At 39.9% G+C, this 144,179-nt stretch overlaps 1 protein-coding gene across 1 annotated transcript; it reads right to left on the reverse strand.

Annotated features, from left to right (window-relative positions):
• Nucleotides 1–465: 465 nt before the first annotated feature.
• On the reverse strand, nt 466–117,985 carry LOC124555048 (mitochondrial-processing peptidase subunit alpha). The gene is made up of 11 exons (XM_047128819.1): nt 117,824–117,985; nt 106,591–106,799; nt 88,211–88,290; nt 80,794–80,876; nt 71,736–71,838; nt 60,721–60,813; nt 42,763–43,047; nt 36,435–36,640; nt 13,572–13,737; nt 8,361–8,493; nt 466–1,031 (listed from the first exon to the last, which is right to left on the reverse strand). Exons 1-11 carry the CDS (start codon nt 117,874–117,876, stop codon nt 892–894), a joined length of 1,551 nt encoding a protein of 516 aa, XP_046984775.1. The 5' UTR covers nt 117,877–117,985; the 3' UTR covers nt 466–891.
• Between the last annotated feature and the right edge of the window lie 26,194 nt (nt 117,986–144,179).

Consider the following 144,179-nt stretch of genomic DNA (forward strand, 5'->3'; position numbering starts at 1 on the left):
TTATAGTATCCACACACACACACACACACACACACACACACACACACACACACTTGTGCTCAAAATATTAAAACAATACAAATAAAGTACAAACAGACAATGAAAAAATAGCTTGATATTGTATCTTTGCTTTTACTTTTTTTACAGTAAACACTGTGCTCTGCAACATAATTACACAAATACAATAAAGTGACTAATTATAAATATAAACTTGGTGCCTTATAATATCACTTGATGTTATTTATCATAATTGTACATAAATCATGATTGTGAATAAACAGCTCGAGTTTTTATTTTTGATGGAAGTCAGCCCTGTAGTTTCACCATAAGGTGTGATTTACAGGTGTGCTGGAAGAAAAAAAAAAAAAAAAACACACACACACACACACACACACACACACACACACACACGTGCTCAAAATATTAAAACAATACAAATAAAGTACAAACAGACAATGAAAAAAATAGCTTGATATTGTATCTTTGCTTTTACTTTTTTTACAGTAAACACTGTGCTCTGCAACATAATTACACAAATACAATAAAGTGACTAATTATAAATATAAACTTGGTGCCTTATAATATCACTTGATGTTATTTATCATAATTGTACATAAATCATGATTGTGAATAAATAGCTTGAGTTTTTAATTTTGATGGAAATCAGCCCTGTAGTTTCACCATAAGGTGTGATTTACAGGTGTGCTGGAAAACACTCACACACACACACACACACACACACACACACACACACACACACACAATAAGCCTTCAGGTAACTTACATTCAATATATTAAAACAATGCAATACAGTAACGCAGTTTATGAAAATTTGGCTCCATTTTAGGCGAAATTATTTATGTTTGTTGTTCACGTTCATAATAAATTACTTCAGTTCAAAGAGCTTCTAAATTTTTGACAAATTGCATCATACGAAGGCATTCCTGCAATTTCACCACGAGCTGCGACCGATGGCTGTGAAGCAAGTAGGCGCCTTGCTACACGTTGTACGTCATGTGCTGTCACTTTATCTATAACAGGAGAACAGGAAACCATGTATAGAATGCAACAAATAACTTATAACCACTGATTTTAGTAAACTGGCAAAAATATGATGATCCCATCAAAAAATTTATAACAAAAGCTATTCTGGAAATGGAAATTACCAAGGAAGACTATGTACAGCCATACATCTGTCCTGATATTCATGTTCTTACAGATATACCTGCCTTGACCTTCTAAGTTTAGTCTCACTAACTTCTGAGATTAAGTTTAGTCTCATTAACTTCTGAGATACATCTCACTAATCACAACATAGGTAAGAAAGATGGCAATGGTGATAGTACTTGTAAATGGGATACAGAGTGAGAATCAGCAGCCAAACATCTGATGTAATCTGGAAGAGGCCATATAACCAGGCCACAAGTAGTGAAATGGACAGTTCAGTGAATGGAAAAGTTAATTTGGAGCTCCAGGTGTGTCAAGGTATCCTACTGTTCCTGAATGGCCCAGACAGATTATTGAGAAGTATGTCCATTTGACTGTTATATGGGCACAGAACTTGCAACAAACTCATTCACATTCCAGTGACAAACAGCAGCTTTATTAGAACTATACATACTGCAGCCAACTGTGTGGACAATAGTGTAATTGCCTTTCCTATTTAGGACAGGGTCACCTTTCAATATCCCCTCAAATCATTATACGCATTTACAATGTTTCACAGAAATTTTCAAAATACCTGTTGTTTGTAGCAAGGGCACCATCGAGGTAACTAAATGTATGTAGGGTATTCTTCTGCTGCTGTTAAAACATTTTAATCTTTTAAGAAAGGGTCCCAGTAAGTAACTGTATATGGAACATAAAATTTATTTCCAAACTTTGAAGCAGAGTGAACAATATATTTTTGAAAGAACTTTAAGTATAACAAGAAGATGTTGGCACTTTAAGTAACACACATAAGTTGGGCTTCAATGCCAGTTGCTTTATAAGCTTGACTATTTCTTTAGACTTCTCTGAAACTGAAACAGATTTAGCACAAAAAACTGTGAGGAAATATCTATTGATAGCAGACCACTGGCCCAAAATCCTTTGGCCTGCTGGGCTTACAGTTAGCCAACGTGATGGCACGTTATACTCAACTTTCTTCTGGCATAGTTGAACATCCTCCCATCTGGCAGGCCAGCCATGAAAATAGTGAAATATTGCAATACTAAGATTTACAACATTACATTCAAAATTTTCAATGCCATGCAAGAATGAATTACGAATTTAATGCAAACTGCATGTTCCAATATCAATGAAAGAGTTGCTGCGTACTCTAGGACACTTTCATTCATTAATTTTAATACTGACTTATTCACATTTGGGCCGTCACAACTGATCATCAGGAAATTCCTTGAAGGAGGATCCGCTTTCTCTCCTTCAAAAACAAGGTTTCGATGCAAATCTTTTGCCTTAGCATGGCCCATGACATATGTCTGAAGATGATTTTCAACAACCTCTTCTTTAGTTGCTAACCAGTAGAGTATTGAAAATTGGAATTCCTTTTTGCTGGCTTCATTGTGGCCTCCTCATAGGAGAAAGTATACGCTGAATTTCTTGCATTATCTGCAGTTTGCTCCCAAAAATAGGGTCCTAGAGCCAAAGTAATAAAAGGCATCATCTTTGATGGAGGCAAAGTAAAATCAGTCTGCACAGAGTTTCCAAACTTCTCTCTGAAAACCTCTGCAGTATCACTGCAGCTATTGAGCGAAAATTTGTGTAATTCAACATATAATTTTGTTTCAGGAAAATGACAGTTGACTGACAAGAACATCAAAATAAATATGTGCACTGAATGTATATGATCATGCATGCCTCCTGAAGTACATAAGTTCTAGGAAAAACATAAGACATGGGCCAGGCATGTTGGCAGGGCTAACAACGTAAATTTTGTAACACATGGAACGTGCAAGGTTTCCTGAAAGGGCATTATCACAGCACTCACGTTCTAATTTGGAGCTTATTTGTAAGAATGAATATGAAATTAAATTAAACATATCAGACACTTCAATTAGGTACATGCCGTCTTCCACATTCTCCCAAACAGAACTAGAGCAACAGAGGTAACAAAGTCTTTGTGAGACTGTCCAGTACATCTGAAATTTTATCTCCCCCCCGACCCAAATGCAAATTTGTTGGTATTACTTCTAATCACCATTTGACAATTGTTACACAATGTAATTTTAATACATTATTATTATTATACCCAAAGAAGCTTTCATTGCAATGAGAGTAGCCCAAATTTCATCTACTTTACCTAGTTAAAATTTATGATTTGTTTTGTTAACTTACAACCACATCCACATCTACATCTACATCTACACAGATACTCTGCAAATCACACTTAAGTGCCTGGCATAAGGTTCATTGAACCATCTTCACAATAATTCTCTGTTATTCCACTCTCAAACAGCGCGCGGAAAAAAAGGAATCCTTCCATGCAAGCTCTAATTTCCCTTATTTTATTAAGATGATTGTTTCTCCCCATGTAGGTCATCATCAACAAAATATTTTCACATTCAGAGGAAAAGGCTGGTGATTGAAATTTTGTGAGAAGATTCCACTGGCACAAAAAATGCCTTTGTTCTAATGATGTCCACCCCAACTCCTGTATCATGTCAGTGATGCTCTCTCCCCTGTTTTGCGTTAATACACAATATGCTGCTCTTCACTGAATTTTCTTGACATACTCTGTTAGGCCTATCTGGTAAGGATTCGAGACCAGTCAGCAGTACTCCAGAACAGGATGCACAAGCATAGTGTAGACAGTCTCTTTAGTAGTTGAATGTTTCCGATCACAAGTGAAATAAGTAACACATTTCTCAGTGGCTAGTCACGTCCTGCCTCTGATCAATATTTCTTGGTAGGAGTTGCAAGTTATCCTCATTTGAGCTACACCCAACATGTGCAAACTATATCCGTTCATCATTTCTACCATAAAGAACAAAGAGTAAGTTCCGCAAAAGTTGCTGGTACCGCATAGCACTGTCTCCCAATATGTTTCCGTGCCCCGTGGCCATCAAAGCTCCCTGCAGTCCCCTCAACAGCGGACTTGTTTTATGTGGAGGAACTGGAAAGAAATCAAAATGGTGAGAAGGTTTAAAGCCAGTTGTAACATGAAAAATGCCTTAGTTAAGCTTCAGTGGGGTTATTAAAATTAAGAAAAAAACGGTACTTTAGGGACAACATTGAAAAAAGCACCTTTTATAGGTACGTTTGAGGAAAAAAAAGGGACTTTAGGGACCAGTGGGACCTCCACTAAATACCCTGCTTATGGGATAGCTTTCTGGGGTAACACCTCGCTAAGGTAAAAAAAATGCATTGTATAACAGAAAGTAACTATGTGCAGACTTCATGGCCTCACTGTACATTTATTCACTTATGAAATTTGTTATCAACAATTCATCCAAGTTTGAGAGTAACAAAGATGATCCATACCATGTCGATAGGTAGCGATATGCCTTCTGCGTGCCATCTTTGCCTCTAGCGGAGGACATTCCATTTTGACATAAGCAAGTGGCAGTGTGAGGAATGAGATGGAAAGCAGCAGGCAGTGGACCAGAAAGGACTCTGCAGGCACGACATGTTGTGATTTGAGCCACACGATTTCTCTGTCGGATGACTGGACTTCGGGATTCCAGTTTGGGTTGCGTGACCAATATCAAGTTTTCATTCTCTGGAGGATGCAAGGCTGCCAAAGCTATTCTTACTGTGGCTGCAGTGCCATGCTTTCTTAGAATTATGGTGAGGTACCTTACTTCTGTTGAGTGAAGTTGGGGCTAGTGTGAAGTTCACAAATGTTCCTTTCTTTTGTCTTTCCCAGTGTGTCGCTGTCTGCTTATGTGCCTTACTCGCCTTTACAACTATTGGAACTATAATAATACTGGCTCAATTTACCTGCTCGCTTAAGCCCTGGTCATGGGTACAAGTTCAAGAGGCCTGCACGTGCTTTTGTACCAGCTTCTTTTTATACCAGTGTAAATCTGTGATTTTCTGTAATTAATACATAATGTGTTTTTACCTTCTTATATATTATAGCTTTGTGGACTTTGGTTTAAGTTACCTCATTTATTGCTGTAACTGGCTTTGATGCTTGCTAGTTAACTTGTTATTTCTGGGAGAAATGGATTTGTGCCAATTTCTTGGTATTTAAGATACTGTCTGCTAATGTAACCAAAGTTGTTCGCCAACCATGTGCATCCATTGTGTGGCAGCTCCTTGTTACCATAATGCCATTGGGCATCGGTTTGAAACTCAACTGCGATTGGCAGGCGAATCATCTTATCTCCTTGTTGAGATTTGGGTGTATGTTGATTAATAAGGACGAGACTTTATATATATATTTACTGGAGAGCTTGGTTTCTGTCCCTTTATTGGTATGTGAGGGTGTCATGCTCGTGGCCATACTGTGTTCAGTTCCATGGCTGAGGTGTTAAAGGTAGTTATGATATGATTATTTGTTGCATTTAAAGATCCTTTTTCTTGCCAGGTAATACTAGCAGTAACTAGCGCCATGCACAAAATTGTCTCTATTATCCGGAAGGTGTCTACCCCTGACTTACACTACGTAACTACATGGGTGCAGCCAGTTGGATCCTGAGGTCGGAGATTGCGCTTCATCTTTTGGGGAACTGAATGTAAATTTTAAGGTCACTGTTTTAGGAAGTCTTCATTCCTTTGGTCAGCAGTGTTGTGAAACATTCTGTGACACCAAAGAATTGTAAATCAGTAAACAGGCTGTCAAAAAATAAGATAAGGTGAAGTGCTAAATTGTTGTGACACAAATTCTCCTTGTTGTAACTGTCATTTTGAAGCATAGATACTGCATTGAACTTTTGCACTGTTCTTCTGTCACATACGGTTGTAAAAAAAAACTGAGTCCTAACACTTGCATGGTATCTCATTACAGGAACTGACACATTGTGATAAGCGATTAATTCTCAAGGAGCTGCAACAAATTTATTTGCCTCTGTGAAGTAGATTGTTGAAAGAATTTGTTTCCATAACTGTGATCGTTAAGTACAAAGCTCATTGGTTGGCTCTGAACACCGATATTTTCATAACCATATACAACAGTTTGGGTTTCCTATGTTTATAACAGGACAATGTGGGTCCGTGTGATTGTGTATTAATAGTAAGTCTTACTTGAATGCAAAGTAAACACTGCAGCACATGTTCGGGTATATGCACATTTATAAAACTGGATTACTTTTGAGACTTCTCGTTGTTCTTAACATGTATTTTAATTAATTGTTGAAAGCTTACAAGTAAATTTTTATTAAGTGGTTTGATTGATCTTTTAAGCATACATTGTTCAATAAATGTTTTGGTCACGAATGATGTTCAACCCTTACTTGGGCCTGGTCTTTCCCCTCCTAGATAACCCCAAGCAGTAGCTGTGTACCAAGAAATATTCAGAAGCACAACAATAGCAGAAAAAATGTTCTGCATTACCCTTTAATGAATAGTGGTCTAAGGGAAGCAGAAATGGGCAGTCTGAAACTGTAGTCATATTTTGAAATGTTTATCTCCACATAACTGAGTGATGAATGCTAGAAAGTGATCTACCTGAGATTTGATCCCACCATCTTTCACTTTCCACCCACCCACCCACCCACACACACACACACACACACACACACACACACACACACACACACACTACCACTACACCAGCACACCAAATGCACATTACAGTCTACTTGCTGCAGTCTCAAGGCACTGGTGCTCTCCCGAGTTATGGCAGCTGTTTGCTAGGAGCCAATGGCATTGTTTTCACAACTATCTATTATCTAGGAGGGGAAAGACCAGGCCCAAGTAAGGGTTGAACATCATTCATGACCAAAACATTTATTGAACAATGTATGCTTAAAAGATCAATCAAACAACTTAATAAAAATTTACTTGTAAGCTTTCAACAATTAATTAAAATACATGTTAAGAACAATGAGAAGTCTCAAAAGTAATCCAATTTTATAAATGTGCATATACCCGAACATGTGCTGCAGTGTTTACTTTGCATTCAAGTAAGACTTACTATTAATACACAGTCACACTGACCCACATTGTCCTGTTATAAACATAGGAAAAGCAAGCCACTCCGCGAGTGCCGACAGGCCGTAAACACTCATTATCAGAATGCAACAAACAATGCACGACACAGTACAGTCATGCATTTTCAGCTAAGAGTGACGTAAACACCTATAACAAAGACAACGGCACTTATCAGATCAAAGAAAAATAAGCAATCAATTCAAACCAGACGAAGCACGTGAAAAAGGAAGGGTACCCGTATAAATACGGACGGAGTGCCTGACGCATAGCAATGGTTACCTGGTAAAGCTTAACTACTAAGCTTACAACTCGAACCAAACTACTGTAGCTGTATTGTGATTCATTCGACTTATATTGTGTCTCATATTACAATGGGCCAACTTTGTTTCAATTTGGAGGTGCGGCCTAAAACTTTTCTCTCCCCTTGAATTTGGAGTCTCAAATTTCAGGTGCGGCTTAGATTCGAGAATTTTTTTTTCCTTGATTTCGAGTCTCATTTTTCAGGTGCGGCTTAGATTCGAGTGCGGCTTATATTCGAGTAAATACGGTATCCAGGAGTTCGTTTGGAGTCATCACTCACGCACTTATTCTGCTGATCTTATGCTCTCAAAAGCATAGGAAACCCAAACTTGTATATGGTTATGAAAATATCGGTGTTCAGAGACAACCAATGAGCTTTGTACTTAACAATCAGTTTAGTTGTTTGAGTGACTGCTGTGAATATTACTATCAATTTGATTAATCATATGGCAAAAAATGTATTATCATTAATGTCTTTAAAATAATTACTGACTGAAAAAAAGCTTGATAATGTTGATCACCACAACTGCCATCAAAATTAATGATAAGTGTAAACCACCTCAGTTGCATTATTATACATTTACTGTGTTAAAAGTGGTTTCGTTCATTGAACATCATCATGTTGCCAAGATGCGCCAAAGTTATGACGCAAATGGTCTGGTTGTCACACGTAATATTAAAGACCAAATCCAAAACATTGATCATAAACATTCTGCTGACTGTCTGGTGGAAGTATGGCAAGCAGACACAGTATGCTACACACAGCAAACTGCATGGAGAGATCTCTATCAAGATCCTTTCTTGTTATTAAAAATAAAGTCCAGGCTTGATCATCATTCAGTCAGAAATAATTCTTCACTTCATATAGCAAATAACAAATTACGCTTAAGTACAAGTTCAGGTGTTACATAAGCATAACATGATAATACTATATATAATGTTGGTGTAACTTTGTTCCTCACCCATTTCTTTGATGAAATAATCACGGTCCTTCCACGAACCTAGGGCAATGACTTGTCTTGCCACATCTTCAAATACCATTGGTCTTGATTCTAGATTCATTAAGTACAGTGACCTCAACTGGGCCTTTGCCCGCTGAAAAATCAGAAAACTGTATTTACAAAAAGCAATGAACAAAGAATATGCATTTGCACAAATTTGTATTCATTAAATTACACCTACATTTCATTTCTTTTCCTATAGGCATAAGAACAATATTTTCTATTACATAATCCTTTATTGCGCAACTTTATAGAAATACAGCTCCCTTTAAGACACAAACTTCTTTCTCCCAATTGCAGTCCCTTGATTACAAATAAGTGAAAGAATTCCATTAGGTCACCACCTTCCAATTTTCTGAACATAATATAACTACAGCATCAATAATTTGCTTCTTACGGATCCCCATACCAATGTGTAGACAGTTCTGATTGCTTACTTCTGAAAATTTTGTTCATGCAGAAGTACATTACCTTGTACACAGGTATGCAGCAATTGACAGGAACTGCTTTGAGTACACATAAAACTTTCCAGCTCTCAATTTAACACACAAAGCACTAACAATTAATGGCAAATAAAACATCTTGTGGCTAAAATTTTAATACAGTTCTACGTAGAATGTCAACAAATGGTAATTTACAAGGGAAGCAGAGTACCTGAAATGTTATAGCACTATAAAAATGTAAGAATTTCATCATTTCTATCAGTGTGGACCATTCCTGCCATATAGCTATATTCAACAAGAAGGGTATCAGTCAAGTTTAATGCCTTGTTGCGACAAAGGCTGCTGTAGCTGCTGTTTATGGGTTTAAGGAGACAAAACATTCAAGATCATCAGTCTCCTATTTGTCGCACAACTTTACTAAAAGAAGGGATGAGTTGATAAGAGAGATCCTGAGGCAGCATTTTGTCGTAATGGAAGGAAGTGTGGGAGCTAAAAATTGGAGAGGAACATCAAGACTTGAATACAATAAGCAAGTAGACTGCAGTAGCTATGCAGAGATGAAGAGTCTTGCATAGGATAGACTAGCATGGAGAGCCACATTTCTGGACTGAAGACCACAGCAACAACAACCTCCATCTTCTTCACCACCACCACCACCACCACCACCACCACCACCATGCTTATCACATAAAGTGTCTTCTACTAAGCACTATCTGTTTCATAGATGTACTGTGGCTGACCATCATCTAAATTACTTCCCGTTTCTAACACTACACTTGTACAAACTGAATCATGTCCATCACACATGATAAACATATGAAATTAGTACAGTAAGGGCACTGTATAAGAAAGAAAGACTTACAAAGAAGAAAGAAAGACTTACAATATCCTCTACTTAACCTATCTTTGGCAAACTAACTTATCTTTCCAGAATGAGATTTTCACTCTGCAGCAGAGTTTGCGCTGATGTGAAACTTCCTGGCAGACTAAAACTGTGTGCCGGATCGAGACTCGAACTCGGGACCTTTGCCTTTCGTGGGCAAGTGCTCTACCAACTGAGCTACCCAAGCACTACTCACGCCCCGTCCTCACAGCTTTAATTCCGCCAGTACCTCGTCTCCTACCTTCCAAACTTTATAGAAGCTTTCCTGCGAAACCTATCTTTGTCACAGAAAGGGGTAAAATACGCTGCTGTAAAACTCTTCGATAAATTACCAGATGAAACAAAACGTCTGACAGACAGCAGTAACACTTTTAAAAATAAATTAAAATCATATATCCTTGACAACTCCTTCTATGCCACACATGAATTTTTGAAAAGGAATAAATAAATCTATAATATATATATTTTGTGCCATTTAAGGGCATGGGGTAGGTAACAAGCTTAAAAAACTTCATTCATAATGTGTGCATTTCTCATGCACTTGACATGTTCTGCATCATAATGGCTACAGTGAGATTGATCAAAGGAACACGTAACTAACTAACTAAACTGAATACAGCTGTAAAGAATGAGCTAGGTGTTGTATGAGCATGTGAATTTTGACTGGGATACTCTATATGTAAGTTTAAGCTACTTTCTGTATACACTAAAATGTAACTGTGAGACGACAGAGCTAAACCTGAAAATGTTTTAAGTAAGGGACATTTCCCCAAGTTGAAAAGCTAAGCACTGTACAATGTTTTAGCCTTCTGTCAGAAAGTTCGCATCGTGAGACGATTTACCATTTACCACAGGGAACACATGTTGGATCTGAGTGTGCTGTGAAATTCCAGTGAGGGAAGAGATCAGTGTCACTTAACTGTGAGCACCAAGTCCCACTATAAGGAGCTTATCAAGTTGAATAAAGTGGTTACTGTGCAGGAAAGTCGTAGGAACAGCTTCCTGCACAAGACAACAGTCTGCTGTGGACAACTTAACATTGGCTTATTGTGCTCAGCTGGAGCTGAAAGTGCTTTGCGGTGCAGGTATGCCAGTGTAGCTACCCTTAGTGTGACCAATGTGTGGAAAAATTACACATGCATGAACTGGGCATTAACATAAAACACCTAAACTTGAGATTCCAGAGAGATGGAAATTGTGCCCAGATATACTGAATAACTTGTGACAACATGCAACAGCATACAAAATTAGGTACCTCATTACCATTATCCAACTATGTAAACGAAAAATCTGTGCAAAATTCTTATGCAAATTTCTATCTATAGTTCTAAGCTAAGGAAATGGTACAGATGAAATAAATTATCAGTTGTACCACACATTGCACCTTGGTAATAATGTAAATCTATAATTTCATGTTGCTTAACTGACTGGTTACAAAAAGACTATCTCAGTGATTTTGAAACATTATGTAAAGCATCATTTAAGTAAATAGGCCAATTTGCTCAAAAATTGTAAATTTAATATTACATTCGGCTACATCACTAGTGACAGTGTGGCTAGACCAGAGGAAGTAGAAAGCGACAGCTCACGACAGGCTAGATAGTTGCAGCAGTAGAGAAACTTTCAAGATGGAAGGGCTGGACGAGAGTTTTTTCCTTGGGGGACGAAGACGTACACTTCGTCCTGGGAGATAAGAGTGTGGACACTTCATCTTGACAGACAGTGGAATGAACAGTTTATGCTGGAAGATGGTTGGTGATTTCATGTGAGGACAGTATAGATAAGCTGTTCCTCTTAGTTTCTGGTGGTATGCAGATGAGCAGTCACAAACTGCAAATTCTACGAGCGAAGTAAGTGAATGGCTTAGAGGATTTTGTGAACTCTTAAAAAGTTTTCAGGTGCCATGATAAAAGGTGTAGGAAATGAACTTCGTTATTCGTTTAGTGGGATATTAGTGAAGCACTGCGTGCACTGCCTCCCCGAATGCATTGCTGTCTCAACTATTTTTAGCCAAAAAAGGTGTTCTTTTTTTATTTTTTAGCTACAACATTTTCCAGTTTAATCTATTACATTGATTCCACCTATTTAAATTCATTTTATACTGCAGATAATAAGCCCTGAAAATAAATTTGATAAGAGTTACTTTAGGAAAGGAACTGTTTTGTACCTGTTCATGATTTGCCCCTAGGTAGTTATTTTTCATGCCAAAGACTTGATTTCCAATCCGACCATGAGCTCAAGCTCTGTACCCAGTGTGTCAAATTAATTTATAATTTATTTGTTGAACAGAGGGTGTTTATGAATGGTCCCAACTGACACGTTCAGTGAGCATAGGTTTCTAATCCAGGAATTTCATAAAATGTGACTTACTAAGAGGAAAGTAATTTAGCCAATATATTACATCTACAACATTTCTTCCGCCGTTTAGCAACAGATGGCAGTAGTGGCAAGTGTTGGTGCAGGTGGTAGGTTGAAGTGTCATACAACAAGCTGAGGCATGTAAGATAATATTTTCTCTTCGTACTCTTGTGGCATTTTCTGAGATATTTTGGTTTTCTTTCACAAGGTATGTCCATAACACTACATAAACTTCTACGGCCAACTAACTACACACTTAAAGTCTGTTAAGTCCCACTGTGGCAACAGCTTACAAGCCTGTATTTGAATCATTTTTGTATCAATTCCAATGCCATTTTGACCGTGTCCTTAAATACATTTCAATACCTCACCTTCTAGTTTTGGACATTTTGCATTCAGTCCTCTATTTGCAAATTTAGTCTTCCTTATTTTTTTCAGTTCTTATTTACTAGTCCGCCAATTGCCAATGTTTTTTTTTCTGTTGGTGGAGGGCCAAAATGCCACTCAGCTGCTCTGTTTCCATATTCTTCTGGATATGCTATTACTTTCAATTTATAGCCAGCATCATATGAGTAACTTTTATTTTTTTCCATTACGAAACTAGTTACTGACAAAAATATTGTACTGCTGCCAACAACACAAATCATTTTTATTCGAGTTCACTGACACCGTAGACTGCAATAATGCATCATAAGCTAGACAGTGTTCTGGGTTTGTGGTGGCGAGGCGGGCGGGAGGGAGACGGTGCAGTGCTGCTGCCGGTTGAATCCAATGCTGCCAGACAGAGATAGGTTTGCTGCAGCATCAAATATATGATGATTTTTACAACTGGCGGGAATTTTAAATCAAACACTGGATATTTTTATATTATTTTTGAGTATACAATGTACCTGAATTTTGGAGGTAATTTTTTGAAGAAACAAGTGTATCTTATAGTCCGTAAAATACGATACTTAATTTGGAAGAGTTACAAGGAAGGACAATTAAAGCTATTGTTGACATCTACCACAACGCGTTGGGATGCATATGGCAAGAGTTTAACTATTGTATTGATGTTTATCGCATTACGGACAGAGTCCATATTAAGAACTTCTAATGTGAGTTAAAAACTTGGAGAGATGCTCTATCATTTGTCTATTTTCTGTATGTCTTATACTTTTCGTGCAGTCATATTCTGTAACCCCAGAGGTGTTTATGAATTACCCTGCACTAACTTAAACCATTCACAAAATTTTCAGCATTTTATGTAAAGCAATCAATACATTCCACATCACAGTGAGTTATCACATACACAATCCAATGAAAAAGTGATCAATTAATATAATGGGAGAAAGAGTAGGGAATAACAAAGGCAATAATGATTACGAATTGATAAAATAATTTTCAGATAAAGTAATGTGGATTATAAATTTTTTACAAGGACCATTTCACATATACATAAACAAATGCACCAAATTATAAAAATCTCAGAATGTTACTATTTTTTACCTTTAAAGGATGTCTAATATCATCAACAGCCACTGCACAAAGCTCTTTCACAATAATTGAAATCAGTCTTGATAAATAATCTGGTGGTGAACTGGCATGGATTCCAAACAAGCCGCAAGAGGTGTATGAGTGATTAAATGCAGAACACGAAAACATCCAGTGATGCCTTAAGGAAAAAAAGAAGATAATTGCAGTTAACCTTTTCACACATTTTGTTGATAGAAACACCTTAACTAAAACAGAAACATGTACCGAAACAACAAAGCTAAAAGCCAATGATAACATAAGCTGACACTATAGGAGGAAGTGATTTTCAATTTTTACATTAAAGGTACAGCAAATTTTTATATACCTTCATATTTTCTGGAAGTAACTTCCACAAAATATCAAAGTATATAAAATACTGTCACAAAATTTCTCAAAAACAAAAGAACAGCATCCATTGTGATAATTGAATTCCAAACAGGATTCTGAAGTATTGTTTCCAATCATGTACTCAATATTAGACATAATACATCATTAGACTAGGTTTTCGTTTTCTCCCTTCATGTGAAGGCTGGCAGGAAAGCTGTAAATAATCATCATCCAATTTTGAAACCCATTGTAAGCAGCTCAAAATATTGGCAACAGCCTCTCATTGTGTTTACTCCCTCATGATGACAGCCTGTTTCAGGCCTTTTTCCTCACATTTTACCCTGTTTGCATACTGAATTTCTACATGGGACTCTTTTGCTTCATTTAATTTTTAATTCAATTTTACTTGCCAACTTTTCACTGGTACTGCATTCTGATTACACGAGTTGTTAGTGGTAGTTTGTAGCAACATGTGGTTTTCACCTAATCTATTCTTTCATTATTGTAGAAGTTTTTCCCATTACATGAATCTGGTGTTGACTAGGGGAAGGGGAAGTGATTTTTGCTTGGGTGAAAACAGAAAGAGATTTCACACACTTTGGAAGAGCTACCAGTAACTCCTCAGAAGGCAGCTCCTATGCTAGCTGACCACACTGTCAGGCGAGCCTTTCAGGGATTATCCTCCTGCCTCAGCCTCAACAAACAAAGAGAGGCAGTATGGAAGACTGCTGTCTTCTATGGCAGAACAGGAAACCACTGGTGGAAGGGGTGAGAACTCTGCTTGTTAGTAACCTTTGGGTGGAATCCTCAGCAGTCCGCCTGCCATTGTTCTGCTGTGTGTGGTCTCCAGACATGCTTCTTCAAGCAAAATAAATGGCCACTCATGTGTCTGCAAATTTGCAAACTTAGCTGCGCAAAGTCCAACAAAGTTTCCAGAATTTTCGACAAACAATTACATGGGAATGGCAACACTCATTTCCTATTTCCTTATGCACCTATGTCATTAGCAGATACATTTTTAACTTTATGGACCTCTAGATCCCTGATTGGAGGAGCCTTTAGGTCCTTTCTGGGATGGGCTAGAAAAGATTGTGCACGGTGCCTTTCCCAGGTGTGAAGGAAAGCTACCAAAAAGTTAAGACAAGGTGTATACGTGAGTGAGGAAAAAAATTCCCGGGTAAAATTCCCGGATTTCCCGGTTAAAAATGCACTTTCTCCCGGATGAAAATACACTTTCTCCATGTTAAGTAACAGTATACTTTTCCTCGGAACTGTAAAATTTATCAGTCCTTTCAATGGTTGTGGTTTTATACAATGGCGTAGAATTTCCCAGCACTTTAGAAAACGAAACTCGGGGAAAAAAAACTCGTTTTAGAAAGATGTCTGATGTGCAGCAACATGTACACTGCATATTTTCGTATTACAAAAGTACAAATTCGAATTCCACCAAACACCGCATGTTACTTTCTGAAGGATTGAAATCGAGATTGCAATGCACTTTTGTAAGCAAGTCATAGTTCATGTCACGTGATCTCGCCAGCCAATGACAGCGGATATTCAGAGCATAGGACACGTGATGTAGTCAGCCAATAGCAACATCACAGGTAAGTAGCGCAAACACACAAACAGGAAAAGGTAATCGTTTAAATTAATATACATAGTGTTGCTACAAGAAAAGAAAATCTTTCACGTATAATAATGGTCTCTAAGATTAATAAGCTGCAAGAGAAGCTAAGCTTTCACTCATAATGTTGATCTTTCTTGCACGTGTTACACTTTAAGATACATCACACAAATGTGGCAGTAAAATTTTTAACAACGACATAAATGTCCGATTTTCTGGGCTCGTAAATATTCTAAATGGTCATCCTCAAGGATTTGATTTTTGAATAAGAGTCAAACGTTCTGTGATTTAAGAAATTCATCGGACATTCGCACACAGAGTCCATCTTGCATAAAAGGAAATTTACTTTGAAAGCAACGCTTTTCAAACAACCATTCAGAATATTTTTCCGCGACCTGTTAGAAATAGATTTTTTTCAGCAGTTGCCAGAGAGCACCAGATAACAGGCGTCACCGTGCTTGCGCAGCTACGATGATGCAGGAAGCCTGTACGTTCGTACATGCAAAACATTAAAAGATCTTACATTATGTCATAAAAGAAACAAGACATTAGAGGATACTCCAAGAACATGGGAATTTTGTGAACCATACGAAAATGCGTAATTCGGCTTAAAGGCAAATTTTCTTGGAGTACCAGTACTGTATTATCTCATGTTTGGTTCTTTATTATGGCATAATGCCATACATGTTAGATGATGGAAAGGTGAACTTGAAATGCAGCAAACAGTTGAAACTAGCCAATAGTTTGGAATTAAACAATTTGTTTCAAATAAATTGACTGCCTCAGCAGAAAAGATTAATGAAAGTCAAATTTCTTTAACAAACTGACTAAAATAACTTCACTGTTCTGCAAGGCGGTTAACGCTTGCTGTCAGAAAGGTGGATACTAATAACATATTTTACTACTACTACTACTACTACTACTACTACTACGTGATCAGGCCCAGTGGACCGCACGCATCTACAAGTTTCCTCCTCCACTGTATTCTGTCCATTGCTGCTATCCGCCATCCACCCACATCTATTGACACTTAGTTTAAATCTTCATGGAGTCCATCCCTCCAATGCTTCTTGGGTCTCCCTGGCGGTCTCTTTCCTGTAGGTGTGAAATTCAGGAGCTTCCGAGGCCATCTGTGATCCTCCATCCGGGCCACATGACCGTCCCACTGCATTCATTTGGCTTTGACAGTTCCTGCTATGTTGGGCTGCTGATATAGTTCCTCAAGCTCTTGGTTGTATCTGATCCTCCATTCCCCTCTATCTGCATCCAGAAACGGACCGTAGAGCTTCCGAAGCACTTTTCTCTCAGAAATAAGGAGCTTATGGAAGCCCTGTTTCCAGATACTCTATGTCTCACAGTCATATAGAACAACAGGATGGATCAGGGTTTTGTACAGTCAAATCTTGAACTGTCTGGAGAGATATCTGGACTGAAGCAGTTGTGCTAGGCTGTGGTAAGATCGGTTTCCTGCTTGTATTCTGGCGTTGATCTCTGCTTCACATGATGAGTTCTCAGTGAAAAGTGCCCCTAGGTATTTGAATTCATGCACCCACTTGTAGGACTGGTCCCCAACCTGCAGTGATTGTAGATGACCAGCAGTCTGACAATGACCACGCGTCATAACGAGGTACTCTGTCTTGACTTCGTTTATGTTTAGCCCAAATTTTCTGGCAGCCTCTTATAGGGCTTTGGTCATTTGCTCCAACTCCTCTTCCGACCTAGAGAGTAAACAGATATCGTCTGCATAGGCTGAGTATGCCAGTCTTTTTCCTCTGATTTCAATCCCTTCGTTCTCTTGGAAGGTCTCACGCACGATCTTCTTGAGGGCAAAGTTGAACAGGATAGGGGACAACCCATCTCCTTGCCTGAGTCCTGTCACAATTTCAAATTCCTCAGTTAAGTGGTTTCCCATCTTCACCTTTGTACGTGTTTCGTACAGACAGTTCTTTATCAGATTGATGAGTTTCTCTGCCATGCCAAACTCCCTTAAACAGTTGAGCAAGCTCTTGCAATGTATGCAATCATAGGCCTTCTTAAAATCAATGAATAAAATATGCAAATCTTTACCATATTCACCCAGTTTTTCAGTGAGCTGCCGGAGACTGAAGATGTGATCTACTGTTGACCGTCCTGGCCGGAAACCTCCCTGGTACTCCCCAATCACCGATTCTGCCACTGGGTGAACTCTCTGTATGAGGCAATTGGACAGGATCTTATAGCAGACGTTAAGCAGAGCGATTCCTCAATAGTTGTCACATTTCAGTTTGTCACCCTTCTTACGTATTGGACAAGTCAAAGCTGTTTTCCATTCTCCTGTTAGTTCTTCTTTGGTCCATATTGCCTGTATCAGTCGGTCTATTTTTTCTGCAAGTTTCTCTCCTCCTGCCAGGATCATTTCAGCCTGTATTCCATCTTCACCTGGACTCTTATTCTGCTTAAGGTGTCTGATTCTGGTTTTTATCTCATCCAGGGTAGGTAGGGGATAGTCTGCATTGGCTGTAATTGGGTACTGGAAATCAAATTGCAGTTCGGGTTCATCACAATTTAGCAGCTGTCGAAAGTACTCTTTCCATCTCTAAGCTATGTCCCTATCGTTCATCAGGATCTTATCATGGGAATCTTTGACAAATTTCTGCTTGGCCTGGTGGCCTTTGCAGAGGTACTTCCCCTTCAGAAACATATCCCAAGTCTTTTGTCCTCTGAAGTCTGTTTCTGCTTCAATGAAGATATCCCTTATGTATTTCCTCTTGGCTCTTCTCAGAGTTGCTTGTGTAATATTTCGGACCTCGTCAAATTGTGCTTTGCCCTGTGCCAGATTTGTCCCCTTCAGCCACTTGTTCCTGGCTTCCGTCCTCCTTTCCAGGGCATCTGCACATTCCTTTCCAAAACAGATCTTCTTGTCTACTGTGTTTCCCATGAGTGTTTCCTTTGCTGTATCCCTAACTGAGCTCTAGATTTTTCCCCACATTAGTTCAAGGTCCTGATTCGCATCCATTTCACTGAGTGATTCAAAGCAGTTACTAAGTTGCAACTGGTAACCGGTCTTCATTTCTTCATCTTTTAGTTTCTCCACGTGGTACCTTTCCACTCTTTTTAACTTAGGCCCCTTTCTTCCTTTACCAGGAAATGATCACTCCCACCTTCAGCACCCCATGCTGTCTAACGTCTAACACCCATCTCTTGGCTCTGAGATCAATGGCAACATGGTCTATTTAATTTATAGTTCTCCCATCTGGTGACACCCAGGTTCCTTTATGTATGTTTTTACACTGGAAGTTTGTGCTGGAGATGAACAACCCTAATGATGTAGCGAAGCTGATGAACCTAACCCCATTGTCATTGCTTAGGTTGTGTAGACTGTGCCTTCCTGTTGTGTCTTGCAGTATTTGTTCTTTCCCAACCTTGGCATTCATATCCCCAAGGAGGATCCTCAGGTGTCCATTTGGTATAGCGTCCATCACTGCCTCTAGCTGTGCATAGAACTCGTCTTTCACTTCACTTTCGCTCTCCTCCGTGGAAGCATGACAGTTCACAAAAGTCGCCTTAATATGTTTTACGTCTAGTGTTAGAACAGATATTTTTGGGTTGACTGAAATGAACTCTGAAACATTAGGGGCCAAAGTCTTACTGACCCAGAAACCAGTGCCTAACAGATGACCTCATTCACAGGCTCCATACAGAATAGTACAGTTTTCAACATCAATGCTGCCAGCACCCTCCCACCGGATTTCTTGCAGTGCAACTAGGTCTAGTTCGTATCTCTGAATTTCTTTGACAATACTGATTGCAGCTCCTGTCTTGTACAGACTCCTTACATTCCAAGTTCCAAGTCATATACCGTTTCTTTGCTATTGATGTCGTCCATTTTTGTGAGTAATGTTCCGAGGCTTACTTGCAGTCTTGAAAGCATGTTTAATTTTTTACGAAGAGAGGGTGCTGGCCTCCCGTCCAACCTGCGGTCTTACCCTCACAGCTTACAGGATTGCTGGCTTTTCTTAAGGGGTGGGCTCCCCTCAGGAGTTGTGTTACAAGTGGGAATAAGGAAATTGCAAGGACACCCTTGGGGCTCGAAACCTCATACCATTGGGGTCGAAAAAGAAAGAGTTGGCCAAGGGAGGCCGACAGGGAAGGAAATAGAAGGAGCCTGACACAAGTAAGTGGAAGCAACGTCAGACTCAGCTCAGGTCCCCACGGACACCACCCGTGTACTTCTAGCTGAAGTCCCCTTCCATAATTATGTGAATGTATTTTAATTCACTTGATAGCTCCCAGCCACAGAAATCTGTTTTGTTTTCATTTGACATGAGAGCAATAAACGAAGAGGAAACAGCAAAATCACTTAACGTAAACATGGGTAACCTGGAGACTACCACCTCCCCAGTACAACTCAGACTGCTCTGTGCATCAGGTCCAGATCTATGATATTTCTGAACTGGGGCAATATTAGATAGTGGCACTTCCCCTCCCTCGACCATTTGCAGTAGGATGCCAAAAATTTTAAAAAAGTTGACTTTTCAAAATTATCTTCATTTTGTAGTGCAAATCTTTCTGAAGAGCCTGATATATAAAACGTATATATTCGAGGGAACATAAGACATGTTATTTGGTCTTAGGTGTGACAAAGTGCAGTGCGACACCTCCTCACAGCATTCTTCCATCACACATCTCTGTATTTCACTCTGTGGAATTCAAACGTGTAATATTTTGTAATGGGTGCCATCAAACTATATTCAGGCCAGTGGAAATTAAAATGTCCTGTGGTGCCTCTCCTGCTCCCAGTCGGCCAGTTTGACATCCTACCCCCCTTTTAAAAAATCTCACAATTAATACTGGATGGGATTATTTGTAACAGGCAGAACAAGAACTCTTCAGAAAATTTGCAGTCTTTACTGCCTATTTGCTAATAACTTGCTGTTTTGTGTGACATAAAATTAAATATAGGATACATAAAATGAGTAAAGACAAAAGACAAGCAAGCAGTACACATTTCTTCAATCCGTAAGTCCTAGCTTTTTTTTCCCTCTCTAATCTTGCCACAGCTTTATATGGCGTACTTTCCTTTCTGGGAAAGAATCTATTACCTCATCAAAGTTCGTCAACGTCGTCTAATACTAGAAAGCTGTTAATACAAATTGTACTCAAGACTGGTGTGGTTTCTCGATCTGATTATGTGTATTTTGTCACTGTCTGCTAGATAAAACGAAATAGCTGTTTTGGCACAAATGGTCATTTTTATAACACGACGGAATATAATTCACGAAGTACCAATATCAAATGCCTATTAGGCCTACTGCAAGCAAAAAGTTTTATGTTAGGAAATAGTTTCACATTTCATTCATACTCTCCAGCTTCTGAAGCATGAGATTGAAAAGCAGTAGTACGAAATTTATATATAAATTTGGAATCGTCATATTCTTCCGTAATTTGTGACAGTCCCCATTTCTTCTCCTTCCTCGTTCTAACAATCCTGGCATCACTAATTTTGAAACTATTCCTGCCAGTGTCAAAACTTATTTCTGGTTAACTTCACTGGCACAATCACCAGTTTAGTTACCCCGCATTTATTCTCCGATTAGGCGTTATTACATGTTCGTACAAGGCGTTTTCCACGCTACTCCCAGAATAGAAACTTCAGCGGCGGCTAGCTGGGGACTGTATAACTGGCCTTAGTAGTGTAGCGGACTGACCAAAAATTTTCTGTCAAAATTTCATGTTCTTGGATACACGGAGAACACAATACGTAATCTTTGTTGCCTGTTATTCCTGCTAGTCATTTATTTCCACTCTGGTAGTCTGAACCTATGGCATTCTCTAGTAATTATAACAACACTGATCATTTGCGAAACCAATCAACCACATAAACAGCAATTGGCATTCACCTGTTCAGCTTTATTCCACTCAGCTCGTATAGACCCATCCCGTTTTGTCTGCAGGAAAGTTTATTTCTAGATGCAACAGGGATTCCTCTGGCAGAGACATCACGTACCCTACGCACGCATTCAAAAATAAACTTATGATTCATTCAGAAATCAATATAGAATTTGTTCAAAAACCAACAGGGATGCATTCAAAATCATTTGAGTAATCAATAGACCAACGTGTGCTGGATGCTTGGTGCTTTGTGAAATAAGGTCTTTTTCCTCAATAATATGAATTTGGCACAGGCCTAACGTATTTTTCATCACTTATTAATCTGGGTGAAGATAGTTGTATGATACATTGCTGAGTCCTTTGTTCCTCACATTAACCCACTTTCACATTTATAATTTTATGCATTTGATTACATGTATAACAAGAACATTGCATACAACAGAGAAAATATAAAAATAATACTGGGTGTTTGTTTCAAAAAGATTCAAATGCTTCCACAAGACTATATCTTTCACATAAACGTAGATGGAAACTTGGGGTAAATTTTAACTTTTAATTTACGGATAGGAGTACTAACTCTTTATTTTCAAAAGAACCATCTGATTTTACACGCATGCACATACAAACCTGGGGCACTTTTTACAACTCAGTTTACGGTCAAAGTTTTTAGTTATGTTTCATAAAAGTTCAATGCGCCCTTACCAGATGCATGACAAATACCCAGATGATAGCCAAACTTGTCCTGTACTCCAGATGCCCATAGACAACAGTTGTCTTGTGTGTGTGTGTGTGTGTGTGTGTGTGTGTGCACGAGCGCATGCGCACGTGTGGGTTTCTTTCTTCACCTGATGAAGGACACTGCCTGAAAGCTGAATAATATCCAACGGTCTACTTTTTACATGTGCCTGCCTGCCAATCAATGCCTCCTTTATGTGTTGAGTAACTATTTAGCCTAACCCATATTGTTATTGTCATTACATTCTTCAGTTTACATTATTTAATTTTTCCATACTTTTTGGAGCATGTCTGAAGTTATCATATTTGATGTTGTTTCTAAGGAGCATCAAAGTTCTCCCAGAGTTGTTGGAAGGGGAGGCAGATAGACGGAATCTTTTACAATGTCCAAAGAAAAAATCACACACAGTGAGATTAGGTGACCTTGGAGGCAAATTGTGCATAGGCGACCTTGGAGATAAATGGTGCAATGTGAGGGCCGTATGCTCCTCACACTGTAGGAGGTGCAGTGCCACACTCTTCGACGAAAATCACATCACACAGTTGCAATTCAGTCACACCTGCTGCAACAGGTAATGCAAAAAGCCTTTTGGCGCTGTACTACAATCCTCTAGACTTGACACATGTAAGAGCTAGCTGGTTGCATCGGGGAAGCTGGCATCAGCAACCACATGAAGTGGTAGCATACAAATGGCATTAAGGTAAACCTCTGACTTTGATCCATAAATTGAAATTGAACTCAAATTTCTGTCTTCACACAGTGTCTTGTGAAATCAGATGAATCTTTTGAAACACCCTGTATATTTCGAAACAGAAAGTTGATATAAAATAATACATATTTGACACTGCACTGTTTGTGTAGTACTCTCCAAACAGTCTGGAATTCATCACTGAGTTTCAAATGAAACATGCCACTTTGTTTCAAATACAAGATTAAAGCACTGAAAGAAATTATTTGGATAATGAAGTGAGGTTATTGAAGCTAGGGTGTTATTCTTCCTCATTGCATGGATGAGAAAGATGTTTTCATTAAGGAGGTAGCACGAACACGGGAAAGAACACACAAAAAGGCTAACAGAGACAGATGTGAAAGACACAGACTATGATTCAAGACAAGTGAAATTAAAACTCATGTCTGGGTATCTTGATTCAAATTTTTCATAGTAACCTAAAGCAGTCATCAAGCTGAAGATTGTTTTGAGCATCACTGTGTAGGTACCCTGTTGATTCCTGAATAAGCCATAACATTTTTCTTCCCCATCCTAGTCCAAATAAGTTATTACTCCACTGAGACAGCAATGACAACAACATGTTGAACACAAACTTCCTTTCTTCCAAAGTAAAAAGTGACAATGTGCGCAAACCAAACGGGTAGTAGTATACATCAGTGCGTTCTGCATATGTTGTTATCACCCTTGCTCCTATAAGCATAACAAATGCACACTCAATTATCTAGAGCTTATGATATTTGTCACTGTTCACCTCCCGCTCTCTCTGCAACCTTCACTGTCACACATACTAAACAACAATCACTCGGCCTCTGAGAACTACACATACACAAACAGATCAAGGGTGCAACCATAGTATGACATCTCCCAGAACACACTGGAAAACCATCTGCAGGTTCGTACATGGGCCTCTCGAGTGAAGCCTGTAGCCCAGATGACAGCAAGGTAGTTTACACAACAAGGAATGTCGTGAATCAACTGCTCTAAATATCACTGACAAATTCCTGGCGCAGACTGGTAAAGCACAAAAGGGGCGTTGAACTCCAAGCAAGTCCGAGAAGCATGGCAACTGCAGGTAAGCATCACCCAAGTTGATGTGTCAAAAATATTGGTGCCCCAAAGATTTCATCGGCAACTCCTCTGGCCGTGGAACTGGATACGAATCCATGACACTTGGCATGTTGACCATCTTTAAAATCGCTGCATAGACACATGGTACCGTCAGGCTACCGAATCACCACCACAGGGCTGTCCCACAAACTCGGCGAAATAGGAGAAACAATGCCCTGATTCTGCCAATGCAACAATATAGCCTTTACCTTGCCACTCATGGAGAAAGGAATGGGGCAGAGGGAACAAAATTTAGGCATCGCTGACAGCTTCAAGGAAACGTGTGCCTTGAAATTTTCTGATCAACCCAAGGTATTCTCAAACAGCTGTTAGTCCTTGCTGACTAAGATCTTTGGTTGACGAGTTGTGCACATTCAGAGCTCACGTAAAGATAAGTGTTTTTTGTATAATAACTATTAATTAAGGCAATATTCTATTGTTAATATGTTGTTAGTCCAGCTCAGAAATAAGTTTAGAAGTTCATATAGTGCGGATGCTGTTCTTCGTTTTCGTTTCGTCTTGTCACATAAACAGTGCAAAGTTATTTTATTTAGAAACTTTAGAATCAGTCTTTTGTTTATATACAGTGTGCGTACAGTAAAGTCAATTCAGTTGTGATTACATTACTTAACAGATACTGAATTTAAGTGAGCACTAAGTTTGTGTTGTAAGCAAAAACAAATAAGTTTTTGCAATTTATAAAACACCTGAAGCACTAAACGGTATGCCCAATTTTTGCTGCTCATAAATAACGAACATTCATGTAGTGTGAAGAATGTTAAGTGATGTAATTCTGTTCTCAAGTGTGTAATCTGTCTTGCAATGCGTGATAAGTGTGGATGTTGCTGTAGGATAGTCAAAGAGGGAGTGGTATGTGTAGACTGTGGGATGTAATTTCACTGGGGTGATTGTAGTGGGGAACTGAATGGGGAACTCAATGAGGCTCTCCCATGGAACTGTAGGCTCTGCAAAAAAGACCAGAGAATCGTTGGACAGGAGGCAAAGATTTGTGCCCTTCAGACTGAATTAGATAACATGTAATTGGAACTAGATAGACTGAAGGGGTCATGGGAACTGGGTAAAAGTAATAAGCAATGGGCAAAATGGGAACAGCTCATCAACTTCTTCTACAGTTGAGCTATCAATATCGAATAAATTTGGCTTGTTACCTGAATAGCTGTAGATTACAGTAGGGTGCAGCAGTCTCCTAGCCAAGAAACTCAAGAGTAGGTCAGTACCAAAAGAGAGTAGGAAGAGAAGAGTCTTCCTGCTAGCAAGGCCAGATGGTGCAGGAAAAGTTAAGAGCAGGGTACCAGGTCACAAGTATTGTGAAGCCAAGTGCTAGCCTTAGCCAGGTGACAGAGAACATAGGAAAAGTGTGCAAAGTTTTTGGCAAAATGGATCAGGAGGATCAGGTTATTACAGTAGGTGAAGCAGGAAATAGCCTGGATAAGAACAGTAATTACAGTATTAGGGGTGACCTGGATAAAATAGGAGTAGCAACTACATACAGAAATGTGAATTTTATGGAGGGCCTGCAGCACCACGACCAGCTCTGGATTAATACTGCTCTGAGCCGTGTTAACTCTGAGTTGAGCAGGTTACTGCTGACTGAAATGAATTCTCATATGTGTGCAGTGCCTGTTGCTACAATTGGGAGATGGGGTTATACTAGACATGGCCTGCACCTGAATAGGAGAGGGAAAGATAGGTTGGCTGAACTTCTTGCAGGAAATGTACAGGGGGCCACCATCAGACAATGCAAGATGCCTGTGGTTACTACTGTCAGAGAGGCACCTTCTTCAGATTAGAATCAAGTTTCAGGCATCCTGTTTTGAAAGAAGTAACTACAACAGAAGATCCCCACAAGAATGCACGGAAAAGTAAGGTTAGTTTATTCCACCAAAATATTAGAGGATTGAGTAATAAGGTAGAAGAGCTTCTTGCCTGCTTGCAAAATTTAGAGGAAAAGATGGATGTACTGTGCCTATCTGAGCACTACATAACCACCAGGTTAGATAAGTTACATATAAAAGATTACAGTCTAGCAGCTTACTCATGCAGAACTAATATGAGAAAATGATGAGTTGTTGCATATATTAATATAGAACACAAGTTCAAATGCATTGACACAAGTAGATTGTGTAGTGATCAGCACAAAGAAGTGTGTGGTTGTGAATTAATGCTGAAAAACAGTTCACTTTTAATTGTAACAGTATATAAATCTCCACTGGGAAATTTTGCATTATTTAAGAGGAACCTGGATTCCTTACTGTGCTGTCTGTCAGACATCAGCAAGCAGTTAATAGTCTGTGGTGACTTCAATGTAGATTTTCTAAAATATTCTGATAGGAAAAATGATCTGGAAACCTTATTTGGAGCCTAGAATTTGCTCTCAGTTGCTAACTTTCCAACATGGGTGTATAAAGACAGTAGGTCCCTAACCGATAATGTTTTCTTTGATGAGGCACAAAGCAAAAAAATAACTGTTTACCCAGTAACAAATACTCTCTCTGGTCATGGTGCACAGTTAGTCAGGATAAATGACATAGTGCCTTACAGTGTGGATACACCTCAGTGGAAGTCAGTCAGAATCATTAATGACTACAAGGCAAATATTTTTATGAGTAGTTTACAAGAAACAATCTGGGATGAAATTTATAAAGAACCAAATGCCCCTATAAAATTTAATCTATTCTATGATAAATTCATGTTAGTATTTGAAAATAGTTTTCTGCATAAGCAAATCAGAAGAGATATTAAACAGCCATGTAAAAAACCATGGATCACTAAGGCGATTAAAGTATGTTGTGAAAGGAAAAGGGAAATGTATCTTTCGGCAAGAACAAGTAGAGACCTTGCAGTAGCTGCGCACTACAAAAACTACTCAAAATTACCAAGAAAGGTTATTAAAAAATCAAGGAACATGCACATAATGTCAGCAATCAGTATATCTAACAACAGAGTTAAGGCAATATGGAATATAGTAAAGCAAGAGACAGGACAACCAACCACAGAAAAGGATAATACCACTACTGAATTGAATCGAAGGGTTATAAATGACATGTCACAAGTAGCAAATGTATTTAATAATCATTTCTTAAATAGAGTAGAAAGCATAGGGACCAACAGTTCAAGAGAAAGATCACAGCAATATGTTGAAGAAGTAACTCTCATAAAATTACATCATATGAATGTACCATCAATTTCTACTTCTGAAATAAAGAATAAAAGCTCTTCTGGTTTTGATGGTGTTTCCAATAGAGTACTAAAGATTTGTTACCATATAATAAGTCTGGTATTGTCTGAAATATGTAATGCATCACTAATTCAAGGCATTTTTCCAGAGAGACTAAAATATGCCGTTGTTAAACCCCTTATAAGAAAGGTGACATGAGAGACGTCAGTAAATACTGACCTATTTCACTGCTGACATCATTTTCCAAAATTTTTGAGAAGGTGATGTATTCTAGAATAGTATCTCACCTTGGCAACAATTATATCCTCAGCAATCACAGTTTGGGTTTCATAAGGGCTGCTCTACTGAGAATGCCATTTACATGTTCACACACCAGACATTACAAGCATTAAATAACAAAATACCAATAGGTATTTTCTGTAACCTATCCAAGACTACTAGATAAATTGATGTTTTATGGGATTGATGGTATAGCCAACCAATTGATCATGCCATATCTAACCAAAGAATGCAGAAAGTTGTACTTAGTAGTAATTCAAACAAGAGAATCCAGGGACATAATTCTGACTTGGGAGAAATCATGTATGAAGTTCCCCAAGGCTTAATATTAGGTCCACTAATGTTTCTCATATATGTAAATGTTCTACCACCTAATATACAACAACCAGAATTAGACCTTTTTGTAGATGATATCAGTATTGTAGTCACTCCCAGTATATACAGAAATGGAAGAAATGGTGAACAAAGTTCTCAAAAGTATCATTGACTGGTTTTCTGCAAATGGTCTCACCCTGAATTTCACAAAGACACATCATATTCAGTTCTGCACCTCTAGGGCTACTGCACCAGTGATAAGTGTAACACATGGTGATGAAATAATACATAGGGTAGAAATTTCAAAATTCTTAGGTGTCCACAATGACAAGAATGTAAATTGGAAAAAATAAATTTTGGAACTTTTAAAACAACTTAGTTCAGCCACATTTGCACTTAGAATCATAGCAAATTTTGGGGAGAGAGAGAGATCAGTAAGTTGACATATTTTGCTTATTTTCATTCAGTACTGTCATGTGGAATAATGTTCTGGGGTAACTCATCTTTACGAAAGAAGGTCTTCATTGCCCAAAAACATGCTGTAAGAATAATATGTGGTGCTCACCCGCGATCATCTTGTAGATATCTGTTCAAGGAGTTGGGCATTCTCACTACTCCTTCACAGTGCATTTATTCCCTCACGAAGTTTGTTGTAAATAATCCACTACAGTTCAAAAGGAAAAATGAGGTACATAATTACAATACGAGAATAAAAAATGACATTCATTAATAAACATTAAGGCTGTCTTTAGCACAGAAAGGGGTGCACAACACTGCAACAAAAATTTTTGACCACTTACCCAGTGATATAAAATGTCTAACAGACAGCAAGGTAAAATTTGAAAATAAATTGAAAAAGTTTCTCCTTGACAACTCCTTCTATTCCATAGAAGAATTTCTACGTTTGTAATGTGTGAAAAGTGGTGGGTAGGAATTGCAAACTCAGTCTGTATATCTTGTTTTCAGTTCAGGAAAAAAAAAATTATATGGTGATGTTTAGAGTACAAATAGATTACAAATTAATTTGCAATGTGAATGTAAAATGACTCATTCCACATCATGACGATTTATCGTGCAAAATTATCCATGGAACATGAAAGTAACTAACTACCTAACTAACTATAACAGCAGTAAGAAGTACAAATCTTGAAAAGAGACTGACTGAGACACAAAATGGACTTCCATCAACTATCTGGAAGCCAAAACCAGAAAAAAATCTAGCCTAAAAATATTTTACGCCAACAGGGAATTGGCCACTGACAATGTACGTTGACATTCCACATTCTTATAATGTGCAGAGATGGAGAAATGTCTCCTCAAAGGTATACACTGTTTACTGCAAAGCAGAACATGACACAGCGACTGTTGCAATACTGAGCAGCTCAAAAGCCTGTATGTATCTAAATTGATGAGGCTGTCAGTCACTCCTGTGTCTACGTGAAATTCAGCCGGTCACCCAGTCACTAACAACGTCAGAAAAATATGCCAGGCAACAAGTATGGAGCACCAGGGACAGCCCTAGGGTCCAATGAAACACAGGAGCTTCCAATGACTGACCATGGCTCTTCGAATGTCACAAACCATTGCAAAATGACCTACCTGGCAGTAGATCCCACATATGGCCTCCACGTGCAGGCAGTCTCGTCAAACATACACCAAAAGACAATCAGGGCAAGAATGTCAGCTCGCCTAATTAGTGGAAGAAGAGCATTCCCAAGGACCAGAACAGTGCCACGGCAGGGAAGTACTGTGCCGCAACCAATGTGAACCTGCTGATATCGACACGGGTAGTACAGGCAGTGCCACGATGCCTCTGGACTGGAATCATAAATGGTGTCAACACATGGCGACTCGGATGGAGGCAAGGCAACCTGGAGAACCCTATGGGGCACTGAGGGCTGCTTACCATGCACACCTAATTGTGTCACCTGCCAATTATCAGAAAAGACATCCCTTACTGCTGCCGTAATCTCACGTTATTCTGAAATCTGGGCAACATCAGTCAAAGAAGGGACAGACAAGGTCATGCCCTAGTCTGGACATCAGGATCAGGTGCTAACCGACCATCACATCCTGCATTAATGACTCTGCATATGAGGTGGCACATTTGGGTCACTCAAAATGACACTTGCAAGCAAGACCCTGCAAATCGGTGATCAAGGCGGCATAGGACAAGCCAGGGCAAATGTGGTGCTTGTTAAACAGCAACCATGCTGTCAGCACATATGTTTGATGTCTGAAATACTGTGAAAGCAACTGACAAAGACCATCAAAGGGTAGTTTCTCGGGCTCAGTGGAGGGCTTCAAGTTTCTCAGAACTTAATATAAACTTGAATTGCTGGACAACAACAAGGTGGCTTTATTGATAATAAGCCATTATGGCACAGCAGCAAGAACCAGTGCAAGAAATTTTCCCACCTACCCATAGACTCACTGAAACCAGTAAATGTTGGCAGGGAAGAAAATGGTACACCTAGCGCCTAGCCTGTCATCTGCAAGGCACAAGTATGAAGCAATTCCGCATTCTGAGTAAGCAGCGCCTGCATCTTCTCATGCTGCTGCTGCTGCTGCTGCTCCTTCTGTAGGTGCAACAGTTCCTGTGAGCTTTGTAGAAATGTCAAGTCCATGGTGGCCCAAGATTAACACTATGAAAAGGGAAGAAATAAAACAGAAGTGTCATACATGTAAGAACATTCTTCTCTGCCATTTTAGTATCTGCAAAGGCATGGCAATGTCAGAAAAAAAAACAGTGTCGGCACAAAGTACTGTATGAGCTGGCAGTGGCTCAAAACAAGCCAGGGAACAGAACCCTGAAAGAGTAAATGAAATCTGAGAGTAAATGAAAGCTGACTGTGCAAGTCAGTCTATGGGAAAGCAGAGTGTCTGAAACCACGTAGAATTGTGCACTGGGATGAACACAACATATGACAGGAACAGGCAGCTGATGGCTGAGCACATGGAAATGGCACATGGTACGAGGCACAAGACAAGGTCAGAGGGTGGTTTACCTCAGAGTTAGAACTGCCCCTGCCTGGCTTACTGCCAAATGCAGGCAAACACTTCCATCAGCAGGTATGACCGTACAACATGTCACATGCAATCCCCCACCCCAATGGTAGTTTTTCGCACTAGTCCGTTGCGTTATCCATGCCAGCTCATCTGCCTGTGCATCAATTCATGCTAGACTACTGCGGTAAGAAAAGTGATGATTGGTTGAAAAGAAAAGCTACCAAAGATTATATGTGGTTCAGTTATTTTGGAAAAAAAAAGAGGCACTGACATATGAAGTGAAAACACACAGGACAATAATGTGTCATCTGATCCAAAATATTGCTCACATCTCGCAATTTTTCTGGGATGCATAAGGGGAAATACTGAAACAATGTACAAACACAAATGCTCAACAGTACACAGCACTTGTTTCAGTGAAATATTGCATAATAATCTGAAAGTTGGTGATGCAATAAAACTGTTGGGCCCTTTTGTTGATAAGTGTGTTAATGTTGAATGATTCTTTTAACACATGGATAACCTCAAAATCAGAGTTTTGAGTTACTGGAGGCTCATTCATATAGTACTTACTTTGTTTCCTTGGACCAATAACTGTCTGGTTCCTTGAAGAATGATTAAGGTATAAGTGAGCTACTACACAAAAATCAACAAACACATTCCTCCAGACAAATTAGAAAAAATTTGCTACAAAGGCACATGCAGAGCAACAGACAGTGGAACAAGAGGAATGAATTGCAAAGAAGATTGAATTTATGACCAGTTTAATACATGGGAAATATGGCTACAGACAGATATCAACAAATTTCAATTGCACACTTGAACATTCTAAGGGCTGCACAAGCTGCAAATAAACTTTTTGGGGCAGAAATGTGCTTTGACATTTGTATCTGAAATATGACTTAAGCTGATAGCTTGCAACATTATTTCTCATTCAATAAGTTAGATACAAAGTGTTATGACAGTTAATGAACGAGCACTCAAGTACTGCCATTTATACTAGTTGACAAAAGCTCACACAGACTTCTCAGCTGTATTCCATTATTTCCTACCCAATAGTTCCAGTTACACATATTGCCATGAAAATCTTGAACAAAAGCACCTAAAAGACTAACAGGCCAACATTTTCTTGGTGTGCTCAATCACCCAAAATACTTCCAGTGTGATCTAGCTCTTTACTGGGATTGTTAATCATGAACAACCACCTTCTATTAAAATTTCTCAAACTTAACCCTAGCAGCCCTACTGTTGCTGGTTTCAGACCCATCAACTTCTCAATACCTTCAACATTCTGCACAAAATCAGTTTCACTCATCATATTCTCAGGTGATTAAGAGGAGCCTCTACTCACCACAATCCCATGTTTCTTATGTATTAATAAAGGAAATATATCCCTACCTACTGCCTTGTGAAATACATATTCAGCACATTCAACTGTGTTAGTCTCATATACTAAAATCTAATCCACAATCATTTCTCCTTCTAAAGGTTTTTCTTCAGATACTTGATACAGTTATAAACATTTGTAGCTTTGTTATAGATTATGTAAGGAAACCCTACTTCCCACGCAAAATCTCTTTCAGCATGTCACATTCAGATATACCTATCACATTTCCATGATATGAGGCTAGCTCAGAACTAGCCTGTCCTGAGTCTTTGACAAATTTAATATTTCTCAAATATGTTTTACTTGGCCTTTTTTCTAAACAGCATGTTACATTCTTTAATGTTACAAATTTCCCCATACTTATTCCATCAAAACTTCAGTACACATAAAATCTATTGGGCTATCTACACATGAAGAAAGTTCCCCACAGTTTATGCACAGGAATGCTCAAACCACAGGTAGATGGTTTCGATACAGATGGTGGAAGAAAATTTTTTATCACCAGTAAATGACCGGCGGGGGAAGAAGAGATGGTCATATCAAGTTCCTGATTACCAACCTATGAATAAAAGGCATCCAAATGATGCAAACACACACTGACACATACCAAGTCAGAGGAAGGCCATAGCAAATCATCTCAATTGGAACTTTTGCCGGGAAAGAAATACAGAATTCCCAGACTGCCTCTATACTGATTAAAGAGTAGGGACCTACTTTCTCTAATGTTGACATAACAAACAAATATCTTGTGCCCTTACACTTAAAGGTCATACTTGGGTGACTGCTATTTATACAGAATAACTCCCTATTCCATATGCCTTGCACCATCAACAAACATCTGATAAGCAAAATATGTAGCATACTATCCACACCACCACTTCCTCCAAACCAGTCCACTGGCATTACATATTATTTGCTGGAATAACATGCAAGATTGAGATATTCACTCTGCAGCGGAGTGTGCTCTGATGTGAAACTTCCTGGCAGATTAAAACTGTGTGCCGGACCGAGACTCAAACTCGGGACCTTTGCCTTACGCGGGCAAGTGCTCTACCAACTGAGCTACCCAAGCACAATTCAAGCCCCATTCTCACAGCTTCACTTCTGCCAGTACCTCGTCTCCTACCTTCCAAACATTACAGAAGCTCTCGCAGAAGGTTCGCAGGAGAGCTTCTGTAAAGTTTGGAAGGTAGGAGGTGAGGTACCGGCAGAAGTGAAGCTGTGAGGACGGGGCAGTGAGTCATGCTTGGGTATCTCAGTTGGTAGAGCACTTGCCCGCGAAAGGCAAAGGTCCCAAGTTTGAGTCTCAGTCCGGCACACAGTTTTAATCTGTCAGGAAGTTTCAACATGCGAGATTAATCACATATTACATTGATGAATTTTCAGTAACTTATTTTTTTCACGAAGCTTTAGACTAACTGTGAAATAAAAAAAGACATAGACAGAGAACTTGTAAATGTTTTTTAACACATGCATGGTGATTTTTGTATAATAAGTTCATTTTGACTGCATTTTGTGAAGTTAAACTTAATGTCGCATGTATGCAGCACTGGGAAGAAAAGGGTTCACCACAACCACCAAAAAACAGTTAAGTCAGAATGTATGGTCAAGATCAAACCACTTCTGTTGCTGAACAGGATCATCTATTTGCTACACACTAAGCATAACAAAGGTTCATAAAACTCCAATTTTTTTGTTACCACATTCATCTACAGTCTAGACCCCTTTAAAAACTAGATTATCAAAAGAGATACAAGAGATTCAGAGATGACCTGCAAAATTGTAAATGTAGCATGGAGAAACAGCTCCACTTGTTTCTTCATTCTATTACTTACTTCATACATATATATTAAGTATCCACATTCTTGTTCTGGCTGTAATTTTGTGAGTCATATTGTTCAGAGAATAATTTATACATGGTTGGTGATAACTATATTTTCTTTAAGGGAAGATTCAAATTTCACTTCTGGAAACAATGTGTGCTTAAAAATTCAGCCCCATAAATTATTATTTTAGGATTGACCTACTCCTCGAAAGCCCTATTTCTGTACTATGCAAAGAATATTTCATCTTTTTTTCAAAATTTGGATTTCAGGGAATATTATTACTAAAAATGTTGCATAATTATTCAAATTTTAAAAGTCAACCTTTTCAAAATTCCAGTGTTGCTGTCTTGTAGCTATAATTTTTCTATTTATAGAAAAATGTGAACTTTCATCACAAAAATATGTTACTGAAATTATCAAAGCATAAAATCTGACTTCCTTGAAAAATTTTGCTGGGCTTTGATAGAATACAGGTAGAAAATTGCATGCTTAAAAATCCTTCCCAGAAATTAGGACCTTAAACAGCCAATGTGAACGGTGCCACAGTTTGTCTGGGCTGAATATTTCTTGAGTATGGTTCCTGTTAGCAGTCAGCACTAAGTCACTGTCATATACAGTTACTTGCCTGAAATCTGCATTGAGTGCTGCATGAGTAAAGTTCCATACAGTCAGTGGACTGTATTCAAAGAAATTGCTCATCATGTGTAAATTAGACTTTTTGAAGTTTTAGTACACTGCTGACCTACTTTGTGATAATTTTGGAAGTTGTGATGGGTGGGACAGTAAATGTGCTTTAATTGGAAACAAATATCAAAGGTGACAACTTGAATATTTAAAATTGTTTAAGTAGCTTGAAGTTCCAGTGTGTCACTGCGCAAGAAATAGAAATTATGACAGAGGTAAGTAAGGTCAGTAATGACCCAAATTTATCACACATTTGTTTAGTTAGTGTGTGGGCATCATGGAAACGGTTTACAAAATTCAATAAGAGCATAAGAATGATGCCCTTTAACCACAGAGAAACAACTTGTTAGAAAGTCTTACAGCATAGATTTCATGACTAGTCACAAAATATACAATTTCCTTCATGATATTTTGCATAATGACCATTATATTAAAATTAAAGGAATCCATCTTAAACACGGGAGCACCAACAACTACTTTTCCCTTACATCATCCTTTGGTAAAATGATACTGGTACAACAGGTACCCTCCACACAGTGGATAGTAGCTTGCAGAGCAGAGATGTAGACATGGACAACTTTTACATTACTTGTCGGTGGTGAGTAATGAAACTACAAAGAAATTATGTTAACATATGTGTGGAAACTGTATAAGCCGTAAAAGGAATAGCAGCTGGCTTGCAACAAAAGAAGTGCAACCATTTTCCAAACATGATGGAATTCTTTTACCTTCAACTATGGAATGAATTCCATTCACTTTTCTTTTACTAACTGGTTTCCTATATTTCATCATGTTAAACAGCAAAGTTTGTCAGCATGAAAAGTGGGAATCTTGTTCAGCATTTAGTTCTTGCTTCTTGTGAATGAAAACTGTTGCCTGCATGCACCACATCAGACTGTCCACATACTGACTGCCTGCCATTCCCAGTTCAGAATAAATTCTAGCTCATATAATGCCAGGTACATCGAGCTGACTGTTTTGCATGACTCCTTAGAACAGTGGATTTTGGAAAAAACTTTTCCATACTGTTGAGAACAAGTTTCTCATTAAAATATTATACAGTTCCTTACAGGCCAAACACAAAGGTAGTGTTCAGAATTATGCAGTTTATCAGGTGGCTTTGCACAGAATAAAGCTTCTGAAGAGGCAAAGGAAAATAAGTGTCAGCACAGCTCACAATACAAATAGTGCAATGTACAAAACCTGGCAAAATTTGATAGTAAACCGAAGCAAATAGAATGCAGAGCATTGGTATTTAACACACTGATAAAACAGAGCTATATGGCATAGAAGAACCAGCAGCAAGGCAATGACACTAAAGAACAGGCAAATGCCTGAGAATTATAATGAGAATAACCTACTCACAGGCTTTTTATAGACCTTTATTGCCATCATCAGAGCTATGGCCCAAGAAGATGCAGCTTCTGTGCTAGATGAAGTTGACACACTATGTGGCAACTTGTCTCACATTACTGTGAAACACTGCATTGCTTGCTTCCATGTATGAACCTCGGAAATTGCACTAAATGGAGGCTTACACGTTTTGCCCACATACCTGTGATTTTACAGATTTCGCAACAGATTAAACAGATTGCTCAAAAAATGTAAGAAATTGAAAACTGATCGTTCAAGCATTAAATTGGATATAATATTTAAACAGCTGGCTATTAGCTAAAAACTGAGTTTTTATTTACAAGCAAAACTACCAGAATGTCTTACAAGAAACCACAAAGCTTTCTTACCTATTAAGAGCATTTATGTACAGCCGAGAATACATTCCCTTTCCAGGGCCACCAGCACTGAACGAGTTGCCTCCACCCATCATCAAATTTAAAACACACAGTGAAATGAAATCTGGATCTGCATACGGGAATGCATTGAGAGCAATGACCACATGTGCTAACTGTGGAAGATCCGCATTAGCATATGTCGGTATTTCACAGCAGTCCTGCGTACGAAAAAGGCATAGAAAATTTAACAATAATATACAACCAGTGTGTCTTTCATCTACAAGCTGCTAAATAATGAAATATCTTGCATACAAACATGACCAGAAGTCAGTTTTAGATTTCAGTATTCATATTACCAATCTGAAACACATTTACAAAATACAGGTATTATTTGACAATATTCTTTAAAATATATATGTGGCTGAGGAGATAGCTCTGCAAGATTCTATATATGTGGAAATGAACACATTATACTGTCGCTCACATGCGACAACCAATGACCTTGTAATGGTATTACAATAAAATGATCTAGGGATATGAGAGACACAGCTATAGGAAAGAAAGAGATAAATTACTGGCAGTACCAGGAAATTTCAGATTACCTTCAATTCCATGAAGAAATGTAATACCACTACTCCCCTGATAATGGACGAGATCCTTAGAAGTTATTATGTAGCTAGTACACAGAGCTTTTCTGATAATGATAAAGTCATCATCATGCCCTCACAACAATCACAGGAAAATAAAATACCATCAGAGATTAAGAGTGTTTATGGACACTACTGTTAGCTATTGCGCAGAGAGAATATTACGGGAATCAGCTGACAAAAATACATAAAACATAAATTATAATTTTAACAATGCCATCAGTTTTGCCTAACAGATTTAAAGTACTTGATATGTGGCGAAAGGCCATGGTATGGTGCAGTAGTATGAGAACAGCATTCAAGAGTGAAGTCATTAATGCCTTTACTAGGTTATTTTGATGTGAGCATAGTTAAAATATTTAAAGTAGCATTCCAAGAAGTTACTAACATAACCTGATCCACTCCAATCAGCTTCAGCTTCAGCTTCACACACACACACACACACACACACACACACACACACACACAAAGAATATAATACATAAAATGCAATCTGTAGTCAAGTGATAAACACATACAATTAAAATAATTATATAGTAGCTAAAAGAAACTAACAGAGGGCTGTGACTGGCTGACAGCTAAAAGATAAGAAAAGGATGTTCCGATAATTCTAACAACTTTTGTATAAGGTTAGATTTAGTGTAAAATTTAAAACACAAACAACATATCCTGCAATCCCCTAAAATAGTGATGCCCTCTTGTCACAGTTCATTTAAAATATACCTTACAAAATCTACTACACAAGCACTACAGACTGGTGTGGCTTCTTATAGGAGGAGGAAGCCAGGTAAAATGGGGCAGAGCCCTGTCTGGAGATACATAAAAATTACTGTATCTTGCCTCAATGGCAGGAGGGAGGAATGCTTCTTGTTCCTCAACTACAGCCACTCTTCCTCCCACTGACACATGATCCAGTGCCTCAACAGTAAGGTCAATGCATGTAAGTGTGCAACACATTGTATTTTCTATGAAGACTCCTTTAGCTACTTCAATTATGAACTCATTTTTCTAAATTTTAATGTGTACTGGAAAACAGCAGCCTGACACATCCTGCTCCCATCTTTGCAGAGTACACGCTATAGGCAGCCTAAGAGGCACTCGGAGAAAAACTAGAAGAGGAATTTAGTGGGGCAACTATATCTTACTTATCGCAGAGCTATCAAGGTCACATATAATACTGTACCAAATACAGTGCATTTACTTGGTAAACAAATCTTAAGGATATATACACAGAGAACCAAAGAACAGTTCTGTAACATGATCTGCAACAAGCACCACTAGGTCCTGCAGGGTGCCAGAGACTTTGAAGTTGACAATATTGTATACACGTGATTGCATCATACAGAACTGCAGCCAAATGACAAGTGGCAATTCACACACCTCAACACAGAGGCTTGCCTCTGCTTCCAGCCTAACTCCAAATGGTGAACAGCAACGACAATTTTTGGATACGAAAGTATAAGCTGTGTATCTGTAGTCAAGCTGGGACTGCACAAAAGTTTGTAGAATTGGTCAAGATATATTCTGTCTGCTCCCAAGACCAGTGAGAGAGGTACTTTATAACATGTTCAATGTGTTTCTGACTGTCTTTAATTCTCGAGTGAGCACGCCTATGTATCAAGTGCACCACACACAAATAAAATTGTTTTGCACTATTTCGCTGTTGTTTCACAATTGTGAGCCCATACCTACTCTTTCATTACTGCTTCAGCTGATGAACAGTGGTAGAATGTGTTGTTATACATATAAATAAGCAGCAGTAACATAAAATAAACAGCAAGCTAGGTCACAAAAAATTACAGTCTGTACAAGAAAATGACCCACATTACAAGCTAGCACCACAATCCCACAATGAGGCAGGTGTCTACGAGATAATGAGTAATCAAATAAGCAGCTGGTTGGGATCTGATGCAATTGCGCTGTTTAATGCTTTGAGCGGGTCATTACTGTGAGGTAAAACTATCCATGACAACAGAGTGAAGTACTGAGAGTTTATTCCAATATTGTTTGATTAAACAGTGCTTTAGCTCATTTGTGTAAGTTTATTTTATCTTCGTTAAGTTAAACTATGATTAAACTATGATTATGCTCTTACATGTTTACCTTAGCAACATTAAGGCAGCTATTCTTTACACATGTACAAAGTACACTGGACGCAGCTGCTCGTGTTACAAAAATTGGCGCAGCTGCTCGAGGGTTAAATCCATCAGGTACAGAACAGTTCTGTAACACAGTCTGCATCAAGTGTCCCTAGGTCCAACATGGTGTGAATCCCAAAAGTTTATTCATGGTAGAATCTTGAATATTAACTTCACTGCAAGACGAGCAATAGTATAGAATGCTAAGAGACTGTGAAGTTGACAACTGACAAAGCTTCTCACTAAATATAAAATTCAGAACAGTGTTCCTCATTTTATGTGACGGGAAGTTATAAGTGATGGAAATGATTAAAACTGACATACAAAAATTTCTCTGATGAAATTTAAAACCCGTGATATCTGCATGCACCTCAAATTACTCAAGTCATAACTGATGAGCAGCCACTGTAAAACTGCATGAGGAGCAGAATATAGAAAATTATTGCATAAACAATGAAAGCTGGATGGAAGACTGAACTGTACACTTAATATATCTGGTTGCTTTAGGAAATAGTCACAATAGCTACAATAAAACCAAATCACTGAGGAAGACCATTTTCTTGTTTGAATCTCTCTGACAATGTATGGAAAGGGCAGCCAGCAAGAAGATAAGGAAGCACTCTTAGAAGTACTGTTTGTGAAATTTTCCATGGCTCTTATATCTCAAAGTAGTGTTGTAGATCCTTTCGAGATCGCAGACTCTAACTATGATGTGTAAGAAAGATAAATGTATTGCTGCCTCCAGTATAACGAGGATGTCATGGATTTGTGATTAGTCCTGGACCCACACATGAAGCATTTAAGTAGATCCTTGGATTCTAGGACACAGGACAGATGCCAGTCGATTGCACATTCTAATAGACAGTGAGCCACACTAAAATAATTGCTGGCCAAAGTAGAGACCTTCTTTGGTTTCAAAAAGAGTACCAAGATTATCACACTCCAAAATTTGTGGAAGTCTCCATATTTTATTAAAAACAGCAAGGAGAATTTCATTCATCTGTATTTTTGTAATATACTTTACAGCTTTCAATTCAGGGTGTATACGACCCGAGACAACCGGGAGATCCGGGAAAAACCCGGGAATTTTTTCATCTGGGAGAAAACCAGGAAAAACCCGGGAATTGTTTCGAATTCAGGGAATTTTTCATTGTTTTAGTTTTAAGTTAAATTTTTGTGATTTTGACTGGTAAGAACCAATACTCTAACAAAGGATATTATTGTATCCCACTACTGCAGAATAATAATGCAGCAACAAAACATGAATGGGAGAAAAAAAAAAAACAACCAAAAAACAAACTTAAGTTGCAAAGGAAATGCGCCATATACAACAACAAAACAGTGCTCATACAAGCGTCTGCCAACAGTAAAGTGTGTCAAAGGCTTCAGGAACACTACGCAATGCTTTATAACAACAAATTGCCTCTGATGAGCGTGACGTGACAACTGTTTAAATTAGATTCGTTTGAGCAGTTGCGGGCGGGCTCTTGTGCATGCGCAGTTGAGTCGCGTATGAGTAGTACCTTCTCCCGATTCTGGTTACAGAAGTGTGGCTGGGCGCCACTACTTAATATTGCCCCTGTTCGGAAATATCGTAGATCCAGGGCTAATGCACAGAGCCGTCCGAGTTGTTGTGGGGAGGTGGGTTGTCTCCACGTGACCTGTGTTTACGTTCAGTGATTTTGTTGTTTCCTCTTCGTTTATTGCTCTCATGTTAAATGATAACAAAACGGATTTTTGTGGCCAGGAGCTATCAAATGAATTAAAATACGTTTGCATAATTACGGCAGGCTAAAATATGTTAATAGTTTCAGATTTTATTTCCAACTTTCTGACAGTCAAGCATTAATCGCCTTACAGAACGATGAAGTTATTTTTGCCGGTTTGCTAAAGAGATTTGGCTTTTATTAATCCTTTCTACTGAGGCAATCAATTTATTTGAAACTAAGTGTTTAATTTCACACTATTGGCTAGTTTCAACTGTTTGCTGTATTTCAAGTGCACGTACAACATTATGCTATAATAAAGAACCAAACATGAGTACTGGTACTCCAAGAAAATTTACATACGGATGTGCATTTTAAGCCTAATTATGCATTTTAGTACGGTTCACGAAATCCCAACACTCTTGAAGTATCCTTTGATGTCTTGTTTCTTTTATGACATAATGTAATATCTAGTAATGTTTTACACATACGAACATATGGGCTTCCTGCATCATCGTAGCTGCGCAAGTGCGGTGACGGCAGTTATCTGGCACTTTCTTGCAACTGCTGAAACGAACCTATTTCTAACAGGTCGCGGGAAAATATTGCGAATGGTGGTTTGAAAAGCATTACATTCAAAGCAGATTTCCTTTTACGCAAGATGAACTATGTGCGAGAATGTATGATGAATTTCTTAAGTCACAAAGCGTTTGACTCTGATTAAAAAATCAACTCTTTGAGGACGATCATTTAGAAGAATTTGGAGCCCAGAAGATCAGACATTTGCATCATTATTAAAAAATTTTCTGGCACAATTGTGAGATGTATCTTAAAGAGTAACACGCACAAAAAAGATCAACATTATATCTGGAAGCTTAGCTTCTCTTCCAACTTACTAATCTTCAAGACCAATATTATATATGAATGCTATGTATATTAATTTAAGCCATTAACTTTTCTTATTTGTGTATTCGCACTACTTAAGAGTGATCTTGCTACTGGCTGACTACATCATGTGTCCTATTGCTGTCATCAGCCGGCGAGATCACGTGAATGAGCTATGACGCTTACAAAAGCGCATCGCAATCTCGATTTCAATGCTTCGGAAAATGACATGCGTTGTTTGGTGGAATTCAAATTTAAATGTTCGTAACACGAAAATATGCAGCGTACATGTTGCTGCACATCAAAGGGTCCCGCGTCCGGCCATCCTGATTTAGGTTTTCCTTGATTTCCCTAAATCGCTCCAGGCAAATGCCGGGATGGTTCCTTTCAAAGGGCGCGGGCGACTTCCTTCCCTGTCCTTCCCTAATCCGATGAGACCGATAACCTCGCTGTCTGGTCTCCTTCCTCAAACAACTCAACCCCCAACCCCACATCAAAGGTCTTCCAAAATGCGATTTTCCCCATGAGTTTCGTTTTGTAAAGTGCCGGGAAATTCCACATCGGAATATAAAACCATAAACATTCAAAGGATTGATGACTTTTACAGTGCCGAGGAAGATTGTACTGTCACTTAACGTGGAAAAAGTGTATTTTCACCTGGGAGAAAGTGTATTTTTAACCGGGAAATCCGGGAACTTTTTTTCCTTGTCCACGTATACACCCTGCAATTATTAACTGGTGCAGTCTCCAGCACCTTAATGCCAAAATGTTTTGGGATAGATATATCATAAACAAGGAAGATCAAGTTAGTGGTGCTGTCCTCCCAGTGTTGGTGCAGTCAGTCAGTCAGTCAGCCAGTCAGTCTTTAAAGACAGCCAGTGATAACAACATCTAAAAATTACTTTTGTTGTAAGATAGCACACAGATACAAATATCAAGTAAACTAATAAATACATATACATACCCAAGCTATACCACCGACATATTCTGGGGTAAGCTCCTGTGCAGCGTATTTGCTCCCTTCCAATGTAAGATTCTTTTCTACTTCCCAGATTGGTGGCATATCCTGGAAGTATTTTTCAGCTGCTTTAACAGTAGTTTGGTGATCGACACCAACACCACACAATACCATTCTAGATGGTGTGTAGTAGTTTTTCATATATGTATAGATCAGTTCCTTCGTTATACTTTTTATGTTTTCCAGAGGCAATATTGCTGGTAATCCATATGTCTTATCCTTAAAAGCAGCCTGACAAGAAAAAAGAAGGGTTAGTGTAAATTAAAAATGACAACCTATGTAATTTTTCTTAAACACTATTTAATACTTGATACTAAAGTCTCTTAAAACTTGCAACTGCAGTAGGGCATGAAAAAAGGACATTTTGTACTTAATTTGTTATATAACATGCCACTGGACATCCGATAAGTGTTATGCATAAACTCTAAATTATATGACTTCCATAAAACTGGACTAGTAGCAGTGTAACAGTCTCCCCTTTTTAGTGTTCTGGGATTAACCAGCATGACTGTTACAGTTCCTGAAAAGGAAATGTTTGGATAATAAATTAAGATAAACAAGGTCTGCAAAAAAGTGATACTGATTTTTTACATAGTTCTTGTGGAATGTAAATAAACTGGATATATTGTCTCAAAGACAGTCTCCTTGGGAAGATACACAGAATCAACAATGGTGAACTCATTTTTTTGCAGCAGTGTAGGTGCTTGGAAACCAGGACTGTCCTCAGCTGGTCAGCCAAAGTTTCTTTAATGCTCACTACTAACTCATAATTACGGTGAATTTATAGTCTTGAGAAACAAACAAAGGCAATGGAGGAAGATTAGTTGTTGACAACCTCTCAGCATCATTAGGGGTGGAGTACAAGCTCAAGTGTACATACGGGTGAGGAAGGAAATAAACTCTGTTCTTTTCAAGTGAACCACTCCCATACTAGCTGCAATCAACATAGAGAAATTGGGATGAGAGGACACCTAAAACTTGATGATCAGATGGAAATATGACCATTGTTTCTCCTGAATGACAGCTGAATGGAAAATAGGGTTTTCCACCTGTTCTTGGGGAAGGAATTCTCTAATTATACCTACTGGCTGTCAAAAACCCAAAACAGAGAGCACTTTATTTTTCATTTGCTGATTACCCCCTTTTACAGTCTTGATGAGTTAGCTGTATATTAACTATAATTCTGGTATTTTGTTTTTGGTTAATATTTGGTAATCTAAATTGCATTGTTACTAATAGTGTCAAATCAAGGCTCTGTATAGATGCACCTAGAACTTTTTGGCGAGGTGTTTAGTTTAATACTTTTCCTAGGAAATGCGTAAAATGCCTGGCTATTTTATAAAATGTGAAATGGACACAAGCAATGCATAAAATTACAATGAAATAACATCTTCAAACTAGAAATTTATATATTTAATCAAAGTTAAATTAAAATATGAAAATTATCATAAGTGTGTGTGTGTGTGTGTGTGTGTGTGTGTGTGTGTGTGTGAAAATTTGTTTATTCTAAAGTAGATATGTTTTAATCTTTTTTTGACAATGCAATTGAAAACAGTTTTTTAGCAGTTACTACAAATGTATAATAAACAATAATTGATCTAAAATTTCAGTTTTTATATAATTCAAAGCTGTGCTACTTTTATGATTTATTTACAGCAGCAAACTGAACTGAAATGACATACTGAGTTGCAAATAATTTTTCTTTTTACACACAAACACCTGAGGTTCTGGCATTTATTTTTGCACACGCACTTCACAAATCCCTGTCCAGTCCCAGTAGATTGTCGAGTTGTAACTACCTGAAAGATACTTCTTTGTTCACAGGAACATCTTTGGACTTTAGGAGAGATTTCTTGCATGCCGTGAACTGTGAACAACTGCTTTAGAATCCCATCTTTGGTACCCAATTTATAAAACAATCATTTATCATATCAACCATGACAGTCACAATGTTGTGAGCACCCACAAGACCTTTATCAATTTCTGGAACAGGTACTCTTATTGTACACCCTTTTTCAAATGATATGAACATTTATATTGTTGGAAAGCACTTTCACTTTCTTCACCTTAGATTCTAAATTTTTCTTTGGCCTTGCTGACCAATAATGGCGTTTTTGCTATTCATGCAAAGGGAGCATGTAATATGCGTACCAAATCCTTCTTCCCCACTTGAGTTGAATTCCCACATACGATATGAATGTAGCATTCACACAGTACAGACTGAATAGATGGAACAAATGAATTCTTTTTATTTCAGATACTTGAGTCGATGTTGAAGGCATAGGTGCAATGAATTCAAGATGGACTTATGCCGAACATTCACTTACGTCTTCGCATTTGCTGGCTTTTTCTAGTGAATGGACAATATCTTCCAGCTTTCCTTCTCTTGTAATACCATTTAAAACCTGTTGCAGCAGAGCTAATTTGTTAAGTCCAACTTTTATTTTACAGCCAAACAGAGCCTCATATGGAAACCTCTTGAAACAAGAATGACGGGCTCAATTTTTCATTAATTTGATGAATCATAAACCCACACTCCTATTATTATTTCGTTCACTCTGCATCCCTATTCTGCATGCACATCCTAGTCTGCTCCTTCACTTTGGCTATGACCAGGTTTCCCAAGTGCAATTTTTAGTTGGGACCAGTTCACTTGTAAATATGAAATAACTTTGTTGGCAAACTCTGTCGCACTGCCTGATCAGAGGATTGACGGAGCTCCAAGATGAGTGAATATATCAATTAAGTGGTATGCTACTTCCTCAGCAGTCTGTCTCAAAGGCTTTGCATACAATAAACTTAGTTAGGTAATCCTGATATACTGGAATGAACTTATACTCCAATCTGGAGGAGTTTGAAAATCAATTTTATTACTACGCTTTTTCCATAACTCTTCTGCTTCTGCCAGCAGGGTTCACAGATTTCTACAAAAAGCTCTAAATCATGACGAGCTATATTAACACCTAGCAGACAACTCCTTTATTATCCTGTCTCGTCCCCCCATGGCCAACAGCAGAATGCATCTCATACAGTATGTTGAACATCTCACCATCTGCTACATAAAATTTTATTGCATCACATATTTCATATAGTGATTGTACTAGTTTCCGTGTTGCCAATAATTATGACATTGCTTCTTTTCCACAGGCTTAGACAAACTCACATCCCTTATTATTTTCTTATAGCAACTGTCTGTTAGGTAAAAACTGTTTCTTGCAGAATTATTCCTCATTACTTGTAACACACTACAAAATCCTTGTTTTACTGCATCCACAAGATCATCAGTCACACCATTTTCACAATTATAATGTGCAGCCTCCATTTTAGCAGAAGTGACAGTGGCACAAAATGAACTCCAATCAAACTGGACTGAAACTGTTACAACAATGAGGCCTGTGGATCTTTTAAAAAAAAATTAAAATTGACTTTCTTTCATACTTTACCTTCAATTTAACTGGCATTCTATTAAATGCCTGGGCACAGTATTAAATAATATGCATTTCATATCCTGCCTAATGGGTTTTGGTATTCTACGTACTGCTTAGGCATTCCATAAAATGCTATATTTCACAGTTTTCTGGCAACAGTATCACCTACAAGCACAGATTTCCCTTCTGTTGTTCCGATTATGAGAAAGGTGGTTTTTGGAACTACTTTTGCAGCTATTTTAATCTTTTATTCATTTACTAAAATCTGACAGACAATGGTGAAACCTACAGTCAGTTGCTCCCACAATTACTTTTATTGTTATGTTCTGCATCAGAGTGCACAAGATCTGATTCATCTGACATATTGATCAGGTTTGTACTGCTGATGGTTTTCAACTGAAAAATTCATCTGTGGACAGCTTCTGGCCTTCCAAATATGCCTTAACTCTCTTGAAAAACTGGCCCCTTCGCAAAACACACACTCTATACACCAGATTAATTTTTTTTAAATGTTCCACCTGCAATGTGACCCACTGTAGAACAAAATATGATAACGGACTGTTGGTCAAAATTGACAACAATCATTTTTAGAGTACACTAAAAACATTAGAAAAGTTCAAGCAGAATGTAAATTATTTAGGAGTAAAGGAGACCATCCACCAAATTGCAGAACAGTTGAGTCATAAACAGGCACATACAAAAGAGAGGTAAGACTTGCCAGTTTCTGGCAGAAATCCTTTGATGAACTAGTGTGTGTGTGTGTGTGTGTGTGTGTGTGTGTGTGTGTGTGTGTGTGTGTGCGCGCGCACGCACCAACCCCCCCCCCCCCCCAACACACACACACACACACACACACACACACCTGTGCCCCCACACAGTGCCGTCTAGACACATAATTCCAGGATTGCAGTTCTACGTGTGGTTCAAAAATGGTTCAAATGGCTCTGAGCACTATGCGACTTAACTTCTGAGGTCATCAGTCGCCTAGAACTTAAAACTAATTAAACCTAACTAACCTAAGGACATCACACACATCCATGCCCGAGGAAGGATTCGAACCTGCAACCATAGCGGTCGCTCGGCTCCAGACTGTAGCGTCTAGAACTGCACGGCCACTTCGGCTGGCTTCTACGTGTGGACTGGGATGGGGTTGTTAGGTGGTGTGGGTAGAGGGAGAAAGAGGCAGAAAGCAGCAAGCCAATAGGGAGCAGTGCATGATGGACGTGACCTGGAGGTGCAGATTGGTAGGGGGTGACAGGGCAGATGGAGGGGAAACTTTTGGGTAGAGCATATGGGCACAGAGGGCTAGCAGAGATTGAGGCCAGGAGGATTACAGCAGTGAAGGCTGTGTTGCAAAGATCATTCCCATCTACATAGTTCAGAAAAGATGGTGGTGGAGGGAAGGATCCCGATGACACGATTGTGAAGCAGTCACCGAACTCGAGCATGTTGTGCTTTGTTCTTGACCACAGTTTGGCGGTGACCATTCATTTTGGTGTCAGCTGGTTGGTTGTCACCCCGACATAAAAAGCTGTGTAGTCATTGCAGCACATTTGGTACATGACAGCGCTGCTTTCACAAGAGGGCCTGCCCCTGATGGGATATTATACGCCTGTGACAGGACTGGAGTATGAAGTGCTGGGTGACGGAATTGGGCAGGTCTTGCACCTGGGTCTTCCATAAGGACATGACCCCTGTAGCATGAGGTTTGGATGGGTGTGGTACAGTAATGGACCACGAAGTTGTATAGGTTGTGTGGGCAATTGAATACCACTGTAGGTGGTGTCAAAAGGATCTTGGGTAGGGTGCTGCTCCATTCCGGGCATGATAGTAGATAAACAAAGTCCAGGCAAAGGACATGGTCCAGGGTGATATTGGGTCATGTGGGGGTGCTCCTTTATAGCTGATTCTTGGGGATGGAGGGAGGATTATGAGTGTGTGAAGACATGGCATGAGAAATCTGTTCGCGGACTAGGTTTGGGGGTTAATGCCTGTCTGTGAAGCCCCTCATGAGACCTTCACAATACTCCATCCTTCAGCATACTTTGCAAGGAAATTCTTGTCATTGCAGATACTCTGTCCTTCAGTATACTGGACAACAGAATTCTCGTCACTGCAGATATGCCATCCATGAGTGGCCAGGATGTATAGGAGAGATTTTTTAGTTGGGAGGGTTAACAGCTGGCAAACCACAGGTATTATTTGTGGTTAGTGGGTTTAATATGGACAGAGGTGTGGACAGAGCCATCAGAGAGGTGGAGGGCAACATCCACAAACATGGCACATTGGTCTGAGGAGACCAGGTGAAGTGAATGAGAAAGACATTGAGGCTGTGGAGGAATGAGGGTAGGGTGTCCTGGCCCTGAGTCCAGATGATGAAGATATCACCAATGAACCTGAATCAGACAAGGAGTTTGATATTTTGGGAGGCTAGGAGGGTTTCCTCTAGATGGCCCACAAAAAGATTGTGCATACATAAACCTGGCCACCGGATGGCCACCACAGAGACTAACTCCGAGTCATTCACTGGGAGGGGGGCAACAAAACAACCAGTCACCCCCGATAATTCTATGCCCAAATATACGAACAATCAGTGAACACTGTAGGATGTGGAAGTGTCTGGAGGATGTGTTTCTTCTTCTTGAGCTGTTGCAGTGCTGGATCAGCTTGTGGTCTCATAGTAAACGCTGCCCAACATAGACACAAAGTCAGGAGTTTGAGTCCACTCCTTCCTCTATTTTTCAAATTGCATTTCACCTGACTGATAAAGCTGTCACTCTGGTGGAACATCAAAGATAATTCACTTTATTTTCTGAAAAATCAGTAATAGCAAAACTTATCAGAAACTATTCCCCTAAACACGCAGTTGGACCACCTCGACCTAGCCATATTTCACCATATTTTCTGTTGAGATGTCTCTGAACCGCACGTAAGAAGTGAGGTGGTGCACCCATCATGCTGAAACAACATTTCTTGACGGACACTCAATGAGTCCAAACAAAAGGCATATACTCGAGCAAAGGGCAGCGTGAACATAGTATTTTGCACCTGGTGACTCAAAAAGAGTGTTGGATACTACGAACTCCTCCGCAGGGGTATGTCCATTGTAGATTGCATTTGTTGCCAACAACTGAGACAATTTCCTTTTGCAGTGTATTAAAAACAACCGACAAAAATGCATCATGCATTGCTGCTACATGACAATGCACTCTTCTGATTTCACAAACAAAACCATCCAGGGCTTTGTGTGGAAGTCATCACTCACACACTTATTCTTTTGATCTTATGCCCTCAAATGTTTACCTTCCCCAATCATTCAACAAGCATCAAGAAAATTTCTTCCTGGATAAAAGGTACTTCAAACTGCATTTGAATGCATCTTTCACTCAATATCAGTATGTTTTAACAGGAGGGGAATAGGTAAACTACCTGAGCAATGGCAGACTATTTTAGATAATGTGAGAGAATATATTCCTGATAGTCAATTTCAATCTGATTTTTATTGTTGTGTTCAATAAAGTAATGGAAAATGCTATTTGGGTATGCACTGTTATGATACAAATGAAATACAACTTACTACAGTAACATTATGATGAAGGTGTGCTTCAATAAAATATAAAGTATCATGAGCACATTTATCTCGGTACAAATTAGTAAGGTATTATTCACTTTGAACTTCAACAGTCTGTGTTTGCTTGCTGACCTGTGTCACACCCAAGTAGTATGGAAATGTGGCAGTTCACGAATAAAATGGTGTAACACAAAAACCAAAAATTGTTTTGGCAGAAGTGGAAAGAGGCATTAACCACTGTGCAGTACCATAGATTTTTTGCTCTTAACACTATGGGTAACTGGAAGTACTCAGACGACCTTTGATGGAGAAGTTTTCTTACATTTCCTTATTGGTTTTTTATGAGATTGCTTGTAAGCCTGTCACAAAATGGCTAAAAATCTGGCCTTCAGTGATACTGGTACTGCGAGCCAAAAAAGTCTTCACTTTAAAGGCAACCACATTACCTCAGAGTTAATGATGAGCTACAGTATTCATCTCTCCCTTATTTGGTGGTATGATGACTGATAAATCAATGCAAATGACTAGATTAGTAGCAAGTTCCACATGGAACGACTTTTTCTGGACTCAAAACCATAAACTGATAGTCTTATGTTGCACCTTAAGTGAAAATCACTCATATTACTCAGTACAAATGACATGAAGACATTAAGTGAATTTAGCAACCTAATCCTGTGCCATCCAGGAAGTAACTTGCCAGTCACAGAGCCGACAAACATATCCTGCATTGTTACCAAAATTCAGTCATACTACCAGCAGGTTGAATATCAGCCGAACTGTTCCATGAGCGGGCTGGGAGGTGACTACAGATTGTGTCTCAAAGACATGGCTGCCGAGTGCTAGAATACCCAGAGGATATGTGAATCAGTTTTATTCGAATTTCTGTAACTAGATTTGGGGAATAATACTCAGATGCACCAAGTGCAAACTAAACATCTTAAATCAATAACTGTCATGGCTATTTGCATTTTGCTATCTTACATGTACTGAAAACTCATCAGATCATTCACCAGAAGTTAATCAAATTTTTGGAGCATGTCCAGTGGTTGTACTGCAAACATTATGAGTACGCAACTCAGCTTCTTCATAATTATAGACGCAGAATTCATTTGTCTTCAGATCTCTGTCATTGGCACTATTCACAAAATAGACACAAACAAATGAACACCCATAGGGAGACTGTATGTTAGCTAGAAATATCAAAGTTCCAAATTACGAAAGGCTATTGTGCAGGAAACCATATGCACTGACCAACAATGTGGCTTCAAAAAGCTGTTGAAAATTAAACCATGTAATTTATGCCATGCAAATTTCATTCCAGCTTCTGCTAACATGAAACGAGAAGCAGTTGTTATTAGAATGTGCAACAAGGTACAACAAATACTGACAGCAATGTTTAGAGTAAACCATCTTCAAGCAAAAATAACATTCAGTCTATAAATACTGAAAGAATGACAGGTATCCTCTATTCATTATGATTACAATATACCTGTCGCTGATGCTTTGTCAATAAACGTGAAAAGCTTTTATGCTGAAGAGCTTTACAACATACAGTACACTGAAACAACAACAGATTCAGCAAGCTGGGCATGGTGCTGTGATTCAATGCAGTACCTGGGTACAGAGTTATTAATGTAGCCCATGATGTTTTCATATGAATGATACCCCTAGGGCTATCACAACATCCACATGAGAATTATTGAGCTGTGATGCAACGGCATAGGTGGGCAGATGGTTCTATAATTTGCAGAAACTATCCACACTCCGCTGATTCATAACGCCAAACTGCTGCTGCTGCTGCTACTACTACTACATCAGATTAAAACCAACACTTAATTTCTGCATGTGAAAGCGTGCACCCTCACAAATAGAGATGTAAATTTATTGATGAACATTGGAACAAAAATGTATTAAATAAAAAAACCAAGCGACTGTTGGGTACTTAATGAAAAGGAAAGCAACATTTGATACAATACTGCATAAACAAATACTGCTAAGAGGTCAAACAAATGAAACAAAACAAACGACATTAAATATTACTGTTATGTATTGGCAAGTTACAAAATCTAATTTTACTCAACCCATCTTATGTTAATGACATTCTTGGAGATTGTATTAATTCTGTAATATATTTAGTATAGACAGTGTACTCTTGAGGTTGTGACTCACAACAAGTGCAGCGATAAACAATGCTCAATGGTGCTGCATCGTGTTTACATTGGCTGACCAGTGGACGCTGCAGCTGTTGCCAAGTTATAAACGGAAAGACATCATCTTGGCTCTTAATGCAGTATGAGGACATCATTATTTGCATATTCTTTGAGTAGCCAAACAGGGGTACTATTCACAGATCCGATGGAGCAAGTGGAATCAGTATCACATAATTAGCCATGAAAATATTAACGACTGATACACTGTCTGTTCCATTTTGATCTCAAGAAAAAAACAACCCTCTCACAAAGTAATATGAGGATTAGATTAGATTAATACTAGTTCCAAGGATCATGAATACGATATTTCGTAATGATGTGGAACGAGTCAAAATTCATGCAACATACAAGAGAGAACTAACGAGCTTTTCTGCAATCGATAGCAGGTCTCAAGTACAATCTTGCCACATCTCAATTTTTTCAGGTGTCATTTGAGCACCTAGATTTAGTGGTTTCTCGAACAGGAGTCAAGCCTTTGCATTAGCAAGTTGACGCAACTGCCGTCGCGGCCAACCTCCGATAAGGAACTGCAGGCGTTTCTAGGTAAAGTTGAGTACAACCATATGTTTTTACCAGGCGCATCCACTGTTGCTCAGTCCCTGCATGCGCTTTGCATAAAAATGTGCCTTTCTTCTGGTCACCAGCTTGTGACCGAGTGTTCACTTGGCTTAAATCGAGGCTTCAATCTGTCCTGTATCTGGCCACTTTTCAGATGGGTCGGCATCCGTTGTTGTCTACAAATTCCTCTTGGCATAGTCTTGGCACAGTGTTGGCACACAAATATGGAGATGGATCTGAATGGCCCATTGCTTCCTTCTAAGATAGTAACTTCCGCTCAGCAGTGGTATTCTCAGATTGAAAAGGAGGCTTTAGAGATTGCATTCGACCTCAAGAAATTCCTTACGCCATAATGTACTACAGCTTTTGCATGTCAGTCATTGTGGGACTTCTCACACCAAACCTTTGGCCCATCAGCATGTGTATTGGCCGGGCATAGATGGAGACATCACACAGCTTATTGCCACTTGCACTCATTGTGTTCAGCAACAGGTGGCCCCGTGCGCATATTTTTTCCCCTCGCTGATGCCGCAGCACCTGTGGGAGCATCTATATGTTGACTGTGCTGGGCCCTTCTTAAGTCAGTATTGGCTCATTGTAGTGGACACTTTTTCCAAGTTTCCTTATGTGGCGCATTGTCCATCCATGTGTGCGGCGGCCGCTATCAGCTGTGGAAACCAATAACCATCCCTAGTTTGTTTCTTGAAAATGTGCATCTTTTTGTCATGCTAAGGGTGTTCGGCATCTATCGGCATCCCCGTTTCATCCTCAATATAATGGCATGTCCGAACGCGTAGTTTGGACATTTACAACTCAGATGCGGAAGTATGTCTCCGGCAAGTCCCCTGTAGCTGCTTTAGACCATTTTTTGAGTTAGTACCATTTCACTCTGGTGAGGACAAAAACTTAGACCAAGCAAAGTGGCGCAATGGTTAGCACACTGGACTCACATTTGGGAGGACAGCAGTTCAAACTTACATCTGACCACCCTGATTTAGGTTTTCCGTGATTTCTATAAATCATTTCATGCAAATGTTGGGATGGCTCCTGTGAGAGGGCATGGCTGACTTCTTTCTCCATCCTCCCCTAATCTCATGGGACCCATGACCTTGCTGTTTGGTCCCCTCCCTCAAATCAATCAACCAACAAAAGTCCGGCAGAGCTGCTACATGGACGCCAACCACGGATCCTCCTCCTACTGCTGCATTTGACACTGCATCCGCCTGAGTCGCCAGCTTCATGACTGTTCCAGCTGGGTCTGCCTGTCTGGGTTGGTGGTTTTGGTCGCCAGTCGAACTGGGTTCCTGTCATCAAGTGTCACTGGGGCCAGCATCTGTGCATCATCCACACTTCTAATGGGCAGCCCGTCACTTCAACCAGCTGTGGCCGCGCATGGCAAGGTCTGTTCCAGAGGGCCCATGGCCTCCCCTGACCCCGCCACTGCCGATACCCGTTCCTGTGTCACAGAAAGTTCGGTTCACACCATAGTTGGGGTCACTGCTTGGCAAATTGCTGTCTGGGGTTCCTGCCTTTGCTCCCACCTCTCAACTGCCATCGCCTGTGTGGCTCCCTCTGCCCTTGACACTGCAGCCACAGTCACTGCCTCCGTTGCTGGGTTCTGGGCAACTGTCATCTCCAACACACCCGCTGATGCCTCTGACACCAACCACTGGCCTCGATGAGGAGTTCGCTATGGAGATGCCACCACTGGTCCTGCCTTACAGCCTCTCACGAGGTATGGACAACAAGCCAAACCACCCATACTCGCTGGTGACTGCCCACTACATGCTACGGCAGACACCATCATCAGTCGACGAAATGGATGCCAGCACCATCATTGGTGTTTTGTGGACTCGTAATCTCAGTGTTTTTATGCCTAGTGTTTTTATGTATTTATGTGGTTTTTTTCACCCCCACAGAAGGGAGGAGTGATGTACCTTCACTCATGACGCATGTGATTTTAGTGATCCATACAGTTCACCAGCCCGCTTATACAGGACACCTGGGATGGCCCCTGGCACGCTCCAGTGAGCCACCAAAGAAACGCTATAATTTAAGTTATCGCAAACGAGTGCATGGCATATTCTCTAACCTGTACTACTGTTGTATAGTCAGTGTGTTCAGTGATACGCACAACCTGTACTTCATTATATCTTATATGTTGCTCTACGAAGTACTATGTTCCATAATTTGTGTTTATTCTTGCTATAGCATAAATTCTCATTCATATAGCACTTCTCCCTTTTCTTGGCAAACCACAGCAGTTATTATATTGTATCAATGAGAGCAGAAGACAGTAATAACTGTATGATCAGAATGGTATCGGTGCTCAGTCAGTACGGTGGTGTTACACAGTCCAACCATTTTTAATGATGTTAGTGGTGGCAAATTTAATCTACTGCTTACAACCTATGTACAGATAGTGTGGTGATGTCATTGCTTCTTACGTGCAACAACTCTGATTACCCTTCACCTATTTCATCCTGCTCTGCAAGTTAGCATACAGTTTGCACTGACAAGCAAACAAGAACACTTGCCCTGCCTCACTGCCTCATGTTCCACTCAAGAACAAGAGGAGGATGGACCAGACGCTTCTAACATTTGAAGGGAAACACCCATCAATCTGTTCAATCTAATATATGAAGCACCTATCTCATTAGCACCAACCAGACACAAATGCTGCTGAAGATGTTCAGTTACTTCTTGGGTAAAGGGGCAAAATATGACAACAGGGTAAAGTTGTAAATAATTTTTTGTCTAATATGAACAGTGTTGTGAATTGAATACAAGCTACGGAATGAGCCATGACATAATCCTTTCCAAATGAGGTCATTCTTTTCCTTGTTTTACAGTTAATGGCTGTAATGTAATGTTGAATGCCAGTTATCTTCACCCTTGACATTATTGATTTTACCTCTATTTAATGATTTTTTGGTACTGCTAATGCAGCATGTAACTGTGTGCACTGATGATGTGAATAATTAAATGCAAGCTTCTGTCCGAGTGAAAAGATGAAGTTTTGCCATAGCCCTAAGCTGTGTACCACTTCTAGCAAATTGACAACATATTATTGCTACCATTCAATTTTCTGGCAAGTATATATCCGACAGCTTCTACAGAATGACATATGAAAAATTTAAGACTACATACCACCTTTGTAATGATGTCAACTCTTGCGTGTTACTTTGTGAGAAATTCTATTACTCCTTTACATTGGAGTATTGGTAGAAAATAAATTTAAATTTGCCCTGTGTAGCTGTAATACATATTTTACCATAGTTTCATCAAATGCATACTTACAGATTGTATGTGGAATTTTTCACATAGTAAGTAATTACTGTAAATACTATTAGTCAATGCAGCTTGCTTCACACTTTATCTTGCCTGTTTTAGTTCCATTTATGTACTTGTAATGATTATTTTTGCACCTTGTTTCATAAATAATGTTTTTACATACAATATCACTATTAAACATTGCTCACACTGCAGTTAAATCAAGCACCACTGTTTGCAAAATACACCCCAAAATAAATCTGAAAATGACACCTCTTGTATTTGGCATCAATTTGACTACTCTGACTTAAAGAACATAATTCTCAATTAATGAGTTATCAATGATTCAAAAATGACTACAGAGTTCAATCTTGCAGATAACTGCTTAACAAATTAATATTAACATCTTCTACGCAACTGAAACTACAGTTAATAAGCAGGGTCTGTAAGTCACAGTTAGTTAAGTAATTAGGTGCTTCCACTTTTCTGAAATAATCTGACTATTGGTTATTTGAATAAATAGGTACTACATTCTGATCCTCATGTATCTGACACAGATTAACACCATTGCATAGCAATGACTAAGGAAAGAATGCCACCAAAGTCCCATTACATACATAGCAAGAAAGATGTTTGCACAGTACTTGTATTGCCTCAAAAAACAATTATGTATAAACAGCCATGTGGAAAACGTTTGGCAACACAGTGATAGTCAATGGACTTCCAGGACAGAAGCTGAATTATCCTACTAAACTCACTACAATTTTGATTAAATATTCTGAACAATCTGTACATAATAAGTGACAGTGAGTTGGAAGATTTGAGTTTTTGACTGAAAAAAGATTATTTAATGAGTAAATTACAATTTCTCCCAACATTTGCATTGTGAGAAACATGCTTCTTTCAGCCTTTGCCTCTATTACAGGTATGAGAAAATGAACACTTTCTCAATACCTCGCTAGCTGTGTGCTGCTGTAGTCAAATCCCAGCGAAAAATAATATGAAGTCAAACTTTTTCCCCCTCTTCTACTGTAATTGAAATCAACCACAACAAAATTAAGTAACAGAATCCGAAAAAGCCCTTGAGTTTGTACTGCAATTCTGTGTAGGTCATGGAAGTAGCTATTCATAATCATCAGATAAGTATTTGTTGCTTGTTTTAACAATTTTTTGAATGATGGAACCGGCAGAACAGGAAGCAGTGGATGTTCGCCATATGGAATATTCATATTTACCTTCAATATTCATCTTTACAGCAGTGGCAGAATAACCAGTCAGAAAAGCTGACAGCAAAAAGCCAGTTAATGCAGGTGTAAATCTGTGCTCAGTGTCATAATTTATGAGAGACCTACAGCATGTGTGGGGGTGGGCATGAACAATGGTATGGTAGACTGCAACACTTGTTCACCACCTCCTACGTAGTGGCAGTCTGACATGAATCAGCAGCATATTGACAGTCTCCACAAATTCTAGAACCATCTGCCCATCTGTGTCACAACATTACAACTCCATACTGTGCAGTCTTAAGGCATCAACTGCAAACCAACCAGCTCAGCACCATGAAACAGCATTAAGAAGGCGCTGACATGCATGCAACTGGAAAGAGCGGGCAGTGCCACACCTCCAGGAGGACAAGAGTTCAGTGCCCACTGTCAATGCTGATTTAACCAGCCACTCATCACTAGTCAGCTCAGTGTGTTCACAGACTTCGAGAGCATCAGTACTGAGTAATAGGAAGCCAATACTTAGCCCGCACTATGCGAGTAGTAATAGCAGCTAAAGAACTTCCAAGTGGGAGGCATAGGAGCCACTTTATAAAGAGAAGTTATGATTATTTTCTTTCTAGAAATAAAGTATTGTAATAATTTGAAAGTTTAATGAATAGATCATTTTTGGATTCGTGCTGCTGGCCATTGCAACTTCTCTCCTTCCTTGTTTTTATCAGTGCCGACTCCCACAGTAGCCGATAACACATACTTCTCTTATGAATACTTTGTTAGGATAGACATGTTGCCCACTCATGTTTACAGTAGGAGCACTGGATGTGGTCCACAACTGTGAATCACATCTGGTGAAGATTGTCTTGCTACTTCCAGTTACCTGTAGCGTACAGGCGAAAAACACTGCACAATGGTTAATGCCGCTTTCCATTTCTACCAAAATAATTTTTGGTTTTAGTGAACAAGAAAATTTTATTTATGAAATGGCACATTTCCACACAACATGGGTATGACACAGTACAGCAAGTAAACACAGACCATTTAAGTTCTAAGTGAGTAATGCCACTTGTGTTACAGATCATCATCTTCTTCTTCTTCTTTTGCTGGTGCCTTGTCCCACAGTTTCGCAGGATCAGCGTGGCTAGGAACGGATTTGTCAAGGTTAGTTTTAAGTGGTGGCCAGATGCCCTTCCTGCTGCCACCCCGTACCCCCCCCCCCCCCCCCCCCCAGGACAGAATGAGTGTACTGCAGCTGTCTGCATCTAGTGTAATCCATGGAATAGTGCGAACGCGTTCAGATGACTGTGAGTCATGTAACTGAGGCGGAATGTGGGGACCAGCTTGGTATTCACCTAGCGGGATGTGGAAAATCGCCTAAAAACCCCATCCAGGTTGGCCAGCACATCAGTTGATGTCAGTAATCCACCAGGTGGATTTGATTTGGGGCCGGTGCACCTACGCAAGTCCAGGAAGCAGCACAATAGTGCTCTCAGCTAACCTGGTGGGTGCTTGTGCTACAGATACGTTATGTCTTATTAAAGCACACTTTTGTCGTGAGGGTTTCATGGTAAGTTGTATTTCATTTGTATTAGTACACTGCATATTTTAACAGAACTTTCCGTTAGTTCATTGAACACAACAGTAAACAAGAGAGAGAAATTAATCATGAAGAATACATTCTTTCACATTATCTGAAGCAGTCTGTGAAGGCTCAAGGGGTTTACCGATTCTGCGCCTGTAGAAACATATTGATTATGAGTTAAAAGTGTTGTCAAACCAGGTTTGAAGTGCATTTTTGTCCGGGAAGGAATTTTGCTGACTGTTGTTCAATAAGGAGCAGGAAAGGTAAGCATTTGAGAGCATAAGATCAGCAGAATAAGTGCGTGAGTGATGACTCCAAACGAACTCCTGGATACCGTATTTACTCGAATCTAAGCCGCACTCGAATCTAAGCCGCACCTGAAAAATGAGACTCGAAATCAAGGAAAAAAAAATTTCTCTAATCTAAGCCGCACCTGAAATTTGAGACTCCAAATTCAAGGGGAGAGAAAAGTTTTAGGCCGCACCTCCAAATTGAAACAAAGTTGGTCCATTGTAATATGAGACACAATTTAAGTCGAATGAATGACGATACAGCTACAGTAGTTTGGTTCGAGTTGTAAGCTTAGCAGTTAAGCTTTACCAGGTAGCCATTGCTATGCGTCAGGCGCTCCGTCCGTATTTATACGGGTACCCTTCCTTTTTCACGTGCTTCGTCTGGTTTGAATTGATTGCTTATTTTTCTTTGATCTGATAAGTGCCGTTGTCTTTGTTATAGGTGTTTACGTCACTCTTAACTGAAAATGCATTACTGTACTGTGTTGTGCATTGTTTGTTGCATTCTGATAATGAGTGTTTACGGCCTGTCGGTGCTCGTGGAATGGCTTGCTTTTGTGCGCACTACCGCCGCTTACAATTTTAAAAAAAGAGAGAAGAATCGTCTCATTAGCGAAACAATGGCAAAAGACTGCTATTTGTAGTTACTTACACTGCTGCTTTCTTTTATAATGATCAACAAGAACCAAATAATAGACTGTGTATGATAGTTGTTCTGAACGAGAGTGTAGCGAAAATTTTTCCCCGTTTGAAAATCTTTGCAGACACCTCTTTACTACATTACATTCTGCACAGAAATTAGAGTCATCGTAGATTTAAAAATCTAGTCAATTGCCGTGCTTCATTTCTGACTGTATCACTATTAGGCATAAGAATAATATGAATATAAACATGACATGATATGTATATTCTTCCGCGTTTGCTGTTGTCTCACTCTAGTTTCGTAATTTATTACGCAGACTGGATTTAAATGAGATAGCAGCAAACATGAAAGAATACATGGCAAAATGTTTATATTCGTATTATTCTTATGGTGAAGAGAATACTACATGTGATTCACAATTCATAAAAGTTCCTATTAGCAACCATCTCTTCTCACAGGTAGGAAAAAATTCAGAACGTATAGTTGGCAATTTTGACAACATCCCAACAGTCTTACCAGTCGGATTTTCATAGTACATTGAAATGCTGCTACATTCCGAGATGAACAATAGGGAAACTCGGGGCAGAGAAAAAAGCCCGTCTTCCACGTTTCTTTCTTTTTTTTTGTGTAGAGCTACATATATTCGACGGCAGAAGTTAGTTGTGGCGGCACCTACCAACATTTTTCAGAACTTCCTCTTACTTTGCACTCTATTCTAAGCCGCAGACGGTTTTTTGGATTAAAAAAAACGGAAAAAAAGTGCGGCTTAGATTCGAGTAAATACGGTAGTTTTGTTTGTGAAATCAACAGTGTGTGTTGTCATTAGTAGCATTTTTGTCAGGCTTTTTCTTACACTGTGACTGAAAGGTATCTCAGTTGTTGGCAGCAAATACCAGCTGCAATGAACACATCCCTAGGGATGAGTTCGTAGTGCATTTATGTGTGTCAGTCATTTGCATCATACAAGCTAATACTGATCCAACACAGTAGTGGTACACGCAATACAAATATAGACAACATATTCTTGTTTCCCTAGTAAAACCATCAGGAAATACCATGAAATGTAGTCTTACTTTAAAGTGGAAATGAATAAAAAATTAATATATTTTTCTTAAATTATACTTACAGCATGTATCAATTCAGTCATGTTTTGGTCCTGCTCAGGTTTTGACATTAACGTATCTACATCGAACCTCACTGCACTGATAGCATTTCTCAACTGTAAAGAAACATCATAAGAGCAATGTATTTTGAAATACTGCAGCACTATTGGTACAAAAAATAAGAAAATTAAAGGTGTTAAAACTCCACTTACAGTTATCAATTACAAACAAACAAGTTATTTTATTTTATTCCCCCACCCCCCTGCCTGAGTGGTGGCATTGCCTGCAGGGGGAACAGAAAGCATCAGAAATCAAATTATGGAGGTGCCACAGTTGTATACAACTTTCCTTTACTTTGCATGTTTCACTTGTGAGGCATTAGCATCTTCATCTTCAGAAATGTAGCTGCCAATGGCCTCATATCAAATACAGTGGAACTTCAATTTTACATTCTCCAATTTTACGTTTTTCACTATTTTACACCATAAGTTCATAGCCCCTGTGAAAACCCATAAGATCAATGCTAAAAATTCCTGGATTTTTACATTTCTTCCTAGTAAGATTTACTCGATTCTATGTTCTTACTTGAAGTCTCACTTGACTTCTTCCTATGTTTTCTTTCTATTGACATTTGATTTGACTAAATGAGTTATAAGTGGTACAAAGATCAGACAAATCGCACCATGGGTGTGATGGCCACTGCGGAGAGGGGCGACATGAGAGAGGAAATACTGGCATAATCCACTACTGGAGTTGCCAACACAACTTGCAATGTTTAGCTTCACCGCGCAATGATGTTAGGTACAGTACGTTTCACACTACTTTTTGCAGGAACTAATGTAATTATAACGTGGTTGCACTGTAAAGGCAACCAGGAACAAGGTTATCGATTTGTTGATGTTATAGCATGAAATTGATGTTTATGGATGTGTTAGTGACAGGAGAATCTCAGTTGTAGCAAGAACTCTTTAGGGGAATATGTCTGTGATTGCACAATGTGCGAAATATTTGTGACAAGGAAGAATAGAATGTTTGTCTTCATCATTTCACTTGCAGCAACTTAAGTTGTCCTCTTAGGTTCCTGCCTCACCACACACTCAGAAATTGCCACAAATCTGAAAATAAACAGTGAAGTATTTGTGACAAGGAACAATATGAATTATATTGGTGCCCACTAAACTCACAGGAACGTGAGCCATCCTCTTAGGTTTCTGTCTACCCACACACTCGAGAATCACCACACATTCAGAAATAAACAGGCGAATATTTATTTCATCCTTCATTCTCTAACCAGACAGAAATGTTTAACAATATCGAATATTGCAGAACATATTTTATGACAATCGTAACGAATGTGGTAACAGTGCTAATTTGAAAAAAAATATTGGCATGCAGCAAGATGCAAACTAATAACCTCCAAGTCAGCTAACCATGACATTATTATGTTACAGGTTTCTCATCTGAACTTAGTATTGTGCATTAGTCATCATAAAATCTCTTGAAGACTTACATTACTGATGTTTTATTAATTGATATTTAATTATAAGTGTGACATATATGCTTTCAATTCACCATTGCTTTGAAACAGTGTACTGCCCACATACATCAGTGTACTGCCCACATACATCACACTCTACGAAGGAAAAAATGGACACAGTTCACACAGGGGTCATTCACAAGTGCTCACAAAAGTTGATAGTCGAATGCCCAATAGTGACACCACAACCACAAAAAAGTAGTGTGATGCTGCATCCACACTGCCACTGGAAACATGTTTCTGTTGGAAACATTATTTCCTATGGTGTATCATAGGGAGGGAGGTAATGACAGTGGCACGTAAAGTGCCCTCCGCCACACACCGTTGGGTGGCTTGCGGAGTATCAATGTAGATGTAGATGTAGATGTAGATGTATCATATCTGTTTCTGTCTGTTGTTTCTTGTATCTGTTTCTGTCCACACTGGCTGTAAACATTTCTCACTCTATTCACATTGTCTGCAACGCTATTTGTGCACTGTTTTCATATTGTCTGCCACGTCGTGTCTAGAGACGAGGGAACTGTAACATGTGCTGCTGCATTATTAATACTTGAAAGTTCATGTAAACATAATGAAAGACGTCGTCATCGTTCATTCTCTTTTTGTTTATTTTTCGTGACTCGTGACTTGGCCATAAACACCTCAGTGTTTTGTAGTTTTACAGAATAAGGTTGCATTTATCAATGAATTTCTTCACTGGTTTTAAAAATACGATATTATTTTGATGGAGAGTTTGTGTAGTGGTTGGTAGTAATTGATAAAATCAGATTAGACATTGTAAGAAATCAATTTGTTTATTTGCATACAATCATTGTCTTTGTTGAGTGAAAATTTACTATAGAACAACTTGTGCGAAAAACTTGCAACATATGGGGACTGAGTATGGAAGACAGCTCTAGTTTCTGTAATTTCACTTGGATATCATCATAACAATTTTGAATTTCTGGCATATATGGTATCAACATCTCTTAAAAAAAGATAGAAATTTCAGGAAAGCAGTTACAAATAACTAGACCAGTTGTTAGCTTTAGTTTTTTGTCAAAGGGAGATTCATTCCAGAGCCTTGAGTATTTACTTCAGATTTTGATACAAGCTACAACAAACAACCTTATTTTGTTTTCTACGCAGTCCTTCTCAGCATTCTACCGAACGTAACATCAGTTTCCTGCAGAGCGTCTTATTTTCTTGCTGTTATTGTACTGCTTGCTTAATATATTCCACAAGCAGCCATCAGCCTGGAACAACAATAACAACTCGACAGTCTGCTGCCTCACCCACTGCATTTTTTTTAACTTAGTTCAGCAAGATAAAACAAAACACCTAACAACTCTATACAACAGATGACACAATGCGACATATAAACATACACTTGCGCCATGCTGCACTAACATGCAGAAGGTGGCCTGAAACATTGGTTCTGTTGATCTGTACTGACACTACTACGGATAGATGTTTTCCTCTAGAATGAGAGTTTCAATCTGCAACAGAGTGTGCATTGATATGAAACTTCCTGGCAGATTAAAACTGTGTGCCTGACTGAGACTCGAACTCAGGACCTTTGCCTTTCGCGGGCGAGTGCTCTACCAATTGAGCTACCCAAGCACGACTCACGCCCCGTCCCCACAGCTTTACTTCTGCCAGTACCTTGCCTGCGAAAGGCAAAGGTCCCGAGTTCGAGTCTCGGTCCAGCACACAGTTTTAATCTGCCAGGAAGTTTCATATCAGCAGACACTCCACTGCAGAGTGAGAATCTCATTCTGGAAACATCCACCAGGCTGTGGCTAAACCATGTCTCCGCAATATCCTAATATCCTTTCTTTCAGGAGTGCTAGTTCTGCAAGGTTCGCAGGAGAGTTTCTGTAAAGTTTGAAAGGTTGGAGATGAGGTACTGGCAGAAGCAAAGCTGTAAGGACGGGGCGTGAGTCATGCTTGGTTAGCTCAGATGGTAGAGCACTTGCCCGCGAAAGGCAAAGGTACCGAGTTCGAGTCTCAGTCCAGTACACAGTTTTAATCTGCCAGGAAGTTTCAGATGTTTCCCTGTTTTGAAAGATGTTTCCAAATGGTGTCCACATCAAGTAGCTGGAAACATGTTTCAGGCTTAGTGCATATGTGGCTTGAAAAGTCTGCTGGACCCAATTAAACTGCCACTGGCTACAAAAGGGAAATACACGCCACCACACGTTAGATTCCACTGAACTTAACAGTTTTCAGTTTAATTCATAATGTTCATCAATTTTTGGTTTTTTCTGGGTGAACACAAAGGAAAGATGTCTCAAAAACACATGTTTTGATATGTAATCTGTGCTCATAGCATGTCAGAAAATAGCTCAATTACCTCATATCCCAATAACAATTTCAATTTTTTGGTGAGTTTTTACTTGCTATTCCACATCTGTGATTTTTTAAGAACTGATGAAATTCATTACCACAAATTACTGTATAAACATTGTATTGTACACTTACTTTCCTTCACTTACAGAGATTTTATACAACTGGTGATGATTATGATTTTTAATCATACCTGTCAATTACATATGTTTTTGCTTATATTTTGGGGGTTTTAACTTTTTCCTCGATTCTCCATTTTTCTCAATTTTATGGTTTATGAGTCTAGACCCCACGAAAATGTAAAATAAGTGTTTCACTGTATACATGGCTGCATACAGCACCGACATCATACATTTAAAAAAATGCGTGACCTCGGCACTGTACATAGTCACACATATTTGGTATGTGGCCATTGGCTATTAAATTCCTGAAGATGCTCACATTTGACGAGCGAAATTTGTAAAACAAAGGAAAGTTGTATGCGACTTGTGGCTGCTCCACAGTTTTATTTTATTCCATCATCCCAAGTATTTGCTTTTGAATAATTTCATTGATAGATGCAATGTGGAGACGCCATCTATGCAGGCTGACAGCAAAGTTTATCTAAGCAAAGTTAGATAAACTTTGCATTTAATTATACATTTTGGAATTTAAGATGTCAAACAGTTGCAATTATAGTGACGATGTATTTTAAATTTTAAAATTTAAATAGCCATGACAATACTTCAATGAGAATGACATTTCCATAATTTCTGGCCTGCTTAACTATCAACAAGAATTCCTTTTTCTTACTCTTCTTGGTAAAATACTCAAGTCACGCGTTTAAGGGATTCCTCCTTTACCATGTATCTACATTATGTAAACCCTCATATTCTTTAAAATAGATGAAATGGGTACGGACAGTACACTGAAAAAAACTGTGATATTCATGATCACTTAACCAGACAAAACAAAAAATTATATATGACCCTTATCAACAGATCCCTGTACCAAAACAGTACATTCTACATGGGAGTCAAACTTAATAACACATTTCATAAAAACATAAATGTAACTACGAAGGCCAAAATCTTTGGAAAATAATTACTGTCCTACTTACAGCATCACTGCTTTTACTCAACTGAAGAATATTTGAAGTTATAAAGCATACTATATAAATCACTGTGGGGGTCCGGATGGGGGTTTGTCAGGGACGGCCAGCTCGTCCCACGCATCCCCTGATCGGACTACGACTGTGGTTGCCCAGGATACTGCCCGCATTGAGGCTGATCCCTCACCTGTGGTAGAGTGGGAGGTCGTCTCAAGGTGTGGCAGGGGGCGAAAGACATTCCGGAGGGCTGAACGGAAAGCCTCTCCAGTTTGTCTGACGAACCGGTTTCAGGCTCTGTCTCAGGCTGATACTGATCTTCGGCCTGACATGGCTGCTTGTCCTGTTCCAGAGGTTGCCCCTCAGTCTGCAAGATCCGGGCAGTCGCAGAGGGTGGGCTTACTGGTAGTTGGGAGCTCCAACGTCAGGCGCGTAATGGGGCCCCTTAGGGAAATGGCAGCAAGAGAGGGGAAGAAAACCAATGTGCACTCCGTGTGCATACCAGGGGGAGTCATTCCAGATGTGGAAAGGGTCCTTCCGGATGCCATGAAGGGTACAGGGTGCACCCATCTGCAGGTGGTCGCTCATGTCGGCACCAATGATGTGTGTCGCTATGGATCGGAGGAAATCCTCTCTGGCTTCCGGCGGCTATCTGATTTGGTGAAGACTGCCAGTCTCGCTAGCGGGATGAAAGCAGAGCTCACCATCTGCAGCATCGTCGACAGGACTGACTGCGGACCTTTGGTACAGAGCCGAGTGGAGGGTCTGAATCAGAGGCTGAGACGGTTCTGCGACCGTGTGGGCTGCAGATTCCTCGACTTGCGCCATAGGGTGGTGGGGTTTCGGGTTCCGCTGGATAGGTCAGGAGTCCACTACACGCAACAAGCGGCTACACGGGTAGCAGGGGTTGTGTGGCGTGGGCTGGGCGGTTTTTTAGGTTAGATGGCCTTGGGCAAGTACAGAAAGGGCAACAGCCTCAACGGGTGCGGGGCAAAGTCAGGACATGCGGGGACCAAGCAGCAATAGGTATTGTAATTGTCAACTGTCGAAGCTGCGTTGGTAAAGTACCAGAACTTCAAGCGCTGATAGAAAGCACCGAAGCTGAAATCGTTATAGGTACAGAAAGCTGGCTTAAGCCAGAGATAAATTCTGCCGAAATTTTTACAAAGGTACAGACGGTGTTTAGAAAGGATAGATTGCATGCAACCGGTGGTGGAGTGTTCGTCGCTGTTAGTAGTAGTTTATCCTGTAGTGAAGTAGAAGTGGATAGTTCCTGTGAATTATTATGGGTGGAGGTTACACTCAACAACCGAACTAGGTTAATAATTGGCTCCTTTCACCGACCTCCCGACTCAGCAGCATAAGTGGCAGAACAACTGAGAGAAAATTTGGAATACATTTCACATAAATTTTCTCAGCATGTTATAGTCTTAGGTGGAGATTTCAATTTACCAGATATAGACTGGGACACTCAGTTGTTTAGGATGGGTGGTAGGGACAGAGCATCGAGTGACATTATACTGAGTGCACTATCCGAAAATTACCTCGAGCAATTAAACAGAGAACCGACTCGTGGAAATAACATCTTGGACTTACTGATAACAAACAGACCCGAACTTTTCGACTCTGTAAGCGCGGAACAGGGAATCAGTGATCATAAGGCCGTTGCAGCATCCCTGAATAGGGAAGTAAATAGGAATATAAAAAAAGGGAGGAAGGTTTATCTGTTTAGCAAGAGTAATAGAAGGCAGATTTCAGACTACCTAACAGATCAAAACGAAAATTTCTGTTCCGACACTGACAATGTTGAGTGTTTATGGAAAAAGTTCAAGGCAATCGTAAAATGCGTTTTAGACAGGTACGTGCCGAGTAAAACTGTGAGGGACGGGAAAAACCCACCGTGGTACAACAACAAAGTTAGGAAACTACTGCGAAAGCAAAGAGAGCTCCACTCCAAGTTTAAACGCAGCCAAAACCTCTCAGACAAACAGAAGCTAAACGATGTCAAAGTTAGCATAAGGAGGGCTATGCGTGAAGCGTTCAGTGAATTCGAAAGTAAAATTCTATGTACCGACTTGACAGAAAATCCTAGGAAGTTCTGGTCTTACGTCAAATCAGTAAGTGGCTCGAAACAGCATATCCAGACACTACGGGATGATGATGGCATTGAAACAGAGGATGACACGCGTAAAGCTGAAATACTAAACACCTTTTTCCAAAGCTGTTTCACAGAGGAAGACCGCACTGCAGTTCCTTCTCTAAATCCTCGCACAAACGAAAAAATGGCTGACATCGAAATAAGTGTCCAAGGAATAGAAAAGCAACTGGAATCACTCAATAGAGGAAAGTCCACTGGACCTGACGGGATACCAATTCGATTCTACACAGAGCACGCGAAAGAACTTGCCCCCCCTCTAACAACCGTGTACCGCAAGTCTCTAGAGGAACGGAGGGTTCCAAATGATTGGAAAAGAGCACAGATAGTCCCAGTCTTCAAGAAGGGTCGTCGAGCAGATGCGCAAAACTATAGACCTATATCTCTGACGTCGATCTGTTGTAGAATTTTAGAACATGTTTTTTGCTCGAGTATCATGTCGTTTTTGGAAACCCAGAATCTACTATGTAGGAATCAACATGGATTCCGGAAACAGCGATCGTGTGAGACCCAACTCGCTTTATTTGTTCATGAGACCCAGAAAATATTAGATACAGGCTCCCAGGTAGATGCTATTTTTCTTGACTTCCGGAAGGCGTTCGATACAGTTCCGCACTGTCGCCTGATAAACAAAGTAATAGCCTACGGAATATCAAACCAGCTGTGTGGCTGGATTGAAGAGTTTTTAGCAAACAGAACACAGCATGTTGTTATCAATGGAGAGACGTCTACAGACGTTAAAGTAACCTCTGGCGTGCCACAGGGGAGTGTTATGGGACCATTGCTTTTCACAATATATATAAATGACCTAGTAGATAGTGTCGGAAGTTCCATGCGGCTTTTCGCGGATGATGCTGTAGTATACAGAGAAGTTGCAGCATTAGAAAATTGTAGCGAAATGCAGGAAGATCTGCAGCGGATAGGCACTTGGTGCGGGGAGTGGCAACTGACCCTTAACATAGACAAATGTAATGCATTGCGAATACATAGAAAGAAGGATCCTTTATTGTATGATTATATGATAGCGGAACAAACACTGGTAGCAGTTACTTCTGTAAAATATCTGGGAGTATGCGTGCGGAACGATTTGAAGTGGAATGATCATATAAAATTAATTGTTGGTAAGGCGGGTACCAGGTTGAGATTCATTGGGAGAGTGCTTAGAAAATGTAGTCCATCAACAAAGGAGGTGGCTTACAAAACACTCGTTCGACCTATACTTGAGTATTGCTCATCAGTGTGGGATCCGTACCAGATCGGGTTGACGGAGGAGATAGAGAAGATCCAAAGAAGAGCGGCGCGTTTCGTCACAGGATTATTTGGTAACCGTGATAGCGTTACGGAGATGTTTAATAAACTCAAGTGGCAGACTCTGCAAGAGAGGCGCTCTGCATCGCGGTGTAGCTTGCTCGCCAGGTTTCGAGAGGGTGCGTTTCTGGATGAGGTATCGAATATATTACTTCCCCCTACTTATACCTCCCGAGGAGATCACGAATGTAAAATTAGAGAGATTAGAGCGCGCACGGAGGCTTTCAGACAGTCGTTCTTCCCGCGAACAATACGCGACTGGAACAGGAAAGGGAGGTAATGACAGTGGCACGTAAAGTGCCCTCCGCCACACACCGTTGGGTGGCTTGCGGAGTATAAATGTAGATGTAGATGAATACTTAATATATGAAGTGTATTATTTGTAATTTTTAATAAGTATCCGTAAAAATCACTGTCACCTGCAAACTTATAAATCCACTTGTCCAAGCTGCTCTTGTCAACAACAGGATCAATGCAATGCAATACAATGACTTTAGTTCCAGTTAGCATGTACACTTGTTAGTGCTTACGTATTGTCTACAAAATCACTTTAATAAGTAGAAAAGAATAGGTCCAAACGAGGAATGAGATTTATTTCATAAATGAATTTAAAACCTCCACAATAGTTTCTTGTCCTTATAAATAACCACAGTCCAGAAACTAGAGAGATACTACATATTCCATGGTCAGCAGATTTTTCAAAACTGGCACATTTAGCTTAAACAACTGTCTTCCCATACAGATCACAAGCCACAATCTGTATTAGGGACAGGAAAAAGTTGTTTTATGTTACGGACAATTTCAATGTTATTTTTTGCCTGTTTTGCTATTCATTTCTGATGGCTTATTTTTCACGTAGTGTATGTTCTTATTTTTCTCTTATTTCATTGTTTTTCAGTGTTATGTTAAGAATGAAAATATACCTATAAGTTTAATTTACTGACATCACAAAGCACATTTATGTACGTTATTAAAAAAGAAATTATTTTTATTGATTCGATTAACTCTAATTAATTAAAGTAAAAATACTTTCCGCCTATACATTGTTCAAAGTTTTTCAAAAGAAAGCATTGTCATAACTTCAAAGTTCTCTTCAGAAACTTTATACCACCAATCCTTCAGTACTTTGCTATGCTGAGAAAGGAGGCACTTGGAGCCTAAATTTGAATACGGAAGACAAACTGCTTTCAGCACACCACCAGACATTTCACCATGTTCACATATTCTGCTGGCATGGAAGCTGTTTTCCACTAAATTATGAAGGGGTCTGTATCCCTTCATAATATCTTACACAGTTGAAACTTGCCATTCTAGGCACACAACAGACTTTTTACCATGTCAGCATTAATAAGAGATCATCGTCATCCCAGTTGAAACAAGAGCTGTTAACACTGACATAATTCATGGAGCTATGGAGTTGCTAGCCTAATTTGAAGGTGCAACACAGTGCATTTCCGTGTTTCCTTCACTAGTGCCTGAAGTATTAGACCCTTCATATTTCTACTAAGTTTAGTGGTTCATTCACAAAAAAATCATTTTCCCACAGTACTGAAGCAATCTTCACTTTTAACTTGGAATACCGGTAATGTTTTATCTGGCGATGTCAGATTTCCCAATGTTTTTGCCCAAGAAATCATATCAAAAATGGCTCACTTTAAAGAGATGTTTAATATGGTGCACAAATGAAACTGCAAAGTTTCTAGTACAAAAGTATAAACACAAAAATCAGCAAATACAGCACTTTAGCTTCACAAATCAACATCGAACCAATCTGTGTTTCTTCCATCAGCCATTCACAGGACACTCAATGTTCTGCACATGTGTTTCTTCCAATAAAACAAAACAGTGTGAAGATTTAGATCAATATCATTTTTACTATTTTGTGAATGAAGTTTGTGATGAGATAGTGATTTATTCATAGGCCACAGCTAATGTTATGTTAAAAGATGTCGGATGCTGTGCTAATACGAAAAACTGTGCAAAACTGAGGTGCTGTATTCGATGTTCTTTGTATTTATACTTGCGTATTATGAAAATATCTAGTTTAACCAATGCACTGCATTAAAGATATCACAAGAATGCATCACTTTTTGTACGACTAGTTGTGCAAAAGTGTCGGGAAAGTCATGTCAGTGGCTAAAACTGTTACTGGAATGTAGTTCATTTGATGTCACATCTAAAGCCACAATTCTTAACACAGGACATCAAGTGTTACTTCGAAATTATATACAATTCTCATAGTTGAGAAAAAAGTTAAAATCAAATTTCAATATTCAATAATTATTAGTTATCAGTGTTAATAAACTGCTGCCTTCAGATTCATAACATTTTTACACAGGAATAGGAGAAGTGCTAAATTTTGTGGAATTCTGCAAAAACCAGCAATTTCACATTACATCATCACAAATAATCAAAGATTTCATGTTAGCTTTTGCTTGATCATTTACGCAAAATTTTCCTGGCCCCTATCTGTAATGAACATGCACAGTTTGAAATGATCTACAAGAATTACAGGAAGCCGTGACATGAAGCAAGAGCAGAAGTTACGGACGGCTATGTTAGACTAATCTAAAATATAAAATAGCAGACTAATAGTGAACTGTGTGCTAAAAAATATTATTACCTCAGTTTCTGTGATCTTCGCACGAACTACTGTTTCAGCCAATATTCGAGTAACAGGATCTACAGATTGGCTTTCTGCAGAAACAGCATACAGGATAAAGTCCCTAAAAACACATAAAATGATTACAGAGTATTTCAATTCTTCAGTTGCGCTGTAGTAGTACTGTGCTCCTTGCTAATTTAGCCTGTTCCTCTTTGCTTTTTAGTTTTTATCAGTTCTAGACCATCCTACTTCAGACTGATTCTAGGCTTTAGCAAAACTTTATACTCGGAACATCAATGAAGAGAAAGAAACTATCCACAATTTTAAATAACATTCATTCCAAAATTCGTAAGTAGTTTTAAGAACTGATCAACTGCTGTTAACGGACTTTCTGTAGTTCAGGAAATGTGACACACACACACACACACACACACACACACACACACACACAATGTGCAGCTACACTGTGCCAGCTGGACAGAAAATGCCAGAATTTCAGTTTGGCAGGTTGACTGGGGTGAGGGGTTGTGGTGGGGGGTGGGGGTGGGGGGGAAGGGGGGGGGGAGGGAGCACAGGAGAAAGAGGCAGGAAATGGTGGAGGGGTTGGGGAGACATATCTGGCAGTTCAGAGCGAGACAGCACACGTGCAGGATAGGAATGTGAGAGGGAGAGGCAGATGGTGCTCAGCTGAAGAATGTAACAAATGAGCAACAGAGCGGTGATTTGGGTGGTGCTCGATGATGATGATGATGATGATGATGATGATGGGTGGATTAGGAGGTGTTGACAGACAGAGGAAGGGGATACTGTTGGCTAGAGGGAGTGCGTGCAGTGGTCTAACTCAGCTGGAGAGTACAGCTAATAAGATCATAGTACAAATAATTTTTTTTCACTTCACACAGAATTGCTTAGCCACCTGCCATTTTTTGGGAAGTCCCTCCTGTCAACAAAGTGGTAGAGATGAGACAAACAGTCACACCACTTCCAACATAGAGAGATATTGTATTGCATGAAGTGCATTGCAATTTTGCTAACACAGAATATAGCAAAGAATGACATGGGCAACAGTTTGATTTTGATGCCTCAAATTGTGATGGGATATGGAACTTCTGGAAAAGCATCCCCTCCAATTATGAAAAAATGGAAATCATTTCTATATGTGGCAATCAAAAAGTTTCTGCCGGAGGGCGTCCCTGCAGCATATATGCAATGTACCATGGCTACAATTCATTTATATAGACACTGACATGCAGGCAACGGAATAGTGTGGCATTCGTGTCTTTCTGACGTATGTGCAGTATATGTGAGAACATGTACTATGGCAAAGTTATTACCAAATGCAGCCAAACAGGACCAACATGCTGTTATTCTTTTCTTGGCTCCCAAAGGACAAACACCAGTAGACATCTGTCAGAGAATAGAGAATGTGCATGGGGCATCACATCTGTAGAAAACCACCATTGTGGAATGTGCACCAGCCAAGTCCTGTGCCGACCACGATTCGACACATGCAGGTCCCCGTATCATAAATGCCGTAATGCAGAAGTTATGCCAATGGAAGTGGGAGACACTGGAGCACTCGCCCTATAGTCCTGATCTCCCCACCTCCAAGCCATTATCATGCCTTTGGTCACTTAAAAAAGGCCTTGAAGGGTCGACGATTCCTGTCAGATGAGGACGTGCAGCAGACAGTTATGGATTTCTAAACACAGCAGGACACTGTGTTTTACCAAATGGGTATTTCCAATCTGGTGTTTAAGTGGGATGATTGCCTTAATGCTCATGGTGATTTTGCCTGATTGGCATACCAATTCTGAACAGCACAGCCTTCAAACAGAAACTTTCTGATTGCTCCTTATATTTACACTGCCTGACAAAAGATGTGAAGCGCCTAGGAGGTGAGGAGAAAACAAAATGAAACTTAATGGGTTGCGAGGGTATGTGACATTATTTTAGTGATTACAAAATCAAGTGAAGTTTACAAATAACTTGGCAGTATGAGCCATCTTACAAGTGACATTGTACCACCACTCCCCTGGCCTCAAAGCTTAGGCTAATTCAGTTGCAAACAGCATCTTATAGCCATTGTGTCCTCTCCTAAGCCAAGCTGGCCCACAAATGTTATAACTGGTCCTTGATACCCAGGACACTGGTACTAGGAGGGAGTTGATGTCCAAGCTGGTCCCACACGTTCTATTACGGACAGATCTGGGGATCTTGCTGGCCATGGGAGTACCTCAACATCATGCAGACAGTGCACATACACACATGCTATGTCTGAGTGTGCACTGACCTGTTGAAAAATAACATCATACTGCTGTTGCATCAGAGGTAACACACGAAGATGCACGATGATTATGACATACTGTTGTGCTGTCAGAGTTTCCCCAACCACTACCAGCCATGATCTCAAATTATACACAATGGCTCACCACACCCTGACAGCAGAAGTAACAATGTTGTTCCTTTCCAAAACATTAGAAGAATGGGACCTTCCCAAAGTTCACCACCGTACTCACCGAAGGTGGTCATCCAGGTAGAGCACAACTGTGATTTATCACTGAACTCAATGCAACACCATTCAATAGCTGTCCATTTTTCCTGGTCACGGCACCACTCCAATCACAGTCATTTGCATTGTGGTGTTAATGGCAGCCTATGAATGGGATAGTAATTCCCTAACGAAGAATGTGCAAGGGGCATCATATCTGTCAAAAACCACCATTGTGGAATGGAGCACCAAATTCTGTGTTGGTCGCAATTCAATACACGCATATCCCCATATCACAAATGTTGTACACAGATGATGATGATGTTTGGTTTGTGGGGCACTCAACTGCATGGTCATTAGTGCCCATACAAAGTCCCAATTTTTTCACAATCCACTTTCACAAATGATGATGATGATGACGATGAAAGCACCCAGTCCCTGGGCAGAGAATATCCCCAACCTGGCCGCGAAACAAACCCAGGATCCCGTGGTCCAGAGGCGGCAATGCTAGCCACTAAACCACAAGTTGCGGACTTGTAACACAGAAGTAGCCAACTCAAGAGGGAGATATTCAAGCAGCCAGCCACAAGCATGGGATGACACAAATAATTGCATAAAAAGTCAATTATTTGTTCTCAGATGGCAGGTGCAGATGTAAAGGTTTTATGAAGTGCTTGGTGCACAACATAGCGATCCTCCCGTTATGTGGTCAGATGTGGTCGAGCAGAACCTGGACAATGATAGTATGCCTTCCCTCAAGTTCCTGGGCAGTCCAACATTGGGCCACTATCACATCAAAATGACCCACAAATCCGGATATTACATGATTTCCAAAAGCCATTCAAATGGAGACTCACAATGAGGACACTTTAAAACTGTCAGGTGCTGATAACACTGTCTCACACAAGTACACAACACTCCCATGTCTTTCACAGTGATCACTCAACATCTGATGATGTTCAAACTCCTTATCTACAATACCAGGCCTGGTAATAACACTAAACATGGACAACACTACTGCACTCTGGTGGCCAAGGTACCTGTTACCAAAAATTTCAACTCTATAATCATTTACATATCTACCTTTGTTGTGTACGAAATTGCACTGACATCCACTTCTGAGTGATTCACTTTTTTGTCAGACAGATTATTTTGAAAGGACTGAACAAGAAAAATGAAAATTTTAGAGTTTAAGATTGTCACAAGTGCTGAATCACTACCCCTTAGTGACTTATGGACATTGTCTACAGTACCTGAAAGGGACTGGATGCTCTGCAACTACTCTTAATCTAAAGATGTTTTGAAACTGAATAAAACCAAAGACCACTGTGAAAACTGGTGACAGTAAACTGTAAATAGAGACATTATAATGATCCAGGTGCACACGAATGCATAGTCTCATGGCAATATGTACTAATAAAATCGTCTCGAGATTTTTTCAGCCGAGTACTCCTCAGCCAACAGCACATGGATTTTAAATCATTTGATGCACCTGGAAGCTGGATAGAATTTTATCAGTTGTTACAGGTTTTCTCCACTTGATAGTATATCAAGTTTTCATATTTGTCTTATTTGAGATTTGACAACAAAGAAACTTGTCAAGCTACAAGAGAAAATGATTATTTCGCACCAATACACAAAACTTGGGAACAGTTGATTCATAACTGCAGAACCAGGCTCATTTGTTATCATAGATATGCAACTGCTGGGTATTTGTGGACAATGTCCTTTCCGCATGCGTATCCCAAATAACCCAAATAAACATGGGATCAAAATAGTAATGGCCATCACACAAAAACAAAGTAGACGTGTCTCTTTAGGAAAATGCACAGAGCCAAATGGGATGACTCTTTGTAAATTTTATGTAAAGGAAATGACAAAGTCTCTCTTAGGCTTAAATACAAACATCATAGTAGACAACTGTTTTACCTCATTGAAACTGGCAGGTGATCTTTTGAAGTATAAACTCACACTGGCTGGCACCACTCATGCCAACAAATCTGAAATACTCCCTGAGCTACTGTTCACAAAAAACAGAAGCGTAAGTATGTGTATGTTTTGCTTTGATAAAGAAAAAAAAAAACAGTTTCACATACAGCAAAATCAAATACAATAGTTGTCCTGCTGCAAACTGTTCATTATCAGTTCACTATCTGTGGTATTAGTAAGAAACTACACATAACAGAGGATTAAAATTCCACCAAATTTGGAGTAGACATGCTGGAACAAATGTGCAGCACCTATTCATGTAGTCAGAAGATCAGAAGACGGCCACTATGTGTGTTTTATGGCTTGATAAATACTTGGTGTGTGAATGCTTTGGTTATCCAAACCCACAATAATCAGCAGCAGAGAGCCAACATATTGCCAAGAAAAGACTTTCTTACATGCCTGGGTGAAGAACTTGCTAAATCCTGGATGACAAAGAGGCTAGAAACTACCAGTCTACAAACACACCTTTGAGTAGCCACACAAGGTGTCCCTAACTAAAAAGTCACCATTGCAAGGAAAAGAACTACCTGCCACTGGCAACAAAACTCTTGTCATATCTGCCCTTAGGCTTTGAGATCTAGGATTAAATTAGTAAGGGCATCAGTCATTTCATCTTATGATAGTGTTTATGTAACTTGCACAATAAAACAGGTTTTTAATTCAATTGCAAAATTAAATACCTAAAAAAGTTACAGTTTTGTAATATTTGCTTTCTTTGTTTCTTCTAATTCCCCTATAATATGATTAATGATTTATTTCTAGCTTGAATTATTTTCACTCCATGATGGCTTTTCACTGCTATGCCACATTGGAATAGAGCAGAGTTGATATGTTTCAAATTTTTACAATGAAATCATGGCCTATTTCACTTCATGACAAAATCATTAATTCAAAATAAATTCATAATAGTGCTCCCAAAATCAACTGTTTTTGTATTATGAACATTACACATATACACATATCAATACAGGGAAACAAAAAGAGAGTCACGTGAAATCTACTGTAAGAGCAAGTTACAGACATATTACATGAGATGGCCATGAAAAGTCTTGAACATTGAATGATGTAAAACTTCGTGGAATACTCCCATTACAAAAAACAGAAGATTCCTGGGACGTATACTGCAATATCAAGGAAGTTGAATAAAAGTAACTGGAGTGGACAACAAACACGATAGGAACTCTGCATTAACATGAAGAGTAGCAGGTGGAAAGGCCGTATTAATGTCAAGAGCTGGTGAAAGTACAATCAAACATTAAGAAATATTTCTTGGATCATAAACATTTTGACAGATTGCCTCAACAATGCTGAGCATCTTAAAGGCCAAACAATTTATTATTCAGCTACACAATAGTAGTGCTATTTTTTCTACACACTAATCACAGGGTACTGTATAGTATTGTGGTGTGAGGCACCACATGGAAAAAATCACACCCCATTCTCTATGCGCATGTTTGGTCCTGTCCATTCATAGTCAACTACAGGTCAAGCTTCTTATGATTTTCCATAGCTCTTGGCCAGTTATCTGCAAGGGATACTGGTATGGAACTAAGAAGTTTTGTGAACAGTTTTGCTATACAATTTTTCCCAAGGACTGACAGTGGATCAGGGCTTTGGATGAATGTCTTTAAAGCTCATAAAAGAATGCCTGCATCAGCCAATCATATTTGGTGAGTTCAATGAGCTTAACAGCTACTCAGAATAACCTAGTTCACAAGCCATTAAAGACTTGGGTGGCACACCACTGAAAATAGGAATCTTTGGACCTGTCAGTCCTCACAGTCCACATCATTCTGCAACACAACATTAAAGGCAAAAGCTTTTTTCTAGGTGGGTATCATTTTGGTTTCTTATCATCAATGTCACAATCATTCACAAAACAAAGGATGTCTGATGATCAAAGTGCACTCATATAGCCAAAAATTAAATAAAAATCTTGGTCTATCAAAAAATGGGTTGTGGCATTTGTTTTCTTCTCCAGAAGCCAAGGGCTCAAGATTGTGATGGCCAACTGAAAAGCCATGGGGAGAGAGGTCTGAAGGGGGGGGGGGGAGAGGGGGGGGGGGGGGAGACTAGGACACAAAACAAATTCTGTCTCAAGTCTTAGAGGTGCTTGAAATCATCTGGGATCACATTAGTTAGTTCTTTCATCACCACAGCACTCCAGCCAATTAGCCAAAAACTTCAAATTACTTGAATGCCTTCCTTATATGCCAATCTTCTTTTCACAAATGAAAACTTTGTTGAATCAAAAATGGTCTGATGGCCTTAGAGAACGAAAAGATGGCGCTGATTGTAACAGAAATTCTTTTTAAAAGGTAAATCAAACAATTCTATGCTGAAAAGATTTTGTACTATCCTTTGCATACTGTCAGAAGAACAGAAGGAAGATTATGATTTAACATTTCGTTAGCAATATGGTTGCTGGAAACAAAGCACAAGCTCAAATAGATACAGAGCACATTTTAGGATACAACAGGGTGTAGGGAAAATCAGCTTTGTCTTTTTAAAGAGAATCAGCCTGGTATTCACCTGCTCAGGTTAGGAAAACCGAAGTAGAGAAGGTCAGGCAGATATTTGAACTCCACTCTTCCTGAATTTGCAAGTGAAATTCCTGAACTTAGTTGTACACTATCAGGCAACTGCAATAGATGAACCTACACAGATGTGTGTAGATCCTCCAATTGACTGGAAGATAGTAATAGCTTCTCATGTCAAGGATTCACAGGAAGCAGCAGGGAGCCATGATGATCCACGACCACTTTATGGTCAGTCACGGCTGGTGTACACCGCTCTGAAAAGGTTGCAAATTACCCATATCTCTCAGCAGGATCCCAAATGGATTCAATCAAAGAGAGAGTAGGGTGATGTAAAGGAAAAGATAATTACTTCTGTGAGATGGTGGCTTCTGATGGTCCTGTGCGAGTGCTTACCTGTTGTCCAGCAATGAACTGGTGAGTGATGATCTATGCTAGCTCTTAGTAACAATCATAACTGTGTAACATCAAGAATTTCTTTGCATTTGAATCTGCAGGGCAAGTAATCTTAGTGTTTCACACAAAAAGGTGGGTTTCCAAAATGTTCAGTGTATTATAAGACACCAGATAGTTTCAGGAAGTTAAATTTACAGAGGCACTACATGTCTTACCACACCAGAGAATACGGAAACGAAAAATATGAATGATGTGAAAGTGTACAAGAGGTTTTAAAACTTAAAAAAGGAAGCTCTCAGAAGTGGAGGAAGAAAAGTGAGGAAAATCAAGTGAGTGCTGTTTGGATGAGCTACAAAATTGCACTATTTTTAGTGAAGTCTTTGCATCCTTTCACAGATAGTGATTTAATAATAGAATACTTGGTAGTTGCAGTTGAACATTTATGTACACTTCATGTAGAATTTTCACTATGCGCCCTTATCAAATGTGACAATCATGTGTTCCACACAGGTTACAATAGATGCCTTCCAGAGCCACCTTGCAAACTCTCTGTGAAGGTTTCATTGCACATTCATTAGGGCTCTACGAATGTGTAGATATCACAACCACAAAGCTGGATGTGATATTCTTACCAGCATTAAAGAAAGTGTAGAAAATGTACATTTGTCAAGGAATTTATTAGTTTATGTGCCTACAGGTGGAGCACCGGTCATGTTGGGGAAACAAACCAAGAACTGGAGATTAGTGTTTAACATCCTGTCAACAAAGAGGTCATCAGAGACGGAGCACTAGCTCAGATCAGGGAAGGAAAGTGGCCATGCTTTTTTGCAAGAACCATCCCTGCATTTGCATTAAGCAATTTAGGGAAATCATGGAAAACCTGAATCAGGATGTTTGGACACAGGTTTCAACCGTCATCTTCCTGAATGTGAGTCCAGTGTGCTAACCACTGTGCTACCCCGCTTGGTGAAACAAATCAGGACACAATCAGGATTCGTAGCGCAACTGACTGGGAAAACAAAAAATCTCCGAGTACCAATTTGCACTGATATGCAGCTTGAAGTATCTGCAAAGTGACAGACAACATAAAGCCATTCTAGGTTTCTTCAGGCATTTGCCTCAGGATCAATTTTCTTATTTACACAAGTCTCCAACCTATTCCCTGTGATGATGGAGGGGTACAGTGCTTGCTGCTTGCAGTCTTTCACTCCCTGTCTGCTTACCGAGCACATCTGCTGTGAAGCTCTTTTCTACATTATACCCCATTTAACTGTTATTGAATTCCATGCTATCCACTGGCAGTCATTGTACCCATAACATACTGATCCTGACCACAATACTCTAGCAAAGTAATCTAAGGACATGATGGCACATGGAAAGCCAAATGAGTAAACAGTTTTGAACATGGAATTGCCCCTGTATCTGTCCTTGACAATGTGTACAATTGACTGTACTAAAACATTGTGCCTTAATTGCCCTTTGTACAACTACCACTCAGACAACTAGTGCAAAATCTGATGACAACATAGTCATATGCAAGGCAAAATAACTGCTTCCACCAAGCTAATAAGACTTCCTCTCTCAAAAATGGGAACTATTTCCACATCAGTTGCTAATTAATGTATGAACCACTGTAATGTTATTTCTAACAAAAACTAACCTGTCAGCCTGACAGTCACATATTCCTCCGTACCTCTCCAAGTCCAATAAAATACTGTCTTTACTGTCATAAGCAAGTGTCCTCTGGAACGGAAAGAAAAACAAAGTTATATATGAGACTACACAAATTACAAAAAGTAAAACATCACTATTTGGGGGAGGGCTGGAAATCCAGTGTTAAGAGTGTGTGTGTGTGTGTGTGTGTGTGTGTGTGTGTCTTTGCACACTTATCATGTAAGGTTGGGCTAATTTCACACAAGACAAAAGTAAACATATTTATATACTGCATTATCTGTTTCAAGACATTTCAGCCACAATACAAGTCTCAATACTAGTGACACAATATCTTTAAAGTGTTGCAACTGCTTTGTTCTGTTGGAATCTTCAGCTAACACAACTTCATACACAGATTTTTTTTTTACACACACACACACACACACACACACACACACACACACACACACACACACATCGGGGAGGGGGGAAGAGACATCCAGATGCAAAAGTTTACTTGGGAGAAACAGGCAATAGATTTTTAGATCATATGCTTTTAACATTCTAGATAAGATTTGTTTCAATGGTAAATGCACTTTCCAATTGGAAATTAAATGGGGCAGCTGCTGAACTTCAGCATTGGTAATACAATGAACTTAGGACAAATTGCCTTGGCACTTGAGGCACATTCTTACTTTCATGTCTCTGATACAGATGCCAAATTAGCTTTTCATATGAACCTTTAAACAATTAAAAGAAAACCAACATTTCCTAGATACCTGTCAGTTTTACAGCTAAGTACAGTGACTCTGTAATTCTGGTAGCAATACAGCGTGATGAGCATAGTTAAAACCAACAGTCATATTTCTCAGTCAGAGCTTTATGAGTGTTCTCCACACACTTCTTCACCCTTCTAACCATAATATGTAGCTAACAAGTTGCACTGTGCAGACCGGAAACACAGTAGGGTTCCTCACAGTGGCTGTTACATCAATCACAGTTACAGCAGAAAACAATCCCATTTAAAATAAAACCATTTGAGAAATAATTCAGTACCATATTCATTCGTGTGTGGCTGGTTGAAGGTCAAAGTTTGTATCAGAAGTGTTAGTTCAAAAACATCTTGCAGACTGTACACACTGCTGCCACTTGAAACTAACAGATACTAACAGACACTGGGCAAATAATTTGTCACCCCACAAGACATCATGCTAATGCCATACAAAACCACCTCCAGCCTTGAGACTTGCCTCAATTTGCCAAGGACAAGAGTATTCATGTTTCGTCAACATGCCATATGCAGCTGAAGCCACTCATTGATGATATCTCATAGCTACCAAATTGCAAGGATGCTGAGTGTTTGATTTCACTCACTGTGCCAAATCCTCCCAGACATTTTCCATGTATCTAGGTGCATACTGTGATTCATACACTCAAATGCCTTAGATAGGTCACAGAAAATAATATCCAGCACTATTTTAATATTCAATGCATGTAAAATTTTGTGAGTGAACATGCAAATGGCATTCTCAGAAGACAACTCTTCTGAAACACAAACTGTGACTTGCTGAGGATATTATTGTTGCTCAGATGACATACTATTCTAGAATACACAATCTTCTCAAAAATTTTGGAAAATTGTGTCAGCAATGAAATATGACAGTAGATATTGACAATCATCCTATCACATTTCTTAAAGAGGGTTTTGACAATGGCATATTTGAGTCTCTCTAGAAAAATTGCTTTGAGTTAGTGTTGCATTACATATTGCAGTTAAGACAGGGCTTATTATACAGGAATAAATCTTTAGAAATCTATTGGAAACTCCATCAAAATCAAAAGAGTTTTCATTTTTGAGACAAATATATAATTTTTCTTAATTTCAAAATGAGAAGTTGATGGTACACTCACACGATTGAATTTTATGCGAGCTGCTTTTTTAACATAGTGCTGTGATTTTTCTATTTAACTGGTTGTCTCTATACTTTCTACTATATTTAATAAATGATTATTAAACACAAGTATATTTGCTACCTTCCATTCAGTCCAACAGTGACACTATCCTGTTCTATGACTGGTTGTTGATTTCTGACATTATGTGCACGTTCCTTGATTTTGGGTAGTTTGCAACTACTGCAGAATCACAACTTGTTCTTGCCATCAGATCCATTTCCCTTGTCCTTTCACAAGGCACTAATCCCTCTAGTCATCCATGGTTTTTTACGTGGCTGTTTAACCCTCAAGTGGGCACAACTGTGTATAAAGATTTCCTACCACAAAAAACAGTCTTGTACTGTTCCACTGTTGTTTTAAAACTGTGAGAGCCTGTACCTATTCCTTCATTACTGCTTTAGCTAACACAATGCTAAATTGAGCTGTCACCTGTCCAAGTGAGCATCAATAATATAAAGTAAACAGCAAGCTCAATGAGAAGTAATTGCGAATCCATGCAAGAAAATGACTCAGATTATGATCTTGTGGCACAATCCCACAATGGGATAGCACTTCGAATGGGTCCTTACTGTGGGGTAAGATTGTGCACGACAACAGAGTGATACAATGAAAGTTTATTTTATCATCGGTTAATTAAACTAACATAAAACGGTGATTTTGCTCCTATTTGTTTATCTTGGTAACATGAAGGCAGCATTCTTTACATTTTGTACAAAGTACGGCGCGTGCCCGCTCATGCTGCAAAAAAACAGCGAACCGCTTCAGGGTTAGTGTCCTATCTGAATTGCTTATGTGAAAAGCTATTTTCAAATAATGGTATTTATTTCTCATGGAATAGATTACATTTTGTGTTAGCATTTGTTTCATTATAAATTTGATCCCAGGTAATTTCTTGCAAACTATTCTTAAAAATATTTGTCCTGGAGTCATTAATTATTCTAACTGAAATCCACTGAGGAGTATCCACACTGTGAGGCACTAACCATGCACCATGATCAGAGAGAGCATTTGCTTCTGGTTAAACAGTCTGGCTGAACCATTATTTTCTTGCTTCGAACTTCACAAACGAAAAAATTATCACTTAGGCACCTACTGTCTTTAGCCATCCATGCTAGAATGTTGGCGAGTTAATTTTTGAGATCAAATTGTTGGATCCAAATAAGGTTTCCATATCATTTTTCCTATCAGGATCCTTTAGAAAATCTATCCTGAAGTCACCACAGACTATTAATTGCTTGCTGCTGTTCGATAGATAGCATAGTAAGGAATCTAGATTCCTCATAAACAGTTGAAAATTTCCCATTGTGAATCTATATACAGTTACAATTAAAAGTGAGCTATTTTTCAGTATAGTTCACATGCACACACTTCTATATGCTGATCACTCCAAAATCTACTTGTCTCAATACTTTTGAACTTGTGTTTTATGTTAATATATGCAACAACTTCTCCTTTTCCTATATTAGTTCTGCACGAGTACACTGCTTGAGTGTAATTGTCTATACATAACTTCTCTAAACATGTGGTTATGTGGTGCTCAGATAGGTTCAGGGTATCATCTTTTCAGTGCTCTATAAACTTCCCAGGCAAGCCCTTTTAGTTTTTTACTCAATCCTCTAATATTTTGAGGAAACAAGTGAACCTGCTTACACTGCATTCTTAAGCATTTTAAGGGGCTCATCTGTTAATTTGACTTCTTCCAAAACAGGGTGCCTGAATTCTGATTCTAACCGAAAAAAGGTACCTGTCTGACACCAATAATTACATGGATCTTGCTTTGTGTGATGGTGCCCTCCTCTGTCACCCTGTACATTTTCTGCAAGAAGTTTAACCAACGCAGTGTTAACCCAGGACTGGTCATGTTGCTGTAGGGCCTCCACATAAAACTCATATGTGTGTGTGTGTGTGTGTGTGAGAGAGAGAGAGAGGGAGAGAGAGAGAGAGAGAGAGAGAGAGAGAATCCATGTCACCTCTACTGCTGTAATTACTGTCCTTAGCCAGGATGTTCCCTGCTCCCCTATTACAATAACTTGCTCTTCTTTGGCAAAATATTTGCAGAAATTCCCTATGTCCTCTGTCACATGCTTAAGGCTAATTCTTGACTTCACAATATTTGTCACTTGGTACCCTGGTCCTGATTTGTCACCTACCATCTGACCTCCACCTCTCCCATGGTTACTACCAAGCAGCAAGACTCTTTGTTTCCTACTCTCTTTTGGTGTCAACCTACACTTACGTTTCTTTGCTACAAATCTGCTGCACTCTACTGGGACCTACAGCTGAATGAGGTGCTTCACGCCCTACTTGAGGTAACAAGTCAAATTTATTCGATACTGTAAGCTCAAATGTAGATGAGTTTCTCTTTCACCAACTGCTTTTTACCTTTAGCCAGTTCCCACAATCTTCTTCCCCCTTCAACATATCTACTTCAAACTGCGTGTTCTAATTCGTCCTGAAGGTCACAAACTTTGCCTCCCAGTTAGTGATTCTCTCGTCTTTTTTGCAGAGCCTATAGTTCATTGGGAGAGCCTCATTGAGATCCCCATACAGTTCTCCAGTAGTCACCCATGTGAAATTCTGACCCACAGTCTACACATACCATTCCCTACTTGACTATCTTACGACAACATCCACACTTATCACACATTGCAACACAGATCACACACTTAAAAATTGAATTAAACCACTTAACACACTTTACACAATTTTTATTATTTATGAGCCACAAAAATTATACCTACAGGCTAGCACTTCAGGTGTTTGATATAATGTACAAAGTTAATTATTCCTGCTTACAACAAGAACTCAGCACTCACTTAAGTGCAGTTTCAGTTGATTAACTTAAGCACAATAGAGTGTAACTTTTAATGTAACTTTAATTTCTGCAAATTGTATGTAAAGAAATTGCTAGTGCGAAAGTATCTAAATCCAACAACTTCAGATTCATGCTAATTTCTGGAAATATCAACTTAATAACATATGCACACACTCCATTTAAATTGCCAGAAAGAAAAATAGAACAATTAAACAGGGTTCTCCAAGTTAACTGCATCAAAACGTAAACAAAAATGTGACTACAACTCGACTGCATCAAAACGTAAACAAAAATGTGACTACAACTCGACCTTACTATCTCTTTGTGCTTTCTGGAACAATTCAATACAGAAAAGTGATACCTTTAATAGTAAGTTTAGAAAGCACACTAACACATTATTTGATGAGTAATTTGTACTAAACTAACTGTTATTACAATCTGAATAACTTATCTTTACAAGAGCACAAAAACTCGTACGTCTCGTCTGATGCAGGGATGCCAACCTCATATCAGGAATGTACGCACGCAGCCCAGTGAACACTGCAAAATACTCATCATGAAGATGTAGAAGAAAGGGCAACACTTAGTCACCAAGAATACTGCAATACACAAACCAATTCAGTTTTATAGTAAGCTGGACCCAATTAATGGTACAAAAAGCACCCCCAAAATATCACATAACTTCCTCTGGCCTGAACCACATATTCCACCCACTACGGGTTAAACTGTCCATTGGCAAAGTCAGTGCATTTGAAATGTTGTATCATTTGGAAAGATGCAAAATCATAACTTGTTGATTTATACCTCCAGTCCACTACTGCACAATTTCTGTATTGTTAGTCCTACAACAGCTTTTTGCAAGATACCTGACTCCAAATGTCAACTGCATACAGTTTGCTTTCCAATGTTTGCTCGGAAACTGATCAAGCTGAACCTGCTTTCACTGACAGCAGCAATCCCTGTCAGGTTTGAAACAAGTTGTGACTGACCAGGAGTTATAGTCATCTACGGTACCTGTCAGTTTGGCTCTTTTCACAACTACCCTCATACAGTGTTACATGGCTGTGAGTGGTACAGCATTCCTTGGAGACATGTTGGATAGTCCAGATTGATACACAAACAATTTTGGCAGCTTCATTCACTGGTTGGCCATGCGCACATCCAGACACAATAACTTCTTCCCACATTGACCATGTGCTGGTTCCATAACACTGTCTGTCATACACACACCACTTCGCTGGCATGACTTACGTCAGTACTGGTAGGACACTTGACCGCCTAGAACCAGATCTATACCTTGTACAACACTCCAAAGCAACCAGTGCATTTTTTTAAGAAGGTAACTAATGTTTTGTCCAGTGAGCTTATAATTGGATCTTCTATACATATAATATTTTATTCTATTTACACACTAAAGTACAAGTGTAACCTGGTCATAGTAAAGCAATGACACATGAAACCACTTTCCACATCCACAGTTGCCAGATGCATTTTAGCACTGTCACACAACCTCGTGGACCCATGAGCTGACAATTACTACACCTGATGAGGCTTCACAATACCAATTACTCCCCCTTCCCCCCCCCCCCCCCAGCCACTCCTCCCCCAATAAAAGAATCAGGTAGAATTGTCTCTGACCCACTGCCCAGTTGCCACAATCACCCCACACTGCCACACAACACTGCCACTCCTGAGGACGTAAGGATGTGGACTCCCACTGCTGGAACAGAGGCTGCTGCTGTAATCCTGCAGTCACATTTTGTAAAACCATTTATATAGAGAAAGGGAGAATCTAGACAGTTACATGCGGCCAATGTTTTTGAAGCAGTCTGAAAAGACCACGTACAAAAGAGTGGTAATACATCTCAGTAAATTTCATTTATCATAAAAGCAGTTTGGCTTAAAGAAAAAAGGTTAACAGAAAATTAAATTAATTGTTTTCTGTGTGAGGAACTTTCAGAGCTCAATGGTAAAGTTTTCATACTTGATTTATGCATGATTAGGCCCCCAGTAAATTTTCACAGTTGGCTTAACAATTTCTAGTTAAATCTTTGGCTCAGAAGTGGTTTGGATGTAAAGGACACATTGTAGTGGTCTCAGTGACAGTCTCACAGAAAACTGACGTTTACAGAAATGGAACATTTTAGTTATCTGCTGCAGGAGAACAAAATTTCTTGCAGAACAGAATTAATTTTAAAAGCACCTTACAGTTTCTCCTCCTTAATAAGTCTTTCTGTCTAATACATGAGTTGTGGGCTAGAAGGAAGTAATCAGTTCTAAATCTGTAAATGGAAAGAGTCTGGAATATGAAAAGTGTACTTATATGTATGTTACTGATGTCAAAAACTACACATTCCATATTGTAGCGGATAATGTGAAACCCTTATGCTTGGGCATCAAAGAACACTGTCTTAGACTACAGTCACTGTTGTGAAGCTAAGCAGCTCGAAGTCATGTGTCTCACTTCCCTCCACCACAGCCCTCTACACCCTGCAATGTTGCCACACCTGGGAATGGCTGGTCAGTTGACACAATTCGATACTTGTGTGTGGTTGAATTTCCGCAAGTCGTCAGTATGTTATTGATGTGTTTACTTTCATGACGGGTATTACAGTAATAAATATTAGGGCTAAGCTCATCAAAACCTACTACTTACATTGAATGCTAGTTTTTCAAGCATGTGGGTAATTCCTCCAACGTAGTTACCAGCATGTTTTGCTCCAGCATCAATGATAACTGTAAGAAAACAAAGAAATGTCATTTAAAGAAAATTTTAATATTTGTACATGGTAGTGTACAGAAAAGACTGTAAATTATAAATTTTGTACTAAAAATAAATGCAAATATGAGTTCATTAATCATGAAATGTTTGCTTTCTTGAGAGAACTGAGTCTAGTTGCAGGGAAGGATTATGATACTCGGAGAGATGCATGAGGGATTATCTCCCTAAAGTAATGATAAATAGTATTTTTCACATCTATTCCTCAAAATTCAGTAACAGTTCTCTCCTAATTTTCAACTTTACAGAGGAAGGCATTGAGTGATACAGTCACTCTATTGCAGATGGTTTACATTCGTCTCAATATCCACTGCCAATAATGAAATGCACACACTAGACTGCTATATACATATATTCTCCACTATTCAGCTTGCAAGTTATCAGATTTTCTGTAATGGAATTTCTTTATTATTCAACATTTTAATTAAAATCATTTCAGCACTTTAGACAAAAGATAAATAAACTGCATCCCCCGTTACTGTGAGGAACAAGCAATCAACAACACATTACCTGCTGTTTACATAGCATCAAAAATTCAACTATGAAAATTAAAATTCAAAACAAAAAATAATTAAGATATATTAAAAAGAATTACTCTACTTCCCTGATGTTCACAGAACTCCTGTAGTTGTGATTTGCTCTATTGTGGAAACACAACCTATAGCTGTTACGTGCAATTATTACTTTGTACTTAATGAGGAACAGGGGTGGCTCATGGGACTTTGCAGTTGAGCCCGACATACGGGGCGCCCTCTGTCCAGTGACTCATCTCTCTGGTCCGTCGCTTCCCCAGCAAACCAAGCTGATTACTTATCTGCCCACACCAATTGCTCTTTAAAGCCATGTATTTATTCTCCTCTACTATCTATGGACAGGTTGTCATTGGATTCAGTGACTGTTCAAGCTTGTATGTTTTATTATAGCACCAGTTTATCATTTTTATCTCTAATCAGTTACAGAATCCACATGGGTATTTTTTTACATTTAGAAGAGTGCATGTGACAGCAATAACAATTATAAAATATCTTCACCTGAGACAGATTCTTCTAATGGACACTTCTTAATTTCCAAGTAACGCAAATCAAGCATACACTGACAGAATTGCATTTTTGTATGTCGGTTTTGTTGGTAATCACAATGTAAGAATCCATTGATAAATAGTAGGAATCACTTTGTCAAGGCTCGTATTTTCTCCCCATAAGTATCTGGTCATTGAAAGCAGAACCAATGTGCACTGTAGAAAAGGCAATGTGCTGCAGTGGCGAATGCTGTGAGCAGAGTGCACCGTGCAGTGGGCTGGTGAGCCGATGCCCTAACAAGCTGGCCTGCTGCCTGTGTCGCAGCTGGCTGCACTCACAAGAGGATAGCACCACCTCATCATCACCGATCTCGTCCAAATTTATGGTACATTCAGGACTTGGCCAGAAGTGAAAGTGACAGAAGTGGCAGCTCCAGATGGGCAAACATTTATAAGTAATAGCATTAATTATGCAAGGCAGGCAAGACACGAGCCGCTTATGTTAGCGTATGTGGGAGGCAGCAGCCGGTGCAGCGGAAAGAGCACAAAATGGTAATTTGAGGGTTGTTGGGTAAAGGCCCTAGTCAGAAAGTTTTCTTTTATTTCCAGTTTTTATATTACTTACACTGCAAACAAACAGAAATAATGCTCAGTATACTGCATTTATTAATATTTTCATAAAAGGCAAGAAAAGGAAAGATAAAGGAAAATTTGGGATGGCAAATAAATTTCCAAGAAAGGATTGTACTACAGCATCCACAGTGACTCAAGGGACTGTAACTAATGCATACAGGACTTCGTATTCTGTTAGTTTCATTCTGACCTTCGAACAGCTTTTGCCAGCTGCATGCGAACAATAGGTATTAAGTACAGGTCAAATCCGCCCATCAAGAGATGGAAAACAAATCACAGTCAGAGAAGACTGTATCAAAATACACTCCATTGTATATCACCAACTACCCTCGCCAATAATCGGTGAAATTATGTGTACAGGTGGTTTGCTGCCAAACTGTGCGATGAGACAGAACTTTTTATGAACGTAAACGAAGTTTGTTTATCTGTAGAAATTTCAAAACAATCACTTAATTGTAAAAATGCCACATTTATAATGTGTGCAAGATGCTTCCTCTGTTTCTATGATGACTACCGGCTCAGCATGTGTAAATCATTAACTGTAAAAACAATAAAAGTACTTCCTGGAAATGTGTTTGCAATGCCAAATTTTCCTTTGCCTGTCCTTTTCATATCTTTGATGAAAATATTAATAAGGACAATGTACTGAATATTATTTTGGTTTACTTGAAGTGAAGTAAAAAAAAAAAAAAAAAAAAAAGAAAAATGGAAAAAAGAGGTTTCTGCATATGTACTCAAACCCACGACCCTCGTATTACCGTCCTGTACTCTTAATCATTGTGCCATGCCATCCACTGCCTGCAACTACACTAACAGAAATGGCTTATGCTTTGCCTGACCAGTGCCTAAAACTACATTTTTGCCTAAACCCTCATCCATCTGGAGCTCCCACTTCTGTCACTTTCATTATGCCCAAGACCTGCACACACCATAAATTTGAATTAAATTAATGATGACAAGCAGACACAGTCCCCTTGCCATCTCACAAGCCTGGCGAGCCAGCCAGCCTAGCCCATGGATTGTATAGCACAACGAGCGAGACACATGCTGGATGGGTTGAAACCACCATACGGTGCGTGGCGGAGGTTACCTCGTACCACAACTAGCATCTTCTCTCCCTGCTCCACTCCCAAACAGAACGAGGGAAAAATGACTGCCTATATGCCTCTGTACGAGCCCTAATCTCTCTTATCTTATCTTTGCGGTCTTTCCGCAAAATGTAAGTTGGCGGCAGTAAAATTGTACTGCAGTCAGCCTCAAATGCTGGTTCTCTAAATTTCCTCAGTAGCGATTAACAAAAAGAACGCCTCCTTTCCTCTAGAGACTCCCACCCGAATTCTTGAAGTATTTCCGTAACACTCGTGTGATGATCAAACCTACCAGTAACAAATCTAGCAGCCCACCTCTAAATTGCTTCTATGTCCTCCCCCAATCCGACGTGATAGGGATCCCAAACGCTCGAGTAGTACTCAAGAATGGGTCGTATTAGTGTTTTATAAGCGGCCTCCTTTACAGATGAACCACATCTTCCCAAAATTCTACCAACGAACTGAAGACAACTATCCGCCTTCCCCACAACTGCCATTACATGCTTGTCCCACTTCATATCACTCTGCAATGTTACGCCCAAATATTTAATCGACGTGACTGTGTCAAGCGCTACACTACTAATGGAGTATTCAAACATTACAGGATTCTTTTTCCTATTCATCTGCATTAATTTACATTTATCTATATTTAGAGGTAGGTGCCATTCTTTACACCAATCACAAATCCTGTCCAAGTCATCTTGTATCCTCCTACAGTCACTCAATGACGACACCTTCCCGTACACCACAGCATCATCAGCAAACAGCCGCACATTGCTATCCACCCTATCCAAAAGATCATTTATAGAGATAGAAAACAACAGTGGACCTACCACACTTCCCTGGGGCACTCCAGACGATACCCTCACCTCCGATGAACACTCATCATTGAGGACAACGTACTGGGTTGTATTACTTAAGAAGTCTTCGAGCCACTCACATACTTGGGAACCAATCCCATATGCTCGTACCTTAGTTAGGAGTCTGCTTGGCTAATCCCGCGCGGCCATCATGAATCCCTTAACTAAATTCTGAAAAATGGGGTACCTTGCAACTGGACCACTGAATGTGATGTGGTGATGAATAAATTAAAGATGCTTTGACAACCTACCGACTAGTTTATCAAGGTTGTTAAAAAGCATTTATTCTGTCATGTTACACTAGTGATTACCCAGCTGGCTATGTTCTGAGTCAGGAATAATACAGGGTTGAGAAACCAGGTGGTTACACATCCCATCAGGTTAACAAAGCAGAAAGTAAATACAGTACAGCTTAGAAAAAATTGCTGGTCCTGATATTTCAGGTACTACCTTTACAGTAGATGTTTCACGGTAATCTCTGGTCATACTGCCTCATTGTGGACTCTTTTCAACAGCAAGTGCCGCTCGACACTGTGAACTTTCTTTTCCACTCTGATTACAAGACTAATTCAACATGATTTTTCATAGCCCTTAGCCCTCACATGCTCCATTCTTGAATCTGACTTTACTAGGCATCAATGCAGCGTTGTACTGCTATTATTATGTTCAAGTTAGTAGGTGCAAAATGGCTAGTACTTCACGCACAGTCCTTTCTGAGGAAGAGCTTGTAGAGGTATGTGTAAGTGAAAATGGGAGTGACAATGATTATGATGACAGTGATTCATTTGTAAAGAACTTGCGTGAAAGGACAATGGAAACAGTCCACCCTGAAGAGTTTCAGAAACTATCACACAATGAAAAGTTTTGTATTTGAATGCTTATGTAAATATATTTGAATGAAAGTGCACCTTTTGGTTTAATGTATACCCTAATTGTGGGTCAGTGGTCTAACTGTTTCCACAAAGAAACTCAAGCAATGTTCTGTGACGTGCTCACAGCCTGGGTGGCAGCTATTTAAATAAGAGTGCATGGAAACGCCCTGTACCTGCATTATGGGGCACATTATGAGTTCCGTCTCAAATCTGGCAAGCTACATTGAAACATTGATGCACTGAGCTGTAAAGTCTGTATGTTACATGCAGGCAAGACACAGGTTGCCCAGTGAAGGAGTCCCTGATTTCAAAATCAAATATTTCAGAAACTAAGATCGATAGACAAATGTTACAAGAGGTATATTTATTGTGGAAGCTGTAAGAATTTTATACATAAGTTTTGAAATAGCTCAAAAAGCTGCTAACAGAGGGCGCTGTCACCTGTGCGCCTCATACATTATCAGAGTGCAGATCAGTCCCTGGCTAATTCTTCCTGAGTCATGGTTACAGTTTATGAGAGGTCTTATTCTATGCTGCTGTGACCCATATTGGACGAGGTAACCTGATGCTGCCCTACCAAAGTGAAACACGGCGGGTGGTAACGCGTTGGCATTGTTCAAGGCAGAGGATCAATGTAAAGACTGGTCTTCTGGCCTCGCCCATTCACCCTCTGACAAGACAGGGTCTGAGCAGGCACACAGGGGGGAGGGGAGGTTGACTAGTTATTGGGGGCTCCAACATTAGGCATGTTATGGAGCAGATAGCATTCAGGGTTGGGAAGCAAGCCAATGTGCACTCAGTATGTCTGCCATGGGACCCTCATCTGAGGTGTGGAGGCAGTCTTGCCTGCAGTTATCAAGTTTGCAAGGTGCAGTTGTCTGCAAGTTGTGGCTCATGTTGGCACCAACAACACCTGTCGGATGGGTTCTGAGGCCATCCACAGTTCATACAAGCAACTGGCGGAAGTGGTGAACGCTGTTGGCTTCAAGGTCTCAACCAAAGGATTCGTCCACCCTGTGATGGTCTTGGCTGCAGATTTTTAGCCCTGTGTTATAGGTTGGGGATTTGTAGGACTCCCGTGACAGTTCAGGGGAGCACTACATAAAGGAAGCAGTGACTTGGGTAGGAGAGTACTTGTGGAATGCACATGGAGGTTTTTTAGGCTAGGCAGTAATTTCAAGTACTCTGATGAACACTCACTAGTCAATACGCAAGCAACGGAAGTCAGACCAGTTTCACAGTACAGACACTTCTACAGACAAAATTTTCTCAGTAAATTGTCGAAGTATTTGTAACAAAATCCCCAAATTTACTGCCATCCAGCAATGGTTCGCAGTCAAATTATTCTCGGGACCGAGAGCTGGGTGAAACCCGAAGTGGAAAGCTTTGACATATTTAGCAAGCCATGGAACGTATATTGGAAAGACAGATTAGAGGCCAGAGGAGAGGGAGTGTTCACTGCAGTTGACAAAAACATTATCTCGGTCGAGGTCAAAGTTGAGCGTGAGTACAAACTTATCTGGTTGTGGGTAACAGGTCTAGGTGAAACCAAGCTAATTGTTGAATGTTTTTACTGGCCACCCGATTCTACTGTGATGGTTCATTGTCGAGGATACAAACAGTCAGTCATTTGAAGTACGTTTGAACACGTTTTCTGAGAACTGTCTTCAGCAGCTAGTTCGGCAGCCCACACGCAATGGAAATATCTTAGACCTTGTAGCTACACATAAGGCCAGACCTTATTGACAACACCAGTATAGAAATGAGGATTAGTGATCATGACGTTATTGTAGCAACTATGGTTACGAAAGTTAATAAATCAGTCAAGCTAGGGGAGTGTTTCTGCTAGAAAGAGCAGATATGTAGTTGTTAGCTTCTTAGCATCTCACTTAGACAGTGAATTGATATCACTTAGTTCCAGTAAGATGGACATAGCAGAATTATGGGCAAAGCTTAAACAAATTGTAAATTGTGGTCTGCAGAACTATATGCTTAGTAAGAGGATTTATGACGGGAAAAATCCACCACGATTTAACAACAAAATTCGGGAAATTCTGAGGAAGCAGAGGCTGTTGCAATCTCAGTTCAACACAGTAAGTGCAAATGACAACAAGCAAAGGTTAGTAGAGATTTGTGCATCTGTGGAAAGATCTATGTGCGAAGCACACAACTACTAGCACCATCATAGCTTAGCAAAAGTTCTGGCAGAGAAATCAAGAAAACTTCAGGTCGTATGTAAAATCACTAAGTAGGTCTACGCCTTCCATTCAGCCACTTGTTGACCAGTCTGGTGTAGCAGTTGAAGACAGCAAAAAGGAAGCCAAAGTTTTAAATTTCATGTTAAAGAGATCATTCACGCAGGAGAATCCTACAAACAAATCGTCGTTTGACCATCAAACAGAAGCCCATATGGGTGACATAATAATAATCATCCCTGATGTAGAGAAAGAACTAAAAGAGTTGAAAACAAATAAGTGACCTGGTCTGGATGGAATCCCAATTCAGGTTTTCAAAGATTACTCTATGGCTCTGGCCCCTTACTTAGCTCACATTTATTGTCAACCTCAAGTCCCACACAAAGTCCCAGGCGACTGGAAAAAAGTGCAGGTGACTGCTGTGTAAAAGAGGTTACAAGAACAGGCCCGCAAAATTACAGACCAATGTCCCTAACATAAGTTTGCTGCAGAATCCTTGCATATATTCTCAGTTAGAATATAATAAATTTTCTTGAGAATGACAAGCTTATGTCAACGGGTACACAGCTCTAAAATACGGGCAGAAAAAATCTGATTCAGCTATTCCAACATTTCGTTATGTGAAACCATGGTAGATAGCAATACCACATCAAAACTGACTAATATGTCCTTCATAATAATGTTGTCAATAACTTGGCAGTCGAATAGGTGGGTAAACCAACGGCACAACATTTTCTTCATGAATTTTTGGAAACCCATTAAGTACTGGTAGAAGCGCAGCTGAATTTAACTATTCTTTCTCAGCACCCTGTTCAACTGACAAAGTCCTGAGAACTTTGTGATTGGGGTACTTACTCAGCTTACTTTATAGCATCACCGACAAAAAAAGTAAGGTGTTATAGGTTGGTTGGTTTGGGGGGAGTAAAGGGACCAGACTGCTATGGTCATCGGTCCCTTTTTCCAAAGACAAAGAACACCCACAGAGAATAAAAACGAGGAACAGAAGAGATCACAGACGATACAGAACAAGAGAAACTGAGACAAGGACAAGACAAAACGAACTAAAACCACACAGAGTGTGACGGTGGTTGGCCGACCATAGAATTAAAAAAGGAAAAGCCAACCACTGAGAAACACATTAAAAAAAATCAGTTGAAAATCATAAGCCAAAGGCCAGAATCAACACAAAACAATAAAATAAAACAGAAACACTCAGATTAAATGATAAAATCCCCCTGCCCGAATAAAACATAAAACTAAGTCAGCCATAGTGGAGTCGTCTGTTAAAAGGGCAGGGAGCGTATCAGGCAGCGCATATGTCTGCCTGACCACAGCTAAAAGGGGGCAGGCCAACAGAATGTGGGCCACTGTCAAAGCTGCCCCACAGCGACACAGAGGAGGGTCCTCCCGGCGCAGTAAATAACTGTGTGTTAGCCGGGAGTGGCCAATGCGGAGCCGACAAAGGACGACGGAGTCCCTGCGGTTGGCTCGCAGGGATGGCCGCCACACAGTCGTCGTCTCCTTAATGGCACGGAGTTTATTGGGTGTAATCCTATCGCGCCATTCAGCGTCCCATCGCGCAAAAACTTTTCGGCGGAGGACTGCCCGCAAATCAGTTTCTGGGAGGCCAACATCCAGAGATGGTTTACACGTGGCCTCTTTCGCCAGGCGGTCAACATGTTCATTGCCCGGGATACCGACATGACCGGGGGTCCACACAAAGACCACAGAGCGGCCGCAACGCGCAAGAGTATGCAGGGACTCATGGATAGCCATCACCAGACGAGAACGAGGAAAACACTGGTCGAGAGCTCATAAACCGCTCAGGGAATCGCTACAGATCACGAAGGACTCACCTGAGCAGGAGCGGATATACTCTAGGGCTCGAAAGATGGCGACTAGCTCAGCAGTGTAAACGCTGCAGCCAGCCGCCAAGGACCGTTGTTCGGAATGGTCCCCTAGAGTTAGCGCATACCCGACACGACCAGCAACCATCGAACCATTGGTGTAAACAATTCCAGAGCCCTGATATGTGGCAAGGATGGAATAAAAGCGTCGGCGGAAGGCCTCTGGAGGGACCGAGTCCTTCGAGCCCTGTGCCAAGTCGAGCCGAAGGCAAGGGCGAGGAACACACCACGGGGGTGTACGCAGAGGCGCCTGGAAAGGAGGCGGAACAGGGAAAAACCCAAGCCCGCAGAAAAGCTCCTTGACGCGTACGGCGATCGGACAACCCGACCGGGGCCGACGGTCCGGCAGATGGACGACCGACTGCGGGAACAGGACACGGTAATTTGGATGCCCGGGCAAACTAAAAACATGGGCAGCATAAGCAGCCAGTAATTGTTGGCGTCGTACCTGCAGTGGAGGTACACCTGCCTCCACTAGTACGCTGTCCACAGGGCTGGTGCGGAAAGCACCAGTGGCAAGGCGTATTCCGCTGTGGAGAATTGGGTCCAGCACCCGTAACGCAGATGGGGATGCGGAGCCATAACCCAGGCTCCCATAATCCAGACGGGACTGGATTAACGCCTGGTAGAGCCGCAACAGGGTGGAGCGGTCGGCGCCCCAGCGGGTGTGGCTCAAGCATCTCAGAGCGTTTAGATGCCGCCAACACGTCTGTTTAAGCTGCCGGATATGAGGCAGCCAAGTCAACCGGGCATCGAAAACCACCCCCAAAAACCTGTGGGTCTCCACCACAGCAAGGAGTTCGTCGGCAAGATAAAGCCGCGGCTCAGGATGGACTGTTCGGCACCGGCAGAAATGCATAACGCGGGTCTTGGCTGCCGAAAACTGAAACCCATGCGCTACAGCCCAAGACTGCGCCTTACGGATAGCGCCCTGTAGCTGACGTTCAACAGCTGCAATGCCAGTAGAGCTGTAGTAAAGGCAGAAGTCGTCAGCATACAGGGAAGCGGAGACAGAATTGCCCACGGCCGCAGCAAGCCCGTTAATGGCTATTAAAAACAGACAGACACTTAAAACAGAGCCCTGTGGCACACCGTTCTCCTGGACGTGGGAGGAACTATACGAGGCCGCGACTTGCACGCGGAAGGTACGGCACGACAGAAAATTGCGGATAAAAATCGGCAGAGGACCCCGAAGACCCCATCCATGAAGCGTAGAAAGAATGTGATGACGCCATGTCATATCGTATGCCTTCCGCATGTCGAAAAAGACAGCGACCAGGTGCTGACGGCGGGCAAAAGCAGTACGGATGGCCGACTCCAGGCTCACCAGATTGTCGGTGGCGGAGCGGCCTCTACGGAACCCACCCTGAGACGGAGCCAGAAGGCCCCGAGACTCCAGTACCCAATGCAAGCGCCGGCTCACCATCCGTTCAAGCAACTTGCAAAGAACGTGGGTGAGGCTAATGGGACGGTAGCTGTCCACCTCCAGAGGGGTCTTTCCAGGTTTCAAAACGGGGATGACAATGCCTTCCCGCCATTGCGACGGAAACTCCCCCTCGACCCAAAGACGGTTGTAAAGATCGAGAAGGCACCGCTGGCAGGCCACTGAAAGGTGTTTCAGCATCTGACAGTGGATGCCATCTGGCCCAGGAGCGGTATCAGGGCAAGCAGCTAGGGCATTGCGAAATTCCCACTCACTGAATGGAGCATTGTAAGATTCCGGGTGGTTGGTGCGAAACGAAAGGCTCCGACGTTCCAGCCGCTCTTTAATGGAGAGGAAGGCCTGGGGGTAATTCGCAGAAGCGGAACTCATAGCAAAATGCTCTGCTAAGCGATTTGCAATGACATCGGAGTCGGTACACACGGCTCCATTCAGTGAGAGCGCAGGGACGCTGGCAGGGGTCCGATAGTCGTAGACGCGTCGAACCTTGGCCCAGACCTGCGAGGGAGTGACATGGAGGCCAATGGTGGACACATACCGCTCCCAGCACTCCTTCTTGCCGTGGCGGATAAGGAGGCGGGCCCGCGCACGCAGCCGTTTGAAGGCGATAAGGTGCGCTAAGGAGGGATGTCGCTTGTGACGCTGGAGCGCCCGCCAGCGATCTTTAATCGCTTCAGCGATCTCAGGCGACCACCACCAAGGCACAGCCTTCCGCCGAGGAGACCCAGAAGAACGGGGAATGGCAGATTCGGCGGCAGTAACGATGCCGGTGGTGACCGATTGAACCACCGCATCAATGTCATCAGTAGAGAGAGGCTCAAAAGCGGCAGTGGAGGAGAACAAATCCCAGTCAGCCTTATTCATAGCCCATCTGCTAGGGCGCCCAGAAGAGTGACGCTGTGGTAGTGACAAAAAGAGCGGTAAGTGGTCACTACCACACAGGTCGTCATGCACACTCCATTGGACAGATGGTAAGAGGCTATGGCTACAGATGGAAAGGTCAATGGCGGAGTAGGTGCCATGCGCCACACTGAAGTGTGTGAAGGCACCATCATTTAACAGCGAGAGATCGAGCTGCGACAATAAATGCTCAACGATGGCACCCCGACCTGTGGCCACTGACCCACCCCACAGAGGGTTATGGGCGTTGAAGTCGCCCAATAGCAAGAAAGGTGGTGGCAATTGGGCAACCAGGGCAGCCAGGACAGGCTGCGAGACATCACCATCCGGTGGAATGTAAAGACTGCAGACGGTAACAGCCTGTGGCGTCCACATGCGTACAGCGACAGCCTCTAAAGGCGTCTGGAGAGGGACAGACTCGCTGTGCAGAGTGTGAAGGACATATATGCAGACGCCACCAGACACCCTTTCATAAGCTGCTCGGTTCTTATAATAACCCCGATAGCCACGGAGGGCGGGGGTTCGCATCGCTGGAAACCAAGTTTCCTGGAGAGCAATGCAGAAGAAAGGGCGAAGGCTGAGAAGTTGGCGGAGCTCAGCTAAATGGTGGAAGAAACCGCTGCAGTTCCACTGGAGGATAGTAGTGTCCATGGTGGACAAAGGCGTGATGGGACTGGGAAGGCAGATTACGCCGCTGGGTCAATTGCTGCCTCCGATTGAGCACCCGTGCTAGCGCTATCCATGGCGTCTGAGGGACCGGCGAGATCGAGGTCCTCAGCGGACGCCAGGATCTCCACCTCGTCCTCAGACGCAGATCTGGAAGGTGGCGGTGGGGTGGCTGCCACCGCGAGTTCCTTGGGCTTAGAGCTCTTCTTCTTTGATTTCTCACGCTGCTCCTTGGGTTTAACTGGCTGGGAGGGCTTCACCGATTCAGTCTCCGGGACTGAGGAGGATCGTGAAGCCCGTCGACCAGCTGATTGCGGGCACTTACGCCACTGTCGGTCGTCAGCCTTCCCACTGGTGGAAACCTGGGAAGGGAGGGACCCGAGGGACCCCTTGCGAGCGTGAGAAGCCGAAGAAGTTGGACACTTCTCCGGCTTAGAAGCAGGGACGGACGTCCCTGATGGGGGGGATGGTGTTGCCCCTGAGGTAGGTGGCGCAGGAGCAACCCGGTGGGTAGAGCCCCCCACTGGCAAGGGGGCAGGAGGAGTCTTACTGCTTATCGAGCTGGCTGGAAGTCTCGAAACTGATGGGGCTAGCACAGGTGTTGTAGCAGCTGCATAAGAAGATGTCATTCTCACAGGATGGAGTCTGTCATATTTCCTCTTGGCCTCAGTATAGGTCAGCCGGTCCAGGGTCTTATATTCCATGATTTTGCGCTCTTTCTGAAAGACTTTGCAGTCTGGCGAGCAAGGTGAATGGTGCTCCCCGCAGTTGACGCAGATGAGAGGCGGGGCACATGGAGTATCGGGATGAGATGGGCGTCCGCAATCTCGACATGTGAGGCTGGAAGTGCAGCGGGAAGACATATGGCCGAACTTCCAGCACTTGAAGCACCGCATCGGGGGAGGTATATAGGGTTTGACGTCACATCGGTAGACCATCACCTTGACCTTTTCCGGTAACGTATCACCCTCGAAGGCCAAGATGAAGGCACCGGTAGCAACCTGATTGTCCCTCGGACCCCGATGAACGCGCCGGACGAAATGAACACCTCTACGTTCTAAGTTGGCGCGCAGCTCGTCATCAGACTGCAAAAGGAGGTCCCTATGGAAAATAACACCCTGGACCATATTTAAACTCTTATGTGGTGTAATAGTAACGTTAACATCCCCCAACTTGTCACAAGCAAGCAACCTGCGTGACTGGGCGGAGGATGCCGTTTGTATCAGTACTGACCCAGAGCGCATTTTAGACAAGCCCTCCACCTCCCCAAACTTGTCCTCTAAATGCTCGACGAAGAACTGAGGCTTTGTGGAGAGAAAAGACTCCCCATCAGCTCTCGTACAAACTAAGAATCGGGGCGAATAACTGTTACCTCCATCCTGAGACTTATGCTCTTCCCACGGCGTGGCCAGGGAGGGGAATGTTTTCGGATCGTACTTCTGAGCATTAAATTGAGCCCGAGAACGCTTAGAGACTGCTGGCGGCTGGCCGCCAGCGAGAGATGATGTACCACGCTTCATGGCGGGTCATCCGCCCTGATGCCCCCTACTCCGACCAAGGGCCCTCCCCACGGGCGCCACCCAGCCACAGCAAAGGCCACCTGGCAGGATGGCCGTTGCCGGGAGTCCCGATACCCCAGGAGGATAGGCATCTACTCCTTGGCATACGTGGGGAGTTAACGGCGCAGGCATCAGTAGAGCGATCCCTGTGTTGTCAGGGGGCTACAACCAACAGGGTACATGGCGGCCCCACCACAACGGGCTGGCTACCGTGCTGGATCTTAGGTGCAAAAATGTCCAAGGTCGTCGTCGCAGTGAAAAGAAACACTGCAGAGGGCAGCGTGGTAATCGCACCCAGGGACGTATCCTCGCCCAAGAGATCGAAAACGAGCGGAACACCATTGCAACGACGAGAAATCCGGCGAAAGGTCGAATTGCACGACGGATACAGTGCACCACGTAAGGCGCCCTTCCCCAATTGGCTCGCTCTTCGGATAAATTTAGAAAGATGGAGGTCAAACCCGAGAGGGGACCATCACATAAGGCCGAAACATGTGAGACTCCTTTTAGTCGCCTCTTACGACAGGCAGGAATACCGCGGGCCTATTCTAACCCCCGAACCCGCAGGGGGGTAAGGTGTTATAAAAATGTTAGTGGATAGAGTGAGGAATATCTGTGAACTGGAGCTGCTCAACACAGAATTGGAATGTCTCGCCAGTGTGTCACTAAAGAATGGGCATTCACTGCTGAGCTAAAACAGAGCATTCGGACAGACATAGAAGGTTCACAGTTATGTGTAGGTGTCTGCAAAATCCAAGGTTTTGCTGCTATTCATAAATGATATTACTGACCACACTGGAAAGATCTTGACGAAACGGTATATCACTGTAACCTACAAACCCACTCAGAAGATACAAGACCACCTTAATATGGCCAAGGATGCTGGAAAATCACTGGAAAAAGTAGAAATTTACAGGATACCATGTACGTCTACATCTACATCCATACTCCGCAAGCCACCTGACGGTGTGTGGCGGAGGGTACCTTGAGTACCTCTTTCGGTTCTCCCTTCTACTCCAGTATCGTATTGTTCATGGAAAGAAAGATTGTCAGTATGCCTCTGTGTGGGCTCTAATCTCTCTGATTTTATCCTCATGGTCTCTTCACGAGATATACGTAGGAGGGAGCAATATACTGCTTGACTCCTCGATGAAGGTATGTTCTTGAAACTTCAACAAAAGCCCGTACCAAGCTACTGAGTGTCTCTCTTGAAGAGTCTTCCACTGGAGATTATCTATCATCTCCGTAACGCTTTTACGACTACTAAATGTTCCTGTAACGAAGTGCGCTGCTCTCCATTGGATCGTCTCTACCTCCTCTATCAACCCTATCTGGTATGGATCCCACACCGGTGAGCAGTATTCAAGCAGTGGGCGAACAAGTGTACTGTAACCTACTTCCTTTGTTTTCAGACTGCATTTCCTTAGGATTCTTCCAATGAATCTCAGTCTGGCATCTGCTTTACCAATGATTAATTTTATATGGTCATACCATTTTAAATCACTCCTAACGCCTGCTCCCAGATAATTTGTGGAATTAACTGCTTCCGGTTGCTGACCTGCTATATTGTAGCTAAATGATAAAGGATCTTTCTTCCTATGTATTTGCAGCACATTACACTTGTCTACATTGAGATTCAATTGCCATTCCCTGCACCACGCGTCAATTCGTTGCAGATCCTCCTGCATTTCAGTACAATTTTCCATTGTTACAACCTCTTGATATACTACAGCATCACCCGCAAAAAGCCTCAGTGAACTTCCGATGTTATCCACAAGGTCATTTATGTATATTGTGAATAGCAACGGTCCTACAACACTCCCCTGCGGCACACCTGAAATCACTCTTACTTCGGAAGACTTCTCTCCATTGAGAATGACATGCTGTGTTCTGTTATCTAGAAACTCTTCAATCACACAATTGGTCTGATAGTCCATATGCTATATTGGTACTACTAAAAAAAGATCAAGAAACTACCATAAGAACACAAAAGAAACTGCTGAAGAGGAGAGGCTCACAGAACAGCTGTTGGAGAATGTGCTTTGTAGCCAGGAGACCACCGGATTCAATTTGCTAAGACTCAAGTACTGGCAGCCACAAATGGACAGTATGAAAGACTATACAGTGGCCATAGAGATTACTAAACACCACAGTAATTTTAAGTGGAAGAGGAAGGTGTGAAACTAAATGGTATTTTGAGTCCAGTGCTGGAGAAGGTGTATGTACCAGTCTTCCACCATAGTGTGATAGCAATAGCGGGTGACAGCAACCAGTAACAGCCAACCGCGCACAGATGCATTTAAGCAATCATTCTTCCCATACTCCACAAATGAGCAGAATGGAAAAAGTCTTGATAATTAGTGCAGTGAGAAATACCCTCTGCCATGCACTTCACAATGGTTTGCATAGAATTGATGTAGATTTAGATGAAGGGAACTGTGTGGAATGCACATTTGGAGTTGGGTACCTCACAAAAGACCATTTCCTAATATGGCAAATGAAGCAAAAAGGCTTCAATGGGACAAACAATGAAGAAACTAGAGAGTAGCTTTCTGGATGTGTTAAGTGTGGTCAGATGAGTTGTGATTTTGCCTCTTTTCAAATGATGCATGGTGATACGTGCACCAACAGTCCACAGAGGCATTTAGCCTGCTAGCCTGCAGTGTGTAGAGGATGTAGTTCTGGCCAGAGGTTGTTCTGGATGTTTTTGGGATGTTACTCCTACAATAACTCTCACCAATTCATTCAGGTTCCTGTGAACATGATTCAGGATCTTTATTTCAACATTCTCAGTTTGCAAGTGTTGATATTTCTTCTACATCTTGATGAGGATACTCCCACAGGCATATATGTTGAAAGGGTTCTGGGAAAGTACAGTGCATCTGTAAAATAATTTGCATATGAGGTGTTAGAGCGGCAGATTCTAGACTATTGGTCCTGCGTTTGGAGCCCTTGTCAAGTAGGCACAACAACTAACATCAAAAAAATTCAGAGGCACTGCTAAGATCATTACAGCATGGGATATCACACATGAATGTTTAACAGAAATGCTAGGGGAACTTAAATGTGGACCTTTGAAAAAAGAAAACAAAAAAAGATGAAGTGGTTTTTGCAGAACTATGTTAGGTGAGTTCAGAGTAACTGTGGTCAAAGAAGACTGTGAGACCAATTTGCTGCCATCATCATACATCTCCTGTAGAGTCATGGTAATAAGTGCAAAGAGATTAGGGTACATACAGAGTCATACCGTCAGTCAGTTTTCCTTCAGTCAAGACACAAATGGAATCAGACAAAAAGAATCACTCATATTGATATGAAGTGCCCTCAGCCATGCATTGTACAGTGGCGTGAGGAGTATATATGCAGGTCTAAATTGGGCTTGAGTTTTCAAAACGGAAAGTCACACTCTCCATGGGAGCAAGCAGAAACTGAGTTTTAGTTCAGTTAGCAGCAAGCCAGTGTGTGTATCAGAACTTCGAAAAAACTACAACTGCCCCCCCCCCCCTCCCCCCCCCCTGAAGATGTCCTCCACAGAAAGAAACAAAACATAAACTTTCAATGAGAAATTCATCCACAAACAGCATAATAGCAGGGTATATTTTAATCAGTGTGATACTTCCAGTCGTGAAAGCTTACATTTTACGAGTTTACTTCTACAGGTGAAAAACTACTTTCAGTTACATCTCTAAGAATGATATGCTGGAGCCTATGTATCAACACAAACGTAACTGTTAATTGCATTGTAAGTACTTGTAATTGCAAACTAAGACTTTGGTCTTCTGCTGTGATTATATGACATTAGACATACAAAGAGCCATGATTCCTCTGAAGTGTAAAGTCTACACTGGCAGGGTGACTTAACAAAAACTGAAGAAAACAAATAATAACCAACATGAAAAAGCAGCCACTTGCGCCTCGTCTCAGACACAAAGAACTCAACATAGGAGGGGCAGTCAAAGTTTTAATTATCACCCTAAAGAAAAGTTGAATAATTATTTTGTTATCTGTTTGCAGGTACATGTCTGCAGTACTGCAAGAATCCATGCTGAGTTGGTGGAAATGCATGGCAGCAATACACCACCATACAACACAGTGGTTTCCTGGCACAGACAGTTCCAGTATGGTCAAACAAGGATGATTAATGCTGTGGCAGACCATGTCTCTGTGAAGAACTGGGAATCGCAAGAGAAGTTCGCAACTAGATGCACAACATTTGGAACACGAAACAGGTCACCACCCAGTGGATTCTGCGAAAAATCACATGCATTCAAGAAGACTGCCAAACTGAGGCAGCACCGGAAATGTTGCAGCTGTGTCAGGGCAATGACTTCTTTAGCCACTTAATCAGCATGGGCAAGTGGTAGGTGTATCAGTATGCGCCCAAGACAAATTAGTGCAGGAAGCAGTGGAAACGTTAATTTGTCGCTGCTGAAATAAGTGAAGACCTAAACATCATTAACGAAGAAGATACTAAGTGTCTTTGGGACTGTCATGTTATGGTGCTAGCAGATTGTGCTCATAAGGGGCAAACCATCACAAGAGCAGATTACTGATATCTCCAGAGGACACCATGGGAGACTGTCAAGCTGTCCCATGTGGCCTTTTTGCTCCATGACAGTGCCCCAGCTCATTCTGCACAGGACAGTCATACACTGCTTCTTACAGGTATCAAATTTTGTCTCTCACCCCTTATTCTAACATGGCAGTCAGTGACTTCGTATTCTCTGCTTGGGTGAAGAAACCACAGCATAGCAGGCATTTCCAGAATGACAGCAAGGTAATTTTTGAGTTGGGATATTTCCTCAACAGCCAAAATACAGATAGACAATCCAGATCTCAGTCAAGTCATCCATCACTGGGAAAAATGTGCCACACTGAAGGATGAATACATACACAAGACTAACACCATCACCATCACCAAGTTTCATGGTCAAAGAATGATTTTTTTTTTATCTTCTAATATAACTACCCCTCCTACAATATTATCCACAAGGACAAATGTCAGAAAACCAGCACTTCCCACACAATAAAATTTGAAATCAAATGTGCATTTCATATCACACAACAAAATGTATTTGTTAGATTGTATTGCTAATAAATCGTGTGATGATTTACTACCTCCTATAGTACAATAGTTTCCAAAATATGGGATAGTTGCAACACGCATTCCATTTTTTAATACTGTCATCTTCAGTGTGTGATCAGCTTGCTCTGCACTTATGTAGACAGGAGTCGGAAGCCCTGCTAGAGGAACATTGAGTGGTGGCTGTCCAGAGGATGAAATACTTTTATGTCGTATTGGCTGACATTTACTTCCATGGACATATCTGAAACGAAATTTTAAAAACTTTATTTATGCACAGCATATATTAAATTACACACAGAATATTTTATAAACACATGTCACAAAACACAAAATTCACCTTTGACAGAACCAGAAGTCGTGTTTGAAAAAATATCAACATGTATAAGAAATATTATATTTTTGTGTTGCGAACCACCCTTTAACAATACCAAAACAATGTAAAACTGAATAGCAGCTGTACTACATCATACCACAAATTGGGCTTCTGCAAACAGAAACTCACCACCTACTGATACCAAATATTTCTTTCAGCACAACCGGAGGAAGAAACTGAGTTTGTTATGCATTGATAACATGTTTGTGAAATGTTCCCTTTAAAGTCCAACAAACATAATACAGCATTATAACTGCATGTACACTTTTTTTTTCTCTTTCTCACTCATTTATTGACAACAGATGTGTGAGACAAGTGGAAGAAGAATGCTCTGCCTAGCACCTTGAGTATGATGCTGACCAGAGGGTTAAACTCTACCTAGATGATGTAGTATGCAAACAAAATAGATGGGATCTGTTGCTATCTTTTCATGGCATGGTAAAAGGATAATTATTTTAAAAAATGTGACACACATCATGATGGGTAGTATTAAAGATATGTTAGAACACAGAGTAAAAACATATTTTGTGGTATATTTTTTATTCTACATTACAGTTCTCTTACAATGGGTGACAGGGCCCAAATTTTTGTGTCTGAGGGAATACGAGATTGACACATTATTTTAGATGACAGTTGTTACAATAAATGTTTGTTTCCTTACACTAGTCCAACAGTATACTTTCCATACTTTTTGGACTCCCTTGTCACATAATTTTGCGTGTGTCAAACTTCTTCCTAATGTACTAAGTTTCATGTGACTTTTGTATTTATTAGCTCAAATATTGCTATTACTTACTGTTGTGTCTAGACAAGACAGCCTAGACACAATGAGAGGAAGCCGAAAGGCACGCGCTAACCTAAAGCTGGATGGCGTGAGGTCTGAAACAGGATACGTAATGAATGCTATAAAGAAAAGTACGTAGCTGCTGGAATACTTAACTTTAATCCATCCTTGTGGTACATCTGGAGATTGTGGCGATACAAGTGAGACTCCATAGATACATGCAATGTTACTAATGGCGCCTTGCTAGGTCGTAGCCATTGACTTAGCTGAAGGCTATTCTAACTATCTGCTCGGCTAATGAGCTATGCTTCGTCCGTGTAGTTGCTAGCAAAGTCGTCCGTACAACTGGGGCGAGTGCTATCCCGTATCTCGAGACCTGCCTTGTGGTGGCGCTCGGTCTGCGATCACACAGTGGTGACACGCGGGTCCGACATGTACTAATGGACAGCGGCCGATTTAAAGCTACCACCTAGCAAGTGTGGTGTCCGGTGGTGACACCACATTTACTGTTTCCAGAAGTTTTTGTGTGAGCTTGTCAATTCACCATCCATTCCATTCAAACAACTTTACTTACTGGTTGTAGAAAACAGAAGCACAGAAGCTAGACTCAATATCAGTTCTGCTTTTAAAGAATTTTTAAATATTAGAAAATAGCTGGCATGTTATTGGAAAACTAATTATGAATACCCCTATGCAGGCACATATTTACAGAGAAATGTTTCTGGAGGAGGGAATGCACTGCAAAACTGTGCATTCTTTGATGAAAAAGAAGATTAAACAGTTGGCATGGAAATGCAACAAAGCACTGCTAAGCAAGACACAGGTCTAATGAGTAGTTAAATAACTCATATGATTCGAAATTGCTTCTCTGAGCATTAGTGACAATGAAATATTTCCTCATTCTTTTTGCACAGGGTACCTGAACAAAAAACCAAACAGATTTCAAGACCAACGCTATGATTAGTACGAAAACATGCGGAGATGACAAAGACAGTACAAAAGTCACAGGAAGGCAATGGCACACATCCTCCAATATGACCGTGTTTGCTAAAGCACTGTGGTGTTCAAATCCATCTTCATGTAAATGATAGATTTACCTTTTTTTTTCTTTTTTCTTTCTTTTTTTTTTTTTTTTTAATATAACAACAGTCGAGTAAATGGGACGCATAGTAAAATACTCATCAATATGAAGATGGACCTTGTCAACATGGAATGGGTTGTGTGCCAGAAAAATATACATAGCCGTACAATACGAGCAACCAAAAAGAAGGTTTATCTTTGGAGAAACCAGAATAACGTATGGTTCTTGAAGAGTGGCAGAAGCCTTTTCAGTAGTTGCAACGGCTGTAAAAAATTGTAGAGGGAGACCATGGGATGAATACAGCAAGCCATGCTCAAATGGATGTAGGTCACACTAGATACTGGTACTCGCACAGTACAGAGTAGTGTGTCGAGCTGCATCAAACCAATCTTAAAACTGAAGACCACAACCATAAAATGAATTAAACACTGAGCACTCAGAAATGATTCTAAAGGAAAGAATATGAGTGCCTTCTTAATCAGATACATTTCAAAAGCACCACTTTTCCATCCTTCTCAACAGACATTACACAACTGTGTGATACTGTTCAGGAACGATTTAAAAAATAAGTTGCCACAAAGTCAGTTATTGCAACTGATCACCTACACTAACCTAGAGATGCAGCAGTTTTCAGTAAAAATAACTCAGAAATGATACAATGAGATGCCACTGACAAATACTATCCATAAAAATATAATTTACATCAACTTTATAAAACTAGACGTGATGTTCTGAAGATGTTACTTCACTGCATGTAACATAGTGAAGCGCTACTCTGATCAGGGCACTGGGTTCATTCAGTAGGAGTCATTCTAATTTAAAAGTTCCTGAATCATATGAAGGAAATGCCAGGATGGAGCCTAAGAGAAGGTTATGACCGCTTCCAGATCCCTCCTGGTCCAAGACAACAACTATTCAAACTTAATTAGCTCGCTGTTGACATAATGTAAAAAACATATCATTTTAATAAGCTCAACTTTGAGTCTTTGATAACACTGTAATTATTAAACAGTAAAATTACTTTTACTGTTGATGGTCTAGTTATGTGAATAGTGAAACACAAATAGACTTAGAACCCAGACCCTAGGTTTCGTGTAAATAATTTATAAGACATGAAGAAAAGTGTATTTTCTTGTATAACAAAAATCTAAACCTCTTTGCTTTCTGTAGAAATTAATAGTTTGTGACAACAAAAACTTGTAAATGATTCGGGAATACAGAAGCATCCGATTCCAATCGTCTGCTTTGACCGATGACGTCACAAATATGGCGGGAACGACCATACACTATGACTCCAAAATGGCGCCTATGATGCCATTACATAAACATGACCACAAACATGAAAATACATTGAAAAACCAACACACACACGTACCACAAAAAACCTAATGAAACTAACAGGGCAAGCATGGGAAATTGGGGGTTTTTGGGTGGTGACAAAGTAAATATAAACAAATTTAGACACACACCACCATACCGAACCACACAAAACGACGAAAAAACCGACAACACAAAACTCCCCAAATTCCACTTGACACAATATCCTATGGAATCGGACACTTCCCTTGACCTATATAGCCCAACATCAGCTCCCGATCCCACAAATAACACTTCCCTTGACCTATATAGCTCAACAGCAGCTCCCGATCTCACAAACTAGAATCAAACACTTCCCTTGACCTATATAGCTCAACAGCAATTCCCTATACCGCACCACCCACAGCCACAACCACACATTGGAATTGAACACTTCCCTTGACCTAATGATTCATTACAACTGTTTACAAACTACACTAATCAGAACATGAAGAATTCATTAAAGAAATAGAAAAATTTGTGTGCTGCTAGGAAATCTGACTCTACGGTTGGGCATCAGGCACTGCTTTGTACAGACCAACTACCATTTCATCCTGTGTCTAAAGCATCAAAGGGCATAACTATCAAGGGTAAGAGGTTGGCACACCATTCTCCCTGCCTTTAACAATGTCTTTCAAATCAGAGCCACTACTTGTCCTTCAAGTAGCTTCTCAGTTCTGCTGAGGCTCAGCAATGACCTCATTCCACTACTCCAACTAAGCAAAACTCCTTGGCAGTCTTGGATATTGAACCTCAGTCCTCCAAGTGACAATCCAAGACATCCTGATCACTGAGATACAGAGATTAACCTTTCTACAAAATAAGTTGATTTCTTTTTTTTTATATGTATATTCTTCTTCTTATACATTTCACTATAACACCAAATGCTTTCATTAGTCTCTATCAGTGACAGTCATACCTAATGGCAAATTCAAAGATTCACTGACAATAAGTTGAAACACACTTCTATCAAGCAAGTGTTATTCAAAGAAAAATATATCTTTATGAATAACACAGAATGTAAGTAAAATGTAAAGAGGAAGTTCAAACAAGAAATTTGTCAAATAAATTAGATTTTTTAAAAACATATACCCAGGAGAAACTGAAGTTTCAAATTGGCTTTTTTTATTTTCTATTCTCAGTAGTTAACATTGGTGAAAATCCTTTAGGTACCTCCACAAGTGCCTTTTTGCTGACTGACTGACATGCCCTACAAACTCGTGAAGCCATATAATCTGTGTAAATAATTTTTCCTGCCTCACAATATTTACTAATGTATACACTCCACTATAAAATCAGTTGTTATTCCCCTTCTAACTGCTACCAAATAATGCCACCGCATCATGAGAAAAAATATTATATAAAATAGGGAATTATCACAGGTTTAATTTAAACATTGTAGTGGGTAACATCACCCGCAACGTCAAGCAACACATGAGTATTACAGAAATGATTCATGAACTCAAATGGGAATCCCTGGAGGCATGAAGACGTTATTTCCATGAAACACTATGGAGAAAGTTTAGAGAACTGGGTTTTGCGACACACTGTGGAGCAATTCTATTGCTATCAACCGAGCAAGGTGGCACAGTTGTTAGCACACTACACTCGCATTCGAGAGGAGAACAGTTCAAATCCCCACATCCAGCCATCCTGACTTAGGTTTTCCATGACTTCCCTAAATCACTTCATACAAATGCCAGGATGGTTCCTTTGGAAGGGCACAGCCAATTTCTTTTCCCACCCTTTCATAATCCGAAATGGTGCTCTGTCTCTACTGACCTCACTGTCGATAAGTTTTTAAACATTAATCTTCTCCTCATCCTCTACTGACATCAATGTACATTTCATGTAAGACAGCAATGGCAAGATAAAGGAAATCAGGGTTTGTACAGAAGCATACAGAAAGTCATTTTTCTCTTGCTCTACTTGCAAGTGTAACTGGAAAGGAAATGACTAGCAGTGTACAGTTTACCCTCCGTCATGAACTATTTTGTGGATTGTGGAGTATGTGTGTAGACCTAGATCACTGCGGTTGTGAAGTAAAAATGGAAGTTACCAAATCATTACATGTTCAGCTACACATAAATTTGTGTAAAGGCAAACAAAATACTATGGTTGTAACAGCAAAAATTGCAAAGCTGCTTGTTGCAGATGCAGAAACTACAATGTTGCAAAATAACAATCTACTATATTTCAAACTCAGGCTATGATCTCAGGACAGCTTGTTTATGTACCTCTGATTGCCAAAAACCGTGAAAGGGGACTGCAAAATGCAATGATTCTATAGAACTGCTGATACTTCAACTTTGAGCAGATTAAATGGCTGCAGTGAAGTCTGCAATACAGCTGTGTTGCTTCGTGCTGTGACATTACCTTTGGCACAATTTTTCTTGAAATGAAGGTTATGGCAACAGATTGACCTATACTGTAGCCTAAGTTCTATGTAACCTAGTTTCCTTTCTATGGTTACATTTACGTTGTATTACATTACATTTGCATCCTTGCCAAAATAAAACATACTTTCCTGGTGGTACTTTTTCTTTTTTAATATGCCTGAAGCCATTAATAGTAAGAATATCCTTGCTCAAAAGTGTTGTATTCTCAGAAGGTTTCTTGGCAGTTAAAATATGCATGATTGTACGATGCCATTGTGGTTATGTAGTGCTGATAAACAGTTGTCCTATTGACAGTGTCAATGGTCAAAGTTGATGGGTTATATTGTATCCTTCGTAGCTTACAATAAAATTGAGGGGAGTCCACAGCATTAAAATTAGGATGGTTGAAAACAGCCAATATTACTAACATAGCATGCAATGGACCTTGTAGTGGCAAGTATTTTAGCAACTGTGTTGATGGATTCAGCCAACACTGCTTAGTAATAAAATTTCGTATTTGCCAGTGAAAACAAAAACTGTGGATGTTCTACAGTGTGTATTTATATCATGAACCAGTCTTCAACTTACAAAGCAATCCTCTAATAACGGCTCCGTAAACCAACTTAGGATATCCAGAACTCTCCCCCCCCCCTCCTCCCCCCATTGACAAATACACTACAGAGCCAAAGAAACTGGCAAATCTGCCTAATATTGTGTAGGGCCCCCGCGACCACACAGAAGTGTCGCAACATGATGTGGCATGGAATCTACTAATGTCTGAAGTAGAGCTGGAGGGAACCGACACCATGAATCCTGCAGAGTACAAAGGGGTGGCAATATCTTCTGAACAGCTTGTTGCAATGCATCTCAGATATGCTCAATAATGTTCAAGTCTGGGGAGTTTGGTGGGCAGTGGAAATGTTTAAACTCAGAAGAGTATTCCTGACGCCACTGCGTAGCAATTCTGGATGTGTGGGGTGTCGCATTGTCTTGCTGAAATTGCCAAGTCCGTCGGAATGCACAGTGGACACGAATGGATGCAGGTGATCAGACACAATGCATAGGTATGTTTCACCTGTCGGAGTCGTATCTAGACGTATCAGGGGTCCAATATCACTCCAACTGCACACGCCCCACACCACAACTGAGCCTCCACCAGCTTGAACAGTCCACTGCTGACATACAGGGTCCATGGATTCATGAGGTTGTCTGCATAACTGCACACTTCGATTTGCTCGATACAATTTGAAACGAGACTCGTCTGACCAGGCAACATGTTTCCAGTCATCAACAGTCTAGTGTCGGTGTCGATGGGCCCAGGCAATGTGTAAAGCTTTGTGTCTTGCAGTCATCATTGATGATGTTTCGTTGAATGGTTCGCACACTGACACTTGTTGATAGCCCAGCACTGAAATCTGCAGCAATTTGCAGAAGGGCTGCACTTCAGTCACGTTGAACGATTCTCTTCAGTCGTCATGGACCCCATTCTTGTAGGGTCTTTTTCCGCCCTCAACAATGTCGGAGATCCGATGTTTTACAAGATACACGATATTCACCATACACTCGTGAAATGGTCATACACGAAAATCCCCACTTCATCACTACCTAGGAGATACTCTGCCCATCGCCCATGTGCCGACTATACCACCACATTCAAACGCCCTTAAATCTTGATAACCTACCACGGTAGCAGCAGAAACTGATCTCACAACTGTTGTCTTATATAAGCGTTGCCAACCACAGCTCTGTATCCTGCCTGTTTGCATAATTCTGTATTTGAGTAAGTGTGCCTATACCAGTTTCTTTGGCAATTTAGTGTAATTTAATACCCAACAGTTCATGTTATAACCAAAGCTGTGCTATGTTCCATGTACTTTATGTTGCTTTACTGCTTCTATGGACTACTACAAAATGAATCTACAGATCAAATTAGTAAAGTGTGATGTATTTTAAAACTGTTATTAGTAATTGCATAGTCTTGGTGAACTAATGCCATTCAAAATAGCTGTGGAACCAAATCTTGAAGAAATAATCAGAATGACAATGTTTTTAAAAAAATATGTAAACAGGCAAACATCCGCAGAAAACTTCACCTGTCTCACAAAAATGCAACTACAAAGTCTCAGTAACCAGACTGCTGCTGGGAATATGGGAATAATTCCATCAATTCTCCTCACACGACACTTTTACAAATCATGACTGTTAGATCAATCACAGCTTAACCAGAGGTTTGCCAGCAGTCACTCTTTCCCAACAGCACACAATTAAATGAGCAGGAAGATTACTTATTACACAGCACAATCAAAGATCATCTACAGTGTACATATACAGAATCTGCTACAGACACTAGTATTTCAAGTCAAATTACATGATGCACCTTATTTCATCATATCCAAGGACTGCACACACAAAATGACCACGAAAAAGTAAACGTATTTATGAGTACAACAGCCTGCTGAAATCAATGGTTGTCATTATGGACAACATAATTGTAACAATACTTATCAAACATAAAGCTTCCAACAGAGTTGCTCAAGATGTCTCATATCACTTTAGCTGTCAGAGACTTCCATTTGATCTACAAAGCAAATCAATGTATTTAGAACAATCTTTCTGAGCTACTGATAACATTTTAGGTGTTAACAGAGTATTCAAAAGTCCAGTCAGAACACCTATTAAATGTTTGAAGTCAAATAAGATTATAGCTTGAAAAAAATAAATATACAATTGACAAACTGGAGAGGCAGGGAGGGAAGGCAGTGTTGTTAACATACAGCCACTCAGTAGACTCAATGGAACATCATTAGCAAGGTTACTTTTCTTAAAGTGTAATGTGCCAGTATTGAAAGGTAACAGTAGTCATTCAAAAGTAAACTAAATATCTCCTCCATTCTAACTTGCATTTAGGCACATATTCATACCTAAACAAGACACTAATACTTCACTCTTTGCGTAAAATCTACTGTTCAACAAGATCATCAACAACATAACAAAATCTGAAAAAAATAAGTAAGAAACATGCATATGGCTACACATTAACAAACACAAAAAATAAAATAAAAATGATGGATCAGAAATACAACAAACATTACATGTGAGTAGTTAAAAACGTGATACAAGTAGACTGACGACATTATTATGCTTGCAGCGATACAAGCTTTACAGACTGACCGACAGCTGACACCACTGACAACAGAAAATATCAGCCAAATAAAATCTGACAAAACAACAAGACCACCACAGAAACAAGTAGTTTTTGTTCTGGGAATGTTCTTGTAATTAATGGATTCCAACTCATTAAAAACTTGAATACAGCAGAACATAGTCAAAAAAAACTTGGGTCTTAATCGGCGGCATAAATTTAACTACAAAATACAGTCTGTACATAAAAATTACTGTCATTTAACATCTGCTGAATTTTCCAAATTACAAACAAACCATAACTTTTTTAAATCTAATCTATAATTCAACCCATACTACGGATCAGTCTATCATCACAAACTTCATTTAATAAAAATAGCTTTTTGTTGTGACACATTTGTTGGCTTAGTCAACTCATTATTAAACTATCATCTCCCAACCTACCCTACACGTTGCTTTATGCAACAGTCTAGTCTGTCACTATAACTTCATAAAGAAACCTATCTTGGTCTAGCATACAACACAATCCAAAACATTATTCCCCCTCAACAGATTACAATCTCCACTAGAAGTATGCAGCTCTAGTAAATAAAATGATCTAGTCATAATAAAATAATCTAAGTGATACAGGCTTGTTATAAACAAAACATATGGACTACATCTGCAACTAAAATGAACAGAAGTACCTCAGATGCCATATATGTAACATACCACATCAATGAATAAACCAAGAGCTCATGTTGCTTACTAGACCCCATTATACTACATCCATCTTATCATTATTGATGAATGATGGCAAACTATAAGGTACCTTTTAGTCAGAACATAGTGACCCATTCACCAATACTCCCCATAAAAAACTACAATGAATTGAAAGATGTATAAATCTTTAGCAAGTGCCATCTCACATTGCTCCACTGTCTTCGTTGAGAATATAACTTACAGATTACCACACATATAAAAACTGCTACACCTAAACGACAGGACGGATGACCCCGTTGTTTGGTCCCCTCACCCCAATCAACCTCAAAGATTTTCATCACATTACTTGGCATTGGAACACAAAATATACACATGAAAAACATTTTCTCAAAATTCTCATGACAAACTCTTTCGGTTACAGCTATTCATTCCTAAAAGACTCTTACTCAGTTCACAGTCACTCAATAAGTTGTAAATTACTGAATTAAATTTCCACTTGCCAGTAGATTTCACTATGCAGTCAAACTGACACTTTGGTTATGAGGCATGCTCACGAATTAAGAATGTTTCCAACAAATGATACAGAGGTGTGTTATAGTCTCAGTTACATGGGAAGTTTCTTTTCTATATTTCCCAATCACATGAAATCTATTTCCCTGTCAACAGATTGCTATACATAAATCATCATTTTACAATTATTATCTTGAAGTGCACAGTATAGTGTAACTGAGGCAATGTTTATGCATTCAAACTTACTCCCACACACTGATGGAAATGACAATTGTTCTTAAGTATCCATTTACGTTACCTCGTACATAGTTTCATTCGTATACATTTTTCACGAACGTGTTTGGACCCAATACTGGTGTTGAAAACTTAGCTATTGGTAGTACCAGACTTCAATCTTGTAAATTGGTCATATAGTACAAAATTTCACGCTTTACACAACGTCATCTTTGAGATGTTGTGCAGTTCTCAGTCACTTAAGCGTTTGTAAAGAGAATTAACAATTGCTGCCAACAATGGAAAGTAGTAGCCAATAAGTAAAAAAGTCTATCAACACAGAAATTTACTATATTACTTTCATCCCAAACAAAAGGTATTCTTTCACTAGAATAATAAAGCCATTGTATGCGACATGCACTGGTACAATTTTTTTCTAATTCGGTACGGTTCAGCAGTCCGATTACACAGCACTCTCTTAATCCACACACAAACAATACGAGGCGAGAAGGGTTTTCATGGAAATTTAATAAACTTTTTTTGCCATAAACTGAAATTAAAGACATATTGAAACTATACACCAGAATTAAAAAGAACAGAATCCAACGGATGGTTCATTTCTTGGTGTATTTATTCAACAGTTACACAGCGCAATAATTGTGATTGTCGGTTGAATCAACACTTCCAAAACATCATTTACTCCTGGAACACACGGCCATATACTTACAATTTTCTAAAAGTTGGTGAAGTGATTCTTAATGTTGCTACTACTTTAACCATATTTGCTGATCAGCACTGTTTTTTAATATTCTGCGGTGTTTACAATATGTTTACAATACACACATGATTCCCCGCGCCGGAACGTTTTGCTTAGGGGCCAAAGATCGCGTAAACTACCGCACACCTTCGCACACCAACGACATGGAAAATCGAGATTGATTTTTTTAAATTAATTTAATTGGCATTTTGTAATATTGTTAGTTTAAACCAAAGAGATACAATATTCTCTACCTCTCTGATTTAATCCAACGACCTATATTTTTATACCTTTTTGATTTAGTCCCTAGCTATCCAATAGTAAATTGAAATTTTGATAACCTATCGGAAAAGATAAATTTTTTCATATTATCATTCTTAATTCAGATTAAACATTATCATCGAGTTATCCATTGACGATTTTTTCGTTTTAAGGCCGATTCAGACTAGCCGTCAACGAACCGTCACGTCACGCCACATCAACGTCACTGTATATTCACCGTCGACGTCACGTCACGTTAGTCCCGAGCGGTGAAAGTGAGGTAATGAGGTTCCGTGTGTGATCCAAAAAGTTGGATTATAGTACCAGACTTGATGAACTAACAATGATAGAGTTTATTACTGCCTAAAGCAAACTTCGTAAATTACGTCCTTGACAAATTTTATGTGGTAAAGTGCTGAGAAGTGAAACAATATTTCAAAACTAGACCTTTACTGGCTATCGGAAATATATACATCCAGGCACATCAAACAGTCTTTATAGGGGAATAAATACAGTCAGTTTACTTACCCATTTTTTTTTCCTTAGATGACTAACAGCATCATAAATAACTGCATTTTTTCCAGCATTAGAGACTACTTATTCACTTAAAAACATTATTTAATGAAAGTTGCTTCATTTTCTTATTTATAAAAAGAGTGACGTCAGCTCTGTTCTCTTATAGTAAAGCCTAAATAATTTTTTACATTTAGATATTAGGCCATGCTTGTGGAATAACACTCGTCGGGAAAAATATCCAAATTGTTAGTTAATTAGTTTATGCTCCACAGTTCTTGTGAGTTTAGTACAATTCTAAGTTACTTGTGTAACCAGTCAATTATAACTGGGACATTTCCTGACTGGCTAAAATATGCAGATGTTAAGCCTCTATTCAAGAAAGGGGATAAAGAGATACCATCAAACTACAGACCGATTTCACTTTTGCCAGCATTCTCAAAAATTTTAGAAAAAGTAATGTACAGGCAGCTGCTCAACCATCTGACCACAAATAACATATTATCAAGAACACAGATTGGACTTCTGAAGGGTTCTGATATCGAGAAGGCTATTTACACTTACAGTGAAAATGTACTTAATTCATTAAATAACAAATTACAAGCAGCAGGTATTTTCTGTGATTTGTCAAAGGCATTTGATTGTGTGAACCACAACATCCTTTTAAGTAAATTAGAATTCTATGGTGTCACAGGCAGTGCTGCAAAATGGTTCAAGTCATACCTCACTAACAGGAAACAAAGGGTGTCAGTGCAAGGGACTAGTGAATTAAGTCATCAGTCATCATCAGAATGGGAAGAAATTACATGTGGTGTCCCACAAGGATCCATCTTAGGGCCATTGCTTTTTCTTGTGTACATTAATGATCTCTCATCAGTTACACTGCCAGAAGCAGAGTTCGTTTTGTTTGGAGATGACGCAAGTATTGCAATAAATAGTATGTCAAGTGTAGTTCTAGAAAGATCTGCTAATGATATTTTCATGGATATTAATAAATGGTTTAAAGCCAACTCACTGACATTAAACTTCGAAAAGACTCACTATATGCAATTCAGAACCTGTAAGTGGTTTCCACCCAGCATATGCATAAAATACGAAGAAGAGCAGATAGAAGAAGTTAAAAGTCTTAAATTCCTGGGATTACAACTTGATAATAAATTCAGATGGCAAGAACACACCACAGAACTGCAGAAACCCCTTAACAAATCTGTATTTGCAATTCGAGTGTTAGCAGACATAGGCGACATAAAAATGAAAACGCTTGCATACTTTGCCTACTTTCATTCCATGATGTCATATGGTATAATATTTTGGGGTAACTCTTCAAGTCAAACAAAAGTTTTCAGTGTCCAAAAGCGTGTAATACGTATTATTTGTGGAGTAAATTCACGGACGCCCTGTAGAAACCTCTTCAAAGAACTGGGTGTACTAACTGCTGCCTCTCAGTATATTTACTCATTAATAAAATTTGTCCTAAATAACATATCTCTTTTTCCAACAAACAGCTCAGTTCATACATACAATACCAGGAACAAAAATGATCTGCACAAGGACTTAAAAGCACTTAATTTAGTTCAAAAATGGGTCCACTACTCAGGAACACTCATCTTCAATAATTTGCCAGTAAACATAAAAAATTTAGTTACAAATAAAGATCAGTTCAAAAGGAGCCTGAAAGACTTACTAGTGGCCAACTCCTACTCCATGGACGAATTTTTTAATAGAAACAAATGATGTATTGTATATATTCATACTATTAGTATTGTTATTTCAGATTTAAAAAAATAAATTGACATGTTCCACATCCACGAGGATCTCCTCAGCACGGATCTATGGAACGAAAAACTAATCTAATCTCGACAAATCGTAATCATGTGGAACATTTGCAATTTGTCACGAACACAAAGCAAAATAATACAGTAAAGATGAAGGAGAAACAAAAGCACAAAACCCAGTACCATAAATTGAATGAACACGGTGAAAAGAAGATAACGTCCAATGTTAGAAGATGAGTAAACCGTCAAAACATTTTTCCCGAGAAACTTTGACGTTCAAATGACGAGATGTGATGGTCCGTTGCGATCCAAGGTGAATGCCGTCATTTGAAACGCATTGTGGAATATTCTGCTGTGATGTGACGTGAGACAATTTCATTTTATTTATTTCGTCCATTTTGATTCTTTACATACTTAAATAGTATACTGAATATAGAACAAGTCAAATTTGAGAAAAAATAGGAGAGAGAGAGAGAGAGACAGAGAGAGAACTAGAAATATTTAGTTTGCAGTTTGAATTTAGCCATAATTATATATTCAGTTTACAAGACAGCCTTTTATTATTTAAAAATTCTTTTACTGAGTAAAAACACTGTTCCATCAGAAATGACTTAATTTTAGATTTAAATATATTTTCATTTTGCTGCATTCTTCACTGACTCGGTAAGCTGTCGAATAATTTAACTGTTATCTGCAAAACATTTTCCAGATACAATAACCTTCTACACTGAGATATGCAGATATTACTGAAATTTCTTATGTTGTGGCCATGGATGTTCTTATTTTGTCATAGTTGTCCAGTACTGTTTAAAAGATACTCATTTGCAAATATAGTTCTCTCATATATGTAAAGGCTTGGCAGGTACATTATTTTCAGCTGTATGAAATATGGTTGACTTGTTCCTTCTTTCTTTAGGTTGCAGATAGCCATGACTACCCTTTTCTCCATCCCAAAGATTTTTATGCTTGTGACCATATACTGGCGTACTCAGTGGAAGTATACGTATTATGTCTGAATGACTGTTGGCCTGTTTAACACATGAAGAACAGTAACAACCTTTTGAAAGCTTTTTTCCAAAATATTTCACATGAAAGTTACATATTGAATTGTCTTGTGCCCATACCCCCTGATCTTTAGTTTCAGTAACTGATTTCAATAACGTGTTTCCAAGATATGGCATTTTATCGAATTCTTGTGCGTATGGAGAAGAGTGGAAGCTCATAAAGATGGCTTTTTCTTAATGGATTATTGTCTTGTTATTTGAAACCAGTTAGTAACTAGGGATATTGAGGCATCTATTACTACTTTCATAAACATTTTGCCAGGGGCTGTTATTAAAGTGCAGGTGTCATCAGCAAAAAGGTTTCTTTTTTCACTTTAGTAAAGTCATTTAAATCAACAATGTAAAGGAGAACAAATAGACCCTTGTGGCACTCCACAGTTCAATGGTGATTTATTGGACAAACGTTTTGTTGTTGTTATGACATTTTCTTTAATGTTATCATGCCTTAAAATCACCATTGCCGCCTATCTTCCAGGTAAAATCTTACCCTCTGATTTCGGATAACCCTGACACCTTTCTGAGCTAATTTGTGAACAAGAAAGTCATAGGAAATTATGCAACATGCTTTTGAGAGATCTAGGAAAACATCAGTACCATTTTCTCTGTCATCCAGTTCATTAAAAAGAGATTCTAAATATCCATACATAGATGTTAATGTAGACTTGGATTTTGTGAGAGTAATGAATTTTTTGTAACGCAGCTTTGAAGCCTGTTGTGAAAAATTCTTTCAAATATGTTGGAGAAAACAATGTGTTAGAATACTGGACAATAGTTATTTACATTTTCAGTGTCCCTTTTTTTAAACAGAGAAGTTTCTTTAGCTGTTTTTAAGCTACTGTGAAAGTTTACAGTGGATTTATTAGACAATCAGAGGACTTTTTAAATACATAATCCTGCACACCATTCAGCCTACATGAATATTTATTTTTGAGCAACTTTATTATTTGCTTCATCTCTGTATCAGTGACTGCATGAAAGAACATAGACATAAGACTAGCATTTAAATAATTTTACAGGCACATAGGTCTGTCTTCATACTGATTTTGGATTAACTGATTTACTACATTAGTACAAAACACATTAAACTTATTAGCTACCTCTTTTGGATGTGAGAGTCTTTTATTTTAAATTTTCATATTCTTTAATTACAGCCATTCCATGCCAGTTTCCGCCCTGATAACCTTCCAGACAGCTTTCATTTTATTTTCTGGACTTGAAATGTAGTTATTATAATTTCGCTTCTGTTATTACATTGTTGAATATTTGGTTGCATTTTTTCACGTAATTTCTGAATTGTTGAGTAGTATAATTGTGTTTGATGAAAGAGTGAACAACTTTTTTTCTTTCTCCTGGAAGTTATATATCTTTTTTTATCTAGCATTTGTTTTTAACCATCTTAATCCTCTCATTTTTCACTGGAAGTGCTATATGAAAATAACCAAAATACACTTTGCAGAAACTGTTGAATATGCTGTTTACTGCAGTTGTACTATAGACATCCTCTCATGTTTCCCTTGACAGCATAAAGGTAAAAACTCTGGCATTATCATCACTGAACTCTCTCTGTTCAATTATTTGGGTTTTTGTTCTCCATTTACAACAGTGTTCAGTTTAATAGACAGGATCTGAGCTTCATGAACACAGTAATCCATATTTATAACGTTGGATGTTACAGTTCAGATCACATAGTCATAAAAATTTGGTCAATAGCAGTTTTGCTTTTGGCAATAACGAGTTGGAGAGTTCCCTGTTTCTATAAAACTGAAATTATTGACTGTATTTAACACCTCACTTCTGCGATTTGAATCTTGTAACAGTCTACATTTAAATCTCCACAGATAATAATCTATAGAGTGTTGAAACTAAGATATTAACATCTGTCAGATCAGCTATACATAGTTCAATGTCTTTTTCTCTTGCCGAGTTCTGGTACTTTTCTACTGCTTTAAATTTTAAGTAACATTTTAGAAAAATAGCTGTTCCACCACATTTAGTATTGCTTCTACAATAATAACTGCCAAGTTGGATCGAGGACTCACAGTTGACATAATCTGGTCTTTATCTAACCAGTATTTAGTTATACATATTATATTTTAGTCCAAGATTCACTAATTCAAACTGTATCAACTTATTTTACAGAGATTGAACATTGTGGTCTATTAGTTTTAACACAGAATACTCATTTGTAGATGTAATCTTATATTTAATTCTACTTTTTTCTGATGGAACACTTACCCTAAAATTGTGTTCTTACATTTATTTTGATCACCAACGTCAGCAGAAAATTTGGTAGAAGATGATACAGCATTTTTGTCACTTCTACTGCATTTGACATACTATGTTGATATGTTATTGTTTCGAATACTCTTTGTGTTATTAATTTTTTCCAGTGCTATGCAAATGAAGGCCATGTGAGGTATGAAACCTTCGACCAACATCACTGATATCCAGAACATTTGTAAGTGGTCTGTTTATGTTTTCTTATTGGCAACGTTACGTAGCACTCTGTATGAAAATCACTGGCTGTGCTGTGTGCAGTCTGTGGCTAGTTTGCATTGTTGTCTGCCATTGTAGTGTTGGGCAGCGGCAGCTGGATGTGAACAGCGCGTAGCGTTGCGCAGTTGGAGGTGAGCCGCCAGCAGTGGTGGATGTAGGGAGAGAGATGGCGGAATTTTGAGCGCGGACGATCTGGACGTGTGTGCGCCAGAAAGAGTAAATATGTAATATTGGATATCATGAACTGCTATATATACATATTATGACTTTTGAACACTATTAAGGTAAATACATTGTTTGTTCTCTATCAAAATCTTTCTTTTGCTAACTATGCCTATCAGTAGTTAGTGCCTTCCGTAGTTTGAATCTTTTATTTAGCTGGCAGCAGTGGCGCTCGCTGTATTGCAGTAGTTCGAGTAACAAAGATTTTGTGAGGTAAGTGATTTGTGAAAGGTATAGGTTAATGTTAGTCAGGGCCATTCTTTTGTAGGGATTATTGAAAGTCAGATTGCATTGCGCTAAAAATACTGTGTGTCAGTTTAAGCACAGTGATGTATAATTGTTCTAAGGGCATGTTTCGTATGTCGACCCTTAGCCGAGGATACCTCACTGGAATCTTCTGATTTTTTTGTTGTAGTTTGTGTAATTAGTGTAGCTATTGTTTATTGCTAGCGCGTAATTGTAGAGAGAATCTCCTTTATAGTTGCAGTCTTTCATTGTTGTTGTGGCATGCATGTAGATTTGCAGCAAGTATTTCGCAGCGGCGCTTGCAATTAACTAGATATTATTTTCAGTGCTATGTTAATGTGTTTTCTTATTTTGCTCTTCAAATTGTGTTTTTCTATGTTGTCGTGTGAAATATTGTGACAATTATGGCGTGTGAAAAACGTAATACTAGGCTCCAAAGTAAACTGAGAAATGACAGTGAAGACGAAAGCAGTGTGTTAGCGCCACCGTGTAATGAATTAACTAATGTACAAACTAGTGATTTGGTAATTGTGCATAGGGAAATGAAGCGGGCTGCAAATAATGGCGTAGACAGTGAAACAACTAGTGAACAGGGAAGCATTATCGATCGATCGGTCGGCAATAGCTCGCCTCAGGAATCCGGAATGACAGGACACAATCTCGCAAATACTGTAGATTCAGGTTTTGGATCCTCACCGTTTTCTCAAATAAGTCAAGACACATTTTCTGCTTGTCAAAATGTGAATGTTGCCGGTGCAAATTCACTGCCGAAAAGCACTGAGGAACATGTTACAGACACCAGTGCATTGTTATTACAATTAATACAACAAACGGGATAAACATAGCAAAAGCTTCAAAAGTTAGACACAATGGAACAAAATCTTCGAAAGTTAGACACAGTGGAACAAAATCAGAGACAAACACAGCAAAAGCTTCAAACGTTAGACACAATGGAACAAAATCTTCGAAAGTTAGACACAGTGGAACAAAATCAGAGACAAACACAGCAAAAGCTTCAAAAGTTAGACACAATGGAACAACACTAGAGACAAACACAGCAACAGTTAGACACAATGGAACAAAATCTTCGGAAGTTAGACACCACACTTGAACAAACACGTGAAGATTTAACTACTGAGTTACATAACATTGAATCGAAGTGTCAAAAAGTCTATAATGACGTAAAAACACAAATTTGTGAGCATTTCCAAACAATTTTTTCGCGTCATGAAAATGCATTACAGAATAACGAAGCAGCCATAAAAGAACCGCAAAATATTGTTCATGAAAATCACGACACCTTGCATGCTAAAATTGACTCAGTTGCATCTACCGATTTGGTTACGCAACTTGCAAAAACTCAGGAAAACTTAAAGGACACAGTAGATACGATTTCAACACAAATGGACACTCTGAAACTTGGTTCAGAAAAACACACAGAGGAAATAATTTCACTATCGGATAAAGTAGCCGAACTTTCAGGTCAGTTCACTAACTTATCTACAAAGGTAGATGATGATCTGAATGACACAAGACCTGTAGCCTTCACGGACACTGAAGAGTATGAACAAATTAGAAAATTCAAACAAAATCAAAACCAAATCAATACAGAGTACAAAAGAGACATCCGGGAAGTACAAGATCAGTTGGCACAAGTAATACAAGAATTACATATTTCAGAGGACACTCGCGCTCCAGTACGGGAAGAGGGACATAGAAATACGGAACAACCACAAAATAATAACACAGGACATTTCGGAAATTACGAAAGAAATTGGTAACGTGCACCGAATTTTGAAATTGAACCGCCGAAACGACGTAACAATGACCGATATGCGACTCGCCGACTTGATGATATTGACTATAAGCTGTTCATTATTACAAGTAAATTCAAAACTTTTAAGAATTGTGGCAACGACATTCATCCACAAGCGTGGCTTCATCATTTCTCTCATTGTTTTCCTCCCAACTGGTCATTAGAGCACAGATTAGAATTTATGTGTGGCTATTTAGAGAATGAACCAGCTGTAAGAATGCGATCGGTCATTCACGATTGTCACAGTGAAGGAGAATTTTACCATGCCTTCCTCTCAGCATATTGGTCTCAAGCTACACAAGACCGAGTAAAACATAGCATCATAATGATGAAACATTTCGAACAATCTGAATTTTCCAGTCTTGTGAAATATTTTGAAGACATGTTGCACAAGAATCGGTACCTGTCAAACCCATACAGCCCCTCAGAACTCATCCGGATTTGCTTAATCAAATTACCTGAACATTGACGACATATTATTTTGGCAAGACGTTGCAAAGACGACATTGAAGTTTTTCAGGGAGTCTTACAAGAATTAGAAATTGACACTGACAATCGCGTAACGCGAAAACAGGAACAGAACAATTACAGGTTTTCCGTGTTACATTTCCTTCCATTGCTGTAATCTGTAACACATGAGGGTATAATTACATTAATCCTCAGGGGGGTACACACCTACTTTGTGTACCATGTGTGTGGCAAGCACAAGGAGCCCTAGCTAATATGGTATTTGCTTATACAACTTTACACATCGGTACCATATTTCTCCTACACAGAACTACACAGCTACCTGATCATTTAACTGAGAGGGACAAATATTTAGCCAGCCGCAGTGATCTCGCGGTTCTAGGCGCACAGTCCGGAACCGCGTGACTGCTACGGTCGCAGGTTCGAATCCTGCCTCGGTCATGGATGTGTGTTATGTCCTTAGGTTAGTTAGGTTTAAGTAGTTCTAAGTTCTAGGGGACTGATGACCACAGCTGTTAAGTCCCATAGTGCTCAGAGCTATTTGAACCCATTTTGAACAAATATTTATTTTACTACATCAGTGACAGATGTTTACGTAATTACACAGTTGGATAACTTCACACTTACGAAATTGTATTTTGTCTGTACTTTGTGAACTATTCATGTTTTTTCAGAACAACGGTGATACTATGAGAGCTTTGAATGATGTATTTGGTAAGGGAGCATGATTTTTAAAGTATGTTTGAGGTACATGACACTATTGAAATGAGCAGAGAATTTTTTTTAGGTTTTGAAATTATTGGAGGAAGCTACGACGATTTTGAGAATTGACTGAGATGTTATGATATTATTACGACAACGATATGTATTATGCTGTTGAGGTATGTTTATGATCAATAAGATGATGATACCGTATATGAGGAATTTGATTATGCTATGTATTTCTTATGATGAAGTATTGAAGAAGTGTCAACGAATATGTATATGTATAATAAGGTAAGGAATAATGAGTAATGGTTAGGGACTCTGACTTATGGAAAAGGATGTTGGAAACCAAGAATCGTACTTTAGAATTATGAAATGTGTGTACATGTGTGAATGTATCACAATGCCACTGAAAATTTTTTGGACACTGTTGTATTTATAGGATTTTGTTTCTACACATTTGTAACGCAAATTCTCGACCTGTGAAATTTTTTATATAAGACTGCCACTGTAGTGGAAACTGCTGTCGTAAATATTTCGGTAGGAAAGTTAAGTGACCTTCACGTAATGCGTGGTGGACACCCAGCTGGGCGATAGTCGCCAGGGAAAAATCCATTAGTGTGTGCCTTTCAGAGGCACAGGTGGAAAAAAAAGGGAAGCCATTATCCTCGCTATTGACATTCCTTTGTAGAAAGCATCGCAAATACGACACGCTCAAACTAGATAACATATGATTATACTGTGGAGCTCTTAATTTATGATATTTACTGAAATGCCTAATGAAACGACGAGAAACATTTCACGGCTATTGTCTTGCTAGTTGAGAGAAATGCCATATGGCTTGCTTTATGTATTTATTTACTCATTTTGTTTAATATTTAGTTTCTAGCTGCACTGCAGCATTGGTTAAAATAAAATTTAATAGATGTACTAATATAGTTATTTTATGCCTACAGATCCAGTCAATAAGAAATTTATGATCTACTTCCAAGAAAACGAGGGCACATAAATAGACATTTCCCTTCACAGGAATTGCATAAATAATTTTTTTACGATTTGGTAACTTATCTGCTAGTGTAAGTTCTCGTGATGCATCACTCTAGTGTTAAGATGTGACACAGGTATTAAACATGGCCATTTTTACTGTAATATTTTTTCTGCTTGAGCTTTGTCATGTTTAGATATAAGTTATTGCATTTGTTGTTGCTTGCTTTGCCAATTTCCATTTTTTTATGTCATTGCTGTTTGTGTTAGTTGTTCTGTGCTGCTGCATTGCCTTAGTTTAGCATCTGAGCTCAGTAGATTTAAGTTAGCTTAAGAGGGGGTAGACTATATAAGAGAATGATTTGCGATGAATTGGAAGAAATGCATTGAGAAGTCATACGAAAAAAGTACAGAAAGCAGGTATAGATAGGACTTTTTGGAAATAATGAAGAACAAAGGGAGATCTCCGAGAAGTAAAGAAAGTTTTGTTTGCAAAATACTGCAGTAAAAGAAACCCTGTCCTTTCCTTGTGTTATCCCACTATGTGTTTGTGTTCCCTTGTGTATTTGTGTTTTTCCTGTCTTTATGTGTTTAGCTGATGTTGTTATGTTGTAGAATTTTTCTAATACTATGTTATTTACTTTGTAAAGATGTTTAAACATTATTTGTTCTGTTTTGTTTTAATGCTCATATGTGAAGTTGATGTTTCGAAAGTTATTCTGATCTTTTATGTATGTACTCATGTCATAATTCCTGTACCACTGATGTATATGTTATTTCGATTCTTTTGTAAAGCCTGTACTACAAATGTTATCTGTACTGTTATGTTCTTTAATGATGTATTTTGTACATTTGTAATTGTATTCTTATGTTATAAAATTGTAATTGACACCAGTTCATCATATTATTAACTTGTAAGTTCCATTTCACTGCACACGTTTCTGTTGGTCATAGTATATGGACAATATGTGAGGAGTAGGGGCTGTTAGTGTTTGCACGTGTGTTAATAATTCAGCAAGGTACTGGATAACAGCATTGCTGGTTCTAAGGACAATTCCAAAAACTTTGTGAGTGCACAAGTGGTGGTTATGGACTTGCTATATTATCCGCAAGACTCTTCAATGGTGATTGTGCACCTGCACAGTCGCAACAGATGGCTACTGGCCATCTCTACCATTATTTCTACAAGGACTGCAGTGGGTCTGCACCTGTGGTGGCCCGCCAATACCGTAATCTCTACCAGGACTACAGTGGGTCTACTCTGTGATGACCTGCCTACCAATATTCTTCAAAACTTCGAATGACTCTGCTGTGGGTTTGTTCTGTTGTGACCCATTACTCGTCTGCTTGTCGAGAGTCAGCACTATCCTTCCTTTGGAAGGACAACACTACTTCTTCAAGACTGCATGGAAATCCACTACTTCTGTGTGCGTTTTCTTTTACTGCTCAGACTTTGAGAAAAACACTGCAATTTTACTGTGATGAATGATCAGGACTGTCTTTACGATGGACTGTGAGAAAATTTTAGCTTTTGACCAACATTGTATCAATAAGTGTGTGCATTTGATATCTTTTCTATCGTAATTATGAAAAATTTTATCAAATCATTATTGGCCACTGCCCAAAACAATTTGTAAAATTTTTTGTGGGGTGCATGGGGGCTAAGTAAGTAGGCTGTTTATGTTTTCTTATTGGCAACGTTACGTAGCGCTCTGTATGAAAATCACTGGCCGTGCTGTGTGCAGCCTGTGGCTAGTTTGCATTGTTGTCTGCCATTGTAGTGTTGGGCAGCGGCAGCTGGATGTGAACAGCGCATAGCGTTGTGCAGTTGGAGGTGAGCCACCAGCAGTGGTGGATGTGGGGAGAGAAATGGCGGAGTTTTGAAATTTGTAAGACTGGATGTCATGAACTGCTATGTATATTATAATGTTTCAACACTATTAAGGTAAATACATTGTGTGTTCTCTATTAAAATCTTTCATTTGCTAACTATGCCTATCAGTAGTTAGTGCCTTCCGTAGTTTGAATCTTTTATTTAGCTGGCAGTAGTGGCGCTAGCTGTATTGCAGTAGTGCGAGTAACGACGATTTTTGTGAGGTAAGTGATTTGTGAAATGTATAGGTTAATGTTAGTCGGGGCCATTCTTTTGTAGGGGTTATTGAAAGTCAGATTGCGTTGCGCTAAAAATATTGTGTGTCAGTTTAAGGACAGTCATGTATAATTTTTCTAAGGGGACGTTTCACATCAACATTTGAAAACTGTTTGCATATATGCAAGAGCTGTTCACTTTGATTTCTAATCTCTCTCTTCACACATGACTATGATGGTAAGCCATAACAGTGTGGAATGTTTACATATATAACATTTGTGTGTCCCAGACAGCATAAGCATTCCACTAGTTCTTGGCAAGCTGCTGATGTTTCATTCCTGTAAACGTCTTTTGAGCTATCATGTGAACTGGTCTTTATAGTTTCACTTTAGGCCTAACATTTTGGCAAATATACATAACATCTGAAAAAAATCCTGATGAATTGCACACGGGATACTGGGGCAAGATACCAGCTCTACTGAAAATGTCAGACTGCTACATAAACAATGGTATTTGAGATTAAGGTAAATACTTTCCCTGTAAATTATAAGTGTAAATACCATAACCTCAGATCTGGTGTGTATTATCGTGCAAAATTTCCTTACACGTTAATTGACAAGGAATAAATAGTGGTGATACGATTAGTCAAAGACTACAACTGAAAATGCATATTTGGAATGTCTCCGTTTCTGAACGGATGTGATTTTTGTGTTTATGTTTTCCTGAGGTTCGTTCAAGCAGCTGACAGCAGGCTCACACACATGTGAAGAGCTGAAATCGCAAAAAGCAGTGTGTTCTCCCACCTCTGACTACTTGCAGTGTGGCTTTTTGCCGCATAAGCAGTGAGAGAAACAAGCAACCTAGTAGATAGTGTCAGAAGTTCCATGCGGCTTTTCGCGGATGATGCTGTAGTATACAGAGAAGTGGCAGCATTAGAAAATTGTAGCGAAATGCAGGAAGATCTGCAGCGGATAGGCACTTGGTGCAGGGAGTGGCAACTGTCCCTTAACATAGACAAATGTAATGTATTGCGAATACATAGAAAGAAGGATCCTTTATTGTATGATTATATGATAGTGGAACAAACACTGGTAGCAGTTACTTCTGTAAAATATCTGGGAGTATGCGTGCGGAACGATTTGAAGTGGAATGATCATATAAAATTTATTGGGAGAGTGCTAAGAAAATGTAGTCCATCAACAAAGGAGGTGGCTTACAAAACACTCGTTCGACCTATACTTGAGTATTGCTCATCAGTGTGGGATCTGTACAAGATCGGTTTGACGGAGGAGATAGAGAAGATCCAAAGAAGAGCGGCGCGTTTCGTCACAGGGTTATTTGATAACCGTGATAGCGTTACGAAGATGTTTAATAAACTCAAGTGGCAGACTCTGCAAGAGAGCCGCTCTGCATCGCGGTGTAGATTGCTCGCCAGGTTTCGAGAGGGTGCGTTGCTGGATGAGGTATCGAATATATTGCTTCCCCCTACTTATACCTCCCGAGGAGATCACGAATGTAAAATTAGCGAGATTAGAGCAGGCACGGAGGCTTTCAGACAGCCGTTCTTCCCGCGAACCATATGCGACTGGAACAGGAAAGGGAGGTAATGACAGTGGCACGTAAAGTGCCCTCCGCCACACACCGTTGGGTGGCTTGCGGAGTATAAATGTAGATGTAGATTCAGACCAGAAAAAAATTTCTGGCACTGCCAAGTCGCCAGATTAGCACATGCACAGAACTGTCTGAGTTACAGATGTTGGCAGAGAGGTGGTAGACTCCACATGTCTCATGTTTTGTTTTGGTGGGTTCTTCAATCTTTTGGAAGCTATTCAAGTTCCCATGTTCGTCCGTTTCATGTTTAACGTTTATCGTAAATTGTAAGGCAAGCATTTTGCTTATTCCTATAAAATCACCTTTACTTGCAGAAATGCAAAAGAACTTCAATTGGTTGAAACATGAAATGTATAACTGCCATGTATTCCAGATGTCCAGCGAATCGGAATCGGATTTTCTGTCAAGTGATGAAGAGATGGAAATGTTGCATCATACTAAAAGACAAAAAAAATGAAAATTGTTTCAAGAATGTTGTACCATAGTATAGCGACACTGAATTTATGGAACATTTTCGTGTATGGTGTCATGTGGCAGAGGAGTTAAGTCGAAAATTCCGAAACTCTAGCCATTATAAGTATCAGGCAGGTGGAAATCGGAAGCTACTTCCATTACAGCTCATTTTTATCTTTTTGCGATTTGCTGTCAAGTTTCAGAGTGGCGACAGACAGATTTAACATCTGTATTGGTTCTTTGTAGCATGTCATAGAGAAGGTGACCTACTTTGTTTGTGGTTCAGGATTCGACTTTATAAAGTGACCATTTGCCGAGGAAAGGGCACAAATTGAGAGGAGTTTCTGAGGAGATAGGATGCCTGATGCGATTGGGGCAATGGACGGGACTTGCATTAGAACAGACAGTCCTCCAAAAGATGCTCAGTCGTATTTGAATCATAACTATTTTTCCTTGTAGCTACAGTTAGTTTGAAATGGCAACCTTCGGATCCGTGACTTACTCATTAGTCATCCATGTTCTCTCCATGACAAGAGAGTGTTCAGGACATCAACATTGTGGCGACAGAACAACCGACTGTAACAAGTGGGTTCAACTGGGAAGTATGGCATCCCCTTTATACTTTTGATATTTGATGTTCTTCTGGACTTTAGCACCTTTTTCTGTTAACATCCCAATTTTGTGCTCTTGTAATTGTGATTGTAATAAAGGCATAAAGGTGTACAACGCTATCATCCCGATTAGAACGAGAAATGTCAACGCTGCCGGACAATGGAGGGATGAAATGGGACTATGACACCAATGGGATGCCTCCACACTTGAGCACTGGTAGAGTTACCCATCCCCACAAGAACAACAGCAACATCATCTACTACAGCCAAGCGTTTGGAGGCCCAGAACAGAACTTTGGTTCTTACACGCAGAAAACATTTTTTGTCAACACGAAATCGATAATGACACTGTGCAATTCCTTTGTGTCATGGCATACATAAATGAATCACAAACAATTCTCGCCGAAGAGGTTTTGCCTCTTCCTGTAGGTGCAGGTAATAAAAACATTGTCTCATAAGAAACTTCACCCTCTCTCTATCCTCTGCAGAGGATAACGGCGGACGATAGTTTATGCAATAAATTACTGTGTCAGCTTCTATGAAAACTTCGCTCACTAGCAGGGCAAGATTGAATACCGGACAATCACTATGTATGCTGTAGCTCATAAGACTCACAAAACACGTGAGAATTATTCTGACCATGGACAAAAATGTACCTTTGCAAGTGCTGGCAGAAAGAGCAGAAGCAATGGCGGTATGCATGAAATTCAAGGCAAGCGATACTACAGATGGCACTATTTTGGCTGGGCCCAAGACCAAACAAGTCAAAAACAAGGCAGTGCAGCGGCGCAGACCAAGTATCATGGGCTAGAAGCAAATTACTGCAACAGAACAGTTACCAAAAACAGTCCACAGTCAGGCTGTGCAGATGGCAGCACTGTATAACAAAGAGTGCACAGGAGAAGTAGCGTCACCAATGGACAGTGGCGAGACTACATGTAATATGGCAGATGATCACGAACATAGAGATCTTTGTGGAGTTGGTTTCACCAATGTATGTCATTAGTAGTATAGGGGTCGGTACAGAACAAAACCTCACAAAACATTTTGCGAAAAAGTTGCTGCCTCTTTGCAACCACATGTTTTTGCACAAAAGATGGCTAGCACTTTTTGGCGGGCATTTTTTTGTGAAATCTTGGCTACTTTACGGAGGTCTTCTCACAGGTAACCTTTTTCCAAAATGTTGGCGACTTTTTGACTGTCACTTTTTGGTGGTGGTTTTTTTGCGAAACCTTGGCAAGTTTACGGCGGTCTTCTAAGCGGTAGCTTTTTCCAAAATGTTTGCGACTTTTTGGAGAGCACTTTTTGGCGGTCGCTTTTTTGCGAAATCTTGGTGACTTAAAGTAAGGGTGTCGGTTGAGGACAAACCCGCATCTTCTTGACGGAAAAGATGGTGAGAACTTTTTGGTTCAAAAAAATGGCTCTGAGCACTATGGGACTTAACATCTTAGGTCATCAGTCCCCTAGAACTTAGAACTACTTAAACCTAACTAACCTAAGCACATCACACACATCCATGCCCGGGGCAGGATTCGAACCTGCGACCGTAGCAGTCACGCGGTTCCGGACTGAAGCGCCTAGAACCGCACGGCCACCACGGCCGGCTCACTTTTGGGAGCCCCTTTTTCTGCAACGACTTTTTGGAGGCTACTTTTTATGTAACGACTTTTTGGCAGCCACTTTTTTTGCGGGCACTTTTTGGCAGCTGCTTTTTTGTAATCGCTTTTTCTGCAACGAATTTTTGGCAGCCGTTTTTTCGCTAGCACTTTTTTCGGGGCACAAATTTGCGTCTTTCAATCTGTTCCAGCCCGTTGCTGGTCAGCAGCCATAAGTTTGAACTTTTATAGGCCTTGACCTATAAAATTATCCTTAGCAATACTTATATGTCACCTCTATTATTTGCTCGTTGGATAAATGTCGTACTAATTATCTCTATATTTTCATCGAGTATGAGCTCGTACCAACGAACAGGATCATCGATGTATTCTATAATCACTGTTCCCATTGATATACCACATAAAAGTTGTTTTAATAACCCCACGGAAGTGTATCAATTATGCCATCTTTTTCCTCTAGAAGCATACTTTTATCGTAGTTAAATTTAAACTTTTTTGCTATAAATTTATTCACTAGATTTTTCGTCTTCTTATCTCTCGTAATCATGTCATTGCTTATGATAACCTTATCTTCAGAAGTCTGTATTAATTTGGTCATGGACTTCATATTGAGTTTTACGGAATCCTCGTAGTTTAGAGTGAAGCCTTTAATTTTGGTAGTCTGTTTGCCTTTATATGTTTGATAAGCATAGCTTTTTGGCCCAGTTCTTATCCATTCAATGCCAAAATCGTCTTTGCCAAATTCATCTGTCCATTCGCCAAGCATGCAGCCAATCTGTTTGCACTATGTTTGTGCCATCGTCAATGTAAACAATAGTGTCTGTGTCGTACTATACAACTTTATCGCCTAATCTATCGAGCATATCATACAACCTCATTCTAGCGTTGTCGGTGGTGAAAGCCGCCACAAATATCTTAGTACTTGTGCTATCTCCGATACAGAAATCATCGTAGCCATTTATCACCTCAATTATTTCGTCGTTGATATTTTGTCATTGAGTAGTAGCTCATGCCATCGTTTAACGTCGTCTATAAATTCTGTTTGTGACAGGTTCAGCCTCTGACCGAATATTCCCCAAAGAGAACTTAGGCATATTTTGGCAAAAGCTCGCTTGCCGGCGTTAGTTTCAATATTGCTCATGTCGAGCTCAATACCTTGCTTTACCTTGATGACTCGACCGCATGCTTCTTTCGACTTGTAATCATCTTCCCAAGGACTCGTTTCCAGTTTGATCTTCATGAAGGTTTTAATGTAGTCTCTGAATAAATTATTACTTACTAGATCAAAATGCCGCATCTCGTAAATTTCCTGATTTTGTAACCTTTTTCGATAGCCTTGTTGAGCTCTATCGTTGTCCAAGTTCCTACAAATGCTCTCTCATCGTCACCATGGTTGCAACAACTATGAGTTTTTTCTTCTACACATTTCGCAAATAGAGCGAACAAAAGCCTTTCCTGTTTAACTGGAAGCACAGGATGACACAAGCCTCGAGGCGCAAGCACTTTGCAGTCAACAAAACCAAACCATTCTACGTCGTATTTTTATGGTCTCATTATCTGTACGAGATGACCAACAGCATAATCGTCGTAAAAATTCAGTTTTGGATATAGACAGCAGAAGTCTATGTATCGCAGCTTCTTGTCTGAAACCTTCAATTGAGTAGCGTTTGCTCTTTCACCGAAAAACGCGTCTCTAGGATTCAGTGGTTCTACGACATTTATTGCTTAATTTACGTTCTCTTTGTAAACCTTAGAATTTTTCTACTTGCAACTCCACATCTCAATAGCGTTATAACCAACATTCCTCAACGCTTGTGTTCTCTCTGCCGTCGTTGAAAAGAGATCATCCATTGATTCATTGTTCACATTGTTGATAGTATCTGGCGAATAACATTGAGGACAACGGTGCCAAAAGCTACGGTGATACTGATACACAGTTTTCGTGCTTGCGTCGTAGCTGTCAACTTCTGCGCCACATACTGTAATTTCCCTGCCGTTCAATGCATGTTGTACATTAGAGAATGACTTTAACTACGCAATTGAGTCTTTGCTGAACATTTACTTCTTTTGATCTTTGACTACAGCAATTGTGTTATGCTCATTAAATTTTGACCCGTAAATAGCCACACATACACTAGCGATTGTTATGTACTGAAATGGATCGATGTTTGCTATTTCCAGGAAATTTTGCCTAAATTAAATGCATCCACGGCGCAATATGTCGACATCAGAATGGCAATATTCAGCTAGTTCCCTCTGGAAGTGAAAAACATAGTTTTCCTTCATCTTTTGAACGCGCAATTCTAAGAACGCTTTTCTAGCTTCAGGTTTCACAGTGTCAACACCATAACACTTGGTCGGTGGAATTTGCCCTACGTAATTTCGACTTTCGCGCTTATTGAAGAAGTGCGGAAAGTAGCCTTTTTTCAACTCTTGAAAGCCAAATGTCTTTGGAAACGTGGAGAGGCCGTCTTGGATAAAGTTTTTGCTGTCGATTATTCTGAGGTTTAGGGTAGGTATTTTCAGCTCCATAAGCTCCATAATACAGCAAAAAGAAGTAAACATCATTGTGCGCTGTACATGTATACCCCCTGTTGCTGTGTGATATCAGTCATTTACAAAATTCATTGTTGTTTCTATACTCGTAACTGTTTCCTTTGTAGTCGGGCACAGCGACAAAGTTTGGGATATGTACTCATGTATCTTGTTCCGCTTCGAAATCGAAAAAGTAGTAGCTTGCTGTGTAGGCGTTTTTTTTTAAATCGTTTAGTGCCTCTTCCGTTAAAAGTACAATAATCCTCGCAGTAACCACCTCGACTTCTTCTTCTTTACATGTAGCATTCGTGCTCACTTATCTTTATATTTTCATCACAATTTCGGCATTCAGAGAAACCACAGTTGTGTCTGCCGATGTTTCTGCTGCTTATCATTTTGCAATTTCTGCACTTGTAACTGTTTCAGCAACTCGTTTGTGGTTATCTATGCATTCCTTATCAAAACAGAATCTGTTGCACTTTTTACAATGAATTCCTGATCGCTTACCTTCTGTATTATCATGCTTTGGTCTTAAACGCAAATTGCTCAAATTTTCTTTATATTTTTTGCAAGAGTGTTTGTCTTCGTTATTGTAGGCAACATAAGGTCTTTTTCAGTAGTATATGCTACCACTAAAACCCTTCATGTTGTTGATTGCATCATAGTAGTCATTATTTAAGTACAAGTAAATCGTTTTCTCTCTTTCCGGGCCTGATAAATGAATTACCTTGTTAAATACAGCAGCTGCAACAACCTTGATCTGAACATTCAAAAATTCTGCTGCATCGTTGATATCGGTAAGGGTGAATGCTTCTACATAATTTTTTTCCAATTTCATCCCACAACTCCCTTACTAATTCTTCCTGCAGAGCGCTCCCTTTCCTAATGTAGAGAAATTCATTATCCGTCAGTTCCTTGCCCCTGTATGTTTCTAGTTTCGTAGGTAAGTGCTGCGACTATTGCTCGTGGCAGTACAGGCTGTCAGTGTTGGTTATTCTGTTTATTCTACTCGTACTAATGATATCGTTAGCAATATTTACTATTTTCTTACTGTTTACGCCTTTTCCTCTAGGCATTTTGTAGACCTCAAAGTAAAAAGTGGTATTGTTTATGTCTACATTTTCATTAGATGTTAATATTCTTTCAATCTGTGCCAATAGTCATGAAGCATTGACTTTTAAATTTCTTTTCGACGAAATTGAGTGATTAAAATAATTATTTTCAGCAACTACCTTCATTTGATCGCCTTGTTTGAATTGAGTTAACTTTCTTACCTCTTTAATGGCTGCGTGCACAGCTTTCCTGATAACTTTCATCTGTTTCGCAAGATCACCTTTCAGGTCTTTGATTTTAATAACACAAGCTGTCTGCCAAACGATATATTTTTTGAACAATATTGTACGATTACCTGGAATAATCTCGAATGGCAACGTTTTCTCTTTGAACGACTAGAACAGTTTTTTCTTGAAAGGGAAAATATCGCCTAGTCTTTCCGTTGTTTTCCTGACTTTATGCATTAACAGTGTTTCGAATAAGTCTGGAGTAAACTGAAAGTATCGAATTCTCTCCAAATGCTCCTTCTCTAAATCTATGTACTATCCTTTGAACGTATCACAGAATATCCTTTGACTCTATTTTCCCTTGCTATTTCTCTCAATTCATGAAATTTTTTTTGGAAAGGTTGTCATAGTTAAACAATCTGCTAACATTTGCTGAAGAATAAGCTCTTTCTACAGCTTCACCAAGTTCTATTTTCTTCATTTTGGTTAAACCTTTGATCCTGAGGTCTTTTGCGAGAGCTTTTAATTCAGTAACAGTTGCGCTGTTATTGGTATTATTATTTTCTTTCGTAGCCATTTATTCATTATACAAAATATTTTTTTATATTTCAATTACGCAATGCAATTTTTATGGTACAGCTAGTATTTGGAGTGTCGCAATCTGTGGCGGAAGAGCGCTCGCTGCATAATCAGATAAGAAGTAGGAAGTACGTGTGTGCGGCCTTCGCTGTGGTTTGCTGTGTTCTGTCCTTCCGTCAACAGATGTCACCGATGTTTGCGCCATTTAAATTACTACAGTACATGTTTTGCTTCTTTCGTTATGGAAATGCTGGGTGTACAAACATACACCCTGAAAATTAAAGAGAATTGAAGTTTGCGTTTAGTCTCTTCAAATGAGCTGCAACTATCTGGCGAAAACCGTACATTTCACGCGAAAAATAAGCTGGCAAATGTAGGTGCTTTTAGAAAGCATTTTATCCTACACCAACTATATATTCAAGTTTCAAACCTCTGAACGTGCTCCCTGGTTTGCCTCAGGCTAGGGAACTGGGCTGGCCACCCAAAACCAATGAGGAAGTTTATCATCATCATCCAGTCGCTGGTGTTCCTGTGCTCTGCTCCCTCAAATATAGACGATGTGTGATAGATGCAAGAAGATGGAGCAGCTTCCATCATGTCGGGGATCATCATCGTACATGGAAATGGACTTGGATGGCAAGATAGAAAAAACCCCAGAGGGTAAAAGATGGAAGAGAGCTTGGAAGAAGACTGGGATTTCCTTCAGGTGTCGAGGTTTTGTACTTTTTGCAACCACAGTTTTAATGGATCTCGATCCATTAAAAAATTATGCCCACAGTTTAGTGTTATGGAGATATTTGATATCATTATTCAGTTCGTCTTGCATGTAGTCATCCTTGATATTGAAATAGTTCATGTGGTAAATGATACTCAAGTTTTCCTTCATTCTTTGATATAAATTTATGGAATCTGGAGTGTACTCGAGCGTTAGCATTTCTTCACTGTTTGGACGCCTGTCCATGACTCTGTACAAACGTTTTTGCAAATTTTATCTCTGCAATTTTTAGAGTACAAATGTGTGTCTCAAGTTTTCATTCACTGTTTGAGGAACAACATGAAGTAATAATTCATGTAAAGTTCTGTTTAGATTTTGAATGAGCTCTTCGTGAATTCTGTTAAAATGTTTCAAGTGAGTTATTTGGTCTTGATATATCTCTTTAATTCTGTACTCGCCGTGTTTTCTTGAGGGTGGCATGACTTCATGTGTGACCCATTTTTTAAACTGCTTAGCCTCTTCTTTCTTGGATGACAAAAATCAGTGAATAAAGTCCCGCTTTGTTGATGAATGTTGATGATTTCTCGTTGTCCCTTAACCCTATCTGGCAGACAGGGTTAAATTTTTCTATATACACTCCTGGAAATGGAAAAAAGAACACATTGACACCGGTGTGTCAGACCCACCATACTTGCTCCGGACACTGCGAGAGGGCTGTACAAGCAATGATCACACGCACGGCACAGCGGACACACCAGGAACCGCGGTGTTGGCCGTCGAATGGCGCTAGCTGCGCAGCATTTGTGCACCGCCGCCGTCAGTCAGCCAGTTTGCCGTGGCATACGGAGCTCCATCGCAGTCTTTAACACTGGTAGCATGCCGCGACAGCGTGGACGTGAACCGTATGTGCAGTTGACGGACTTTGAGCGAGGGCGTATAGTGGGCATGCGGGAGGCCGGGTGGACGTACAGCCGAATTGCTCAACACGTGGGGCGTGAGGTCTCCACAGTACATCGATGTTGTCGCCAGTGGTCGGCGGAAGGTGCACGTGCCCGTCGACCTGGGACCGGACCGCAGCGACGCACGGATGCACGCCAAGACCGTAGGGTCCTACGCAGTGCCGTAGGGGACCGCACCGCCACTTCCCAGCAAATTAAGGACACTGTTGCTCCTGGGGTATCGGCGAGGACCATTCGCAACCGTCTCCATGAAGCTGGGCTACGGTCCCGCACACCGTTAGGCCGTCTTCCGCTCACGCCCCAACATCGTGCAGCCCGCCTCCAGTGGTGTCGCGACAGGCGTGAATGGAGGGACGAATGGAGACGTGTCGTCTTCAGCGATGAGAGTCGCTTCTGCCTTGGTGCCAATGATGGTCGTATGCGTGTTTGGCGCCGTGCAGGTGAGCGCCACAATCAGGACTGCATACGACCGAGGCACACAGGGCCAACACCCGGCATCATGGTGTGGGGAGCGATCTCCTACACTGGCCGTACACCACTGGTGATCGTCGAGGGGACACTGAATAGTGCACGGTACATCCAAACCGTCATCGAACCCATCGTTCTACCATTCCTAGACCGGCAAGGGAACTTGCTGTTCCAACAGGACAATGCACGTCCGCATGTATCCCATGCCACCCAACGTGCTCTAGAAGGTGTCAGTCAACTACCCTGGCCAGCAAGATCTCCGGATCTGTCCCCCATTGAGCATGTTTGGGACTGGATGAAGCGTCGTCTCACGCGGTCTGCACGTCCAGCACGAACGCTGGTCCAACTGAGGCGCCAGGTGGAAATGGCTGGCAAGCCGTTCCACAGGACTACATCCAGCATCTCTACGATCGTCTCCATGGGAGAATAGCAGCCTGCATTGCTGCGAAAGGTGGATATACACTGTACTAGTGCCGACATTGTGCATGCTCTGTTGCCTGTGTCTATGTGCCTGTGGTTCTGTCAGTGTGATCATGTGATGTATCTGACCCCAGGAATGTGTCAATAAAGTTTCCCCTTCCTGGGACAATAAATTCACGGTGTTCTTATTTCAATTTCCAGGAGTGTATTAGTGTCATGTGCGTCTACATTCTTTCCAATTGCTCGATCACTATCTTTATATTCCAAAACTTCAGCCACGTCTTTTGCCTTGAACTACAGATTATTCTGTTCATCTAACACCACGAGAACGTGCTTGTTATTGTACACAAGTTTGCTGTTGATGATGTCGATAACTGCTCCATTTCATATATACAATTTTTTTTATTTTATTGTTGTTGTTGTTGGTGTGTTCTTCAGTCCAGAGACTGGTTTGATGCAGATCTCCGTGATACTCTATCCTGTGGAAGCTTCTTCATCTTCCAGTACTTACTGCAACCTACATCCTCCTGAATCTGCTCAGTGTATTCATCTCTTGGTCTCCCTCTACGATTTTTACCCTTCCTGCTGCCCTCCAATACTAAATTGGTTATCCCTTGATGCCTCAGAACATGTGCTACCAACTGATCCCTTCTTCTAGTCAAGTTGTGCCACAAATTTCTCTCCTCCCCAATTCTATTCAGCACCTCCTCATTAGTTATGTGATCTACCCATCTAATATTCAGCATTCTTCTGTAGCACTACATTTCGAAAGCTTCTATTCTCTTCTTGTCTAAACTATTTATCGTCCACATTTCACTTCCATACATGGCTACACTCCATACAAATACTTTCAGAAACGACTTCCTGACACTTAAATCTATACTCGATGTTAACAAATTTCTCTTCTTTGTAAACGCTTTGCTTGCCATTACCAATCTACATTTTATATCCTTCCTACTTCGACCATCATCAGTTATTTTGCTCCCCAAATAGCAAAACTCATTTACTACTTTAAGTGTCTCATTTCCTAATCTAATTCCCTCAGCATCGCCAGATTTAATTCAACTACATTCCATTACCCTCGTTTTGCATTTGTTGATGTTCATCTTATATCCACCTTTCACGACACTGTCCATTCCGTTCAACTGCTCTTCCAGGTCCTTTGCTGTCTCTGACAGAATTACAATGTCATCGGCAAACCTCAAAGTTTTTGTTTCTTCTCCAGGGATTTTAATTCCTACTTCGAATTTTTCTTTTGTTTCTTTATCTGCTTGCCCAATAAACAGATTGAATAACATCAGGGAGAGGCTACAACCGTGTCTAACTCCCTTCCCAACCACTGCTTCCCTTTGATACCCCTCGACTTTTATAACTGCCATCTGGCTTCTGTACAACTTGTAAATAGCCTTTCGCTCCCTGTATTTGACCCCTGCCACCTTTAGAATTTGAAAGAGAGTATTCCAGTCAACATTGTCAAAAGCCTTCTCTAAGTCTACAAATGCTAGAAACGTAGATTTGCCTGTCCTTAGTCCAACATTTCTACGGAATCCGAACTGATCTTCCCTGAGGTCGGCTTCTACCAGTTTTTCCATTCATCTGTAAAGAATTTGTGTTAGTATTTTGCAGCCGTTACTTATCCGACCGATAGTACGGTAATTTTCTGTCAACACCTGCTTTCTTTGGGATTGGAATTATTGAATTATTCTTGAAGTCTAAGGATATTTCGCCTGTTTCATATATCTTGCTCACTAGATGGTAGAGTTTTGTCAGGGCTGGCTCTGCCAAGGTTATCAGTAGTTCTATTTATTTCATTATATATTTCAATTTTCGAACAGCTTCAAGAAAGATGAATTGCGCAAAAATAAGAAAAAGTGCGTTTTTCTTTAAATAACATGAACAGAATGATAATTGTACTTTCAATCATTTTACCCTTATTAGTATCTGCTCTTCGTGAAGCAGTAATAAAGTACTTGTACAACTCTGGCTTTTTGGCTGCCCAAGAAGAAGAAGATCAGCTTTCTAAATTGAATGACGAAGCGTTCAAAGAGACGCTTACGTTATTTCATGAGAAATATAATCTCTTAGCTAATGGCGGGCTGACTGACGAAACTTTTCTATTAATGGAGGAACCAAGATGTGGCGTGGAAGATGACGTTTTGAGCTTTACAAGTGGAACAAGAAGAATATAAAATGGCATTACCATCTTGCTCAAGAAAAATGTTGCAGGTAGCTGAAGCAGCTTTTAAAATGTGGTAAGATCACACAGATCTTAATTTTGAGAACAGCAACCAAAATCCTGATATTGTCATTTCGAACAAGAGAGGAGCTCACAGAAGACAAAATTCAGTGCTGCAATTCTGTCAACGCAGTTTTGACGGGAGAGGTCGCTTACTGTCTCATGCAGATTGCCCTAATTTGTACAACGACTATATTGAAATTC

The sequence above is a fragment of the Schistocerca americana genome, chromosome X (assembly GCF_021461395.2).
Source record: "Schistocerca americana isolate TAMUIC-IGC-003095 chromosome X, iqSchAmer2.1, whole genome shotgun sequence".
NCBI lineage: Eukaryota > Metazoa > Arthropoda > Insecta > Orthoptera > Acrididae > Schistocerca > Schistocerca americana.

What these genes read in the sequence shown, in the direction of transcription:
- LOC124555048 (XM_047128819.1), bottom strand. Translation starts at nt 117,876, where the DNA reads ATGGTTAAAGTAGTAGCAACATTAAGAATCACTTCACCAACTTTTAGA. An exon ending in TGACTGAATTGATACATGCT is followed by an intron (nt 43,048 to 60,720) that starts GTAAGTATAATT and finishes TTTTCTTGTCAG; the next exon opens with GCTGCTTTTAAGGATAAGAC. An exon ending in TTATTTCATCAAAGAAATGG is followed by an intron (nt 1,032 to 8,360) that starts GTGAGGAACAAA and finishes CTCCTGTTATAG; the next exon opens with ATAAAGTGACAGCACATGAC.